This window comes from Thermobia domestica, unplaced genomic scaffold (genome assembly GCF_964235325.1).
Source record: "Thermobia domestica unplaced genomic scaffold, izTheDome1.hap1.1 HAP1_SCAFFOLD_194, whole genome shotgun sequence".
NCBI classification, from domain to species: Eukaryota; Metazoa; Arthropoda; class Insecta; order Zygentoma; family Lepismatidae; genus Thermobia; species Thermobia domestica.
This window is the reverse complement of record NW_027655922.1, coordinates 12,679-156,857: the sequence shown is the minus strand read 5'-3', so window position 1 is coordinate 156,857 and position 144,179 is coordinate 12,679. Positions and strand designations below refer to the sequence as shown.

At 35.2% G+C, this 144,179-nt stretch overlaps 1 protein-coding gene across 1 annotated transcript; it reads right to left on the bottom strand.

Annotated features, from left to right (window-relative positions):
• Positions 1–114,460: 114,460 nt before the first annotated feature.
• LOC145676522 (uncharacterized) lies at positions 114,461–114,865 on the bottom strand. The gene has a single exon (XM_081747344.1). The coding sequence runs from the start codon at positions 114,863–114,865 to the stop codon at positions 114,461–114,463; it is 405 nt and encodes a 134-aa protein (XP_081603470.1).
• Between the last annotated feature and the right edge of the window lie 29,314 nt (positions 114,866–144,179).

Below are 144,179 nucleotides of genomic sequence, written 5' to 3'. Positions count from 1 at the left end.
CTTGAAATAAGTAAAGACAATAGAAGAGATAGAATGGTCACCCATGATGCTCTGTGTATAGTAAACCAGCTCCGTGACTTTTACTTTTCTTTGCTCACTTGATATCCGGTATGACTTTTTACTCCACGTAAACATAAGCAAAAGTCTCCAAAGCATTCATTCTCATGTGTTGGATACAGTCCGGTTTCTCGAAAATATATCTGAGTACTTTGAAAGAGGCAGAAATGATGCAAAATTTCATTCTTACTTAGTTGATGCGATGGAATTTACACCAGCGTTAGATATGGATGATCCACGGATAGGTAATACAGTGCAAGCTCGAAGTCGAAAGTCGAGAGTCGTCGAGAGAAAGTCGAGAGAGAGAGAGACCAATATGGAAACAGAAAGAAACGATTTACATATACAAGTTTACAATTGGAGAAACAATGATCGGACAGTATCCGTATTATCATTAAAATTGTGACTTTGTGAAACAGAATAAGGAAAGGTTCCGAACTGCGAGGATCACATTAGGCAGTTGTTGAATTAAGATGGAGAATTCTTTTTAGAGCATCACATGATTACGAAGGGAGAGAAAGATCTTAAGATCTGGAGAATTAAAAATTTAAAAAGTCTTTAGCTTCCGAGCCGAGTTTCGAACCACGAACCTTTACTTTTCGATCCATGACTTTATCCATCCAGCCACGGAGAGCTCTACGTAGCCACTCACATACTTTTCCTTTACCTACTAGAATGTGATATTGTAAACGTTGACTCGGTGGATACGCCGTTCAGATGGGACGCAGACCTCTTGTAGCTTATTTATAGGGTGTATAATGAACTTCGCCTTGTTCAGGAACATTTTTTGAGTCAGTAAAACTTAATTACTGTGTTCATTAAGTTATATTTGATAGAACTGTATGATAAAATAGTGCCAAATATTTTGCGTCGTTGTCTGTTACATGAATATTTAATGTAAGGGATTCCTACTTGCATGGACTTAGGTTCGAATCTCCACCATTTTTATTGACTTTTCTTCTAACCACGCTCATGCTGTACAATCGAGAAACTCAATTTTGAAGTAAATGTAGTCACAGCCAGTTTAAGACGAAATTATTTTCAAATATGATATTTGTTATTACATGCTTTTCTTTAACTTTCGATGTTTCAATTTTGATATTAAATCCTACTACCTTTATGTAATTCATTTCCATGTGTTGTATGATGCTGAATGTTTGCACAACGACGGCTGTCGGAGGGTAATAAAAACCTTAATTACCATTTTTATTTTAATATATGTAATTTACAAATTAATTCAAATTTATAACTTACAAATAGCTATGTTCACGTCCTGGCTTGTCAGATGAGGGTTTAGTGAATGGTATTCCTTGCCTGGTGATCCTAGGTTCGAATTTCGTCAATTCTTGTTACTTTTTTGTTTTAGTTACACTTGGTTTATGCGTTCAGATCTTCCAGCTTGAATTAAATGTAGTATCAGCCAGTGAATTAATTTTAGCTGACATTATTTTCAAATATGACACATTAATACATGCTTTTGATTAGCTTACAATATACTACTTTGAAAATAATACTACATTCAACTTTGGAGCTACATTTAATTAACTAGCTGATATTGTATTTGCTTCAAACTTGAAGATCTGGCATGCATAAACTAAGTGCAGCTAAAAGAAAAAAGTAACAAACATGGACGAGATTTGAACTCAGGAACACCAGCGTAGAAATCCCGTTCACTAATCCCTCACGTAATAAGCCTAGACGTAAACATGACTATTTGTAAGTTATAAATACTGATACAAATGACACCATTATGAGAATGTGTAATAACTTTTTGATCTTTTTCTCTTGAAAAGCGTAACATATTTAGTATAATTTGATTCATTTTTCATTAGAAATTCGAAATAGATAATTTGTGTTGTTTGAATATATTGTCTTTTTTATCAGACATTTCTACCCAATACAACTCAATTCACACAACAGCAAAAAACTCTTACTGCTTTAGAAAATCTTCCTAAAAAGGAAAACTGCATCATGCACCCTGAACGGTGGCGTAACTAACAGAAGGGCGGTGCACAAGTGGGCCCATTTAAGTTTTGTAATTCCTCTTTGTACGTTTTTATATAATTTCACACTTTTTCCTCAATGTCTAAAATGGACACTACTTCAGTCTTAGAAGAAAATAAAGTTGTAAAGGAACTGTAGACTGTAAAATCTACTCAAAACTTTTATTACCTCTTTGCTGCAACAACTTTAACGAACAGTAATAAAGGAAAAGATTGCGTGAAATTTCAACTTAGAATGAATTAGATAAAGTTTTGTTCTCAGATAAATGTCATTGCTAGTAGTGTTTCATATTTGTTTAGACCCCTACTCATTTATAACTGTATTCCACTTTTCCTATGACGAGAACAGCACCTAAGCGAGCATTCAGTGAACTAAACGCCATTAAAACCTATATTCATAGTACAATGGTGCAGATGACGTTGAGCTCTTTGGTAATCTTCGGCATGGAAAACGAAAAAAAAAAAAAAATGCCATCACATTGGTATTGAGAAAGTAGTTAACGATTTCCTCTTCGAAAAAAGATCACATGCTAGTTGTTTACTGATGGTAATTTATAGGTATACTTAAGTTGGTTGAAATTCCTGCATAGTTAGGGGCTAGACACTGAAAACATCCCCAATAATGTAGGAAGGTGACATGTAAAAGTAGTTAAATACGAACAATATTAGTGTCGAATTCATAGTTTTCGGGGTCACAAACATGAATAGTGACACTGTTGATTATGCTTAAGTATAAGTTAAGCCTTGGTTGGCATAGAGATCGGAGTGGGAGTGTGACAGGCAAAAAGAATCGAAAACGCTCTATACTTGTGTCGCATGCATTGTTTTCGGGATCACTGACATAAATCGTGCCATTCCAGATGTAGTATATGTCCAAGGTTGGACCCATTGGCATGAGGGTCAGAAGAGAGAACCAATGAAGAATTCCGAACAGTTTCTTTGGCATGGATTTCAATACACTGGGAGTTCAAAGTGGTAATGCACAGATACTGGTGTCACATCCGGATCTATCAGAGATATGATTTCTGAGGAATTGTTGCATTATCCCCTGATCACTATCTAATATAGTCACTGCTTTTCAGGGGCATAGGCAGAAATTTATTTTAGGAATAGAAAGCTTTTTGAAAGGTGCAAATTCAATATGAGGAGATACTATATTAAAATATCTAACATCATCTCTAAAAAAGGTAAATACAGATAAGTAGAGATATCGGGGAGCAGGAGATTCTGGAACGCCAGGGCCATTATGTGTATATCCCTGCATGATTCCAATATGAAAGGTAAACAAACATTCATTTATTCAGAAGAAAATTTTAGGAATAAATTCCCGAGTCTTCTATGTTCCTTGCAGTAGTCATTCACTAAACCTTATCGTTAACGATGCAGTCACAGTATCTTAGTACGCCGTTTCTTTCTTTTTCTTTCTTTCTTTCTTTTTTTGTATAGTTAAAAAAGTTTATGACTTTCTGCGTCAGTTCAACGTTGGGTCATACTATAGGAGCATATTAGTAGTCTCATTTTAAAACCATTAAGCACTACAAAGTAAGAGAGCCGAATTGATGCTCTGACTGTACTTACGTTATATATCAAATAGGGGAGGCTTATGATACCTTACTTGAAATAAGTAAAGACAATAGAAGAGATAGAATGGTCACCCATGATGCTCTGTGTATAGTAAACCAGCTCCGTGACTTTTACTTTCCTTTGCTCACTTGATATCCGGTATGACTTTTTACTCCACGTAAACATAAGCAAAAGTCTCCAAAGCATTCATTCTCATGTGTTGGATACAGTCCGGTTTCTCGAAAATATATCTGAGTACTTTGAAAGAGGCAGAAATGATGCAAAATTTCATTCTTACTTAGTTGATGCGATGGAATTTACACCAGCGTTAGATATGGATGATCCACGGATAGGTAATACAGTGCAAGCTCGAAGTCGAAAGTCGAGAGTCGTCGAGAGAAAGTCGAGAGAGAGAGAGAGACCAATATGGAAATAGAAAGAAACGATTTACATATACAAGTTTACAATTTGAGAAACAATGATCGGACAGTATCCGTATTACCATGAAAATTGTGACTTCGTGAAACAGAATAAGGAAAGGTACCGAACTGCGAGGATCACATTAGGCAGTTGTTGAATTAAGATGGAGAATTACTTTTAGAGCATCACATGATTACGAAGGGAGAGAAAGATCTTAAGATCTGGAGAATTAAGAATTTAAAAAATCTTAAGCTTCCTTTACCTACTAGAATGTGATATTGTAAACTTGACTCGGTGGATACGCCGTTCAGATGGGACGCAGACCTCTTGTAGCTTAGTTATAGGGTGTATAATGAACTTCGCCTTGTTCAGGAACATTTTTTGAGTCAGTAAAATTTAATTACTGTGTTCAGTAAGTTATATTTGATAGAACTGTATGATAAAATCGTGCCAAATACTTTGCGTCGTTGTCTGTTACATGAATATTTAATGTAAGGGATTCCTACTTGCATGGACTTAGGTTCGAATCTCCACCATTCTTATTGACTTTTCTTCTAACCACGCTCATGCTGTACAATCGAGAAACTCAATTTTGAAGTAAATGTAGTCACAGCTAGTTTAAGACGAAATTATTTTCAAATATGATATTTGTTATTATATGCTTTTCTTTAACTTTCGATGTTTCAATTTTGATATTAAATCCTACTACCTTTATGTAATTCATTTTCCTACGTCATATCATGCTGAATGTTTACACAACGACGACAGTTGGAAGGTAATAAAAAAATCCCATTTTTACTTTAATATATGTAATTTAGAAATTAATTCAAATTTATAATTTACAAATAGCTATGTTCACGTCGTGGCTTGTCAGATGAGGGTTTAGTGAATGGTATTCCTTGTCTGGTGATCCTAGGTTCGAATTTCGTTAGTTCTTGTTACTTTTTTGTTTTAGTTACACTTGGTTTATGCATTCAGATCTTCAAGCTTGAATCAAATATAGTATCAGCCAGTGAATTAATTTTAGCTGACATTATTTTCAAATATGACACATTAATACATGCTTTTGATTAGCTTACAATATACTACTTTGAAAATAATACTACATTCAACTTTGGAGCTACATTTAATTAACTAGCTGATATTGTATTTGCTTCAAACTTGAAGATCTGGCATGCATAAACTAAGTGCAGCTAAAAGAAAAAAGTAACAAACATGGATGAGGTTTGAACTCAGGAACACCAGCGTAGAAATCCCGTTCAGTAACGCCTCATGTAATAAGCTTAGACGTAAACATGACTATTTGTAAGTTATAAATACTAATCCAAATGACACCATTATGAGAATGTGTAATAACGTTTTGATCTTTTTCTCTTCAAAAGCGTAACATATTTAGGATAATTTGATTCATTTTCCATTAGAACTTCGAAATAGATAATTTGTGTTGTTTGAATATATTGTCTTTTTTATCAGACATTTCTATCCAATACAACTCAATTCACACAACAGCAAAAAACTCTTACTGCCTTAGAAAATGTTCCTAAGAAGGAAAACTGCATCATACACCCTGAACGGTGGCGTAACTAACTGAAGCGCGGTGCGGGAGGCTCACGGCAGAAGTGGGCGCATTTAAGTTTCATAATTCCTCTTTTTCCTCAATGTCTAAAATGGACACTACTTCAGTCTTAGAAGAAAATAAAGTTGTAAAGGAACTGTAGACTGCAAAATCTACTCAAATCTTTTATTACCTCTTTGCTGCAACAACTTTAACGAACAGTAATAAAGGAAAAGATTGCGTGAAATTTCAACTTAGAATGAATTAGATAAAGTTTTGTTCTTAGATAACTGTCATTGCTAGTAGTGTTCCATATTTGTTTAGACCCCTACTCATTTATAATTGTATCTCACTTTTCCTATGACGAGAATAGAAGCTAAGCGAGCATTCAGTGAACTAAACGCCATTAAAACCTATATTCATAGCACAATGGCGCAGATGACGTTGAGCTCTTTGGCAATCTTCAGCATGGAAAACGAAAAAAAAAAGCCATCACATTGGTATTAAGAAGTAGTCAACGATTTCCTCTTCGAAGAAGATCACATGCTAGTTGTTTACAGATGGTAATTTATAGGTATACTTAAGTTGGTTGAAATTCCTGCATAATTAGGAGCTAGACATTGAAACCATCCCCAATAACGGAGGAAGATGACATGTAAAAGTAGTTAAATACGAACAATATTAGTGTCGAATTCATAGTTTTCGGGTTACAAAGATGAATAGTGACCTGTTGATTATGCGTAAGTACGAGTTAAGCCTTGGTTAGCATGGAGGTCAGAGTGGGAGTGTGAAAGACAAAAAGAATCGAAAACGCTCTATACTTGTGTCGAATGCATTGTTTTCGGAATCACTGACATAAATCGTGCCAAACCAGATGTAGTATATGTCCAGGGTCGGACCCATTGGCATGAGGGTCAGAAGAGAGAACCAATGAAGAATTCCGAACAGTTTCTTTGGCATGGATTTCAATACACTGGGAGTGAAAAGTGGCAATTCACAGATACTGGTGTCACATCCGGACCTATCAGAGATATGATTTCTGGGAAATTGTTGCATTATCCCCTGATCACTAGCTAAAATAGTCACTGCTTTTCAGGGGCATAGGCAGAAATTTATTTTAGGAATAGAAAGCTTTTTGAAAGGTGCAAATTCAATATGAGGAGATACTATATTAAAATATCTAACATCATCTCTAAAAAAGGTAAATACAGATAAGTAGAGATATCGGGGAGCAGGAGATTCTGGAACGCCAGGGCCATTATGTGTATATCCCTGCATGATTCCAATATGAAAGGTAAACAAATATTCATTTATTCAGAAGAAAATTTTAGGAATAAATTCCCGAGTCTTCTATGTTCCTTGCAGTAGTCATTCACTAAACCTTATCGTTAACGATGCAGTCACAGTATCTTAGTACGCCGTTTCTTTCTTTTTCTTTCTTTCTTTCTTTTTTTTTGTATAGTTAAAAAAGTTTATGACTTTCTGCGTCAGTTCAACGTTGGGTCATACTATAGGAGCATATTAGTAGTCTCATTTTAAAACCATTAAGCACTACAAAGTAAGAGAGCCGAATTGATGCTCTGACTGTACTTACGTTATATATCAAATAGGGGAGGCTTATGATACCTTACTTGAAATAAGTAAAGACAATAGAAGAGATAGAATGGTCACCCATGATGCTCTGTGTATAGTAAACCAGCTCCGTGACTTTTACTTTCCTTTGCTCACTTGATATCCGGTATGACTTTTTACTCCACGTAAACATAAGCAAAAGTCTCCAAAGCATTCATTCTCATGTGTTGGATACAGTCCGGTTTCTCGAAAATATATCTGAGTACTTTGAAAGAGGCAGAAATGATGCAAAATTTCATTCTTACTTAGTTGATGCGATGGAATTTACACCAGCGTTAGATATGGATGATCCACGGATAGGTAATACAGTGCAAGCTCGAAGTCGAAAGAAGAAGAGACAGTTTCAGTACGTAGCAGGGGATGAAGCTATTGAAGATCCACAAATAAGATACAAGATCGATTTTTATTACAAAGTTCTAGACGTGATTGTGTTAGCTTTAAAATAGATGATTGAGCAACTTAAACATCGCTGCGAGTATTTAGATTTTCTTTACGATATAAGTAATCTTAAAGATATTATGCTACCTGAACTTTTGTCTGAAAATTGTACTAAACTTGCCAGCATTTTAACACACGAAGAATCGAAAGATATTAATCGCAGTGATTTGAAAGACGAGCTGAAAGCGTTATCCGCTATAATTAAGCCTAAAAGTTCAAAAAGTTCACCAAAAGAGATTTTAAGATTAATTAAAGCGCTCTACTACTGAGCCACCGCGTCGCCTTAAGATTAATTAAGGAACATGACTTTGCTCCCAATGTCAATGTGGTACTTAGGATTTTGTTAACCTTATCGGCAACAGTGGCCAGTGGAGAAAGAAATTTTTCGAAACTTAAACTTATTAAAACTATCCACCTTCTTCCATGTCTGAAACACGCTTGAGTGGTCTAGCGACGATATGAATAGAACACGAATTAGCTGAAACATTGAACTACTCGAATGTGATACAGAAATTTGCTCATATCAAAGCAAGAAGTTTCTTTCAATTAAGGTATGTTAAATTTTATGTATCTCCAATGTGTTCAGTAAATTATAAGGCTTAGGCTAATCACTTAGTTTGCCGTAATATCTGATTCACTATATTATCTTCATGCTCCATACTCTATTGGAAACACCTTTTTGATTTACAATAAGCTTAAAAAATCAAAATTCTTAGAAAAAATTAGTAAAAATTAAAATTCTTAGTAAAATTATTTTTTTTAATAAAAATTTAAAATTAAAAATTAAAATTATATATAATTTTAATTTTTGTATTCGTTTCTGTGTATCACAGATATACAGCAAAATCGAGCATACTGAATATTGTGTCATGTGTGTAGTAGTTTAAATATTACCTAAACATTCGAGAGGTAGTTCAATTTTTATTTATATTTTCATTTCATACATGTTTTTAAATAGGGCATCTTACTTTCTCGTGACACTTTAACGTTTCTATCAAAATAAGGTTTGCGAATTAAAGGGGCGGCATGTAAAAGTTTCGCCCAGGGCGGCAAAAATGCTAGCGCCGGCCCTGCTGGTAATATATTTATATTTCATGACCTACGTTATAATACAATAAGTAAGGGGACAAACTGTGCTATCAGGGGCGTCCGCTCTCTTTAGCCCACTCTATCATTCTTATTGAACCAATCAACATAACACAATACACTGAAATGAAATAAGCAACTGTCTTGAAGCAAAGTACCACCGCGAAAAAGGACTTATTTATTTTCCTTCAAGTTTGCTATGTTAGCTGAACGTGCTTGATTATTTTTTATCATATGTTTCGCAAAAATGTAATTTTGAAAAATCACATTGTCCTATATATGCAGGGATGAAATATATATGTGTGGGTAGTGTTTTGCAAGAACATTGTTATAAGAATGCCTTAATTTTTAAAATAAATATTTTTTCTGAATACATAAAAAAGCTACTCTTTACAACTGGAAAAGCTGCAAAACACCATGTAATAATCTTTTATCCCGATAAGTATTGAGTAACAAAGATTTATACGAAGAATTTTGACCGTTTATTTATTTATTTATTGGTTCTGGTGATTTATTTATCAGCAATTTGCAAGTTTCATCAATTAGTTACTTAGGGTCATTTAAATTTTACATTACGGTTTCTGGTGTTGGTTTTGTAAGAATATAGATTGTTATATTTGTTGACCAAACTCAGCCAGTTACAGAGTAGACACATATTTGTAGTCCTGCTTTATTTGCTGAAAACTACTGGCCGGGTCTGAATGGAATTTGGTGAGCAAGTAGCCCATCGTCGAAACAACATTTGGTGGCCAAACACGGCCAGAGACTGTCCTGGCTCGGCAACAGAGGCTGGGATGATATACTTGAACAGATAGAGCAACCAAGGTAAATCAGTTCACAGTATTTTTTTCTGTTTCTGAGTTGTCATTTTTGTGGGGCATATCCTAAACTATCAGAACGTGGTTCCTGTGCCGGTACCAGAAAGTACATAATTTTCTTTATGTTAAAGATAATTTATTCTAAGTATTAATAGCAGTGCCATCATTCTAATATCAATATTTCTAGATTGCATGCAGTTTTGTGCAGGAAGTGAAATGTATAAATACTGAACGGGAAACATTGTACAAAAACATTTTGCTCATATGTTAAACATACTGTTTTGCATGTTGTACAAATTATCTCCACCTATGGGATAACTTTGGACCAAAGTTTATATTTCAATAACTATGGTCATACTTAATGTTTTTTAATTCACTTGTACGAATGTTCTCCTTATATATCTAGCTATTATATGTTTAAATTACAGTGTTCTATATTATTATGTTTGAAAATTACATGTGATTTCCTTTAAAATTCCTTAAATCTGGTGTAAAGTCTTACGGCAATTCATTTGCGTAGGGAAAGAACATTGGAAAAAGAACATTATTCACTACCTTTTACTTGCTTTTTAACCCACTGTGAATTCAATGCTTAAAACGTCAAACACATAAGTTACTACATTCCGATTCGCATTGTATGTAGTTTAAGATAATCTAATTTGTGTTTTTCAAAATCTTAAGAAAATGAGTTGAAAATATGCAAATTAACTGACATTGTCATTAATAGATACGGCATATTATTTTATTCAATATCAGATGATTTTCGTTTCCATCCCGGTAATTTTCGCTTTATGCAAGTTAAATTACATCGAATTCTTTCGAAAAATAACAGGACCGTTGAGTCTTCAATTAAGCATATATTTACTGAAGGCAGCTTCCTTACCTCGACTACTACAAATCATTATTTGTAAGATCATACCTCCATCTATTTTCTTGCGTGCCTATTTTACTATTTACTTATATATTATTGTTAACAAGTTTATTACTTATTATAACTTTAATATATTTCACTCACTATTATATTAAGATCTATTTATTAAGGTAAGTGAGTTTTAACACAAAGATCTTCGATTTTCTGAATTAGTTTACAGTTTTTATTAAATTGAAACTTTAAATCTCATTTCAGATAATAAGTTGGGGGATTAGTACTAATTCATGTTGGCAATGCGGGGAATAATCGTTGTGATGGTACTTCTTCAAATGACAAATTGGAGCTACTCTAAAAGACTGGAGATTCCAGATGTTCGTTACAAATATGATTCCCATCCACTTGTTTAATATATATGTAATGAATATTCCCGATATATATATTTATCAATTACGTTCAACTCTCAAACACAAGTGCTTTAGATATTGATAGATATCCCCTGTTTCAAAGATTCAAGATTTCTCAAATTGTTCACGATTTACAAGATTCTACATTAGAGTCTTTTAGGGTTAATGACTATTTAAAAACACCACACATTATCTGTTGGATGACATTACATTCTTGTTAGATGACGTTACAAATGTTTCTATAATAATTGCTAAAACAAAAATTATATTTTACTGGAATGGGCATTTATGTTCAATTTATTAACAAAACATTAAGCTATCATAACTTTTATCTTTTTAGTAACAGCAATGCATGCACATATTTCTAGTTATTTCTACAATACTTATAACTCATCCTAAGAAAACAGTATTATTATTATTCTCGGTTATTCTTCGTGCGAATTCGTATAACTATGCACCTTTCCGCCAACTCACACAGACTACTCTCCATTAATACAGTTTATTCACAATCACACTAAGTTCAAAACTATAGACTATTCAGTATATCGTAAAGAAAATGCAATAATTATTACTTTTAAATATTTCAGCTTTAAAATTCACTCTAATTATTCCGAATTAAAGGCAACTATTTTTACGTTAATACAATTATTTATTGCTAGTATATTTATTTATTTAACACACACCTATTACAGAGCCCAAATGCTCCAATTGCAACTTGTGAATACAAATACAATATACAATTGAGAAATTGCTAAATAATCTATTGGATTAAAATAAATATAGGAAAGAAAAAAGAAAAGAAAGAAAAAAGTCTAAAATAGCAACATTCATGCAGGCTATTTTTTTCTTTTTGAATGTGATAATATAATCATTACATTACATAAACAGAGTTCAAAAATAATTGAATCAATTTTATATACTTTTCCAAAGACATCGTAAAATCCACGATTATTCCAGATCTTATAATATCATTATGTTTCTTACAAAGTCTCACAAGTGGTGAATTTTTATGGGAGATTGTTTTAGACTTAGGTATAACAAATGGTAATCGTACTCTTAAGGATCTAGTAGTGCTAAATTTTAACAATTCCAGAAAATCTCGATTAACTATAATACCATTAATAATTTTAAACAGAAAAACATGATGCATTATATCCCTCCTTTTCACCAGAGACGTACAATTAAATTGCCTTAAGATAACACTATAGTTCACTTTCATTTCATACGCAGAGATTTTGAATCTCTTCTACCATGAATACTTTAAAAATCTTTTTTGTATTGATTCGATTTTCCTTATTTGATTATCATAACAGGGTGACCATACTAATGAACCGTACTCTAATTTACTTCAAACTAGTGAGTTAAATAACTTAATTAACACTTCTGCGTTATTTAATTCCTTTGAATTTCTAATTATGAATCCTAAAGCTTTATACGATTCATTAACAATTCTATCAATATGTAGATTAAATTTTAGTTTTGTATTCAAAGTAACAACCAAATCCTTAATTTCTGTTGATCTTTGTAATATTTCATTGTAAATTTTATAATTATATTGAGCTGGTTCACTCTTTCGTGAAAAAGTAATAACAGAACATTTTTTAACGTTAAATTGTAATTTATTATCAATACTCCATTTGTAACAAGTGTCAAGATCATTTTATAATTTCTTTGCGTCTTCCATATTATTTACTGCCCGAAATATTTTTAAGTCATCCGCGTACAACAGACATTTGGAATATTTTACAACGCCAGGCAAATCATTAATAAACAATAGGAAAAAGAGTGGACCCAGTTTAGACCCTTGAGGTATTCTTGAATGAATCACGTAGCTATCTGAACATAACTCATTATAAGTAACAAACTGTACACGTTCTCTTAAATAAGATTTAATTAGAGTTAATAACGCTTCTGATAAGCTCAAATTTGCTAATTTGTTTAGCAATATGTTATGATCTAATTTGTGGAATGCCTCCGCAAAGTCAGTATATATTACATCAATAGAACAACTCTTTCCGTTCAAGGAGTCCAAAATAAACTGCGTAAGGTTAGTTAGATTCGTTATAGTGGATATCCCCGGTAAGAAACCATGTTGACACTATACTATGTATGATTTTACATGATTAAGTGTTCAAATATTTTAGACGGCATCGATATTAATGAAATAGGCCTATAGTTTGTAATATCTTTTGGATTCCCTGATTTATAAATCGGAGTCTAGTGATTTTCCAACATTCAGGAAAACAAACAGTAACCAAAATGACATTATAAATATAACAAAGAGGAGTTACCAAAACATCTACACAACCCTTAAAAATATAGGAAGGTAAATTATCTGGACCACTAGATCTTGTTGATCGAGTTTTCTTTATTGCTTCCTTACATTCTTCCTCACTCACTTTTTTTATAACCAGGCAGTGAGGTATTAAAGGTATATTAGAGGTGCTCCATTCATAGAATGAAGACCTTTCGTCATACACACTATGAAAATATTGAGCGAAACCCTCAACGATATTTTTATTTGCTTTAATAACTCACCCTTATATAACATAGTGGATGGATTTTGTAAAAATCTTTTCTTTTTTTTTTTATGAAACTCCAGAAGTGTTTTGTGTCTCTACTAATATTATTCCCTATATTTTGAATACATAAAGAATAAGCTTTTTTAATCATCGTCTTAGATTTCCTGCGCAGGTCTAAAAACCTTTCCAAGTTATACTGTGAGTGTTTTTTACGCTTCCTATAATATTCTTTATGTTTCAAAACATTAGTAATCTCAGAAGTAAACCAAACCAGATACAAATTCTTTTTATGGATTTTCACTTTCGGTACATTTCTTTCGATATAATTAAACATTATTTCATAAAAATATTTTATTGCACCATTCGATTCTCTATAAGTGTATAATTGACCTCAACTTTCTTTTTGCAAATCTTTATAAAAATTATAAAAATCTGCTTTACTATAATTACGATGAGTCATAAGTTTGACCTCCGTAGATACTAAAAACTGAACTAATTACGATGCATTTGTAGACACCCTAAAAGTATTGACCTAAAAGTCCTAGCTCCTATCCTAGCTCTTATCATTGCATGTGATTTCACTGTCATCAAGAGATCGCAACTTCTAGCGCAAATATAGATGTACTAAAAAATTCATGAGTTTTAATGAAGTTGACCATCTTAGAAACCCAGAAATACAGAAATATGTCAAAAAGCGGAAGCAAAATTAGATCAGAGAGGAATCATTGAAGATTAGAAGTTAAAATCGAACGCCTCAAAGAATTAGCAAATAGTGCTAAATATTTATAAAGCTTTGAAAAAGTTATAAAAAGATTATCACCAAACCCACACCTGTAAGAGTAGACAGAAAAAGTCTCAAAAGGTTTGTTGCTATTTTCCATCAGTTTTTGAAATAAGATCTGTAAAACATATCCCTGACGCCCTTGCATTAACAAGTGATCGTGAGAAATACTTTTTGAATATAACGTTTATTGATCTTGAAACTGGGAGATTACTTATTTGTGTCATGTAAGAAACTTATCGCTGAGTATTTTGATTTGTGACCAGTATATATATATATATATATATATATATATATATATATCTTGCTTCTGCCTATTTCGTAGTCTGATGAATAAAAACAAATTTGATTGTCTTGCTGAGCACTTCATGATACAATTAAATGAGGTAAAAGACTAATATGCAACAAGAAGAACGTATTAAGCAATATGTTAAAGCAGATTTCGATTAAACCTAGATAGGCATAGTTCAAAATATCTACATAATGTACTGAGGATGTTTATTTATATGTATGCTATTAGCACCGGAACAAATGTTGCATCATCGAATGGACGTTTTTTCGTAAATATTGAGACTAGTACTACAGGGAGATATGCGCCTAACAATCAGAAATATCTCTTCATCTCAGGAGGAACACGTGCCCATCAAAATAATGTCATGAAGTTAAGGACAATTCCAATTTACAATATGGAAAATTAAAATTCGCAGGAAGAATATTAAGTGCATCTGAACTTTATCATGTCACAATGTTGAATTTAAGGGCTGAAGGTCATAAAGTTGCAACAATAGGTTAAGGAGTGACAACAATAACATCTGCAAGAATAAGAACCAAAGTGCACGGTTACCGGCATAAAATATCATATTAGGAAACTTCATCAGTTATTGGTACATTATGGTTACAAAGCTTTCAATGAAGCAAAACATGACCTATACCCTGATAATTATTAAGTTATGAAAACAAAAGGTTCAGCATGTTGTATGAAAATAATATTAGTGAAAGTTTAATAAAAATGCATTAAAAATAAATTACATAACAACCAGAATCTTAGAACTTCTACTAGACAGCGAGCGACCAACTTGCAAAGCGGAAGGTTTAATATTGTAAATGGGATTTTGACGATAGGTGTGGTCCTACCAGACATAACAGATAAAGTATCAAAGTTGTAGTATTTTACAAAATTTATTTATGGTATATACTTTGGTATTACTATTGGATAATACTAAAACGGAAGACCACGGGTGGAAGAATGAACCCGTAATCAACAAGTTTTGGCAGGTCTATTTGTCTTCAAAGGATTGATAGAAGTAATTATCAAAGTAAAATAAAGCAAGGCAGAAGTAACAATGCGATTTTTGTTATTCCTTGGCATTGTCAGTAGTTGGCTGAAAAATATACCATCAAAATCGTGAAATGTTGGAAAGAATGAGGAAATTTATCCAATATACCTCTAAGAACAGAAAGGCACTCACTGTGGTTGTGCACAAGACTGGTAATGGTATTATGAAGGATGACACTAAATCTCAAAGGTTCTAGGAGAACATAGAAGTAGGTTTAGGGTTGACTAAGAAAGATCAACAGCTCTCATTTTCTGAACACTATTGACAATTTCACATGGCTTAAAACTAATATAATACTATTCCATAGTTACTGTATGGAAAGTGTTGAGTTATATGTGGGATCATCCTCGTAACCTCGTATATGCCACCAACAGCACACTGAATTCTTTTTGACAGACCAGTAGTTGTGCAAGCCGTCAAATTGGAGAGGTTTCTGAAGAGGCCGTTGTCGGAGTTCAACGTTCCTTCTCAGACGCTAATCTATGGGATTTGACTCACAGATTAAACTGAAATCCGTATTGCGTTCCGTGCTCTCCCAAAGGAAACGAAAGTGGGACAGCGTTCACCAAAGTCTTGCGTACTGGATAATAAAACAAAGATGAGGACTCAAGTGAGTTTCTTATAATGACAGTTACCCATAGCTCTTTCTAAGATGCTTCATGATCTCCAGGCACTGAGAAAATAAAACATATTTATCATCACGTACCCGCTAAAAGGGGTTTACATAATGACATTGTTTCAAGTAACCCACTGTTCCTGCACTTTCTTGTTGACTAAAAATTATGTTAATCTACTTAGTAAAATTCATTCGCAATCTGTACATAAGACGAATGAAGTTAAATGGAGGAGACTAATAGTGTGGAGATTGGAAGAGGAATCAAACAATATGTTGATATACTGTACTGCATCCCAATTATTCAATACTTTACTACATCCCAGTATATCAACCCAATTATTCCAAATTTGCAATGAGTATTTAATGATGGAACCATTAGTGGGAATTGGATATTTCAGGATTGAAGGGCAGATCATTAACAAGATCAGGTATGTAGATGATACGGTTATTATAGCTAGAACCAAAGAAGGGCTTCAATAGATGATTGACAAAAAAAGTTGTCAGTGGGAGATTGTAGGGAATGGAAATCAACATTTAGAAATCGAAAGTTATTATATTATCCGGAGTAAACGCGCCCTTACGAGTCAGAGTAGAAGCAAGTGAACTTGAAAATGTCGACAATTTCAAGTATCTGGGAAGTACAGGGTGCGGCACGTAAAACCGGCCCGTCGTAATATTCGGGTATATTGTGTTTTTGGCAACACTTAAATAATCTACCTTCCTACCATGAGATGGCGTGTCGAGGTCGGGTCGACTTACGTGACCTGCAGCAGTCACGTGCAGCCGCAGCCAGTGAAACTTGTCGAAACCAGTTGAGAAAAAGGCCTCGTTGTGTTAAGCCGGGTGAGTGTCAGTGTGTGATAATGCCCGAGCGTGTTGCCATTGTTGAAGGGTTCATTCTCACTGGATCTTTTGTGAAAACAAAGAATTTGTTTCGGGAGAAATTTCCAGGACGTTCTGTGCCAGCAAAAAGCACCATTCAGGAATTGATTGAAAAATGGCGGCGTACAGGATCGGTTCAAAATGCTCCCAGGAACAGACGACCATCTGTCTGCATACCTGAATTAAAGATGCAGGTGGAGGAGATAATGACAAGAAGTCCTCGAAAGTCAACCAGGAGATTGAGTCAACAGGTTCATGCGAGTGAGAGAAGTTGCAGACGTGTTTTAAGGGGACTGAAGTTAAAACCGTACCGGGTAAGTGTTGTGCAAGAACTGAAGGAGCCTGACCTGCAGAAGAGGGTGCATTTCTGTTCATGGCTGTTGAGCAATGTTGCCAGTGGTTTCTTGGATCCACTAATGCTCATCATGAGTTACGAGGCGTGGTTCCACCTTTCTGGGTACGTAAATTCCCAAAACAACCGGTATTGGTCGACAGAAAATCCACACGCAATCCACCAGGTACCCTTGCACGATGGGAAGATTGGTGTTTGGTGTGCCATTTCCGCCACACGCGTTATTGGGCCCATATTCTTTGAGACGACAGTGAACAGTGACGTGTATATGGGAATCCTGGAGGAGTTTTATAAATACTTGACCGAAGAGGAGCGTCAGTTATGTTACTTTCAACAGGACGGTGCAACATGCCACACATCAGCTGCATCATTGTCCCTTGTGCATGAGATGTTTACACCAGAGAGGACAATCAGCAAAGGCTTGTGACCTCCTCGGTCACCAGACTTGTCCACGTGTGATTTTTACTTATGGGGACTGTTAAAGGGAAGAGTATACGAAACAAATCCACACACAATTGAAGAACTCAAGACCAGGATCCAGGATGTCACCAATAGCATTACAACACAAGAACTGACAAGGGTATATATGAATCTCCTCAATCGTGCTCACGTGTGTGTTGAAGTGGGCGGAGGACACTGTCAGCATCTGCTGTGAATGTGAGTAGTCATATTCAATACATTACATTTCATTTTAAGTGTTCACTTTACGGGCCGGTTTTACGTGCCGCACCCTGTAGTATGACGATAGACGCTTACTGGTCAAAAGAGACCACGTCAAGAATTATCATAGTAAAAGAGGCATTCTACAGGAAAAAATCACTCAACCAGCAGCATAATATTGGACTAAAAAGGAAATTGGTCAAGTGCTGTATATGGAATGTTCGACTGTATGGCTAATAGACTTTTACACTAGGGAAGTCAGAAAAGATATGCTTAGAGAGTTTCGAAACATTGTGTTGGTGGAAACGGAGAAGATAAAATGGACACACACACACACACACACACACACACACACACACACACACACACACATACACACACACAGAGAGAGAGAGAGAGAGAAGAGAGAGAGAACAACAAACGGATGTTTTAAAACGGATAGAAGAGAAGAGGATGAGAAAAAATTCTCGAACTTAAAATAACAATAAAAACACTCATTAGTCCTAGGACTTCCAATAGGCAGAATAGTTAATAATATTATTTTGTAAGAATACAACCTGAGAACTGTTTTGTTGTCTTGTATATCAACTTTGTTTCATAATTATCATTAACGTCTTCAATTTTTTGTATATATATGAATCTACTTTTGTCCTTTGTTCCCTCTTCAAAATCAGATGCACTTCAGTTATACATATTTATATTTAACATTTTTCTTTTGAAACTCACACTAAACAAAACATCTTTTATTTTAGAGTAGTTTATATGTTAACATTAGTATACATTTTCGAAACGATAGTGCAAGAACTAAATATGATGTTATTATTCAAACCTCATTCTATCTTGTATACAAAATAATTGGTGTTAGTACGAAAAATATATTATATAACTTGTTTATACGTATTTCCTGGAGTTCGTTATTCAACTTTAGTAAGGAAATAGCAAAATTCTATTAGTAGTAAAAAAACAGACAGTGTATTTAATATTTTTATAGAAATTGTTTTTGTAATGTGTGACACCAGTGGCGTACGGCAGGGGGAACCCAGGGGAGCCGGGCCACCCAAAGGGTTATGACAATGTACTTTGGTTCTTTGTAATTTTTTCTCGGAAGAAACAACAATTGCCTTCCATGTACTCTATTTCAAAATAGAATGTCACTAAACAGTTTGTAGACAAGCTATGTTCGCCAACATCGTCATTCTTTAAAAATGTTTGCATTTGTGGGAGGTTATATGAAATCGAATTTTCCAGAAATTCCTGCTGTTCAAAGGGAAGAGTGAAAGCCTAAGTTCTTATATTAACCTTGAAGTTATTGTTCTAGTGGTTGAAGGAATGTAGGAATTGTGTAGGAATGACCACATTTTCACGTATCTTCTTTGACCCAAAGCCTTTGCAGACGGGACCAGGCAGGAAGAAAAGAATCATTTCCTTTCTGTTCATAAAAGGATGTTCCGAAAAGAAAAATACTTTACCTTGGCTGAGGAATTAAGAGAGAATGGACATATTTGAGCCCAAGAAATCATTGACCTCAACAAAAATAACAAAACACGTGATTTCTCATGGCCTACTTTGAATCATTCACCGCCGTTCCCAAAGGATTAACTACACCAGGAATTCTCCCGCAAGTGCCATCAAAGAAAGTGGTGATAGCTCGTTTCCTTAACCTACAAGGAGAAAAAAAGAAAGAAAAAGGAGAGATAAAAATAAAGATTTTCCTTTGTTGTTTTGGTTTCATTCAGATGAAAACTATTTGAGGAAAAATTGTTAACTGGAGAGGATGGAAAACGATAGTAAAGACTTTTAGCGTGACTAACTAATAGCAATATCTAATGTTTGAACAATTATAGCAGTTGTAACGATCTGAAAAACGATCGTCACAAATCTGGTTTGTTTGGTCTACATTGTCATTATTTGATTGTTTTATTTTATTGTAAATACTTGTTCATTTCATTTTAAGATTGCTCTTACTAATTTTAAAATGTTATTATCAATTCTCAATTCAAATTTTATTTAAACGAGTTGATAAATTATAGTTTTCTGGAATACTAAATGAATCACTGGGGGGAAAGTGCTTTAAATTCTGTATATATGCATTTTTTAAAATCTTTTTCTTATTATTGATCGATTGAAAGATATACACTAAATGTCTACGTAAACAGAGAAAGTTGATAAATGTAAGAAAGCAATTAATTTGACGTTTTTAAACAATTTAAGGTGTTGTCTAAGTTAAATACTAAAATATTGACAATCATATTCTTTTGTACAGTATATATGGTAAGATGTGTTCAAGCAATATCATTGAGATGTGCTATAATATGAATTGTTAAGAGCCTAGCCCCGCCTCCTTTCGTATCCCAGATGATTCCCAATGTTAAATTATTATTTTTGATTTTGTATGAAATAACTATTTTATTAAATAAGATGGAGTTTCTTGAATCCAGAAACCTAATATTACAGCTTATGTTCAAACACGAGATGGATGTTAGGGATGTTTTCTAATATGTACTCTTAGCCATTGTTTTATAAAGCTCAGCAGTCATGTACAAATACGTCGCTGTCTTAATGAATGCATTAAAGTAAGTAATGAGTGCATTAAAATATTAGGAACGAATAAAGTTTATACGTCGAAGTCTTGATATTAATGGAAATAATGTATGTACTTGCTGCAGGAAGTAAATTGGTGCTAAGATAACTGTTGTATCCTATAATTCGGATCGTTTAAAAGCAGATAGCTGTGATATAGTTCTTGTATCCTAGTATTTGAAATAAACTAATTTTTGGAACTGAGATTTGGAATCTATATGATTATGGTTATGTTCGTTAAATAATGTGAATCTGCTTCCACGCATGATATCCGGACCTGCTCGAATGGTGCTAATCGTAATGGAAGTCCAAAATACAAATTATATAAAAGTTAAGGTTTTCTTAGGGTAACGAATGGTTGTCACTATAGAAAGAAGATGTGTAGTACTAGTGAGTGTTTTAGAAATAATTAACAGTCACACAGTTCATAAGATTTGCTTCTGTTAGACGTGTTTAGGGTGTCGAAATAAGAATTTACTTTGCAATTGCAAACTATCGCAAAACGTTTTAAAAAGTGGTTAAAGTGGAAGAAAGATAATTCTGTCAATTTCGGTGAGGAAAATGTGTAAAGAGAGCAAAAAAGAAAAAGAAACAGAATAATATAAACAAATTATTAATTGAGAGAAAAACTCGAGAAACATTTTAGAAAAAAATTAGTAGAACGTAAACACGACAGTAGTAGTGTTATTTTGTCGAAGAAAATGTGCGTAAACAGCAATCTAAAAGCAAGGAAGAAATATGTACAACAGCCAGTTCTTCAGACAAAAATATAAGTTTTATTATTATTAAAACTACACATTCTGGCGCAAAAACGCATATACATATCCTAATCCTAATTATATATAAAACTACATGAACTGACATACAATAACGGTTACTTCCGTTGACCTGGAAAACTGACATTTGACTTGATTATAGCTTTTCGGGATTTACTCAGAAAAACTGCAAAAAGTGAATATTTTTAATTTTTAGGGGGTCTAAAGGGGAGATAAACAAATGCTCCATGTTATTTAAATAGACTTTTTTCTTGGGACACATAATCTCATGTTTTAGCTACTTGAGAGTGAAATAAAAACTAGAAATTCGGAATGTTTGTACGTTTTCCATAAAATTATTTAACAACATCAATAGAAATAAAAATTTCCAATTTAAGTGGAGTTTTCTGGTTATTGAAAAATCTTTCCAATACTATTTATATGGGACAACCTTACACCCTAAAATCATAGGGCACCTTCTGTAGGGCTACAATACTTAAATTTGGTACGATTGTGACTTTTCAGGACTAACCTACACAAAACTTGCCAGAAGTGAGTTTTTACAATTTAACGGGGTCTGAAGGGGAGGGATGAAGAAATTCTCCATGTTATTTAAATGAACCTTTTTTGGACCTATAATCTCATACTTTAGGTACATGGAATTGGAATAAAAACTTGAAATTCGTTATGCTTGTACGTTTTTCTTAGCGTTATCCAAATAAATCACTAGAAATAAAGATTTTCAAATTTCGAGTAGTCTTATGGGGAACTGAAAAATGTTCCCCACGTTATTTATATGGGACACTCCAAAATGTTTTGGTACTTCCATCAAGATTAGAACGATGGAATTTGGATTGGTTGTAGCCTTTAGGGACTAACTCACAGGAAAATTGACACAAGTGAATATTTTTAGTTTTTAATTAGTCTAAATGGGGATGAAGAAATTCTCATGTTAAATAAATGGGCATTTTCTTGGGATACAAAATCTTATATTTTAGGCAGTTAAGGTAGGAAAAGAAATTTGAAATTCGGTAGAATTTCGGATTTAAGAAGTGATTGGGTGTAGACCGAGCAAACGCGGGGGTTTGGGGGCAAAGCCCCCAGCTGACCAAATTCAGAAAATATATAAAGAAACATACGAAATTCACTCCTGATGCAAAGGCTGATAGATGCGAGGCCGTAGGGCGAACAAACACGGGGTCTGGGCGCATTGCCTCCATCTAGCCAGAGGCTAGTTTATATTATAAAATTGAAATGACTATATTTGTGACTCTTAATCCCTTGAACCACCAGACCGATCTCTATGAAATTATCAACATTGATGAGGTTTGAGCCTGGATTGGATTCTATTTATTTATTTTCACGGTAGAACTTAAGGAAGGGGGAGAATGGGAGAGAATAATAAAAATTAACAAAACTTAACTCTTGTACCACCCAACCGATCTCGATCAAATTTACAATATAGAGAGGGTCGGGCCTGGAAGGATTTTTATCATTCCACTTTGACGGAACAGCGAAGGGGTGAGGGTGGCGTGAGAGATATACGAAAATCAATATCAACATTAAAATGGAAGTGACTATGTTTGTGATTTAATAACTCTTGAATCACCTGACTGATCTCAATCTAATTTTAAACTTAGATGAGGTTCGAGATCGGGAAGTTTTTTCTTTTTATAATTTCACTTCCATGGTAGAGGTAAGGGTAGGAGGGAAGGGTGAGACGCATAAAAATAAATAAAATTTAATAACTCTTGAACCATGCAACCGATTTCGATCAAATTTTCAAAGATGAGGTTCGGACCTACGAAGATTTTTTTATCATTTTACCTCGATGGTAGTAGAGAATGAGAGGGGATATATATAAAATAAAAGTGAAAATAACAGTTTTTGAGACTTCACCACACTTGAACCACCTTACCGATCTCAATTACCGCAGATGAGGTTCAGATCTGGGATGACTTGTATCATATCATTTTGACGGTGCAATTTTTGGACGGGAAGAGGGAGAGCATTTCAAAATGATCGAAAATTACTAATGTCAATGTGTGGTTTATAGTTTTCGGGGTCACTGAGTTGAACAATGACATTTCCGATCGCGTTTACATCTAAATTCAACTTAATAACTTTGGGGAGGGGAGAAACAAAAATTATATAAAAATGACCAATATTAGTATTGAATCTATAGTTTTCGGAGTCTCTAAGATGAACAGTGACACATCGGATGCCGTCTAAATCCAAATTCAGCCACGCAACATGGGGGAGGAGTGAGGGGACGAATAAAAATTATCGAAAATGACATTCAATCTGAGCGAGCTTTAGTGATAGTAAAAATGACTGACTAACGGAAGACATTACTATTTTTTCTCAATTTAACCTAGTGAAGTGGGGTTATAGCTGTAACTAACTTACTTTATATATATATCTATATATATCTATATATATCTATATCTATATCTATCTATCTATCTATCTATCTATCTATCTATCTATCTATCTATCTATCTATCTATCTATCTATCTATCTATCTATCTATCTATCTATCTATAAAAGATATGTGTGTATCAACACTAAGACCTCCCAAACAAAAATCCTGACTACGCTACTGTGCGACACGAAACTGAAGATCCTAAGATAATAAACGACGAACATACAGATGAAAAAATACTATATTATCGTGGTTACTACTTGCTATTAGAGCTCAATTAAAAGTTTGTCTTTGTGTCGAGATTGCCTCTCATTTACTAACTTACATTATATCAAAAACAATATCGTATGATAAGGAAAGTGGCAAAAGAGGTAACACATTTGTAAAAATCTTTTTATCAGATACTTGTCCTAAAGCTAATACGACTGTGTTTGAAGAGTTGCATTTGCTTACTTTTAACTTGTAAATTACGTGTTTCTGCAGTCTTCTCTTCTCCATTACTCGTATAACAACAAAGATATATTAGTGTTTCAGAGGATTCATCGTAAAGCTCTTTAACCGGAGATAATTTATTTTACGTCGAGCTTCAAGAACACGCAAACAATAATTTATATAGTTCCATAAAATTGTATTTATTCAGGATAACTTTCGTCTTGAGGTCAGCGCACTTGCCTTTGGTTTGGCAATCTCGGGTACCACGGGGGTCACTACGAATGTTTTGAGATACGCATTGTTTTGACACAGTATTTGAATTCCACCAATTGCGATCGGTAGTGGTATCCAGAGCGAAGAAACGAAGCAAGTTTCAACTCGTCTCGCTTATCGGCGTGGCCGTATCGCCTCCACTTGTTTGTTGATGTGAGAAGTATTCGGCTGTCTAGAATGGAGCTCGAAAGGGAACAATTTCGGGTATTGATCCTTTACGATTTCCAAAGTGGTTTAAACGAGACACAAAGCCTTTGCAGGGGGCATTTGGGGACCTTGCTCCTTCCTGTGCTACAATTTTTCGGTGGTTTGGTGAATTCAGAAGAGGCTAGACATCGCTTAAAGATGAAGAGAGCTGGACGTTCGGCAACAGCTATGTCAGATGAAAACATTGCCGCTGTGGAACAAATGATCCGAGAAAATCCTCGAACAACTTTCAAGGACATTGAATCTACAGTGAACATTGGATCGCCAGCAGTAATAAAAAATCTTCATTATCATCTTCGGCTCAGGAAGGTTTCATTTCGTTGGGTACCTCATACTTTACTGAACAACAGAAGCGCATGCGTGTGGAATGATGTGAAGAAATGCTTGCAAGATTTGATGGAGGCAATCCTCGACGCGTCTCTGACGTTGTTACTGGTGATGAGACTTGGATCTATCAATTTGACCCTGAGAATAAACGCGTCTACAGTATGGGTCTTTCCAGACATAAATCCACCCACAAAAGTAAAGCGACCGCGAAGTGTGGGAAAGAAGATGGTCGCAACTTTCTTCTCCAAATCTGGCCATGTTGCAACTGTTCCACTTGAAGGACAAAGGACTGTTCCTGCTCAGTGGTACACCAGTTTGCCTAACAAAAAGTGTTCCAGAAGCTTCGGGAACGGCGTCCAAAAACTGGATTGCGTGGGATCCTGCTTCATCATGACAACGCGTCCGCACACACGGCCAACATCAAAATTCAGTTTTTAGAATCTATGGAAGTCAAACTTATGACCCATCCACCGTATAGCTTTGACCTGGCCCCGTTTGATTTTTTTCTGTCCCTCAGGAACAAAGATCGCATGCGTGGGAAGAGATTTTGCAGCCCTGAAGAAGCTGTAGTGGCTTACGAGAATGAACTTCCAACACCTGAAGAAAAAGACTGGCAAAAGTGGTTTTCAAGGATGCAAAAGTGTGTACAGTGTAATGGTGAATACTTTGAGAAAATGTATGTGTTAAATTGATTTTAAGTAAGTTATTTCACATCTCAAACCTTTCGTAGTGAGCCTCGTATGCCTGTGAAATCTCATGTGGTTCTGATCCGATCTTATGCTGTAAGTCTGTGTCTGTACTGAAATGAAGGCTAATTTCCAATCCAATAATCCAAGCAGTTTATCAATGATCTGAAATATTATTATTATTTGTGTTGTGTCTATCTGTCTAGCTGTTTGTCGAGAATATTACTGAAAGACCCATAATATCATAACGCGCTTTATTGTTCCATTTCTTTAGTAAAGGTTAGTTTGTTAATCTCGTCTTTTTAGTTGGCGTAGAAGTTTCTGTAAAATGCGAAGATCAAACATCGGCGGATTTTTAAAGATATCCGAAAACTGAAAATTCTTACATTCTTAACGTGCCTGTTATGTTTTCTCCATCATTCTCTTTCTCTCCCACTAGCAATATGAACACATTGATCTGAAAGTTGACAGGTTTTGAGTTAGCTAAACATGCATAACCAGCAGTCGAATTCAGTAAGAAACATACCAAATGAAAATCTCCAGAGACAAATTGTAACGTTAAAGGAGTAGTGTATTGGTGCTGCGAAATGACCGTGGATAAAAAAAAGATCGATATTTCAATAACAATCTGAAACATATGATTCAATTGGCGAAAAATGTTGCACCTAGTAGGGAAACTTTGTAGCTTCGGATGAGAAATCTGAGGTTACGAAGCTGTTTTAACTCCAAACCATAGTTTCATAGGGGAGGTGGAGGTCTGAGCTAATTCAGTTTTTCTCCATCTTCTCTGGTATAATGGCTAGCGAGGGTGTTCTAGTTATATAAGTTCCAACTTCGATTACAGTTAGAAGATTATTTAAATTTGAACTCGAAATTGGTTCTACTCTTAAACAAATTCTGGTGTTGTTAGAAGTATTTTTTAAGTTGCTTGTTAGACTCTAAGTTATTTAACATTCTTAACCCGATGATTTTAAAAGATTTTCTCAATGGAGAATCAGCTCTCAACGGAGGGGAAGTAAAAGCAGTACTCGGAATAAACTGCCCCATGAGCAATCGTCCACCGCACATCGTCGGGCCGATCGCTACTATGGCGGTATATAAGCGGATTTCGAGCGGGAACGAGGCGGGACATCGAGTCGGTTGAGTAACTGCAACCACTGGCGGACCGATGACGGTTTTGTCGGGGTACCCGCAAACGCGGTACTGCTACGGATGTAGCCTTCGGACCATACGCTGATCGTGGCGGTTGTCCCTGCTTACGGTCGTGTGGCGGGAACGGATCGGCTTTGCATTACCCACAATTCTTCACTCTTCGCGTGGTGAACGTCATTTGTTCTGGTTTTCATATGAACAGAAGAGAACTCGGTAACGTCTGCTGACCTAGGATATAAGAGGAACAGGTGGCAACACTGTACTCATGTAACTATTGTCAGACAGTTCGTTGGCTTACAAAACTATTTTCGTGACAGGTTACAGCAGAACATGTTACGTTACTTGTTACTTGGCAAAATGTCAAATATACTGCTTAAATGTTTGCTTATTGCAAACAATCAACTGCAAAATTACAATTCTCACTGACAATTACGAAATAGTAGTACAGATATGCTTGGAAGGTATTGCCCTCTACAGCCCACCCATCCCCAGATGGGAATAGATTTCTTGAAAAAAAAAATGGTGTTAAATCTTTGTATTTTAACCATGTATTGGTATTAAGGTTTCAGCGCTTATGTGCCAATACGTTGTTGCCAAAATTAAGAGTAGATGATTAAAGGCGGCATGAAGAGAAATTTTTCGGGGCAATCCGCCGTGGTTTGCGGTAGATCCAATTACGTCTCGCACATGTGGAAATACGTGGGGGGATTTCAGCGGCTGGGTATCGGCTAAAGGCGGGGGAGCAGCGGGATTATGGCGGATACCCCGCCGGCGGGACGAAGGCGTAATTAGTGTAATCGAGCAGGTGGCCCGACGGCGGCGTCCGCCAGCGGCCCACCATTCCTACGTTGATGGGCCTACGGCGGCCCGCTGGCGGAATGCTTATGGGGTGCTAACCCGATTCCGTGAATTTTCAGACTTTTTATCGAGCAATTTTATACGTTCCTGCTTATTGGATTCACCATTCTGCTGGTGGTGTGCATATTCACATTGTCCACCTATTTATCATGTGATTCGTAATTATTTTGTTCTGTGGTTATTCTTTTTCTGCTCTTGTTCGTTTTCGTATGTTATTCTTTTGTTTCATTTATTTCAATTTGCGATAGTTTTGTTATTTTTTCTCTTATTTATTTCAATGTCTTATTGTTTATGTTATTCTTTTTTCCTTACTATAACTTTTTGTTTGCTCATTTTTTATTTTCTGTGCTATTCTTAGTTTTATAATATCCGGTTATTTTCTTTATTATTCTTTTTGTGAGAGCGAAACCTTTTCTAAGCTGACCTTTTCTAGTATTAATTGCAATTCATCGCATTTAACTTGTGCTTATTCTTTTTCTGCTCTTACTTAGGCCGTGTCCAAAAGTGCATAGTGCACACTTAGAGGATGCACACTCGAAGTCTACAAACGGAGTGCACATTAAATAGTGTACACTTCGTCAAATTAGCTTTTGATCCACACTTACACACAATCATAGTCAACGTCTTGCGAATAAAATCAGAAAATAAACACACTGCTGAACAAGACTGCACTTATTTAAAATAAAAACACATTTACACGTGACGTTTCGATCTTCTAGCCAAGATCTTCATCAGACGTACACTCTGAATAAAGCGTGGTATGAGGACAAGGTGAAGGATTTGGTGGATGGACAATATGAATTAATTGACAAGAAGAAAGAAGAAATTATAGAAGAATTAAAAGAAGAATGTAAAAGGAAGGGACTTAAGAAATGGATGAATGAAAATGGAAGAGTGCTCGTGTTAAAGGGTTTTCCAAAAATACACAAAAAGGAAGTAAAACTTAGGCCAGTTATGGACTGTAGAAATAATTATTTGGAACCGCTAGAAAGTGAATTGAAACCAGTGTTAGAGTGGGTAAGAGACAGACAAAAGACTTGGGCAGTTAAAGACTATAGAGAAGTAATAAACTACACCAGTAACGCTGAAATTAATAGTGATTGTATTTTGTTTAGTTTAGATGTTAAAGCCATGTTCCCTAATCTAAAGAGAAGTGCTATACTTGATACGATTAAAAGAGTTATGGGGGGAGGATGTGTTAAAGGCTGGAAATGGGAGGAAGTTAGAAAAGCCCTCAACTTAATATGGGAGTTTGGTTTCTGTAAAGTTAAGAATGACATATATAAGATTAAGGATGGTTAAAGTATAGGATCTAAGGTAAGTCCGGTATTGTCTGATATCATTATGAATGTTTGGGAGAAGGATGTGATAGAAAAGGGGAAAGAAAAGATTCGGTTTTTATGTAGATACGTTGATGATTGTTTTGGTATATGGGAAGGATCAAAAGAAGAGTTGATAGAGTTCGTTGGTAGTATTGAAGATAAGGAGAAGGGAATAGAATTAGAACTAGAGACAGAGCAGGGAGGTGTATTATGTTATCTTGACATTTTAATGAGTAAGGAAGGGAAGAGCATTAAGACTCAATGGTATCAAAAAGAATGTAGTGCTGGTATTTATTGTAATAAGAAAAGTAATGTAGATAGAAGCACAAAAGTTAATTTCATAAGAAATATGTTAGAAAGAATTTCCAAAATTTGTAACAAAAATGTAGAAGAGAATGTGGAAATCTTTAAAGGACAGCTGTATGAGAATGGCTATAGTAAAAGGGATATCGTTAAAGCATCTGTGGTTTCGGGGAAAGGTAAAAGTGGGGAGGACAATGAGGGAGTATGGAAAGACATTGTAGGGTTAGGAGAAGTTACCGAGATTTTAAAAAAGATGTTAAGAAAGCAAGGGGTCAAAGTGTATAGAAAAGGTAACAGAACATTGTTGGACATGGTCAAAAGCAAAGAGAGGAGAAAAGGAAAAAGAGATCAAAAAGGTGTCATTTATTGTATAAATTGTAAGGATTTTGTAATATGAAATATATTGGTGAGACGGGGAAATTATTGAAAGAAAGAATTAAACAACATAAAAGTGATGTGAAATATGGCAGAGAAAATAAGGCAATCTTTAAACATGTAAAAGAAAAGGGACATGATGTGAACTGGGAAGAAGTTATTGTGCTGGAACGGGAAAAAAGATTGTGGCCGAGAAAGTGGAAAGAGGCCTGGTGGATAGAAAAGGAAGGGAATGTAAACTTAATGAATTGGACCAAAGGTATCAGCATTAATAAAGAATGGAGAAATATTGTTGGTAAATACAGAAAAATGTATATGAATTAATGTATTCAATGGTTGCTTGCTCCTTGTTGTTTCTTTCTGGTAGAATGTTATGTTGTCCCATTGGTCAGTTCAGATAGTTTTCCACGCTTCTGATTGGCTGTTTGAACGGGCCAATGAGAAAGCAGATAGGGAGATGAATTGTGTATATATACTTGAGTAATTTTTTGTATCACTCAGTGTACGTCTGATGAGGATCTTGGCTAGAAGATCGAAACGTCACGTGTAAATGTGTTTTTATATTAAACAAGTGCAGTCTTGTTCAGCAGTGTGTTTATTTTCTGATTTTATTCGCAAGACGTTGACTATGATTGTGTGTCAATAAGATAGTAATCTATATATATATATATATATATATATATATATATATATATATATATTTAACATATTACTTTAATTAGGGTTATCCACCTTGAGTACACGATAATCTTATAAATTGGTATTTGATAGAGACATAATAGCTTTTTCCTGTAAATTTTGGTACTCATGCTGTTCAACTTCACCACTTCTTTCCTTGCCATCCTTGTAACTGTTAACTTTTGGTGTAGCTTAAGAATATGGAGGCATTATTTTGAAGATTTACGGGTAAAATCTATAGATTCACAAAGAAATAGTAACATATAAGGAACTTCAACATTAGCACAATATGGTAGAAATAGTATAATCAGTTTGCCTGTAACTGAAGCAATACAGTAGAACGACGACAATTATAGTGTCGTTGTTCTGTATCTACCGTACATAAAGGAATTATACTCAATATGAACTCTCTCCCAAAGTAGTTTTGAGCCACACTATTGTAAATAGCCCTCCCCTCGGTGTCTTAATGCTGTTGCAAATTGCCTACTTTCACCTGCAATAAAATTCCCAAGCTATTTCGCAACAGGGTAATCAGCGCCCTAGTCACCAGTACTACTTTTCTTCCGGGGGATTGATAAATATTTCCTCGCGCAAGCTTGCCCAATAAAATAGAAGATCGCCAATAGTTTAATGTTTTTTATGCTGATAAATATTTGCAGATACGTCAAAGCTGAAGCTGTTGGCATACATGAATGAAACTTAAGTCGTTTTATGGTTACCCCATATTTTTAATCTGTACGATATATTTATCTTTAATATAACTGGGAAGTCATTCATCTAAAAATAAAGCATGTTTTTATTTCTAGTACGCATGTAGTTTCTCCCTTCTTTTGTTATCAATGTTCCATATTCCACCACCATGAGGCGCTGTAAACAAGTGTGGATCAGAAAATAAACACACTGATGAACAAGACTGCACTTATTTAATATAAAAACACATTAACACGTGACGTTTCGATCTTCTAGCCAAGATCCTCATCAGACGTACACTCTCATGTTGATTTCTCTCCTTCTTCTGTTCTCCCAGTTCTCAACAGCCCTTTTCAGCTTCGGGCCCATTTCAAACTGACACACAATCATAGTCAACGTCTTGCGAATAAAATCAGAAAATAAACACACTGCTGAACAAGACTGCACTTATTTAATATAAAAACACATTTACACGTGACGTTTCGATCTTCTAGCCAAGATCCTCATCAGACGTATCTTGGCTAGATCGAAACGTCACGTGTAAATGTGTTTTTATATTAAATAAGTGCAGTCTTGTTCAGCAGTGTGTTTATTTTATAATAATTTTAAAATATTTTCCAATCATACCAAAAATTATTGTCTATACATGACAAAAAATATTTAGTGAATATTTTCTGTACATCACAGAAAATATTTAGAGAACATTTTCTGTACATGACAGAAAATATTTAGAGAATGTTTTCTGTACATGACAAAATATTTAGAGAATATTTTCTGTACAAGACAGAAAATATTTAGAGAATATAAGGTAGACATATCAAAAACATTTTCAAATTAGTTTCCTTGGTGTTTTGTAACATTAGAAAATGTTTAGAAAATATTAAACTAGTTTCAGATATGAATTTGTGCTAAGAAAGAAAATATTTACGATTCATTTTTGAAATAGCAATTGATATGTTTTTGATTTGTTATTGTATGTAGTTTCAGAACGTACTTAAAATACTTTCTAACGAATTCTGGTTTTCACATAGAATATTTTAAATTCTTTCTGAATATTTTTTCGTCATTACCACGATAACACCTACAGTTTGAAATACATTTCTTTCTTCAGAACTGAAGGAAATGCATACTGAACAGTTTTCCAACTCTTGTGAGTTAAAATATCTGGATTTCATTTTTACAAATTGATGGGGTGGTATAAGTCTGTGCATGTTGGAACCGGTTTACAACACACGGAAACTTCTATCATCACATAAATTTGTGGAAATAAATTCTAGTATTCTAACTTATAGGTTGAAGAAAGAAATGTATTTCAAACTGTAGGTTTTATGGTGGTAATGACGGAAAAATATTCAGAAAGAATTTAAAAGATTTCTCTGCAAAAACCAGAATATGTTAAAAAATATTTTAAGTACGTTCTGAAACTACATACAATAACAAATCAAAAACATATCAATTTTTGAAAAATAAATCGTAAATATTTTCTTTGTTAGCACAAATTCGTCTGAAACTAGTTTAATATTTTCTTAACATTTGCTACTGCTACAAAACACCAAGAAAAGTAATTTGAAAATGTTTTTGATATGTCTACCTTATATTTTCTGAATATTTTCTATTATGTACAGAAAATATTTTCTAAATATTTTGTCATGTACCCGGGATCCCTTAATATTACAAGGCGACACCACAGGGGCACTGTGCAGTATAAGTGGAGAAAAATAAATTATCTCGGACACACTACATTATATCAATGCCAATATTCATTGAAAAATGATTAGGAGGAACAATAACAATCGGAACAAATCACATGCATTTTGTGAAAAGTATTCTTAATGGAACTCCTAAAAAATGCTATAGTACAGTTTCTTACAAAAGTATTAAAAATATACGAAACTTACAAACACGTGTATATAGTGAGTTTTTCTTATAAAGAATCACTATAAAACGTGATCATATCACCATGAAACCATTTTATTGCACCATGACTCTTAACACAAGGACGACGTGGACCACTCAGATGTTCACAGTCGAGGTGTCTTAATTGTGCTCTTCGTTGTATGTTTTACACAACACTAAAACAGCTATTGTAGTGCGTAGAATAAATGACAGAACACAAGAAAGACATCCCAGGTATCAACATGTGAGTGGTTCATGTCGTTCTTGTGTTAAAAGTCATGATGAAATAACTCGAGTATAAAGAAATCAGCTCTACTAAGTTAAAGTACATAATTACAAAAGGAAAGAAAATGCAAGAATGGACTAAGATTTGAACCTGTAACTTCAACTTACCGTGTCGATGTATTAACCACTAGGCTACTCACTGTTTCCGAATAGTCATTCATTCTACCACTCCTGAAGTCAGTGCTCAAGCAACCAGACCGCATTGACTATACCGCAACTTGTGAAGTACTTGGGCAACCAGTGTCTATACTACAGAACCCCACTGGTGGTAAGATTTATACATGATAAATGGGGAAAATAACTTATTTTATATCATGTAAATATTTAATGCGATATACAATCAATTATTTCCTTTAGTTATCGTATATGATAGAGAAATTATCCTTAAAATGATCTAAATACCACCATCCTACATTACTTATGATTACATAACAAACCGAAAGCCAAATAAAGGAATGAACCTTTAAAAGAGAATACACAAAATAAAATCCTGTAGATTTATTGAGAATAATTACAGTAATAATTACTTAATTTTACATTACGTATACATTTGTAGTACAAATGTATTTAATGTGAATACATAAACAAAAAGTCTATATTAATTTAAGTCTACTAATTGCATACCGTACATTATAATAGTTTGAAAAGTATATACACCTCATCAGTGTATCAATTTTAACAAGTATCAATCAATTTATCAGTGTATCAATTTTATATAACATTAAAAAAACACTTACTTTGTAAGAAAAGCTCGAACAGAGTTGCACCTTACAAACTCTTCCCCACACCCTAGTATTGTAGTTCAGAAGATGACTGTACCAATCACCGAAAACCAAGCAGCAGAATCATGCGTTTACTTACGTCCCCCTCCCCTCAACACATACAAAATAAGTTAAACTATTTCTTGAAAAGTTCTCTGTCACCTTCATCTAAGAATATATTTAACGATACGAAGTAGGTATATTATACATTACTTTAGAGTCTGAAGTGTGATTTAACTGCCATAAATTAGAACTGAGCATAATATGCACGCAAATTAACTTAAATGAGTACCACACACATCACACGAAGCGAGCTACGCCAATAAAAAAAATCTTAGTCAATATAGATCTTCAGTCTAGATTTTTAAATTAGTGTTATGTTGACGCTATGAATTTTAGGCTTCCTACACTAAATGTCTCTATGCCAAACTCTCTATATGTAAAACGTTTTTCGTCGAATCTGCAAATTGAGCAAACCGCGCGCTAATGATGGGAGGCTGATGATAGTTCATCACACAGGAAGACACTTTGAAATGCTAGGTGAGTCACAACACTTTCTTCCTTTTTCTGGGATTCATCCTTACTTACGGTCAAATTTGGTACCGTCTATGTAGTACCTGTGTGCGGCATACCTTGAAATCATCTCGGTTGATAGCCTCAAAACACAGTGTACTCCTAAAATAAAGCAATTGTTGTAAAATTACTATTTGTAGCATGTGTGGCAAAATTTAAAAAGGAAAGATATCTCAGAATCAAGGTTAAGTCAAACGAAGCATTTTATGCGTTTTTTAAATTTATATATATATATATATATATATATATATATATATACATATATATATATATATATATATATTGTTACACAGTTGTGCCTCGAAGTACTAAGCCGGACCCAAATTATGGGGCGAGACGCCCGCGCATTTCAAATTGTGTGTGTAGTAAGGAAAAGAGAGATAGGGAGAACGGAGTCAGTTGAGGGTCAGATTGCATTAGTGACCTGATGCCTCATTGACACCAATCCACACGCATGTATTAGTGGTATGACCCTGGCTTTGATTTTACTCAGATCACAGAGCTGGGACCTAGATGAAATATTTAGGGAATACCACGAAAGCAATAAATACAGGAAATCTATTATTTAGTTAGAGTTAGGTGTAAAATAAAACTGTAAAAATAAATATAAAATAGGAATTTCAATCCCGGCGTGATAGAGAAAAAATCATAGAAAAACCTAGACGTCTTAACCACTATTGAGCATGCGCGTGAAGAAGTCTCTCCCATGCTCGATGAGGCTCGTGACGTCGCCTTCGAGCTACGTCAAAACTGGCAGAAATGCGTGGGACGAAACGCCTTTATAAACGAGGCCTGTTCGCCGCTCCGGTTGATTCTACAGTGGAACATCGACGAGTGTGTGTGCTCCCAAGACCCGGACGCTTAGTAGAACAACAGGTTCTTTTTTTTCTAAGTTCCCCCTTTAACGCGAGATGAGCACTTTGAGAATGTTCGTGTCAAATACAAAGTCCCTTCAACTTGAGACCAAATTCCCTCTTCAAGAATTAATAGTTTTCCCTTCGGGCCAATGCAAGTTGCGATGTACGAAGTTCTTATTTCACTATTTTCAATAAATCGCGGTTTAGCATAAAACCTTCTAGCACCCATTGAGTATTATAGGGGTTGTGCTCCCACTTAGATAATGTAGTAAAATTACCAAGTTGTAATTCCAAGTAACCGATTTTGTTAAATTCATCTGTATTCTTATTTTTATTTTTTTTAATAAACAGTCAAGTGAAATGGTCTCTTTGATTTAGTCAAGCTATCCCACCTAATTAGATTCAACTCACAGTCTTCATATGTTACCTGGGTTTCGATTTCTAGTACCAAGCTCTACCACTGATAGTGCACTTTCTCATCATCTTCGAACTAGTAAGCCAAAGACGTTTTCGTGACCGAGGCTAAAAGGGAGTTGGACTCCGAACCAACTTTGTAATACTGGGTGGAGAGTGAAGAGTGATCTCAATTCCGATTTCAGAAAAGAAAGTGTACACAATTGCTACGCCAATCTCAGAACAACAAAACATCATACATAACATTTTATGGTGTTCGGTGTTCGCCGGGTAACCAACTGTGTGTTCTTGAATCTCTAAACAAATCTCTGGTGCTCTTTCGCTTTATAGGGGAACCAACTATCTCAGTTGTCCTAAAACGCGATTTTAGCAAATCGGGAGTGATTTTTTTTTTACCGAAGAGCTATCAATAGATAAAAGTGCACAGTGTACGCGAAGTTTTCTTTTGACTAGTCAAGTGGTGAATCGAAACTATGTAAAGTCAGTAAAGTTCAGTGGCGTACTTAGCCTAGGCGGTGTTCAGCCTATGACTCTGATATACAAATATAATTTTTTCTGCTCTAAATAGTGCGTTTCACAAGTAGTGAAGTGGCGGCGAAAAATTTTTTATTCTCAACTTCTCTCGCTTTAAGTTGTCATAAGTCAGCGGAATAGTTGCTAGGTTCCGCAGAACAAGACTCAGTTCACCTCCCGACGTTTTTCTTGTGTAGTAATGGAAATGAAAAACCGGGATGCGAGTGTTAATACAGAATTCAGCTCTTGTCTCATGTACTTGCAAACCCTAAGTCTGCTTATGCTTCTGCTCGCTTTGGTGGGGTCACAGTCAGTTTCATCTCTGGTCAACAGAACCTCCCGTTTTACGGGATGAAAGTTCGACTAGTTTGTCTGGCGATAGGTGGCTAATACCCTTACCACTTATTTGGGGAGGATCACAGGCAGTTTTATCTCTAGACAGCAGAACCGCCCGTATTACGGGATGAAAGTTCGACTAGTCTGTCCGGCGATAAGTGTCTAAAATCCTTTCCCATGCAACGCTTGGGGGTCACAGGTATCTTATTCTCTAGGTCCAGCAGGGCCCCTCTGTACTAGGGGTGCAAGCCCGACGGCTGCCTGGGAATAACTGCCTAAAACTCACCTTTATGCAAATGCAATACCTAGAATCAAAATGCAGGTACATGAACCAATGGTTGGATGATCGAAGTCCCCCTTGTGAATTTAAAAACAAAATAGTTTAAAACAATGTTGTTTGGGTTTGTTTTTTAAAAAAAGGAAAACAAGTTTAAGAATAGAAGTAAAAAGTAAAACTCCTCATAAGTGAACAAATAGGCATTATCTGTTATAAACAGCTGTCTAGTCACTTTCCGTTTCCCGTTCAAAAAAGTAAAGCAAAAATTTATAAAGAAAGGGAAGTTGAGTATTTCCAGTTCAAGGGAAGTTAAATGAAGATATTGAAATAATAATAAGTCTCATAATACGTAACGATTTGACGTAGTATTTCCGAAGGAAGTAGCTATCAGTGCATAAATTCTTATTATATCAGAGGAAATAGGTTGATTACCCACTGCCCTGGTTTGAGAGGCCACTGACTTGAAAGAAAAACAGATTTATTTTCAAAAATGAATTTCGCGCAGAAAATAAAAGAAAAGCTACTAGATTTAGGGCAATCTCATTGTCCTAAGACACCCACGGGCAAGCACCGTTATATTTTAGATCGGTGGAATAATTATTATTGTATTGAGTGCAATAAAATAAAAGTCCACGGGCATTCTCCACCTGAGTTTGGTCGTTGGAAAAAGAACCCATTACCGAGATACTTGGATACGTGGAGTCAGCCAAGATATCGTGAACCAACGACCGCGAGCCCGCAAACCCCAGAAGCACCAGCGAGTGGTTGCGATTTAACGCCGCTGGCCGCGTCTAGTCCTATCCCGACTAGAAATGATATAGAAACACAAAGTGCTGGTTCAAGTGAAAAACCAACACCAGCCCCTAGGACGATATATGTAAATTCAGATACTGATGAGACCCCACCGGGGGTAGATCCGAAAACTCTAGTGAATGAAGTAAATTTAAAAGATGAACTAGAGATAGCCGAACTAATCACTGCAGGTCAGGAATGGCCTCAGGCAACAATTGAGATAGAAACAACAGCAAGTGTAATACCTGATGTCCCCTCGAACCAAAGCCCCTTAGATAATAATAAGTTAGCTGATAAGGAAAATAGATTAAGTAATTTAGTGTTAAGTGTAGAAAATAAAGATATTGGTGTATCCAAAAGCCCAGATAGCCCAGTAGCGCTATATTTTCCTATTAAATACGAACTGTCGGATCCTAGAACGCCGTTAGAAATGCAAAGACCCACCTTTCAATCTTTTTACGCTGGTAGTAGTGATGAAACTGTTTATGCTGAGATCGGTCCTAGAACTATGTATGCTAATTTAAATACTGAATCACGAATCTCAGCGAGTAAAGAGCCAATTTACGAAAATATTGGTCTCGAACCCAAGGCTTTCACGAATAAAGAGCCAATTTATGCAAATATAGGAACCGAACCAAGGGAAACGAAAATTGAGAACCCTGACGAAAATAATGAAAATGAATCGCGCTTTTTGTCACAATCTAACGATAAAGCGTTAATAGACCAGATTAAGCATTCATTACAAACAGAACTGTCCCCAGCAGTAGAAAACTTAATTCGACCTTTAACTAAACAACTTCGGAACAAGAAAGTACAGGTCACAGTTGTTCGTCGCCAAGGTGACGAAGAAGAGAAATTAGGCATTTTATTTCAAGCGGACCCCTCAGCCCCCTTTGAAGATTTATTACCTGAGGAAAATGTAGTTGGAAATTTTGATATGGAAATACAGACCGACGTTGTTCAAAAGAAAGATGTTAGCGTTCAAACTGAATATAAGTTCCCTAAAATGATCCGGATTGATACAGACCGTGAACTTAAGGTTCTTTGGACAACCGCTACTCAAACCAATCCTGTCATGTTTGAAGATAGCCTTACCCTCCAAGAGAAACTGCAATATTTGGACAGTATAGATAACATACTCAGTGTAGTTAGTAAAGTTAGGTGGTCAAACGGAGATATTAGTAGTGCAGATTCAGATGGGGGTGAGTCGTTGAAAGACGATTGGTTAGGATACGAACTACAGAAATTACAAAACGAAGAAATAGCGAAATTACAAGACGACAACCCGGAGTCTCCTCCTGCGTCATCCCTGGAGGATGCGTCAAAACCTTCGTGGAACTCCGACGGAGAACTCCGATACGACCACTGGGATCCTCCCACGGTTTCTACTCCCCGAGCAGCGAACCAAGACCCTCCCACAGAGTACACTGACCAGAGAAATGACTTCGTCGCCCCTGCTCCAGTTGAGAGGAGGTTAAGCAAAGAGAAGGAAAGTGATGATGTTTTTCCCTCAGTTTGCTCTGACCTCCAGAAGCAAATTGAAGAGGAAGAAAAAGAAAATAACGATTCCTGGTCTGAAAGTAGAATAAACGAAAACATTGGTAAAATCTTTGATTACGCGGAGTTTGGTGCGTCTGTAATTTGTTTAGATGAGGTAGAAAATAGAGACGATCCCTCAACCTCTCCAACCCAAAGTGACTCTAACAAACAAACTGCTAGTGTTAAGAATAGTGGTTTACAACCTTCAGCTAGTGCTAGTTCTAAATTTAGTTCCAATAATGAACCTAGTGAATCACCGGCGACTAAAGAAATGAAAAAGTACCAACAAGAGGAAAAGTTAAATCCCTTACAGATAGTGTTTGTTTCGCCACCTAGTAGCGTAGTTACACCCATGGCTCCCGTGGAGAAATTTGAGTTTAGCGAGGGAAAAAAGACAGAGAACTCAGTACTCAGCGAATATGATAGATCTTATCCATCAGAATTTAGTTCGGAACAAGCCTCCGAGTTAGACAATAGAAGCGTAACTGATACTGACTATAGGTCCGTCTCGGAAAATTTCAACACCTCGGCTTCTTTACACAGGTCCTTAGATCTGAAAGATGAGCCCGTTTCACATTCATCAAGTGACGATAAGACCTCTGATAAGCAAAAATCCAATTTTTCGTCCTTTTTAAAAGTATATCCTGAGGATAAGCCTCACATAAATTTAAAATCTGAGCAAGAAATTAAAACTAGTCCGGTTACCGAGCCATCAATACCATATAGTTTTGAGAAACCTAAATTTACGGACACAGTAGTAACAGGCAAAGTTAGCAATCCTCCTCCCGAGGGTGACAATCAAAATTCTACTATTGGTGCTAAACCACAAGCATTCAAGATCTATCCAAATGTTGAAATTCCCTCCTTCTCTGGTAATAGACATGAGTGTGTGGAACTTTTCCTGCAAGAATATGAATTAGTGGCTAGCATATACGAATGGTCAACCCTAGAAATAGTAACTTACCTTCCTTACTGTCTAAAAGGGGAAGCTTTCTCCTTCTATTTAGTAGACCTAGCAAACATTTTACCTTTAAACTATAACGAGATGAAGGAAAAACTTAAAAAGGCTTTCCCTAGTATTGAGTATACTGCAAGATTAGAATATGACGTTGATACAAGGAAACAACAACTCAATGAAAGTACCTTAGCGTTTATTTATAAGTTAATAAAGGATTTGAAATTCTTGCGAGGTTGGGTTAATGAAAGTGAATTGATGAGTAAACTTAGAATGAGTTTGTTGCCAGACATCCTCAATAAGCTGATGCTTGAAGTGGATGATTGCGATAATCTCGAACAGTGCCTACAATATCTTAGAAAATTTCACACAGCGCAAAGATTAGTTAGTCAGAGAATTAGCCATGACGTAATATGGGAAAATGACCGCCTGGACTGGTCATGCATTAAAGAACAACACCAACCTGGAATTGTACAGATTAGTTCTTGTTACACAGACGAAGTAGTTGCAGAACCGGGTTACAAAACGTATAGGAACACTCACCAAAATACCTATGGCCTTGGCCATGGGCAGGCGCAGCTTTGTACAGTCAAGATAAAAATAGGAGACCGCTAGGCGCAAGCTCTTATAGATTCTGGCTCTGAAATTTCGATAGCCTCAAAAACCCTCTTACCTCCAAAATTTCCACTAACGGAAAGACTGAAGGGTTATGTAAAGCTTCGTGGAGTAGGGGCCCAACCCACAGATTACATTCCTGTCTTGAGGATAGCGTGTTGCTTCAAGGATCACTTGAAAACAACCAAACGAAGATTTCTAGACGTAGCTATAGTTGACCCACATTTTTGCGCCTATGACGTTATTTTGGGGATAGATTTTTTGCACAAGTATGTCACAACCATTCATTCCAAATATATGGAATTAGCTGATAAAGACGGGAATCATGTCGAAGATCTATGGTTTACAATCCCAAAATGTACATATGGGACTCGTCAAGGTGTGATTCATACCTTAGACTTAAAACATGTTAAACGGTACCCACCATCAGTAGGAAAAAGATCGATTAGCGATTCCCAATCAAGACAGAACGATAATGCTAGACAAACGGCTTTATCTGTCCCCCCTTATAGAAACAAACCAATTTATAGGAAACGGAACCTCCCATACAGGAGGAAGGATCCGTCTCCTGAATTGGTCACCGGAACTCACATAAACCCAGTTGTTAGTGTACCTGAAAAGAGACGAAAACTCCATACTGAAGAAATTACATCTCGTGTATTCGTGTGTTCCAGGGAAGCTACAAAATTTCCCTCGGAGCCTACGAATAAAACGAATAGAAAAGTCAATCGACGTAAAAATGCAAGACGTAACCGAACTAAGAAAAGCAAGGTATCTTCCAGTGCTCCTGAGCTGGAACTTACCAATTCGCCTGACTTAGAGAGAGAGGAAAAGAATCTATGCAGTTTCGACCCTAAACCAGGCCCTAGTGGAACTTTGGTAGTTAGTTCTACAGATAGTTCGGATACAGAAATTATTCCTAGAAAGAAAAAGAATGCGCCTTATGTGACAAGATATAACAAAACGAACCAACACTCTGTAAAGCCACCTCTGGCCTCACAGGCGCCTTATGAGCCTGTAGGGGACCAATCAAATAGAGGACAGTTAGAAACATTAGAAAAACGTTTGACAACGCAAGGAAGTGTAAATGATCTCGCAACCCTCCCTGATCTAGAGAGTTCTGCTCAGGATCATAGTAAGAAAGAGGTAGTGCCCGACCCCTTGAAATTCAGCGACGAACTTTTTGATATCTATCCGGACACTACCTATAAAGTACACCTTCCAACAAATGTCCGCGTGCCGTCCAAAGCTTCTTATGACATAGAAATTACCGCACCAACCGGGAACGTGCATATTTGGGAATTCTTACCGTCCAAAGGAATTCGATATTGGCACTCCTGTTTGATCCCAAGAGGTCCAGTTTTTACAGACAATGGAAATATCACTCTGACTATTTTTAATAGTTCAGATCAAACCAGATCTTTGTCTAAAAATCTTTATTTAGGAAAACTTGTTCCCCAGGTCGAGTCCTTAAATGATAAGACGGATAATAACGTACAGGCCGTTAATCAAATCATACACCTTACTAACAAAGATGAAACAGAGGACGTGGAAGTCCCAGAACAACCCCAGAAAGTCCCCCAAACAAAGGAAGAATTAGCCCAAGCATTAAATATTGGCCCAAACTTAAACCCCGAAGAAAGAAACCAATTACTGGACTTATTGATGGAATTTAGGGACGTTGTAGCCTGGGACAAGTCTCGTCTGACTGCGGCTACCGATAAATTTATGTGCCCCTTAGAGCTCATTACAGATATACCTGTTTCTCACCCCCCATATAGAGAGACACCAAAACAGAGAGAGATAGTCGCGGCAGAGATCCAGAGAATGCTAGTTAGCAATATTATCCGGGAAAGTCAAAGTCCATATTCTGCACCAATTGTGATAGTAGCTAAAAAAGATGGCTCCCCGCGCATATGTACAGATTTCAGGGGTCTAAATAGGATATTAAGGCCCAATTATACGCCAGTGTCGCGTATAGATGATATATTAGCATTTCTGAATGGTACCAAATACATAAATACGTTGGATATGCAAAATGGTTACAACCAATTATTAATCCGTCCGTGTGATATAGAGAAGACTGCATTCATTTGCAGTCGTGGAAAATTCGAATTTTTGAGACTACCATTCGGCCTAAGCACGGCCCCGGCCCTTTTTCAAAATATGATGAATGTTATATTTGGTGACATCATGTGGAAGTATGTAATTTGTTATTTAGACGATTTGGTTTGTCCTAGTCCTTCTTTCCCAGAGTTAATAGAAAGAACGAGAATTATTTTATCTCGACTCCGGGAGGCCAACTTAAAACTCAACCCTAAGAAGTGTTATTTTGGGTACGAAGAAGCTTCTGTGCTTGGTCACATCGTCGGTAGGCGAGGAATTTGTGTAGATCCCGCAAAAACGGAAGCTATAGCAAAGGTACCATACCCTACCACAGTTAAAGAAATACGTAGTTTCATTGGACTCTGTTCATTTTACAGAGCTTTTGTCCAAGGATTTTCTTCCATTGCAAAACCACTCATTTCGTTGACTAAAAAGAACTCCAAATTCGAATTTGGAGAAACTGAGAAACAAGCATGGGATACTTTGAAATCTTGTCTTATCTCTGCTCCAGTCCTTGCCCACTTTGACCCGAATCAGGACACCATAGTTTATTCGGATGCTTGTCGAGACGGAATAGGTGGATATGTCGCACAAATTAAAGAAGATAACCAAGAACACCCAATAGCTTATTTTTCGAAATCATTGTCTCCAGCGGAGCTCAACTACTCCACGGTCGAGCTCGAAGCGCTAGGAGTTACTAAGACAATTTTGCATTTCTACTTTCTATTAGCAGACCGTCCCTTTATTGTGCGGACCGATGCTCACGGCATATATTACCTCAGAAATAATAAGATGCTAAATTCTCGTTTCATGCGTTGGGCAATTCGTTTGCAACCCTATCAATTTACGATTCAACACGTCAAAGGCCGCAATAACGTGACCGCCGACTTCTTGTCAAGATGTCCGCTAAAGGAGGAGTTACCCTCCAAATTCGGTCAAGAAGAAGATTGTGCAGACGTGTGCAACTTAGTGTTATGTCCCAAAATATATATCAAAACAATGCAAAAAGAGGATGATAAAATTAGAGAACTAATACAAAAGAAGAAAGATAACCCCACTGATCGTGCTCTAAAACCCTATGTTGTAGTTGACGATGTGTTATATCGAGTCATGAACAAAGATAGGAAACTAGTGATACCAGAAAAGGCTATTCCCGACATATTACAAGAGGCCCATTCGTCTCCGCTGTGCGGAGGTCATACGGGATTTTCTCGCACTTATTCTAAAGTAAATGAACGTTACTATTTTCCGAACATGGGGAAAATAGTTAAGGAATACGTCCGCTCTTGTGACGAATGTCGGAGGGTGAACATCCCTAGAGAAAAGAAACAAGGTTTTCTTCACCCTTTACCGGTAAAAGAGGAATTGTTTTCCCGCTGGAGTTTAGATATTTTTGGCCCGCTACATAGTAGCGCAGGCTACAGTTATATTCTGGTCATGATAGAGTATCTCAGCCATTTCGCGATATTAGTACCGCTACGAAATATTAAAGCACCAACAGTGGCTAGAGCCATGTTGTACGAGCTAATCACGCGCTTTGGCCCCCCTAAAGAGGTACTGACGGATAGAGGAAGTAATTTTCTCTCAACGATAATGGCCGAACTAAATGACTTATTTGACATTAAACATGTTCGAACTGCAGCATTTAAACCGTCAACGAACGGACTGTGTGAGCAATTCAACTCTGTCATTGCAAGTTTCCTAAGTACACGACTAAACAGCCTACTAAGTGGGCGGAATATGTCCGCTTGTGTGCATATGCCTATAATATATCAACATCCCCTATTAGGAAATACTCCCCTTATGAGATTGTCTTTGGTCAAAAGGCCAGATTTCCCACTCAATTGGACACCCAGTATCAATTCACGAAAATACAGGAACATCAGAAACAATTAAAGTTAATCCGTAAACTAGCCCAGAAGGCTATGACACATACACAGCAGCAGACTAAGTTACGAGTTGATCGTACTAGACAGCCTATTAAGTTGAAAGTCGGTGACTTAGTGTTGTGTAGAGATTATTTGCCTAAGAAGGATATTTCTCCAAAGTTAACACCCAAGTATATGGGACCGTATTACTTAAGGAGTATTTCTCCCACAAATGCTTGTAAAATTAAATTAGTAGCAAACCCTAACCACACTCAGATTGTAACCATTGAAAGGTTAAAGAAGTATTTCCCCCGAGACAGCTCACGCGAGCCGGAAGATTCTAGCGATAGTGAGGACGATGAATGTTAAGCGTAACATATAGGTCGCTCCTGAGACCTGGTCGCCTCAATTGAAACGGATTTAAAACAACAGAAGAGGAAAAGCGTGACGTATAGTCACTAGTGCGTGTATAGAATGTCTCATATAGCAGAGAATGTCTCCTAAAGCTTATAGACCACTAAAAAGTGGAGTACATGTAGTAACACATGACCTCTGGCATACCGGAACACTTGCATACAGGGCTATAGATAGAGCCAATCTACGTTGCGAAATTGTAAAAAAAAAAAAATATTTTCGTAAACTCTTCGACAGGCAAAAACTAAAGGTTACTTCCTGGGATCCATTCCCTCTTCCCCCTTCGATGCTGTAAAAGGCATTAGATACTCATGGCCTACTATGGGAATAGGAACTCATCTTAGTCGGCGGCGCTAAATTTGAATCGAGGAGCAAATAAGTCATTTTTGGAATCAGGGCCCTATCATAACTACCATACCGCGGTAAAAGTTTGACGCGTCACAAGAAAGGTTATGTAGAGTTTATACCTAAAGGAATCTTTTGCCAACATATTGGGGCAAATATGATTTTTTTCTTCTTCTTCTTCTTTGTGTGAATGTTGCCGGCAACGAATGAGTTACCTTTCTTCCTCCTCTATACGACTCCCAATATGCTGTCAAACACGGAAAACCTATAAGAAAAAAACACCGGTGTTGACGTAGCTGAAAAGAGAAAATGTTGTCAGTGATCACAAGCATTTGTATGCACAAGTGTACCTGAATGGTATACTAAACTCCTCATTCACAGTATAGGATTCCATCCGTTGCCGCCGCCTGATTATTTCATTTCTCTCTTACGAGAAATCCGCCGCTCTCCCTCTTCGTGTCTAGGAAAGCATTAACCTGGAAATTAAAGCAAAGTCAATATTGCCCGTTCTGGGTTGTTCCGCTACAAACTTATGCCTACTTAGGATACACGCATGCTTCCGGGTTGCTTTCTTGTAAAAAAAAAAAAAAAAGAGAGAGAGAGGAAAAGAGAAGCTGGATTCCCCCCACCCGACATTTACATAGGTTACTCCACACCATGCTTCCCCATTTGTTTTTCCTTGAGCAATTATTATTTTTATTTTATTTTTTTTCCGCGTAGTTCGGGCGGGAAGCATATTGGTTATATTTAAAAAAAAATAAAATAAAAATATACTAAAATACAATAAAGTAGAAAACGAAATATGGAGAAATACGCCTTAGTCGCTGACATGTTGTTCTCTGCTGCTGCTGTTATTACTGCTGCTATTCATAGATAAGAGTGAAAATTTTTCTGCGACCCCTTCTGGGTGAACACAAGTGACCTTATGCTGTGGTAAAAAAATGACCAATCACTTAGCTATGACCAATTTATTGGCAACCTACGGCAATGTACTAGCATACTGCGCATATTGTACATAATGTATTTACAATTATGTATGTATCGGCTATTCATTTTCTTAAAAGAATGTAAATAGCTACTTGTGTACTATACTTCGCTACATTTAGTCAGTAAGATTTCATTACCTTTAAGTTATGCTCAGTTAATGTTGAATTATGATCAAGCATTAAAAGTGATGCTCATTTTAGAATAATGTTTTCAGTGATGTTTATCAAAATACTAGATAGTATCATATTGTATCATTATTTCTTTGTGGCAAGATAAGCCTAAGTTAGTGTTAAGGCTACCATATGTATTTCGTAAGAATATTGGGGGTAGATTGATCCCCCCCATTTTTTTCTGTCCTCCCATCATTGGGTATTGGGCTAGAACCCGCTCATTGTACCTAACTTGATTATATTACTATCACCATGTTATGTAAAGTCCAGGTTACAAAATGGACACCATTGTGGGCTATAGTAACATTCAAGATGTTGCCCTACCACTACACCACTATACTCGTGTTTCTCAATCATCCCTGTGTAACTGCCTTCATTCAAGTTAAAATCTTAGCTTTGATTGAATTAAAAGGCACACAACGCTGATAATACAACGCTGAGTGGAAGTAAATCACGCTATCACTGGTACAGTAAAATAATAATAATAATATTAGTAATAATAATAATAATAATAATAATAATAATAATAATAATAATAATAATAATAATATTAAAACATTGGAAGCGAATCAGTACGTGTACATCATTTCGTAATTAGGTTCGATACTCGAATAATAGAGATTTCCATAAATTAAAGGACACATCTTAAGGATATTCGAGCTCTGTCAACTTGTTTTAAATAAATCTGGTATATACTAACTTAATTCTATTCAGAATAAAACTTATGATTATACCCGTCACAAGATTTAAAACTATAAGTCAGGAGACTTTCAAAATTCGGTGGCCCCCTTCATAAGCGGCCCTGTTTAATAGGTGGAAAACACTGCTTCACAACAGCGCATGGCGCACACGAACTTTAGGATATAAATATATGAACGTGACAGTATTTACAATTTTAAGTGAAATAAAATGTCAAAATAAACAAACAAAAGGGTAATCTTTAAAAAATTAAAAGTTAATCGAATAGCATTTTGTTTTGATGCAAATATTTATAATGTTCACAGATACTTCCTCAACACTCGTCTTTCATTCTGCCTTAAAACTAAAAGCAAATCACCTCTTATCGGGTGACGGAAGTGAGTCCAGCTGGTAACAAGGACTCAGGATGTTGTTGCGTGTAGCTTCTATACACACCAACATTTATAACGGGAAAATAGATAAGTAAGAAACTAGGGAAATGACTTCACAACGAAATGAATAATAATAATAATGTTGCCTCATAAATCATCACGATTGGGATAAACCATAGTCTCAGATAAACAATTGATTCTTAGCGGTTCCTGGTTCGATCCCCTAATGGATCATTTCTTTTATCCTATATTTAAATTATCGCTCCTCACGAGCGCAAGTTTATATTTGAAGTGGTTATGTAAAAGTAGGTTAGAATCAAATACTTTCAATGGACACTTAGTGAATCACATATCATCACTACCTACACTAGAGGTCCTGAGTTCGAGACCCGAAATATTCCAGTCAAAATTAATATCGTTGCAACAATTGTAGCTAACGAAACAGATAAGTCGGAAATCGAGTCCCGACTCAAGCACTTTTTGTATGAGTGACACACACTAAACAACGATTTTGTTTCTCCTTAGGGAATCACTTACTAAAATCACAAGTAAAGCAACACGCACTTCTTATAATCACTGTTACATTGTAACTTTGGTCACTCTCTTTCATTGTGGTTTTTCCCTTAATTCCGTAATAATAACAATCGGTATGGGATACTCCCAGGACATGAACTGTGATTTCATTGCACTCGAGTTAGCACTCAACTAAGTTAACACTCACTAGAAAAACCAATTGGTAGCCTGACGTGAAGAAATTGAAAACGCATGTTTCAAAAATAATACACTAACAATTCAGGGAGATAGTACTTACCCTTAGTGTCTTTGGAGACGTAAGCCTTCCCTTCTCCTTCCTTTGCGTTTTCCGAGCAACAGATAATACGTATACTCCAACAAGCTGAAAAAATATGAACCACAAAGTTAAGTTCTTATTTAAACTCGTTGGTTATCATACTTAATAATTAACACAGTGCAATAATTAGCATCATACTTAATAAGATAACTCTACTATCTTAATCCAGTCACGCCTTAACTACCAAGTTCGTTAATTGTCGGCTAATAAGTATTCGGGACACTAGAGTTAACTTCACGTCCCCGCGTCCAACCTATAATACTATGTGTGTGTGTGAGCATTTTTCGTTTCAGGTTCTTCCTTTCAGAGCCGAAGTAGCAGAATCTGCCCAGGTAAAAGCAGTGACAGGACCTACGCCTTGGAAATAACTGAGTATTCATTTTCCTTTTTTATATTTTTGTTAAAAGATAGTTATTTTAATCACTTGATTGTCAATTCACTTTGACAAGGGAATTTGACGTTTTTCTTTGTTATTCTTACTAAGCTACCTACAAAGGGTTGCAAATATAATGAACAAATTACCATGTGCACAAGATAAGACTGCCTCCTCGAAGGGCCTCAATTGTCAATAATTAACGTTATAGAGCTCAAAACCCTACAATATTATTTCAAGAAATCTGCAACAATTGGGATAACATATTGTCAAGAATTTAGTGAGACACTAGTTTGTAAAAAAAAAAAAGGAAATTCCGCATACAATTTAAAAAAAAATGCACGTTAACTGAGAATTTCTCAAGTGCTGGATTGCCCTATTGTGAGATACGTCTTATCTTGAACACTATGGGTACACACAGGTGTAATAAGGTGTAAAAATAGAAATGACTAACAATTAGGAAATATTACACGATTCAAATTCATATCAGTCTGATATAATTGGAATTTTCAATAAAGTGTAAACAATGTAATAAAGTGTAAAACTAGCCATGAATTTCAAGTATGAAACACTTATAAAAAAAATTATATTCTTTGCTTGAGTTTGTGTTAAATTTTTAGTTAAAATTGAGTAATATGAAATTTTGAAGTTACTTTGGAACTAATTATTGTAACTGGCATATTTGCAAAAGTAGAATTAGATTTAATTAAACCTTGTTGAATTTCAACTCTGTTTATTAGTTCTATGGTTTACAAAGTAACCTAAATTCGAATCTCACAATCTTTGTTAAAGTTTAAAAAAAAAGGTAGATACTATTAACATTTCAAGGTATAAAAGATTGTATACAATAGACTTCTTGTACTCATGCATAGAAATCCGAACGACTGACCACTTCTTATTCTCTAAATTAGGAAAACAATGCAAAAATACTTATCTGACAATGTTAAGAAGTCCATGGTCGGAAGCCGGCGTCTGTAACAGTATACTAGATGAATTCGCTCAGTTGCGATGCAAAACCCCCTCCCCTCTCTCTCCGAACATTCGTCAGCTGAGCTGATAATTTACAAGCCACTTATCATTATGCCAAGCTATATAATTAGCTCATTTCCGCCAAGCTGGCCAAATTCAAACTTCCTTTTAACACTCTGCCTACATCTGAAAACAAAATATACGGCCAATGTATGTCAATATGGCCATTACGTCCTGACGTTTTCATAACCAACCAGGTATTGCCCCTCTTGTAAAGTACCTTGGGTTTACTCACCATATGATTCATCAACCTTTAATCATTACAGTACGTGGAAAGAATATTTAACAATTCAGTTTCCTCCATCATTATCATTCCACTCACAAAGAAACAAACCGAGTTAGGTACATCAATCAATTTGAGAAGAAATTGTATTACCGTGACGTTATTTTTGATCTTCATCCACAGTCACTGCTGAACACAAGAGGCATCCTAACAATAATGCGTGGTCAGCGCACATACACTTAATTCTAGGCTTCCGGTTTAATTGTTCAATGGTACAAAATTGATTCTTGTGATATTACTACAATCACATACAATATTTAAACAAGTTTCTGTACCTAGATTCTGACGATGTGTGGTCAGCACATTTAGGACATCTGACTGAAAAACATTCTGTATTCGAATCTCATCTTCGAATAGCCTCATTATTGAGTAACCCCTGCAGGTTCCATTGATTACTATATCTTCCTTACATGTGATGTGTGGTCAGCCCCGTTGGAAAAAATATATATAATGAACAAGTACAAGAAGGATTCGGTGGACTTCCTATATAAACAAGTACTTCGCATAAGCCAAGGTTATTATGTAACGCATTAATGATTATGTAGTCTAATAGCTTCCTTGATTGCAGATCCATAGCCATTGCCTACCCAGTGTGATGTCTAGAGTAAGGCCCCTCCCTGGTAACTGGAGGTACCCAAGAATCCAGATGGCAGCCTGTCAGCCCCCTCCAGGGCTGATCCAGAGGGACGATATGGAAATTGATTATCATTATTATTGTTCAATCCATCACTGTTTATTAGTGGACAACAGTGACCTAAAATCTAAACTTCCATCCGGATACAGAACTTTCTCTGTGCCTTAAGAATTATAAACTTCTACTGTGACAAGAAAATCTCTTTTATCTACGGACAGACTCCAATTGACTTACCTCAGTTCATTGTGGTAAGTGTGAGGACTTACATGTGAAAAACTCTTCTCGTATCAGTACAAACACGAAAATTGGACAATTGATAAGACTCAAATTAAAAGGAATAAAAAACTCCTTTCAAATCAGCGTTGTGAAAAATCATAAGAAGATTGTAAGCAATGTCAAGAGACTTTAAAACTTTCTCAATAGATGAAACAACTCAATTTCATTGTAATAACCACGATCTAACGTACCAAAAACCAAGGACAGTTATTGTATAAATGTAAAAAATTCAATTTCTATTGTTTGGTTAAGTAAAAGCACAAGTTTGTTTTTAGACATTTAAAGAAGTCTATATGTGAGTATGGTAATCGGGTTTACACATTTTCATTCCACCATGTTAAAAAAACCGTAAGTTTTGGAACCCTCTGTATAGCTATCTTTTGGCAAACATCGAAGCGAAAAAGACAAGGAAGTAATTTATTAAATTATCCATTGCACGTTGTATTTAACTGTTGCTCAACAACAGGTCCCCGTGACGCCATCATATAGAATTATTATCCGTATAATTAAATCACTTACGCGATGTATTTAAGATTTAAAAACAGAAAAGTTCACCGCAACGGAAATCGAGGCCTGTTATCAGTCAAGGCTAGTAGAATTAAAAGAAAGAACGGAACATACTTCCGGTGTGTTATAAAAACATAGCAACCGTAGCTTATGTTGTGGTTAACTTTTGCGTTTAAAATCTATTCTATAAATCAACAAGATCCACTAACATGATGAAACATGATGTAACTTGACTTCGTAAAATTTCCTTTGTAACCGCAAAGAAATCCCTCTCAATTTCGGTGTGTATTTTTTTTTTAAAATAAATAAATAAAAAAAAGACATAAAATACGTTAATACTATTATTAATAATAATAGATATTATTAATAATAGGAATACCAACAATACTAACCTATAAACCCCCCCTAACCTTCCCCCCTAATTATAAACAAACGTTATGTAGTCCCCTGCAATAACATGTATTCCGGTATAGCAAATATAGCTGCGTCCCTGATTATTAGACTTTGTATCTGTTATTACCATAGGCCATTAGGGCATAAGCTAACACACTAACCATAGGGTCAGTATTTTAACCATTCAGACTCCCCCTTTGCTAACAGAACCACTCATGAAAAAAAAAGCTAAAGTAATGGCATACAAATCTCTAGGTGCGCTAAATCGCACCAATCAGTTGTAATGTCTGTATATTGTCAGTATACGTAGAAATAATCAATGTGTATAGTGTATTGCATACCACACAGGATGAGAGAAACCAAAATCGAGGTCGAAATAGCAATCAAGCTGAGTAGAAGTTTAGAAAAACACATGTACATACTATGATTACCCTGTATAGAACAGAGCTATACAGTAAGTTGGTAATATATTACATTTATTGCATTATCATTATAAAGAGCAATAACTAATAATGTGAGATTCATTCTTCGATAACATTAAAATGAGTTTAATATAAATTGCGTATAGACGCATTTATAACATTTATTAAGCATTCAGCAAATGTTTTAATCGCTAGTTGTTAATTACTCAAGTTATTTTACATATGCGATTTATTCCTTTAATATGCAATCGCTTCTAGGTTACAAATAAATATATTACCAGATATGTCATGGAGTACTCAAATACTTTAAATACATTACAGGTTATAAAATATTCACTTGATTATGGAAAGTAGAGTATAGCCTATGATTTATGAAGTATAACGGGTATATTGAAACAACATAAGAAATGTTGTTCACAAACTGTAAGGCACAACCCCGCAATAATTTAAAAAAAAATTCAAGCAACACAATTGAGTGTCCTAGTCTAGATCATTGCATGTTTTTCCCATCTGGTTTATACTATAAACAATGAAAACTACTCTTGTAATTTTATAGTTCATCACAGTCCAACCTTAAAGCGCTTCACTCTATTTCTTTTGTTTAAGTGTATTTAATGTTAAACTTCTTTCCTTTATAGTTGAATAAACTTAGTAGCCTGAGACAATCACATTTAGCACGTATAACTATAATTGTACTCAGTACAGTAAATACGATTGCACTTAACAAATCAGTAAACTCACAAAATCTTAATTTTCTTTATAATACTAGAGGTGGTACTCATAATCGGTTCGAAGTCATGCTTAATAATATGGTTAGGAATTGGTTTTAAAAAAAATACTATTGTGAGTTCATACGAAACCTTTTGATAGTTATAAGCTAGAAGGAATCCACGATTGTAAGGTTTCATCCTACATAGTTTTAGTCTACTAGTTTGTTAATGGAATTGAGTAACATTTAAAAATTACTATAGTTAGTTAAGACACATGAAATCTTACAATCCCGCTCTCTTGCAGTTTAGTCGTGCATAATCACCAAATCCCTCAAGAACGTTTGTTTTTAGTTTCCTAGCGCCTGACGTAAGGCCAGTTCTATATTAACCCTTTAACTCCCAGCAACTTGCCTTGGACAACCGTTTCTATACTTGAACATAAATGCCAGAAAGATAACTTTCGACATTTTTTTTGTTTATTTTTTTTACCGAGGTCGGCGGATAACTGTTACACAGTTGTGCCTCGAAGTCCTAAGCCGGACCCAAATTATGGGGTCAGACGCCCGCGCTTTTCAAATTGTGTGTGTAGTAAGGAAAAGAGAGATAGGGAGAACGGAGTCAGTTGAGGGTCAGATTGCATTAGTGACCTGATGCCTCATTGACACCAATCCACACGCATGTATTAGTGGTATGACCCTGGCTTTGATTTTACTCAGATCACAGAGCTGGGACCTAGATGAAATATTTAGGGAATACCACGAAAGCAATAAATACAGGAAATCTATTATTTAGTTAGAGTTAGGTGTAAAATAAAACTGTAAAAATAAATATAAAATAGGAATTTCAATCCCGGCGTGATAGAGAAAAAATCATAGAAAAACCTAGACGTCTTAACCACTATTGAGCATGCGCGTGAAGAAGTCTCTCCCATGCTCGATGAGGCTCGTGACGTCGCCTTCGAGCTACGTCAAAACTGGCAGAAATGCGTGGGACGAAACGCCTTTATAAACGAGGCCTGTTCGCCGCTCCGGTTGATTCTACAGTGGAACATCGACGAGTGTGTGTGCTCCCAAGACCCGGACGCTTAGTAGAACAACAGGTATGTGATTATTTTTTCTAAGTTCCCCCTTTAACGCGAGATGAGCACTTTGAGAATGTTCGTGTCAAATACAAAGTCCCTTCAATTTGAGACCAAATTCCCTCTTCAAGAATTAATAGTTTTCCCTTCGGGCCAATGCAAGTTGCGATGTACGAAGTTCTTATTTCACTATTTTCAATAAATCGCGGTTTAGCATAAAACCTTCTAGCACCCATTGAGTATTATAGGGATTGTGCTCCCACTTAGATAATGTAGTAAAATTACCAAGTTGTAATTCCAAGTAACCGATTTTGTTAAATTCATCTGTATTCTTATTTTTATTTTTTTTAATAAACAGTCAAGTGAAATGGTCTCTTTGATTTAGTCAAGCTATCCCACCTAATTAGATTCAACTCACAGTCTTCATATGTTACCTGGGTTTCGATTTCTAGTACCAAGCTCTACCACTGATAGTGCACTTTCTCATCATCTTCGAACTAGTAAGCCAAAGACGTTTTCGTGACCGAGGCTAAAAGGGAGTTGGACTCCGAACCAACTTTGTAATACTGGGTGGAGAGTGAAGAGTGATCTCAATTCCGATTTCACAAAAGAAAGTGTACACAATTGCTACGCCAATCTCAGAACAACAAAACATCATACATAACAATATATATATATATATATATATATATATATATATATATATATATATATATATATATATATATATATATATATATATATATATATCTTACCTCAGGCTATCCAAAATACTAAAACATTGTTTCCTATACTTTTGGAAGTTATATACTAAATATCTTAATAACTGTCACTGAAATTTGGTACCCTGAATAAAGTTATAGTGTAGATATAGAATTGAAACTATGAACCAAACTTAAAATAATGATATTACAGAACATAATAAACTTAACTTAGGATGAAAATGGAAACTGTAGATGCATGAGTATTACTGAGCGAAGGAAGGAAAGTAACTCAGCTGGGTTACGAGTTTGACAGAGTTCATACACAGAAATCATTCGGTGGTTTATATTTCCAGCTTCGACTTAAGAGATAAAGAAGATAAACTCACTTTAAAAAATTAAAAAGAAAAAAAAAAACTTTTAAAAGATTTAATTTATTCTGAATTTTTGTTCAGTATTTGTAAATAAATAATGTAGAAAACCGACACAGAGCTTGCCCGCTGGACTCTGGCGCCCTAATCCCAACTCCGCTATTTGCATGCCTGCCATAAAATAATAGATATAAACTTTTTTTAAAAAGTGCAGATTAAGGGTAGCTTAATATTTACATTTTTTTAACGATACTTACAGTATGGCGCTAAATTCGTCGTACAAAAGCAGAGGACTGTTTCCTGAGAGTAAAACAAACAAAACAGTTCCAATAAACTTAGAGCGAAAAGCCCATCGTTCACGTGTCATAAGCTGCCGAAAACATGAAAAAAATCAATTCTAAAGGTCCACAGCTCCAAAACTATGGGACCTACCAAAGTCGGGTCAAGACTTCACTTAGCAACTAGTATGTGCTCTATCTAAAAATCCTAAGGAATCACCCCTCTGCTTTTGTACACTGAATTTAGCACCATACTGTATAAATTAATAAGGTAGAACTATATGTGGTCCTTCTCACTATGTTCACTTATATATATATCTTAAAGGCTAGTGATAAATAACACCAGCCCTCTGCTTCTATACCACCCTGTGATACCGGAGCAGGACGTTTGGACGCAAAGCCGTATATCTAAATAGGTTATTCTACTTAAATGGGTTATAATGCATTTAAAAAATAGAAACCGGATGATTACGTACTAAAAGCCTTAAAAATAGGCACTAATATCACTAAAACTCTAAAAAAAAATAACTGCACAACCTAAAATTAAGAAGTTCGGAAAGGTTAAATTTGATGCAAATTTTCTTTAAAATGCCATCTTCAAAACTCTAAATTTTCGTTACGTTATAGTCCTATGGCAAACAGTCACTAAAAGTCTCAGTTGCAACAAATGCTTAATTTAGTTCTATTTTTTGTATAATGCAGAAAAATGGGTCTAATTATTTTGTTTTTAGAATGATATATCCTAATTTCAGGAAAATCGGAGACAATGACATGCAGAACTTTTTTTTTCAGCATGAATCTATATTGGGCTAAAATAAAATTTGCTGTAGGCATCCTACAACACCCCAAAGTAAACTTCTGTGAAGTTATCTTTACAATATCTCTAACGTAAAGGATATTCATAACTTAATAGCAATTCATAACACTGCATTACTGCTTATTACTACGTATTTGCAACACAGATAATTGGAAAGGAAACAACAGTGAAACAAGAAGTAAACAGTGAAATCTAATATACCTATTGAATAATTTACTTTGTCTTATGTTACAATTGCCATGACGGAATTATGGGCCAAATCCAGCATTATTCTGCAATGTCAACAGTTTCAAAATTCTGCACGGCGAATTCTTTCATCAGCTTGAATATATTTTCTTCTTTCAGTTCAGTTGATTTTGAGTTTAACGTCCCGTAAACAGAAAGGCTATTCAAAACGTGAACCTACTGATTAACGTGGAATCCGAACCACGACGTGAGCTCTCCTTTTCTCCTTTTCTTGGGCGGATCGTCTTCTCGAAGCATTGCCTCGTGTCCTGCTTCTCTTTTTTCCTTCGAAATGCATCAATACAGCGCCAAATCAACCAATGTCGTTCCTTTACGTTCGATATATTATAAAAAACAAAAGTTTGTTTATTTTGAGGTGTCATTGGCTGCCTACAGTAAATTTTATTTGACCCTTTCTTCCTATTTAAATGTATAGTTAGTGCCTATTTCTATGAAAGTTTATTAATATTATAGTCTCAACTTTCTATTAATACAATAGTCTCAACTATATGATTTAATGGGCATATCGAATAATAATAATAATAATAATAATAATAATAATAATAATAATAATAATAGTAATAATAATAATAATAATAATAATAATAATAATAATAATAATAATAAAAAACATTCAATAAATACTCACTTCCAGAACTACCCAATACATAGCATAAAGAACACCATTTTCATTCCAAAACCAGCTCGTATTCATTTTTTCTGATCTCTCGAAACAGGTCAATACTTAATAAACATTTCTTATGTTTTGTACCATGTGTTTTAATAATCTATTATAGAAAAAGAAAATGCAAAAAAAAAAAAAAATGTACAGTATTTTACAAATTTTAAGTCACATCTTTATAGTAACTAAAAATTAATGAGAAACTTAAGTTGTTTTTAACTTAAATTAGATATCCTTTTTGGTATCTGGTGCCTACCATTTCAATTCAAGCAAAACAATAAATAAATAAATAAAAAATAAAATTGTACCGTCACCATCTCAGATATTGTTCAAACTTTTATTTATAGGAACTAGACATATTTTAATTTTGGGACCTTTTTCTTTCTTTTGTGGGAAAAAAATTTCCCGCCAAGTAATGGGCCATCAAGGACGGGGAGTACAATCCATGAATTGTAGAAAACGTGGAAAATGGTCAAATTTGGAGCCTCACAATTCAGCAATGGAGACATGAAGAGTTATAATTCTTGTTGTGGTATGTACATAGAGATATGAATAAACTATATTTTATTACAGTTTGGTTTGCGCATGCGTATCTTTTTCTACATAAATTAACAAATGAACGTAAGTTAATGTGAAAAGTCGAAGTTTGTGCTTTTTTGAGCACTTCCGGTTCGAATTTTAAATTCCGTTTTCACGATTGGTAAGACCTAGTTACCCGCTTTCCCCCCAAAAAAAAATGTATCGCTTCTGTGTGCAACCGTTTTATCGCAAAAAATTCGAGAAATCGTCAAATTTTAAAAAATCGCCATTTTCTCAAAAACATCATAATTTAAAATTCTTAAATTTTGTCAGATAGTTCAACTGTACATCATAATGTACACACCAAATAGCATTCTCGACCAATACTTCATGAACGAACTACAGCCTTTTGAAGTTAGCGAACTTTCGTTAACTTTGAAGTCACAGTTGGCAACAGTGAAAACAATGCAAGTGCAACAAAGAAAGTGTAAAAAAATGCTACCGCAAAGCATCGTGTAAAATTTCAAGATACAAATTCTATTTTACTGCCTGTGGACTTCGCTTAAACTGGACTGTTATTCTGGAAGAGGAAGTTCAGAGTGCTCACTGAAGAAACGAACAAATCTCCTTCTTTACGGGAGTGATATATTATTATGAAACAACTGAGAGTTTTGCTGTAATAAGCGACGACAAAACACACGATTCGGCTTGAACTCATAGCCATGAATAAGATTCTAAAAATACTCGAAGAAAAGCGAAAATATAAGTTATAGAAAAAGGTTCGAATACGTGAAAATAAGTGTCTACAATTTACCGAACCGTTTCAGTGATTTCTGATAGTGCTGCATTCCACTTTAAAAATTGCTTTCAGATGTCCAAAACGCAGACAGGTCCGATAAAGCAGTGGCTTTTCAGTGAAACCGGCCGTGGTAAGGGTCTCTGCGACGTATTGGGGAGAGAGGGGGGATAAGAATATGGCAACATGGCAAAACGAAAAACAGATTCACAGTATTAAACCTGCAGGAGAAAAATGAAAATGAAATGAAATCTTTGTTTTACGTCCCACGGTTATGCCGGTTAGGCTAAAGGAGACGGTGATGATGACTAATGAATGAAATGGTGGAATGAAGAAAGTGAGAGGAAACGGGAGAACCCCGAGAAAACTCACGCATACGGTGTTTGTCCACCACAAAGTTCACTTGGCGGGGGCTGGGATCGAACCCAGGACCCCAAGCACCAGAGGTGAACGCTCTATCACTGAGCCACCGCGGCCCCTAAACCTGCAGAAGAATTCGTGAGTATAACGCAAGTATCAACTCCGAGTATTACTCTCGTCTTGTTTTCAAGAACCGAATTCGACAATTAAACAAACAAACAAAAAAAAAAAAAAATGGGAAAGTGTGTGACCGGTAACTGGTATTTATCGAAGTCATCTTTGGCTTTTATTGCAGTAACGGGTCATCACGGACTAACTTCACGCTTTTCCCAAAATCGAGCTTCTGCAATTCAAAGTGTAGATTTAAGAAATCTGGAAAAATGAACTTTTGTTACATACATATATGATAACCAGTGATGGATAGCAGAAATATTATCAATAAATCATAAATTACATGAAATTAAAGTGTTCTTTGTGTTTCAAGGTGGCGCGGTGGCTCAGTGGTAGAGCGTTCACCTCCGGTGCTTGGGGTCCGTGGTTCGATCCCAGCTCGCGCCGTGTGAACTTTGTGGTGGACAAACACCGTGCTCGTGGGCTTTCTAGGAGTTCTCCCGTTTCCTCCCACTTTCTTCATTCCACCATTTCACTCATTTCTCATAATCACCGTCTCCTTTAGCCTAACCGGCATAAACGTGGGACGTAAAACCCCAATATTTCATTTCATTTTTTTTCTTTGTTTCCACATGGTTCTTCAACAGGGTACAGGTTTCCAGAAGAGAATAAGAGAAGTGAATATGTGTTTTGTGACTATCGACAACGTGCTACGAGTTGTGAGTGCACCAACACGTATTGGAGCATCTGAAATGGTTGCATGCTATTAGCGAAGAAGACACTAAGCAGGCAAATAATTACTTCAGTGTGGAAAAAATCAGTGAAGCTTTGTTTCCGAAAACCATTTTAAGTAAGTTTAAAATTTGTTTCGTAATCGTAATTTTCATCTCAGGTTACACCAGTTTAAGAAAACGGAGGAGGAGTAGGGGGAAGCTCATCATATTATTTCAGAGAGCCTTTTTGATCAAAATAATAAAAAGGAGCCAGGAAACTTTTCTCCTTTATTTAATGAATGTGAACCACAAACATAACCAAATTGTTGCACTTTCATTGTTTTCAGTGTTGCCAACGGCGATATTAAAGTTAATGAAACTTTGCTAACTTCAAGAGGCTGTAGTTCATTCATGAAGCATTGGTCGAGAATGCTATTTGGTGTGTTTATTATTCATGTAAAGTTGAATAATTTGACATTTCAGGATTTTAAATTATGGTGATTTCGAAAAAGATGATTTTTGAAAATTTGACGGTTTCTCGAATGTCTTGCGACAAAACGGTTGCACACAGAAGCAATACATTTTTTTTTCGAGAAGCGGGTAACTAGGTCTTACCAACCGTAAAATAGAATTTTAAAATTCGAACCGCAAGTGCTCGAAAAAAATCGCAAACTTTGACTTTTCAGATAAACTGACGTTCATTTGTTAATTTATGTACCAACAGATATGCATGCGCAAACCAAACTATAATAAAATATATTTTATTCATATCCCTATATACACTCATGTCCAAAATGATTGTCGCATATCTATAACTGTCTCCTTGATAATGATTTAATAATCATTAATAATAATCATTAAGAATATAATTTGATAATGATTTTGCAGGGTACTATTGATACTGATACTACATGTATAATCGGGAAATGTATATTCGTAGTAAATTTCAGAGGAAAAGAATTTCAAACACGAAAATTAGAATGAGTAAAACAAAATGTTGCTAAATGGACAAGAAAGTTTTATTGTTCTTATGTACTGCTCTTTTGACATGAAATTTGCCACATACATGTCTTTCCCGATTATACACATACTAACATTATAAGAAATACCGGACGAATTCGTTATCAAATTATATTCCTAAAACAACATATTTATAGACATGCGACAATAATTTTGATCACGAGTGTACATACCACAACAAGAATTATAACTATCTGTCTCCATAGCTGAATGGTGAGGCTACGAAGTTTACGATTTTCCATGTCCTCTAAAATTCGTAAATTGTACTTCCCGTTTTGATGGCCCATTACTTGGCGGGAACACAAAAAATACGGGTCATTGAAAAAACATGTCTGGTTGCAATAAAAAAAAGTTTCAAAAATATCTGAGATGGTGATGGTACTTTTTTTGGCTGATTTGAAATGGAAGGCATCAAACACTTATGTTATTTATATGTTGATTCAGTTTACAATAGCAATCTACATGTAACTATATATCGGAACCTTACATCTATTATAATATTTATCATAGGTAGAAATACGTAATACGTAATGCATAGTACTCCGTAACGAAGCTATTATGAACTCAAGGCATTATGTAAAGTGATGATGCAGAACCACAGGAGTGAAGTAAAGCTATATTAGATGTAAGGCATAGTTGTATGGGATATAAAATTTTTGCACTACCCTCGGTTACGTGCATATCCACCGTCGCTGACATGCCCGCTCCATACGGAATAACAATGTGAATATAAGTAATTACTGTCAGTGCACACTGCACAGCATATTAAAATGAATCTTGAGTAACAGTGAAAGCATTGTATGTGTTGGGTGGGGTTAAGTTCCAAAGTTGGTCGTCCGTATCTACAGTAGTAAAATTTTGAAAATTTACCGGCAAGAAATAAATTTGCTTGTTCGTGTGCTTCATAATGTATAAGGAAAGCGAAAGTTGTGTTTATTTTCTTATATAAACAGTTTTAAACGTGGAACTATCTGGCAAGCGGAGGGAACTACTTGGCGCAAGGTTACTTCATGGTAGGTAATGTAGTGATGTAATGAGCATTTCCTGATTATGGTAATGTAATGAGCATTTGTTTTTGAAAACATTGCTGGTGATAATCAGGAAAAGCAATTAAAAGTAAGTAAAAGTCATGGCTTAATAAACCTAAAAATAAATTGTAGAGAATGTGGTAAGCAAATAACTATAAAGAAACGTGGAGAAAGTTATATTGTTTACTGTAACGGTAAGTGACATAACGAACAAGGCAGCAATTTTCTAGAACACAGGCCCCTCTTCCCATTTAGCTGTAATAAAAACAGAAAACAACGTGCCCTGCGGGGCACTAACCCGTTTCCACTCGGCATTATTATGTGAATTAAATGTAAAACTTTGGTAAAGAAAGGAACCAATTATTACACTTTTAGCCAAAACCTAGGCGGACGACCAACTTCGGAATAACTGCCTGTTAGTGTGCTATTCCACTATCATCGTTTATGCGCATAACCCCCGTCGCTGACGCACCTGCTCCCAACGGACGCACCCTTGTCACTCGGGTTTTTGTGCTGCACTCCTACCCTGTCTCAATTAGATAGCACTTGTGCTTTTCAGTGGCCACCTAGCACAAACTGGTTTGTGTTTTATGCACGGGCTAATTTACAACGCCCGCTCCAGCAGGTATACTCACTCAGAAAGGAGAAATTACACATTAATAATTTTATGAAAATGGATCAAAACTTACCTAACCTTAAGCTAACCCCTACCCTACCCTACTTATTTATATCTTACTCTACTTTACCTTACCCTACTCTACTATATTTTTTCAAAGGGCCCTACTTATCGATGCGCAGTTCGAGCGTGTCTTGTAGTGCTTTCGTCGTAACCGCTACTATTTTCACTTGAAAATAAATTAACTAAATAAAATTAGAGATTACAGAATCAATCTACTTTCTAAGAAACTTTTCTCCATGAGTAAAAGAAACCGTTTTTGCTATTTCAAACATATTTGTCAATAATTACGTATATTCCTAAAATCATCACTTGAGGAACAAAAAGGAAATATAAATTGAATAAAAAGTTGGGGTTCTTGTATTAATTAAATCTTCATATTTTAAAGACAAAACAAAGAAAAATATACATACCTTCCACGCCAAGTTCCTTGCTTACATCTGCCCATAATTTGTTCGCGACCTGTCGTTTGTGATAATCTGGATAAGCTTGGTTCCACAATGCAACTTTATCAAAAGCACAATTCATTAAAGCATGAACATCTACTTCCATCTTAATTTTTATTTTTTATTTTATCTCCGCACCTTGCAACGTCGTCTGCTTTCACGCAAAACAAAATTTATTTCTCTCGTAGCGCTCAATTCTCCTTCGCACGTATTCGGAGGAACAATCCCAAGGTTGGGATCATTCGCATCTTTTCGTCGGTTTTCGCAATTTGCTGGTCGAAACTAGTCGAGGCCTCTCTAATTTATTTACACGTGCTGGGAAATTCGCAATCGCATTCGGAAGTAATAGAGCCGCGGCCTAAAAGACGTCCACATGTCGTATCTCCGTTATATTTGTTACCATTATTTAACGTAACAAATGACGCCATATTTCTTCGCTTGATGTCTTTTGGAATTTAAGGACCAACATTTGACGTTGTTATGACATAAGTGTGCTACTTGGGCCGGGTTCGATTCCCAGTGGGAGCTCATTTAGTTCGGATTCCACGTTAATCAGTAGGTCCACGCCTCGCTGCTAAAAGGGACGATAAACTCAATATCAACTCAACAATATATATATATATATATATATATATATATATATATATATATATATATATATGTGTGTGTGTTTTTGTAAAGTTGTTCGCGTTTGAATGGTTAGCATATACGCCTTGAGCACGGGAGACCATGGTTCGATTTCCGCTGGGAGCTCATGTAGTTGTTATACCACTTTAAACTGTAGACCCATGTCTCAAATGCACACACATATAAAGACTTTTCAGGCTATGCCTTTGGTACACTTATGTTCTTACTTGGGAGCCGTCGAAAATTAGGCTAAAGGAAATGATGAAATAAAGAAAACTGTGAGGGAAAGCGGGAAAATTCCCAAGAAAAGTTACGAACACAATATTATCCGGCACAAAGTTCACTTCCCAGATCCTTAAACAATTTATTATTACCATTTGATCTTGCCTATGACCAGTATTATTTTCAGGTATTGTTTTTGTAGTTATCTGTGCACATACTTTCCTGCATTAGTAGAACAACTACCCCCATCCGGTTGACAACTCTGTTGAATTTTACGCAGGAAATAGCGTATTGTATTGCAGGCAATGCGAAAAGCAAACAGAAAGGGGAGTAAACCGCTAAGGCTTAAATGGCTATTAAGATGGGACGAGTGTGGACAAAGTAGGAAACTCAGCATCAGAGAGATTTAAGTATGGTCAAAAGTAAGAAAATGATGAATAGGTACAGCTTAAGATAATCAATATTCGAAAATGAGAAGTGCAAAGACTACTTAAGAATAGGAGAATCTAGTAGACAGACAATATTAAAACCTCTTCTTTAACTTTTAAATGCTTTATATAACAGTATATGTGGGATAATCTTTATTAAAACGAAAACAAAATATAATATTACTGGTTCACTATATAATGTGAATTCGTTCTGTGAACACAAATACGATGAAAAATAATTAAGTGAATACTGTGAAAGCGGAAATGTGAATATTCGGTCGCAAAGTATTTCATTGAACTTAGAAAAGTATTTTAAAGTAACATATTCATGAAAGAGTGTACCCTATTGGTAATACAAACTGTCAGATTGAGGGTCATACTTGTTCAAACCTGTTTTAACTAAGCCTTCCAAATAAAAAAAACAATAGAAGATCGGTTGAAAGTTCTAGAACGAAGTCAGTAAAGTAAATAAATACCGCAGTTAAGAAAGGATGAATCTATGTGTGACTGTATTTCATACACTACGGTAAAACTTAGTACTGTTTTATATAAAAAGACAGTATTTTCACAAAAAGTGTTTGAATAGAGAGATCTTTTTGTCAGTGCTAAAGATTAGAAGTGAAAAATGTCTAATGAAATTAGCAGTGAAGATGTGTGCCACTGATACTGCAATAACATTCGCATAAGCATTCAATGTTTAATAAATACGTTTCAATGTGAGAATCTAAAAGAAGAAGTTTGGTACTTTGCAGTGGATGTACAAGAGAGCGAAATAAACCATGACTATTCCGTTAGATAAAAAATATATTGAAGACAAATATGATAAGTTTTATTATGGACAAAAACGAATGCAAGATGAAATTGTGCTTCAGTTTCAGAAGATGCATGACGGTACTTTATGCAACAGTTCATAATGATACATTTAATCAACAATTGATAAAAATATTCTTGCAAAAAGATTTTAAGTTAAGTACAATGTTATGAATAGAAAAAAACTTTGAAATGTGTTCACGATTGAAAGAATCCAACAAATGATAGAACTGTGATTCGTTGAATGATCTTGTCAGTATTCTGTAGGCGTATTACACACACAAAGTGTAAGAAGGATTTGGTATGACTTGATTTTTTTTCTGTGAGCGTGAAAAACAGATAACAAATGAATCTTACTGCCGTAATTGTCTAAGAAAGTTGAAAATGGTTACTGTATAGTTCGGTATAGTGCGATAATTTTAAACATTTCTTTAGATAATGATGCGAAGAAAGTGGTAAATGTTGCAAAAGAAGAACTGATTAACACCAATACAAAATGAAAACTCTGTACAACCCAATTTAAAATATTGAAAGATACTCCTCTGCTAGAATTATTTTGGGAAATAAGTGTTTATAAGTCTTGAGGAGTTGTTAGCATCTGCTAAAAGTTTCATAATGTAAGAATGAATAGAAATTTTTTACTAAATAAGTGATAGTAAGATGTTCACTATAATACATTTAAGATCCTACAAAGAATAACCACAAAAATCATTGGGTTCCAAACGTTTATGTATGTTAGTTATCAATTGGTCCTCATACAAGATGTAAATTTTGTTTGCCAGCTTTAATTCACGGCTATATTATACTCTTAACTCATTTTGTTCTCATAAATTACCATCTGGTATTGAGAGGTTAGTTTGTTTTCGAACTTCTTCGCATCTGCAATAGTAGAACCATGTTGATGCTCAATACTAACATTGGCATCATTGCACAAATCCTTAGCCTGCTTCAACAATCGCTCAGGATGATTCTTTAGTTTATACAGTTGTTCATATTTTTGATCAACCCTAGCCTTACCGAAAATGATAGCCTTAGGAAGACAATAGACATTTTTCTCCATTGGGATGATACACTTTTCCAAAAGCGTTGCATAATCCTCATATTTGGTTGATCCACGGTTTCTGAATCCGTCCCTCGCATGGATTAGCAATGTGGATCCACCTTCTTTCCAAATGTTCATTACTTTTTAAAACATATTCATCTGTATGGGACAATATATCGGGCTTCTATTCCTTTTTAGGACGTCATGTCATGTACATCGGTTTGTTTAATTTCGACGCAGAACTTTCAATATTAATACCGATATACATATCATTATCGACGCTATTTAGCGTATGCTCTTGTACAAATTCGAATAATGAGCGAACATTTGTTTGCGGGTCTTCGATACCAGTAGTGCGCATACATTCAATGGTAACTTCCTTTCCACGCAGACCAAAATAAGGATAGCGCTTAGTTTTACTATTGGCAATCCGAAAGTAATCCCGTGTGCCTGCACCATACAATGTAAGTTCCAATATAGAGCCTGTACTATATTCTGGTGCAAAACTCGTACTAACCCCCGGAAAACACCCAATAACTCGTCGGAATCATCAGCAGTTAAGCCTGTAATCTTCCCTGCAGACAAAAATTCACTAAATTTTTCACGCGCAGCTTTCAGCATATTGTCTTTCCGAAAGAAGTTCACACGATACAAATCAACAATATCTTTTGCGGACTTGCAACTTTTCAATACAATAGCCCGTACACACCCAAAACGCTAGAATATCGTCTGCAGTAACTTTACATATAATACAATGTTTACCCTCACACCCGTAGCATGGCATTGCCTTAACAGCAAGTAAAACAAAATCCTTTGTTTTGCAGTAAGTCTGATCGTTATGTACATTTTCCGTACATTGAAGTGTAGATTGTTTTTCCAATGTGTTTCATGCACGGGGTCGTCCTAATGTTATCCTCCATTAATTCTATTTCTTCATGTACATGATACTCTTTCATGTATTTTTCTATGTTTCCTTTGGTTTGATATGAGGTAGAAATCTTAAAGTTTCCTGCTTCATTTGAAGAAAAGAATTCACGTAGACAAAGTATTTAAATGACTAAGCTCAGAACCGAAGAGTTCGAATTCCCATACTTCAATAATTTGCAGAATTTTATATCCAGCCTTTAACGCTTTATGAAGTTCTGGGGAACAATACGTGTCTGTTAAGACACGCTGGGCGTCACAATGTGTGCAACCAATGATACCTTCTTCCATACACGTGCGACATAAGCCAAACATAAGTCAACCGTTACACGTATATGTTTACTGTTACATGTATATTTCTTTACTTTGTGTATATGTGTTGTATCATGAAACATTACAAATGGATATAGTACTGTAACATCCAAATACTGAATTGTCATCCAATTAAATCTGTATGAATAAAAATCATGCTTTCTCACACTATATTTTCATAAGATCATGTATATAATTAATGTAATTCTTAAATTATTATATTCAATCAAAATAAAAGTGAAGTTAGTCTGACATATCGAATTAAATCTTTTTTTGATATTTAAAATACAAGGAATCTAATTCAATACGTAAACAAATATTGCAATGGGGAACCACTTTTAAAATATTCATATTTTTTTATGCGCATTTGTTTCGCGCATCCCCTACCCTTGCACTATAAATCCTGGGCATGCGTGTACTTGTACTAGCACAAATAATGTGGGTGATATGGTGTTAAGATGTACAGTCAAAAGGTAGCTATTTCAGTGGTTGCAAAGCGAAAAATAAATAAAGACCTGCATAATGTTAAACAAGTAAGAACATATTCTTCTTTTCATAATAAGAAAAGGAAAGGTGAAATTGAAACCAATCTTTCCTTATCGCAAAGTAAACATGTAAAGTCTAAATACATTTCAGCACGTAAAAAACGTTTTGAACTTGAAAAACAAAAGAAAATTATTCTTGTACATCCAAATGATCCTGACATTCCTGAAGAAGACGCTGAAAGATATAAGATTATTTATCCAACACAAGAAATTGCCATAGACGATGCTGTGTATAGACGAAATTTCAGATACCCAAATGAAATACCCTTTGAAGTGGAAGTAGTAGTGGTAGATGGAAATACAATTTCTAATGACACTCTGATGTTCAATGATGTGAAGTGTGGTTGTACTCCTAATGAAGTAAGTGAAGTTTGTGTAAAACAGTTACTTGAGAAATATAAACTTTCTGAACCATTACTTTGTGAAAGTTGTGCAATTCGTAGTGAGAAAGAACCAGCATAAATGTGTAAGTGAAAGTGATGAAGAATTAAATACGATTGTGTGGAATTTCCTAATTAAGAAATCAACACGTGAAGAAATATTAAAACAATATCTAAAGATTCATGTGAAATATATAGACGTAAACATTATTCCACATCTTATAAACAAATTTAACTATACATATCAGGAGATTACATTTAATGATGATCATATTTCTGATGTAAGAGAAGCATATCTTGAGCACGATAAAAATGTGTATCAACAATCCATACTGTGAGTACCAATGTCGTTCCCTAAATGTGTACGACCATTGCGAATATCAGTGTTCTTCTGTTTCTATAGATGAACAGTGCGTGTTATTATGTATTGCACGCTGGAAACCACAGCATAAACGTTTGTGTTACGGTTGTTTTGAAAACAGCGCTAATTTAGATGAACATGAGTGTATTACTTTAGACTATGATATGCTATAATGCACGGCGTGCTATGGTTAATGTGCAAGTTTTTGATTACTTATATGAAGAATTTGCAACAGTGCATTGTGTTATTGAAACTGATGATTGGACATTTACATACGCATTATACAACATATTGTTAAACAAAGACAATATTCAGATAATTACAGAGTTATTCTTACAAAAAGATTTACAATATAATATGCAATTTTAAACTTGTGAAATAGTAATAATGGAAAAGAAAAACTCTTCTGTTAATCAATTACAAAATAATAACAAAGTGTATAAATTAACAAAAACAAGTGATAAAAGACTTTCAGCAATAAATTCGCCAACATGTAATTGTACATATACTAATATAAATATAGATTGTATTAAACAATATTTCAAGGAATGTTAACATTATTAAAATCACAAATGTATCAGCATGTAAAATATATATCTTATTGAAATTTGTAAATAAAATTTTATCACTATATATAACTTGTTTTCATTTTTATTATTTCATTAGAGGTATGTTTTTAAAATTTTCTTATGTGTAAATGTGTTTTAAATTATCGTACTTAAAATATTCTGTGAAAATTATTTCATGCAACTAAAATACTTTAGCATGTGCATAAGAAATTTTTTTTTTCATTTATATAACAAAAAAATCCGTATGTTATGATCCGCGTGCATAAAATTTGTTTGTGCATTTTATAATCCATGCATGTGAAAAATTTTTCACAATTTTTAGTTTACGTTTCAGCATTTTGTTTTTTAAATTTGTATTTTCATTTTAACAAGTTGCATTTTTTAATTTTGAAAGTTACATTTTCATTTTATCAACATGCATTTTTAATTTTGAAAATTACATTTTCATTTTTGTAAGTTGCATTTTTTTAAATTTCGAAAATTACATTTTCGTAAGTTACATTTTTTTATTTTGACAACTTGCATTTTTAATTTTGAAAATTACATTTTACCAATTTGGATTTAAGTTTACGTTTCTGTATTTTGTTTCGAAAATTACATTTTCATTTTCGTAAGTTGCATTTTTTAATTTTGAAAATTACATTTTCGTAAGTTACATTTTTATTTTGACAACTTGCATTTAAGTTTACGTTTCTGTATTTAGTTTTAAACTTGCATTTTCATTTTTGACAAGTTGCATTTTAGTTTTGACAACTTGCATTTAAGTTTACGTTTCTGTACTTTGTTTTTAAACTTGAATTTTTAATTTGACAAGTTGCATTTTTAGTTTTGAAAGTTACATTTTCATTTTCGTAAGTTGCGTTTTGTTTTAAACTTGCATTTTTAATTTTGAAAATTACATTTTCATTTTGACAACTTGCATTTTTAATTTTGAAAGTTGCATTTTCATTTTCGTAAGTTGGATTTACAGTTTTGAAAGTTACATTTTCATTTTCGTAAGTTGCATTCTTTTTTAATTTTGAAAATTACATTTTCGTAAGTTACATTTTTATTTTGACAACTTGCAATTTTAATTTTGAAAGTTACATTTTCATTTTTGACAAGTTGCATTTTAGTTTTGATAACTTGCATTTTTAATTTTGAAAGTTGCATTTTCATTTTCGTAAGTTGCATTTTTAGTTTTGAAAGTTACAGTTTTCATTTTTGACAAGATGCATTTTAGTTTTGACAACTTGCATTTTTTAATTTTTAAAGTTGCATTTTTCATTTTGACAATTTGCATTTTTAGTTTACGTTTCTCTATTTTGTTTTTGAAAACAATTTTCGACACTTATACCACATGTATGTGAAAAACTTTCTGCCTGTTATGATGCTTGTATGTAAAAAACTTTCTGCATTTTATGTTGCATTCATGTGAAAAACTTTCTGCATGTTGTGATTCGCGTTTGCAAAAACAGTTTCTGCATGTTATATTACATGTATGTGAAAAAGTTTCTGCATGTTATGATTCGCGTTTGTAAAATAAGTTTCTGCATATTATGTTACATGTATGTGAAAACTTGTTGCATTTTGTAGGGTAAGTATATAAATCATACTATAATATTACTGACTTTTTAAAATTCATTATTAGATCAGTTTCTGTTTTTTTATATATATTCTCCTTTGCAAACTCGGTGTTATTTTATTGTTGTGAATATTTTATTCTCTTGTAAAATTTAGTCGATGAACAATCTTATTTTATTATTTCGTTTTACTTACCGTAATGCTCTTACATCAACATAGTTATGTAGTGTTAAATAATTACTATGTAAAATACTAAGGACACTTAAGTGTGAACTTAAAAAATCCTTTCTCATTTCAAAGTCGGTGATAATTTTTATTGTGAATATATTGAAAAGTTTCTATGGAACTCTGAACAATCTATGATTGTGAATATAATAAAAATTCTTGCAGAAACTCTGCTTACGTTTGTTAACACAATACTCATAGACTGTAATCCATCAAATAATTGTTGCACAAATTCGCTCTTATTTATTTATGTGGACCTCTCGTTACATAAACTTTTCTTATTCAAAGTATGTTTGTTTCACAAACTCTCAGGAACTACGTTTCGAAAATCGCAAACTTGTAAATAATTCAATGTAAAATAGTCACCAAACTTTTAAATACTTCAGAGTATTTGTATAAATCAAGAAAAATATAAAACACTCATCAAATACCAATTTTAAGCGAGTTTCCAAAAGTAAACGATAGAAAGCATAGATGAGTTTCACCTTGTAAAATACCAATGATACCTTTTCTTTAGAAAAGTTTTTTTATTAAATAAAAATCAAGAACTGAAATTCGTATATATTTATTTGGATATAAAGATATATACAAGCAAACAAATATATAAAATAATATATATATGTACAAACACAATAACACACGCACACACAACTCTGGAAAATAATATATACAGATTATATTATATAGAAAAAGAAACCACTTTGCAGCGTTTCTATCTTTTTCTAGTAAGATGTTCACTAGTCCTTCAATATAATTTGGGTTTTTAATAAGTTGTCATAGTTTTCATTAAATAAATGTTCATTTCTTTTGTTAGCAAAATGCGATTTCACATAATTTTTATACACTTTGTCTCTAACATTTTTGCTGGGCACAATTTTCTATGCTTCTGCTTCAAGAATTAATATATTCACAAGAAGACACCTGTGGCCAAACTGATTGAAATAATTTAGTGTACAACCCACGCAAAGTAAAACTGTATTCGGTTCCCACTTTAAAATACTATCTTTAACACATGTTTCACTTACAAAGTCACTACTACAGTTGCACTGGCACTGTTTCGTTTGCACACGCAAATCCAGTGGGGCCTTTTGGGGTGAAGTTGGAAAGTCCAACGGTGAAACACTTGGTGATGGCGTGCTGGGTTTGCACTCATCTATCTCACTGAATAACTTACAAATTTTTTCCTCCTCTTCATCATTAAATAAATCAGGAGATATTTGTCTTTCTTCTTCTTCTTCAGCAAGTGTCCACTTTATCGATGGAACTTGAAACTTTTGCTCTGGTGTTCCTGCTACTCGTACTGGTGAAGGTGTTCTTGGTCCAACAGGCGAAGTTGAAATTAGTATTTGGTCTTCTCTTAAATCAATAATTTCTTCCTCTATAATAACATCTGGGGAAGCCGGAGAAAATAGCAAGTTTCTTCATCAATATACAAGTCCGGAGATTCTCTATTCGATTTGAACTTTTTGTTGGGAGATTCAAGATAGTCAAATGAAGAATCCCAGTCTACTTCATTGCAAAGTTGAATTTCTCGTTGTACTATACTGGCAGACGAGTCCATGATGATACTATGTCAGTCTTCTCATCATACCCCATATATAAGGAAAACTCGTCGACGTCATATCACGTGGTACTTTAAAACACTCCCCTTACATCATTTAAAATATTTTCACATGTACTTTCCCAACTCTCTATACAATTTTCAATAGGTATAAGGGACGGAAAAACATATACTTACATTTCATTTATGTTCTCATGTATCATTTATTGATCAAACATTCTTTTGAAATAACATCATCAATATTACTTACATTGTGCCACGATAATTCACATCTTATAACGGTATTCCCTCAATAATGTTATTCATATCCTGTACTAATCAATCAGATGTTATCTACGTACATAGAAAAGTGTCAACACAGTTCATACTGCAAAACTTCTTTTATATTTTCATTCGGTATCATATCAATATGACAATCTTCTATTGTATTCGAATTCAGTACCGCTTCATGTTTCAACAGGATCAACAGTTCTTTTGTATTTCCGCTCAGTGTCTTGTCATGTTCCACCATTCGTGGTGCCCAACTTCTTTTGTATTCTTCGCTGACAATGTTTTATTTTCATTTCCCATGCCATTAAACTTGTTTTTATTACTCTGTCGGTATTATGTGATGTTTATCTAACACAACCTAAATCTTCTTTGTATTCACCATCGACAATGTCTTGTGTTCACCTAACGCTGCGCCAAACTTCTTTTCTATTACCAATTAGCATACAGGTATAATTCAACATGTTTACCTGCCACGATCTGAATCTTCTTTGTATTCCCCGTCAACAATATCTCGTGTTCACCTAGCGTGGCGCCAAACTTCTTTTCCATTACCAATTAGCATAATGGCATGATTCAACATGTTTACCTGCCACAACCTCAATCCTCTTTGTATTCTTCGCCGACAATATCTTGTGTTCACCTACCCGGGCGCCAAACTTGATTTTATTACTCTGTCGGCACTCTGTGATGTGTACTCGACACGTGGTCGGTTTTCCTTTGTATTTGTCTTCATGTTTTATCATGCACCTGTTACCCAACAACGCCATCTTTCACTCTCGCCCAACCAGTTTCCAAAAGGCGCGCGAAAAGTTCAGTTCATTTCTTGAGTTCACCAGCGAAAGACGTACGAGAACCGCGCTCTGTGTATGTACTCTGTATACGAGCTTTTACCACGCTTACCGAATATACTGAACAAATAATCGAATTAAAAGTCCCGCATGAATAAAGTTTATTCCCTCCAATTTATAAAAACGAGTATTATTATAAATAATACGAAAGTACAAATAATTAATTGATCACAATCAAATTTAACAACGAGCTTTCTAGTATGCTCACATTCTTCATAGAATCGCAAATACAATTTGCTCCGTCTAATTTATTAGGAGAATACAAATAAGAATGAGCTTCTGATGAAGCGAAAGAAAGAAAAAAAGAAAAAATCCATAAAAAATATAAGTTGCTTTGCAAATGATCAAATTAAATAATACAAAAAAAAATTAATATGATCACAATCAAAGATTGTTCTATGGAGTATGCTTTATCATACGATTTGGGAAAAAAATAATATGATCACAACATTTTAGCAATGAGTATGCTTTAGCATACGATGCAATAAATGATCAGAGTATGCTTTAGCATACGATCCAATAAATAAGAATAAGTTTCCTATAAAAATAAAAATAAAAAAAATAATTAATTTGATCACAGCATAGCTGATAGAAACAACCCCTATCAATTCATGTGATATAGGTCATTCAACCTTTTTTCTAGAAACTACTCCATTCCTCCTAACACTCAACCTTTTCCAGGGACCCGTCTAACCATATAACAAACAGGGTAATAAAACCACCTCGCCCAGAAACCTCCCCAAGGCCGGCACGGCCCTACAGACATGGAAAGTACACAGTAATAAAGCAATTAAGAAAACAATAGCCCTATTCAAGTGTAGAAGTAGCGACTTCCCTACTCTGCAACAGATATGTTTTCATTAACCTCTTGAATTCTTCTGTTGGTTCTGTCCTTCGAATACTGAGGAAGTTTATTGTACAATATGGTACCCATAAACATTGGATTCCTTTCATATAACTTAGTCCAGTGCTGTTTACTGGGAATTTTATTCTTTCGCCTGGTATCACATTTATGTGTTGATGATGTGTTAAATAAATCAATGTTGTTTTTGACAAAGAGCGGCAGTCAAAATGTGTTAAGAGAGGATAAATGCTAAATTACGTAACACACACAGTTTAGATAAAGCTTGAATACCAAATGTTGCAAGTTCTGCCATTTGCAAGTCGGTAAAACTTCCGCTTGATGCGTGGAGCAACCCGCGTTCAAATCTGGGCTGGAACGTTTTTATTTGTTCCGTTGAAAATACATTTCTATATGTTTGCATTTGAATTAATAATTGCTTTCTTGTATTTTTTGTAGAGTATCTTAAATTAGTGGAGGTTAAGTAAAGCCAGTTAAGTTCAGTTACATTATGGGGTGAATGTGCCAGTACTGAGCCTCCTAACACAAATTTCAAGTTTGAATGTCATTTTTGATTTTAATTTTGAACAGAATGAGACTTCTTCATGATATATACATTCATTATTTAGTCTAGTTTACAATGAAAGGAATGTTTTTAATGTCATTTTTAGGATTTTAACAATATTTATAAATTTTCTAAAAATGCCGAAAAATACCAGTACTCAGCCACTTCATTCTAGAACTCAGCCATTAACGAACCTAAAGTCAGCCAACAAAATTTGAAACTAATAATAAAAACATATTTAATATCATGGAGCGTTTTCTTATTTTGCTACATGACACTACAAATATAATAGATTACAATATAATTGTCTAACAAAAACAATTTATTTATTTCTCGGAAAAACAGGAACAAAATTGTATTGAGCGGACCCTTCGTAAAAATACAAGCAACCATGAAGCTAAACATTTCAAATATACTACAGTTTTTAGATCATAGGCAAATTTCATGACAAGTAGATCACAATATCATTTGATCACTCCAGTTAAATGTTAGAAAACACAAAAAGAAAAAAATACTCACAAAAATATAAAATAAAATTGAATTGTCTTCATAAAAGTTCTACGAAGTTAGCAATGTTTCATATAGAACTAGAGTAGAAATATGTCACAGCCATCAGTTTATCACCATTATTGTTTGAACACCTTTATTAAGTTAGAAAACGCAAACACATTTACTTCTCACAAATAATAATAATAATAAAATTGTAGTAGTTGTCTTTTCACAAAAAATCCACGAAGTTGGCATTTTCTTCTTTGCTCTTTCTTTCTTTTCTTTTTTTGTTTGGCTTCAATTGTATTCTTCCGTTCTAAGATCTTGGCTATCATTATATTTCTCCATTCATCTGACGATATGGCACTTGGTAATTTATTTTGCTTCGTTTCCTCTTTGAAGTCTTCGGAATTGGTTCTGGCCAAAATAATTTTCAAAATTTGGTGAGACTTGTCTACTGTTTTTTGAACTCTTTTCGGGAGCTTTATCTATGACTGTGTTCTCAATGTTAACGTTGGCGCTTTGAACTTGAAGTAATGTACCATCTTTCAAAACATCATACTATCTTCCATTACATTATGGGCCAATATTTCAGTACGATCTGCTTAACAAGGAAATAGAATAGGAATCTGAGAGGAAATCAACTCGCAGATGAGCAGAGTTGAAATTCGACACTGTTTTCCTTTGATGTTATTAACATTTGATAAATTTCCCATTCTTTTAATAGAATTATGAATCAAAGCTTCCTCCTCGATATCACTTAACACTGTTTCAACATCTACACCTTTCTCTTCCAGTTTTTCTCTTACATATGAAATCACTGTCTGAGCTGATTGAAAGTGTTGTGAATTAATGTCAGCCAATGCACTGCAATCTTTTTTCAGACGTCTTTTCACTAAGCTGTTTTTAATGCATTTAGAGTAGTCTACAGCGTTTGCATTGAGAGGGCACAAGCAACATTTCCTGAAACCATTTCTAATTGAGTCGGGGAGAAAAGAACGGTTTACTACCGTTGACAAGAGTGAAGAGAAGTGAGAGTTTGTTACACACTTATTTATGTTTTGGGTTGGCTTTGCCAGTCATGAACTATCTTCTTCCATTCTATCTTGAGGGATTTGAAGACACTAACATCTGCTGGCTGAAGAATGTGTATTGTATTAGTTGGTAAGGGATATAGAATTATTCAGTTTTCGATGCAAAACACATTAAGTTCCATAGTTGGATGTGTGCGATGCCCTTCAGCAAATAAAATTATTGGTCTTTTAACGTTATTTCTTTCAGCCATTTGCTTATACCATTTACAATATACTCATAAAAAGTATCAATCTTCATCCAGGCCTGTTTCTGATCTTCCCCAAAACCAGACCTTTAGCATACTTTCTATGTCACGCGGTGGTCTAACATACGGGAAAATTGGAGATGCAGTTTCGCCGTTTGCAGAGAAAACTAGAACAGTGATTATTTCTTTGTCAATGGCACGTCGGACTTCTTAAACATTTTTCAAACCTTTCGATGTATAACTTTACCAGTTTCAAGGCAAAGGCTAAAACTTGTTTTATGACCATTGAAGATTCGGGTGGGATCTTGAAGAATATCGGATACGTTAAAGCTTTGGAGGTACTCCTCGAGTTCTTTAAACCACTTCCGAATAAATTCTTCGGAGATGTTACTCTTGCCTTCGGGAACCCTGCAAACTAATTCTGGGTTTCCTCGTTGAACAATTTATACCATTTCTCTCCTAGATAGCTCTCTTTGAAAGGTTTCTTTCTATTGTCACTTTTTACAATATTGTATACTGTATTTAATATATCCATTTTATTTTGCCCAAATCCAACTTTGGCTACTTCAGTAATTTACTGAACTAGCTTATTTTCTTCTGGTAGTGTTAACACTGGATCTGATCACATTTTCCTTTTCTTTTTATGCACCCGATCATGAATCCTATCTTGCATTGTGTTGCGAGAAACATTGAATGTTCTGCCAGCTTCACGTATAGTCATTCCTTTTTTTACTGCCCACAGTGCATTGTAGAGAGACTTTTCTAAGTACTGGTGAATTGACCACCGTTTTCATTTCTGAACTTCCATTTTTCTTCCTTTTTCATTCATGTATATTTACTTACATGAAATGAGTAAATGGGAAACTGGTTTTAGCAAATTTGGATATTGATATTTAAAATTGCAGTAAAATTACCAACAGGGCAGACTTTTGGCTTTCGAGGCACCAGTACTCGGCCTTTGCATTTTCTACCAGGGCTGAATACTAGAAAAAACAAAGATTTGTGAATCATACTGTTTATTATTAACAGAAGGGAAGTGAATATTTAGTCTGGGCATGAGATGGACGAAACTCCATACATACCGGTATGCGATAATTCCAGTACTCAACTCCGGGGGCTGACCATTAGAAAATCAATCATTTTTCAATTCCACTACTCGGCCTCCCCTATACAAAAGAAATGCTCAAAATCCACAAAAATATTTTTTCTGTTTTCATTTCCTTAATATATACAAATTAAAAAATAAAAAAGAATATTTATTATTTTTACATTAGATAAGAAATACACACTTGTAATAAAAAGTCTCGTCTGTTATTTTTTACGTAGCAGATTAACGCATTACAACATAGCGTCTTCTTTGTTCACCTATTGCTGCGACACTAGGTGACATTTCGGTGTGACATGTGATCGGTTGTGTACAAGATGAATGTCTAAAAGCTAAGCTTTATATTGATAAGGGTCAAAACGTAATGTTTTCCTATTTTTGTTTCGAAAATGCGTAAGTGGATGACTACCGGTGAGGGGCTGACTAGTGGCTCATTCACCCTATGACTGCTTTATCCGTGTGTGCAGTCCAGACATGGAGTGGATCAATTGGGTCATTTCAGACAGTGGTGGATATAGCCCGGAGCCGGGGGGCCTAGGCCACCTCAATTTGTGAGTGACAAACATAATACCAGTATAAGCTATTATTTATATACTTTTTAAACTCACGATATATTTATTATAGTCTGAGGTCTGGCTCCACCTCCTATTTCCCAGTTTTTACCTTCTCAGGAAAACTTGTGTCAGAGATTCTAGGCATTTGGAATCATGGCGGACAGTGTGTTGGACAGTATAAATGGGTTCCATATGTCAGGTAATTTTACAGTTAATACTAAATGTGGTAAATGTAAAAGACTATTGAAAAACGGCATAAAGTGTGAAAGATGTAAGGAGTTCTTTCATTTTGGCAAGTGCAGTGCAGTTGACAAAAATTCCAATATTTTAAGCTGGTCTTGCATGTCGTGTAGTAGCTGTGAAAAAACAAATGACAATCAACTTAGTGAGGTATCAATTTCAGCTGAGTTTGTTTCAAATCTTCTTGATGAACTACATTCATTACGTAAAGTTGTCGAACTCTTAGCGCAAGATATCCAGCAACTACAACGCCAAGATAAATTTCTACAATTGGGTCAAGAATCGTTAAGTACAAGGCAAAATAGAAAGACCTGGAGCGACATCGTAAGAATTACGGCCGAAGTCCCAAATGCTACTAGTGAACCTAATAACAGCGCGAAAATACCATCTTTTTCCAGTTGGAAATCACAATATAGTGGAAATTCTAGCCCTCCGAAAATCATTTGTAGCCCTATCCACAACGCAAGTGCAAGAGCAAATTGCCAATGGAGTGTCAAAGCTGCAGAGAGACACGACACTGTGTGCAACTCAAATACTAAGGGTAAACTACTGGGTAATAAAGTATCAGGTCTACAATACGATTATAATATTGAAACAAAAAACAGATTCAGTGAGTTAAGTGGCCAGTGTGATAGTGTAAAGCAAGTTAGCCTAGGAAATAGGCCTATTCTAGTGCGACGTGTAGAACGTTTGAACCAGCAGGATCGCCCAAGATTTCCGTCACAGGATTCAAGCAGTAAGTCATGTTTTGGTGTTGAAAATGGAAACTCAATTTCAGTAAATCGGGTAAAAAAAGGGAAGGTGTTCATTGTAGGAGATAGTCATGGTCGTGGTCTTGCTTCCAGATTAATGCAGGAGTGTGATGATATGAACGTAGTAGGTATTGTTAAGCCTGGTGCAAAAGTAAATAACGTTGTAAATTCATGTGTGGACCAGAAATCATTCTCAGATACTGATACTGTTGTACTTATAGGAGGCACTAATGATGTGTCAAAAAATGAGTCCGAAGATGCTGTCCGTGTTTTGAGGACTACACTCAGCACTCTTACTCATACAAATGTAATAGTAGTTAATCTGCCACACCGGCATGATCTATTGAAGAGTTCTTGTGTTAACTCAGAAGTACATAAAACAAATAGCATCATTAGCAAAGTTTGTAGTCGATTTAAAAATATACAGTTATTAGATGTAAGTAGTCTTCCACGAGAATTTCACCCCCATTATGGTTTACATTTGAATAATCTAGGAAAGCGTCATGTATGTGAAAATTTAAGTAATATGATTAAGGCTCAGAACAAGAACAGGGATCCCATTCCTCTTACTTTCCCCCGTACAGGTCTTAGCAATGATAATACAGTATCGTTTGCAGCCGGACAAAGTAACGAAAAAAATGTAACTTTTTTAGCACACCAGATGGAAAATCCGAACCCAAGATAGCTAATACCATAAGTATTTTTCATCAGAATGTACAAGGGATCAAGAATAAACTCAAATACTTTGATGTACTTTTAGCTGATGATTTGAAAGAATGTAAGGTTATTTGTCTTGGTGAACACTGGCTAAATGATACACTTATTAAGGAGGTCAATTTTGAAAACTTTAATCTTACCACTAAATTCTCTCGTGTTTCACACGAACGTGGAGGTGTATGCATCTTTGTTCACAACAGTTTAAAAGCTTCTGAAATAGATATTACAAAATTTACCTGTGAATTTGACTTTGAAGCCGTAGCCATTAAATTACCAAGTGTTAACATTTGTATTATATGCATTTATAGGTCGCCATCCGGCATATTTACTGTTTTCTTAAAGAAACTGGAAAGTCTTTTGGACTTCATACGAAAAGACTTTGAAAAAATGATCATCCGTGGTGATATTAATGTAAATTGGATAGTGGAACAAAAAAGAAATCCGATCTACGAGATCTGCTGAATGTGTACAATCTCCAAACGCTAGTGGATGTACCGACACGTCATAATAAAAGTGCGCTAGATCAGTTTATCATTAGTAAAAATCAATTTGCCTATAACCTTGAAGTATTTGATCCCGGTTTCTCTGATCATGATGCGATTATTTTAAAAATCACTTTAAACAATACCACTGTTCTTAAGTCTAAAGTATACACAGTTACAAAGAGAATTTTCTCCAGTCATAATATGGAATATCTAAATTTCTTGCTTTCTCACGAGTCTTGGGATGGCATATATAATACGTCTAACACTGAATATATGTTTAAATACTTCTTTGAAACTTTCTTACATTACTTCAATATGGCGTTTCCAAAAGTTACTCGTAAAATCCGGACGTCGTCCACTAAATCGTGGTTAACTAAAGGCATTAAAATTTCTAAAAGTAACCTATTTAGATATAATAGATTACTCAAAATAAATACATCACTTCCTCACAGCTTTCGAAATTATATTTTGAAGTACAGGAAAATATACAGAAGAGTAATTAAAAGAGCTAAATTACTATCAAATAGCTCCACAATACTTAATTCTACTAATAAAGCTAAAACTATGTGGAAAATCTTAAATGGTAGAACAAACAACAAAAAGAGCGACTTTGAGTATGTTAAAGTTGGGGACGAAATTATTAAAGAACCTAAGCGGATTGCAGATGTCTTCAATGATTATTTTCTAGATAGTGTACCATTTCCTGACCCCATACAACCGAGTTATGACGACTCGATGAAATTTCCAATGCATTCACATACGATCTTTTTAATTCCAGCAACAGTAGAGGAGCTATGGAAAATATTGAGTAAGATGTCTAATTCGGGATCTTCAGGTTTTGATGAAGTTCCAGTGACTGTTATTAAATTTTGTTTTCCTTTCATTGTAAATCATCTCTGTTATTTAGTTAACCTATTTCTTGAGAAATGATGTTTTCCATCAGTGTTAAAAGTGGCAAAAGTAATTCCTCTCCATAAAAAGGGGAGTATGCATGATGTAAGAAATTATCGCCCAGTCTCCATTCTTTCCACGTTTTCAAAAATTTTTGAATATGTGATGAAGTCACGACTCTGCAATTTTTTGAAGTCATGTAACTTACTATCACCATCACAACATGGCTTCCAAATTAAGAAAAGTATTGAAACAGCCTTGTTTGATTACATGTCCAATATAGCTCTTGAATTAAAAAAACAGTAAATATGTTGTTGGCCTATTCATCGACTTATCCAAAGCTTTTGATACAATTGATCATGCTATTCTTTTAAGCAAGTTGTATGCTTATGGTATTAGAGGAGTAGCTCACAACTGGTTTCTCTCTTATTTATCCAGTAGGCAACAAGCGGTACAAATATCAAAATTAGCTGCAGATGGGTTTCAAACAACTTGTTCGTCTTTATCAACTATAGTTAGAGGGGTTCCTCAAGGTTCCACTTTGGGTCCTATTCTCTTCCTGATATATATAAATGATTTGTTAGAATTTATGCATCCAGCGAAATGTATTCTATATGCTGATGACATCAGTGTTATAATATCAGGAAAATCAATAGAAGTTGAGAGGAAATCTGACATTTTTACGGACAAATTAGTAAAATGGCTAACAGCGAATAGGTTAATTATAAATCATGATATATCGATTCTCTTACATTTTCATTTTCCAGGAAAACCGCGTATATCACCTAGAACAAAAATATCTTCTAACTTACTCCAATATTCATGCATAACAAAGCTTTTAGGTGTAATCATAAGTGATGATCTTTCATGGTCTGCTCATATCTCCACTTTAAACAAGAAACTAAGTAGCGTGTGTTTTGCCTTATAAAAACTTCAAGGTAGTGTATCGAGAGAAGCACTTCTTAGCTTTTACTACGCCAAGTTTAATTCATTAATTAACTTCGGCATAATACACTGGGGATCTGCTGAAAATAGTTTAAGCACTTTCCGATTGCAAAAGAAAGCGATTAGGATAATTTTTGGGTTACCCACAAAATCGTCATGTAAAAAGGTTTTCATAGAAGCAAAAATTTTAACACTCCCCAGCTTATACATCTATAAATCTATTCTTTTTACTGTGAAAAACAAGCATCTTTTTATCTTTAATAAAAATGTTCATAGCCATAATACAAGACAAGGTAGTGACATATTTGTGATGCATCAAAAATATGCTAATATAAGCAAAACCGTGTACATGAATTGTGTCAGATTGTATAATAAACTTCCTCTGTACTTGAAAAATATGACCAATGTTTCCATTCTTGGTAAGACTTTATATAATCTACTCACTGAAAAGTGCTATTACACAATTAAAGAATATTTAAATGACTCATTAACTGAAGAGTTGGAAACAGATACTTACCCGTGAGTACATGCATGGTGTGGTACAAACAGTTACCTAATTATGTGGTTTTGTATTTTTAGAAAGATTGCATGATGTATACTTCTGGTACTTGATAATATTGTATGTTTTTTTCTTTTCTTTTTGACAACTGTAATGCTTACATGAGAATTTCTCATGTTTTGTAAGCTAATGAAACAGGCAAATGAATGAATGAATGAATGAATGAATTTCTTTGGAACGCGTCACTAGTATAATTGAGGATGGCTTGGGTATGCACAAGTTTGCTGAGACAGTCAGACCTGACTATAACAAATATATCGTGAGGTTGCGTAGCCCCCGGACCCGGGTTATATATAGTGCTGCGCAAATTTCCGGGAAGATATTTTTCGGGAATATTCTCGGGAAGATTTCCAAAAATGGGAATTTTCCGGGAATTTATGTACAATCACAAAGGTTAATTGCATTCCATTATTATATTATGATTTCAAAGTTAAATTCGTTTTTATATCAGAGTATATTATTACTGTTGTCCCCAGCGGAGTCTTTAGAATGTATATTCTGAAAAATGTTATAGTATTTTATTAATATTTTATTATATTTAGAGTATACGAAAAATGGATATTTATTTACAGTATGTTCTATGAAAGTAAATGTTTCAAAAATGGTGTAGTACGTCCACATACTTTTAAGCCGCTAAACAGTTTAAATGTACACGTTAGGGAATTTTCTTAACTTCTACTACTGATATTATAAACATATTGTATTTTATTTATTTCGTCCTTTTTTCATACATTTAGCATTGTATTACAATGCATGTGAAGTGGACACGTCATTTGTATATGAATACAAAAGTAAAGGAAACAATAATAGTGAAAATTACACACACTAGGTTAATAATTAAGCCTTACTTCTTACATCTTATTACACTGTACATTCTACATGACATCATTGTTAAAAATAAATTTAGCAATTATTACTTGCAGTGTATTTAGAAATCCTCCAACTAATATCTAATGCTAAAAGCGAGCAATGACATTCATTTACTGTACATCATGTAACATTTCTATTCACTTAGCAGTTCATGTATTCCTCTACCGAGTAAAAGCAATGTTGTAATAAATATTTCTGGAGTTCTTTTTAAATTTAGCAACAGAGTCCTGAGTTTTTATTTCTTTCGGAAGTTTATTGTAAGGATGATATCCGCGTATTTACACAATTTTTAATATTATACTGTTCTGTGTTCTACAATAGAAAAATTTTGTTTGTTTCTTGTATCATGATTATGTTCCTGTTCTACTCGCGTAAGGACATCTTATAGGTGTCTCTTTACAAATATCAATAGATTTAAAATATACAAACACGGTACTGGAAGAACACTGGAAGTTTTTTAAATATTGGTTTGCAGTGATCTTTTGGTTAAGCGGTTGCCATCATTCTTATTATTCGTTTCTGTATAGTAAAAATTACTTTGGCCTTGTGTGTATTTCCCCAAAATATAATACCATATGTTAAATTCGATTGGAATAATCCAAAGTAAATTGTTTTTAAAATAGACTTTCTTAAAACATTTTTAAGTACTTTAATTGCGAAATACATTTGGTTTAATTTTTTAGTAAGCTTAGTTATTTGCACATCCCAGGAGAGATTTTTATCTATCCAAATTCCAAATATTAAATTTTTAAATGTTATAAACAAATTAGGTTGGGTAATTGCCAAAACACATATGTCTCACCATTTTGTCAACATTTACGCATAAATATGTATATTCACAATATTTACAAGATACTTTCCTGTCTTTATAGTTTTGCATCCAACATTGCCACACACGACTTTACTTCCTGCCCATTTCTCGAAATTTCATGCGTTAATTCACATGTAAAAAGAAGTTCGAGAATCTCTTCAGAACTTCGAGACAGAGAGAGGAGGCACTCTGACGTGTATTACTAACGGTGGTTCAGGGTTATTAATAGTACTTCATTTCTATTTCTACATAATTCTACATTTCTTTACAAAATTGTTTCTTTCCATCATTTTAAATTAGTACTTTGCTACTTTTGGCGATTGTTTAGCTGTGGCGGGTCAAATTTTGCACCTACCTTTTTGCGATATTCTATTCCGATGTTGTTGTTTTATGATTTCATACGTTAAGTTCCGTTAGCAATATCATACGTTAAATTCCGACAGCATTGCCGAGCGAGCGTTAGCGAGTGAAGGCGGGTTATAGCCCCGCAGAGCACGTTGTTTTCTATCTTCGTTACCAGCAATTCACTTTCTTTTCTCACATAGATCACTTCGTCTTACCTTTACGATTTGTACAAATCCCTACTGCCCCCCCCAAAATGTGTCCGATACTTTCTTGGCTACCTGAACACTATTATCAACTTACTTCTTCCGTAAATCATCCTACTTTTTGCTAGTTTTGGCCCCGAATATTAAACAATTACTCTAGTTTTTAACGCAAATGGAAATTAAACTTGAAAAAAATCACATTATTAGTTATATGAAGTACAATCAAATAATTTTAAATTTTTAACCTCCAAATTCTTTAAAACCTAGAAATAAATCATAATATCTTAAAATAAAGTAATTAGTCATATAGTTCTTATAATTTGGAAGATAATGTAAAGAAATGGAAATAAATTCATTCCCGGGAATTGATAGGCCAGGGAAAAACCCGGGAATATTTCCATTTTTAAAATTCTTTCCCAACTTGAACATTCCCACTGCCCATAACTAGCTATAGAGTGTAGGGTGTTTCGGTGTAGGATGTTTTGTTGCAAGATGTTTCGGTGTAGGACGTTTTGGTGTACGGACTTACGGTGCACGGACGTTTTGGTGTAAGGACGCTTGGCTGAAAAGGATGTTTCGGTGTATAGCCTAATATTAGATTGCATTAATCATATGTTTGTAAAATGAACAGTCATGAAGTGTCATAGTGTAGCCACCCTGCAATAGTGTAAACTTATTAACATTGTTCTTGAGTCTTATTGTTATTGAGACAGGATGATAAAATAACACCAATCCATTCGTAACAATAATTTCGATTCAGAGGTGTCCATAGTCGAGTTTTATAGAATAATAATCAAATCTAATTCAACAATCAAATTTACTGCAAAGTATTCAGCATAATTTCTAAATAGAAATAAATATATTGCACAAAGTTCCTAAGATACAGTAATAATATATACAAACTGAATAATAGCTCAAAGGAATTTTGTTGAAAAAATTAAAATTACATAGAACTACTCAACTCAGAATCTAAAATTGTACTCAATTCCTTTTAAGGCTGTAATTACATCATCGGATTTGTAATTTTACCCAACGTTGTTCAGTCTCTTCGTAACATCGGCGTATTTTTTCTTTGTTCTGACTTCATGCCCGCCAATTAACTTATTTGTTCCATTTGAACAGCACTAACAAGGAGAATTACTACACAATTGCGGAAGTGTAATTTTCTGATTTGAATGAAACTTTGCATACATCTAGAATATCAAAAATAATCGTGACGTATTTTTTTAATTTGGCAGTTGTGCGGGTTTAAGGGTAAAAACCACCATTTGAACGTTAGAGATAGCCTCCAAGCATAAACAGAAAATAATCATTAAAATAGTAAAATAAATGATACGGCCAGCTTACTACCAAGGCGGTTTTACGTCAGGTGATTCAAAACCTGACGTTAAAATTACAAAATTCAAATTGATGGATCCAATATGATGATTACAATTACAAATAGTCCCTTCGTTTGAAATGTTCTGCAGTCAGCCAAGAACAATTATAATTGGCTGGGGGTACTGAGAGAAGATACGGACTAATTTGAAACCCCTTTCTGTACTTATATCAACAGGAAGTTTGATTAAATCTATAGCCAAAAAAGTTAGAAGCCAGTGCCAATGCATTTGTCGCGAATGTGAAGCAACACATGTTATTAAAAAAAAACATTTATAACTCTAATCAATACGGTTTAATTTGGAAATGCAGACGGGACATACTCTAGTGTTTACAGGGACACAAACAGTAGAAAGTGTGGCACAGTCAGTAAATTCTATGACTCGTAGCTACATCATACAGCCTTTAATTTCTGCAAATAGTGTTTTGTTATGTCCACTGTTAATTTTGTAGGAAACAATGGAACATTTGGTCTTATAGTCCAACACAACCCCTTTAAATTTGAAAATACCTTTGTGAAAGCATCAAATCCGGAAAAATTAACATCAAGTCTTGTGAGATCATGGTTCCAAGAGATTTTTCTTCAAGCGTCTAATGCAAATTCCATTTTGTTATTAGCTTCATGGGGTGGTCACAATTCATCAACTTTGAACCTATTTTAAGAACAAAAAAGCAACTCATAATAAAAATTATTTCTGCAGGTACAGCTGGTAGAATTCAGCCTCTTGTGTTCTTTAGGCCGTTAAAAAATTTTCTTGAGACATTTTTCTGACACCGTTTTTCTCTACAACTAACATGAATTTACATCTCCGTAATAATATATTTAAGATCCCATCACTGATTCACAATCACTTTCCTTCTCCTAGATTTGCTAATCTTATTGGGTATGCACGATATAGAAGCGATTATTTGGAAGAAACACCACCTGTGTTTGAAAATTTCCTTTCAAAGACTGTGCAGCATTTTGCGATTTGTGCACAGTTATTGCCGTAAAAAGGTGTGCGTGGTGTTCACAATATTTATGCATAACATACTTTTTTACAATATATCATTACCATAAAACGTCTTCCAAATCAATTCAGAATTATAACATTTGAGGATAAAAGAAATTCTGACATACAGTGAAGCGAGGGACTCACTATAAATAAGTAAAACCTGCCAATTACAGCAGCATTAAATTTTTATTTTATTTTTTAATTTATATTTCCTACTTCATGAATTTATTTCTCCCTAACGAATAATTTTCATTTTGAAGAGTGGACGTTTCGCTGTAAACATTGGAACTTTCACACCGAACCAGCCTGTCACCTTAACGTCCTTACACCGTGACATCCGTACACCGAAACGTCCTACACTGAAACGCCCTGCACCAAAACGTTCTACACCGAAACAGCCGTATCCCCTAGATTAGGGATGGCCAGATCCGGATATTTTTGGATCCGGATATCCGGATCCACTTGGGTCCGGATATTCGGTATCCGGACACTGGATCCGGATCCGAGATTTCGGATCTTGGATCCGGATCCGAAATTTCGGATCTTGGATCCGGATCTGAAAATCCGGATCTTGGATCCGGATCCGAAAATCCGGATCTTGGATCCGGATCCGAAAATCCGGATCTTGGATCCGGATCCGAAAATCCGGATCCGAAAATCCGGATCTTGGATCCGGATCCGAAAAAACGGATCTTGGATCCGGATCCGAAATTTCGGATCATGGATCCGGATTCGAAAGTCCGTGTCAGAAAATTCGGGTGTTCCGAATCAGCAAAATTTTCGAAATTATTGACAAAGTGATTTTCATTCCTATGCTTAAAATAAGATTTTAAGACACTTTTGGTATCTGATCGTGTGACAGCCTTGCGTTCTCTTCATTCTGTTGATATTTGGTTTTCGTGCCTTAATATGTCACAATTACTCCAAATTTCATTGCGTAAAACTGTCGACTTAGGTGAGAGCAATCTCATTGTCAGATTCGATTCTAGTGGAAGTACTTGACCGAAAAGGTAGTAAATCTTTTTAAAGCGTCCTGATGGAAATTTGTCCTTTGTTTTCTGTAACACTAATGAAATGCTGGGATGAAACCTTAGTCTCAAGCCCAAGTTTCCTCATTAGACTCAGGCTGCTTACTTTTCTAATTCTTTCTGAGTTATTGTGGTCACTGAATGAGGCCATTTCCTAGTCGTGATGGGCTAGGCCATTGCTAATAGAACAGCCCATAAAATATAGATCAAATCAAATTAAGGAGAAACTTCCTTTTCTTGCTCTTGGTGAGATTTTTTTCTTTCTTTAAAAATACGTTTCTCTCTGACCGTATCTCTCCAGTTAGAATTAAGAATTGTAGTAGAGATGAAGTTCTAAATGGCAATTAATGTATCAAAATCAATGTATTAATGTACTGTATGTGTATACAAAATACCATATGGAGCCTCGAGCAGTAACACGTATCTTTGTAATTAGTAATCCACTACTATTAACTCTGCATAGTTTGTATAAGGAGCTATATCATTCATGTAAACACAGTAATTTGTGGCAATTTCAGATTAAGTAATTTTTCACTGCTAGCATCCCCAACCGCCCCCTAAGAATCCATCCGCCCCCTCCAGGAGTCCGTTCTTGATTCGTCCCTGCGCAAACATAATATACAAATCTTTCAAGAGTACATTTTGGTAGCTTTTTAAAATTTTTATCTTAAAGGATTGTCATTTCTCGTGGCTACTTATGCAATTTTGTCCACAGGCATACATGCAATTTCCAGTCATTACGCAAATACATTTATGTACTTAACAGACCTCGGCTAGTTGGGGGCTTCGTCACTAGACCCCCGTTACTAGGGCCTCGCACCAGAAAAGCTTCTAATCATAATCAATTTAAAAAGAAATGTCTGGGAATTTGCCCTTAGACCCTCTGATATCTCATTTGATCGGCCTATGACCTCGTACCTCGTAAACCTACAACCATACCGAATCTCAGTTCAAATATCAAATTGTATGTAATAACATTCCGGTATCCCGAGACATACCGAATTTCAGTGCGAGTACATGGGGGCTTTCCCCCCAGCCCACACATTTGCTCGGTCTACGGCCTCGCACATCATACGCCTGCAAACAATTTTTAAGGGGGTGCGGTGGCTCAATGGTAGAGCGTTCACCTCCGGTGCTTGGGGTCCCTGGTTCGATCCCAGCTCGCGCCGTGTGGACTTTGTGGTGGACAAACACCGTGCTCGTGGGTTTTCTCGGGGTTTTCCCGTTTCCTCCCACTTTCTTCATTTCATTTATTTCTCATAATCACCGTCTCCTTTAGCCTAACCGGCATAAGCGTGGGACGTAAAACTGAAGGATTTCATAACGAATTTTTGTTCAAATAACAAGTTTCATTTCTCTAACATTCCAGGATTCCGAGATATGAAAGTCTTTTCTCCCCGCCCCTTTTCTTCCCCTCTAAGACATACATCAAAAAACGCTTAAGTACATACCTAATTATTTCAAATGTAAAGTCCAAATACCAAATTCTATGCTCCTAACCTTCAGAGACTCCCAGATATCGACATGTTATTATAATAATTACAATCCCCACCTTCTTTCCTTTCCATCTCTTTTCTTTTCCTTTTTACTAAAACGTCAAAAAATACAGAAACACATGTCAAATTATTTTCAATGAGAAATGCAAACACCAAATTTCAAGTCTCTAACCTTAAAGGATTGAACATATTAATACAATAATTGTAATCCACACTTAATTTTCTTCTCGCCCTTTTTCTTCCCTTCTGGGCCACTTATCAAAAAAACGTTGAAATACATAACTAATTATTTTAAGTGAGAAGTCCAAATACCAAATTCCATTTTTTTTAACCCTTTAAGTTCCCGAGATATAGGCATATTATTATACTAATTGCAATAATTGCAACTACTACCCGTTCTTTTACTTTCTACATCTTCCCTGCCCCTTCTAATTTAAATATCAAAAAGCACTTAAACAAGTATCAAATTATTTTCAATGAGAAACCCAAATACCAAATTTGAAGTATCTAACGTCAAGAATCATCAATATTTTCCACTCCATTTCCCCCTTCCTCGTCGAATTTCCCAAAATCTTTCCTTAGTGGTATCCTACGTCACAAAGCCTATAAACTGTCCAAATTTCAAGTTAGTAGCTTAAGCGATTTGGCCTGTACGGTGATCTGTCACTCAGTCACTCAGGATTTTGCCCTTTTTATATAGAGAGATTTAAGATTTTATGAGAAAGCCATGGATTTTGTCCTAAGGCCGCCAGGGTCTTAGAAATGTAATAGCTTTGCTATAAACTTTAAGCAACCAACTGACTGATCTGCGTCTATATGTATTATGTAAAAAGCCGCTTATGATATTCATTTTGCTCGTAATAAAAAAAAAGAAAAAGAAAAGAAATGATGACGAAAATTCAGACATCCATGATTTTAGCGTAATGCTGCAGGAGTTCAGATCATTGAATTAATCATAAGAGCCGACTGTATAAGATAGACTACATTAAATTCCAATGTGGCACAAAGAAAATATGCAGTTTTTCAACGTTATAACTCATTCTGAAAATATTATCATAGGTCTCACAAACAATCGAATTTTAATTCTAACTCGATTAATATATAACAAAAGGCAGATCTATACAACAACTGACTTGAGATGAAAATGGCATACTTATAGTACGTTTAAAGATACACTAAAGACTAAATGATGGGGTGTGCGCAACAGAGGTCTAACCCCGAAAAATGTGAAAATGAGATTTTCATGTAATCTTTTGTCATTTAAATTGAATTGTCTTCCCACTGAGTTAGATAAAATTCACCTAGTAAATTTTATACATATGGATATTTTAGTTCTGGGTCTCAATCTAAGGCCTAAAATATTCAAAACAGAAGTCCGAATCTGAACTTCGAAATTTCGGGTGTGGATCCAGGAACCGAATATCCGGATCCGGATCCAAGATCCGAAATTCCGGATCCGGATCCAAGATCCGAAACTTCGGATCCGGATCCAAGATACGAAATTCCGGATCCAAGATCCGAAATTTCGGATCCGGATCCAGGAACCGGATATCCGGATTCGGATCCAAGATCCGAAATTCCGGATCCGAGATCCGGATCTTATAGGATCCGGATATCCGAGATCCGGATCCGTCTGGCCATCCCTACCCTAGATATATATCCACTACTGGCTGGAATGCTGCAATTCTCAAGAATAGTATCAAAAATTCCACCCAAGATTTCGGGATAAGGCACTGCTTTCAGTCATTCTGGATATAAAGCATAATTTGTTTATAAATCGCTACGTTTAAACTAAGGCACTCACTTCTTCAACACAGTATATAACGGAGGAAAATGATATACTGCTAATTAAGATATCTTCTTGGAATTTATTCTGTGAGGCCTAAGACAAGAAGTAAAGTCTCAGTAATGATGACCGACCCCGAAATTCGAACCTTCAATTAGCTAATTATTACAGCAAGCGCGTTCATGCACTTCGTACTGATTATATAGATACGTCAATATTTTTTTTAAATTGTAATATTTGCATGGGTTAACAAGTAAGCTTGTAATAAAAGGATATAAAACCTTAACTTGACAAGTTTGAAGTGACTTTCAAGTGGTCAACATTTGGATGATGTAATTCCTGGCAAAATTTCTATTTTGAAACCTTCCAAACGGAACTGTGAAACTGACTGCAAACAGGGTACTTCGTAATGTAAATAATTCCATTTGTCAGCAACTTAATAAGTCATCATAAAGATAATGATGGATAAATTCCTGGGAAAATATATTTCGGGAATATTCCCAGGGAAAATTCCCGGGAACAGTTCCAAAATTGGGAATATTAGGGAATTTATGGGTAAGTGAAAGAAATTTGCATTCTATTACTATGTAGATTAAAAATTAAAATTCCATTTTTAATCAAAATATATTTATTACTGTCGTCTCCAGAGGATCGATTGAAATGTATACTCTGAACGGTATTATATTACGAGGGTCATTCGGAAAGTAAAGAACGTTTTTGTATAAACACTTTAATAACTGATATACAAAGGCGAAATTTGTGTTACATACTATGTGATACTTAAGTTACTTTTCGACATAGTCGCCGTGTAAATGTAAACACTTGTCATACCGTGGTACAAGTTTTTCTATGCCTTCGGCATACACAGTTGCCGCCAAACTGTTGAACCAATCACTAACAGCTTCCTTAAGTTCATCATCACTGCCGTAGTGGCTTCCACCCAAAAAGTCTTTCAACTTTGGGAATTCGTGCAGCCCATCAATAGTGAATCGCCTATTCTCTTGAATTTTCCGCTCAATTCTTCCTTTGAGTTCGTCAGTCACAACAGAAGGCCGGACCGAGCGTTCCTCATAGTGCACATTCGTCCGTCCGTCATTAAACATAATGCACCACTTACGAACTGATGCTTCATTCATTACATTTCCATACACCTCAGTGATTTGTCTATAAATTTCTATCGGACGCACTTTTCTTGCATTCAAAAATCTTATCATACTACGAACCTCACACTTGGCGGGATCAGTAATTGTATCGCACATTTTACAGTCGCACAGCGAAGCAATAACGGACCGTAGCGGATCGCACCTGTGCCAGACTGAGGCTAAAGCATGTCCAGGTCAATAACCCAGCGTTAGCGGGGGTGGGGGAACACGCGCACGCGCTAGCGCAAAACGTTCTTTACTTTCCGAATGACCCTCGTATTTTATTATATTTAGACAGTACGCACAAATGTATGTTTACTTACAATATGTTTTATGCGTGTAAATACGTTTAAAAACTTTTGGTATAGGAAGTCCACATACTTTTACACCGCTAAACAGTTATAAGAAAGTGGATCTTCTAAACTTGACCCTACTACTGATATTATAAATACCACTATATTAAATTTTTCAATGTTATAAACAAATTAAGTTGGGTAACTGCCAGACAACACATGTCTCACCATTTTATCAACATTTCCGCATACATATTTATGTCCACAATATATGCTAGATATGGACTTATCTTTAGAATTTTGCAGGCAACATTGCCATACGTGACCTTTCTTCCTACCCATATCTCGAAATTTCATACTATTCAGAACCTGTGAGTCATAAACAGCAGACAACTACTATTATTAATGGTGATTGGGTGTGTAAAATGATAATACTTCAAATCTACCTCTACAGAATTTGTAGATTACTTTACTGACTTGTTCCTTTTCAATTATAAATTAGTATTTTGCTACTTTATAGTAGCCTACAAATGGATATGGAAATTTAAAAATCATGTTATTAAATATTGTAAAACTGACAGTATAAAACCAATGTAATTAGTCATATACTTCTTATAATTTATAAAATAAAGAAATAAAAGAAATTTCTTCCCTGGAATTTATATGCCAGGGAAAAAACGCGGGTATATTCTCAATTGCTATTTTCCTTCCCACCGGAATATTCCCCCTGCCCATCACTGCATAGCATAAAGATCATTAACATTCATGGGGTACCTGGGGTTCCCCACTATAACCAAAAGTGAATAGAAAATTTTAAGTGGCATAAAGGTATATAGTGGGGGACCTTAGGTCCTCCAACGCTTATAACAAATAAACGAAGAAGTTCGTAGGAATGTTTATAGCATTAACATTTGCGTACTTCGAAAATATTAATATAGCTATAGAAACAATGCTCTAAGAAAATAACACAGAAAATGATTTCAAAAAATAATCTGGAGGACTTTACGTACCCCAGTGGCCATGCGAGGGTTAAGTATGAACGTTCAGATTGTGAATAGTGATGGGTAAATTCCGGGGAATATATTTTTCGGGAATAATCCCGGGAAGATTCCCAAAATGGGATTTTGTCCGGGAATTTATGTACAATCAGAAAGAAAATTGCATTCTATTACTATATTATGATTTCAAAGTTGAATTAATTTTTATATCACAGCATATTATTACTGTTGTCCACAGAGGATTCTTTAAAATGTATATTCTGAACGGTACTATGTTACTTTATTAACACTTTATTATATTTAGAGAGTACGCATAAATGTATATTTATTTACAATATGTTGTATCAATTAAATATGTGTGAAAAAATTATATAGTAAGACCTAATACTTTCAAACCACTAAACAGTTTAAATTTATATGTAAGTGGATTTGCTCAACTCAACTCTATTACTGATATTATAAACACATTAAATTTATAAATGTTATAAACCAATTATATTGGGCAAATGTTAGAAGATACATGTCTCACCAATTTATCAACATCTGCACATACAAATTAATGTTAACAAAATTTTCAAGATACATACTTATCTTTATATTTTAGCACGTAACATTTTCTACACGACCTTTCATTCTACCTATTTCTCGAAATTCCATACGTTAATTCACATGTAAAAGAAGTCCTAGTACCTCTTCAGAAATTCGGGTCAGAGAGAGGAGACAGACCGACGTCTATTACAAATGGCGCTTCAGGATTTATTAAGAGTACTTCATCTCTATTTCTACATAATTCTACATTAGTTTACAAAATGTTTTTTTCATCATTTGTAAATTAGTACTTTGCTAATTTTGGCTGTTCTTTAGCATTGGAGGCCAGATTTTGCACCTACTTTTTTGCGATATTCTATTCCGATGTAGTTCTCTTATGGTTTCATACGTTAAACTACGTTACCAACATATGTGTTGGTGGATTTTGCCGGACGTTCAGTAGATGTGGTGGTGCTTTAATGTTTGTGAGAAAAATATTAAAGTATAAAGTAAAAACCAACAGCATGTATCTAAATGAGGAACAGACATTTGAGCATGCGGTAATAGAAATCGAAAAATCAGGACATAGGTACATAATAATAGTCATGTATAGAACACCTGACAGCTCCTTTCCCCGTTTTATTGAAAAATTAGAACAACTGCTAACTCTAGTTAAGAAAGAAAGTAAACCAATCGTATTATGTGGCGACCTAAACATTGATTTCCTGACACCATCAAACCACCTAACATTATTATCAAACACTTTGCAATCCTTCGGCCTACAACACAGTATAAACACTCCAACCCGCATTACAGAAAACTCAGAATCTTGTATAGATCAAATTATAATAGATAATGAAACTACATCCTTTAAAGCATATAATCTTAACACATCACTCTCCGACCATAATGCAGTTCAAATAAACATAACACTTCAACCCCAAGATCGGAAAATTGATAGGAAAGAATGTAAGTGGGCAAGAAACTTTCATGAAACGAACGTTAAGTAATTTCAATATCTTCTTAGCAAGGAAGACTGGACGGACACATTACTAGAAAATGAAGTAAACAATAAATACAGACAGTTCATTAATACCGTTAGGCACTATTTCGAAATAGCCTTTCCACTTAAGAAGATAAAGATATATTCTCAAAAAACTAGATGCAACTGGATAACACGAGGCATAATTAATTCCTGCATGAGAAAGAAACAACTACACACAATTGTGAAAAGGACGAATAATAGGAAACTAAAAGAATATTTTAATAAATATAGAAGTATTCTTAAAGGAGTAATAAAAGAAGCAAAGAAAATGCATACGTCAAATAGAATATCTAAATCTGATAACAAGAACAAAACACTATGGTAGGTAGTAAATGAACAATCAACCGCATCAAAACCGCAAAAAATAGGAACTAAAAATAATACACCATGGTCAAGAAATAACCAATAAACACCATATTGCAAACCTACTTAATGATTTTTTTGCCAACGTTGCAAAAACATACTCAAATTCTGAGTCTGAAAAGACAAACAACATAAAATTATCTAGTAATTCTGTATCTATATACTTAATACCTACCACAGAGTTAGAAATAAGATCGATTATTAAAAAAATGAAGACGAAAAGATCTTCTGGGCCCGATGACATTCCTTATTATTTGCTTAAAATGTGTGCCGAATATTTTCTTATACCGTTGACTGATATATGCAATTCCTCCCTTGAAACGGGAACATTTCCAGAAGATCTTAAACTTGCAAAAATAAGACCTATACAGAAAAAAGGATCAACTACTGACCCAGGAAATTATCGTCCTATCTCTTTTCTCCAAAATTTTAGAAAATGTTATGTATAACAGGTTGGTGCCCTTTTTGGAAAAGAATAATATCTTCACGAAGAGCCAATTCGGGTTTAGGAAGTGCAAATCAATTAACAATACTGTAGTTGCTTTTCTAAGTGATATATATAAAGCGAGAGAAAGAAGAAATAAAATATACGGAATTTTTCTGGATCTCACAAAAGCCTTTGACCTTGTTAATCACAAAATTTTATTGAATAAATTGCGTAGTTATGACATTAGAGGTCATGCTAATTTATGGTTCCAATCCTATTTGACTAACCGCATGCAATATGTAGAAATAGGTGCAACCAAGTCAGAGGTAAGACACATTAGGCACGGAGTTCCACAAGGATCAATATTAGGTCCTATACTTTTCCTTATATACATTAACGATCTTCCCGATTACATAGTTCCAAAAAAAAGCGTACTTTTTGCGGATGATACAAACATTTTAGTTGAAATTCCAAATAACATTTGCTCCGAGGAATTCATATTTAAGAACACGACAGATAAAATTGCAGAATGGATAAAAGCAAACCAACTTAACTTAAATACAGCGAAAACAACTATAATGAGTTTCAATGAAGGAAAACTGAACTCTCTAAATATACATCAAATACGTATAGACGGGGAACTCATGCAGATATCTGACACTTGTAAATTTTTAGGGTTAAAATTAGACTCTAAGTTAACATGGGATGATCACGTGAATGATTTGTTGAGAAAACTAAGCGCGAAAATATATCTTATACGTAAAGTTAGTAAGATTCTAACTACAGAAACCTTGAAACAATTTATTTCGGATTGATCCAGTCAATTCTATCGTATGGAATCATTTTGTATGGTAATACCTGTTATGCGAAGAAAGTATTTACAATGCAGAATAAAATGTTACGAATAATGTTATCAGTTCCGTTTCATACACCAAGTAGACCACTGTTTCAGAAACTTAAAATATTACCATTGCCGTGTATATACATTCTCGAAACAACATCATTCATACATATGAATAAAAGAAACTTTCAACTCAATTCGGACCTACACCAATACAACACAAGAACAACCAATCATATTCATATACAAAATTTCCGTCTAACAAGAACTCAAAATTCGTTACACCACATAGGAATAAAACTTCATGATAAATTACCAGATCGTATCAAACGAATGCCAAGCTTGCAGTTTAAAAGACACCTCAAGTTGCTGTTACTTAAACATCTTTTCTATGGTTTAGATGAATATCTTCAGTGTGATCTTTCTTTGTAATATAAACAGTGGCGTATTTAGGGGGGTGGCTTCCGGGCTTAAGTCCCCCCCGAAATCTTACTTAGTATAGTAAAGTAAATGAAATATCTTGCAGAATTTTCACATTTCCAGGCAAAGCCCCCCCGAAAGTTAGCAAAGCCCCTCCCGAAACAAAATCGTAAATACGCCACTGAATATAAATATTACGATTTATTTGAATTTTGAAATATATAAAATAAGGTACAATTTATATTTTCTCTAAAAATACACTTTTAGTTTTATTGTTAATTATACATTTTTTATTATTATTATATATATTGTATTATTATATATTATTTTTTAAATAACTGTATTATTAATTGTAGCGTTTCTCTTCTAATTATTATTATTATTAATTGTAATAGTAACTGTATCTCTTGACGAAGCCATGAACGCTAAGTTCTTACGGCGGAAAATGAAATAAATAAATAAAAATTAAATTCAGACAGCATTGCAGAGCGAGCGTTAGCGAACGAAGGCGAATTAGAGCAACGCATGGCACGTTATTTTCTATCTTCGTTACCAACAATTCACTCTCTTTTCTCACATAAATCACTTTCACTTACCTTTCCGTTTTGTATAAATCCCCTACTGCCCTAAAAATATTGTGTTCGATACTTTCTTTACTTGATCATCACTATCAACTCATTTCCTCCGTAAATCATCCTACTTTTGGTAGTTTTGGCCCTCCAATATTAAACAATTACCTTACTTTTTAGTGCAAATGGAAATGGAACTTAAAAAAAAACTACTTATTATTAGTTATATAAAGTACCGTCAATAATTTTAAATTTTTTAACCTCGAAATTCTTTAAAATCTAGAATTAAATCATAATATATTAAAATAAAGTAATTAGTCGTATGCTTCTTATAATTTGGAAGATAAAGTAGAGAAATGGAAATAAATACCTTCCCGGGAATTTATAGGCCAGGCAAAAAACGCGGGAATATTCGCATTTTTAAAATTCCTTCCCACCGGGAATATTCCCAGTGCCCATCACTAATTGTGAACTCTATTTATAGGAGTAATTGTGGGTAACTAAAAAAATTAATATATATTTTTTTATGTGATTTATGACAAGTAGACATGAATGATGACTAGTTTTGATGACGAGTCGAGTGGACTAATGGTGAAATAAAAGTCATACCTGAGTATTTATTTGACACGCTCTGAAAATTGATTTAATGTGTTTCAAAAATGGCCAAGTATTTTTAAAAGCTCCAAGATTTCTTGTATCTCAGGATGCCTGACTTTCCTTATGTAAAAGAAAGGTAGTTCTGTCTTCGAATTATAAGGTAAGCCAAATAACTTAATTGAATTTTTGTATTTTTGATTGGCATTTGCTTCCTATAATAAATTAAGTAAAACCGTTTCTTACAATTATTGTATTTGCATTATGCTCAGGTTTTGTCCAAGTAAGATTTAATTTTAATGGGACTATGTTTAGTACATTGGGTCGAGAAGCACGTAGAAAACACAAAATTTACAGCAGAAATGAACGATGGAAGCACTTAGACGTAACATAAGGTATCCAAATCTATCCTAATCTAACATACACTAACGTAAGCTAACCTGAGGTAAAATAAACTTACCTAATATTAGTAGAAATAAGTCAAATTATATCATTTATTGGAAAATTATGCGGGACACCTACACTAATGGAACGAAACCTGACCTAACCAAACTAACCTACACTAAGCGAATGTAACAGAAATTACCAATACTGTAACATTTTTTAAATAAAAGAACTGAACCCCTTTAGCTAAACATAGAGGGCCTCATGCAGAGTCGTTGTGAGGAGTCGTTAGTGCTATACTAAAGACTTCGACTAACATGTTTCCTACAGTAGTCAGGCTTTTAGTATGACTCTAATCATACGTCAAAAGGAATCTGCATAAGGCGGAGACCTTTTAATCCAGTAAATGTGAGGGGAATTATGTTCAGTCAAGGGGGATTATGATATGTCCGGGGATATTATCACATGGTGGGATTGTGTCCGGAGGGGGGTTCATAGATTCATGCTGATACGACAATGTCCAAGAGATAATACAAGAATATTTGATCATTTTACAACGCACACTTTTTTGCAGTTATTCAATGTGCTACATAATTTTATGTTATTGTTAGTAGTAGCCATATTTGTTACTACAATTATTACGTGTGTACGATTTTACGACTTTCTCTTTCTAATATAATTTGAAAGACGATAACCGATAGCTTTGTTTTCGCTGTCAGACGATTATTGGCAACATTGTGTGTGAATGAAGAGGAAGACGATCTGCTGAATTTGATAGTGGGTTGACTTTCAGATAGAGTTCGACAGCGGCTGAGCTAGTGAATACATCGTAGCTAGTAGTGCTCCAAGAGGAAGGAGTTAAGTGGGCCCAGTGATACACCTACACTACACTTACACTTTCTGTTACATTTACACGTACATACATTCCCTTCTTTTTATACTTTTTCTATTTTCATTTTCCACTTCCCACTTTCCTCTACTTTTTTGCCCTGTTCACCTTGGCTTTTCGCCCTCTTTCCCTGTCAGAACTCCTTTCCCGACTTTGACTTTTTCCTGATTTTGACTTTATTCCCGACTTGTGTCCATTCTTCCCGATTGTGTCCTGTATATTATTCTATTTTGTTTTTCAATCATCAATCCTCTGTTTGAGGTACACATTTGACCAATTAGCAATAGTAGCACATTTGACTAGAAAGCTGGTGCACCTACCTATTTGACTGATAATAGTCTTATGAAGAGAAGACTTTCAGATATATGAATACCCACGCATATGAAACATTAATACACGGGCAATTAAGTATTAATTTCTTAGTTGCTACTTGTGAAGTATACATAAATAATTATACATTTGTTGCCTACAGGATAGATTAGTAATAGCCGGTGGCAATATTCTCGGTGGGAAGGAAATTTAAAACGGAAGTATATCTGGTCTTTCCGTTGCCCTATAAATTCCGCTGGAAGGAAATTCTTACCATTTTTTTTATTATGCAAATTATAAGAACCATATGGCTAATTACATTATTTTCATTTATTAACGGTGCTGTTTTACTTTTCGCGCACCATATATTGGAAGATTTAAAGGTAAAATTAAATATTTTGCATAAAAAGACTTTAATATCAAAATTCTGCAAGCGATAGAATTACGTAGGTGTTTTACAATCGTAGGTTTTTTAGTATAAAATCATTACAAGTGCCCTACGGCCAATGTGACTGCGCTTGAAATACCGCTGTATTAATAACTTTTCCACCATTGGTGTATTTCTGCATAGTGTACGGAAGTTGTATTGTATGTTTACAAGTGGAGCGCTACTCGTTTGAAACCATGACACGTGTTATTGAAACTCGTGTCGTTGCCAAAACCCACTAGTTTTGGCACTTACACGTATACTTACATTTGCTGACGGACTTGATGCCTCCGGACACACCCTGTCGCTACCTTTCGGGGCCAACAGCTCCACCCTGGTCTGATTCGGTTAGACATTGGGTGATATCAATAAAACGGAGAAGTTACTCATTACGCCCAATTTTGAAGTAGTTACTCGCATTGGTATCAATAAAAAGAGAACTGAGCACTAGTCGTCTCGGCTGACCTCGGAGAAGCCCCGCCCTTTTGAAGTAACCACACCTCTATTCTCGAGCCGAATAACTACTCCGCGTTTGATATCAATAAAAATCAAGACTCTTCTGTGATGCTAGTAACTTCTCCAAATTTGTGGAGCAAGCTAAATAGGTGACTCCGTGCGAAATATGGCAGAGTATATGATTGTTTTGCTATGTAGTAAAACTTATAAATTGCATAGAAATGTTGCAAATGGAGATTACAAAAAACAGGTTCATGAAAGAAAATGTAAAGTAGTTAGCACAACATTTTTTAGGAGAATCAACGGAAATTTGGGGTGGTGCACTAAGTAATGACGAAAAGATGCGGGTTTTCTTGCTTTACGTGAGTGATCCGGGATTCTAGGTCTGAATTGAATGTCAGGGGATTCTGTTGTGTCTCAAAGTACTGTACATGGGCGGCGATTAGGGGGGGCAAAGGGGGGCAGTTGCCCCCCACTTTTTGAAATGACTCATGAATGTATAGGGCCTATAATTTCATAATTTCACCATTTTATTTTGGAAATATAAAGTTTTTGTATGTATTAATGGTTCATAGAATAAAAATGGTGCCATAAAATATTTGCCGTTCCGTGAGTACGTATTGGTTGTCTTCCCGTACAGTGAAGATAGCTACATGAATTGCGTTTTAATTGCCACGAAAAATGGCCCAAAAATTAACCTATTGGAGTGCCACAATTAGAGTGTACTTTCATTTCTTCTTACAAGGGCTCGATATGTTAGTCAGTCGCTTTAGAACTAATTGAGATAACATTTCGCAAAAAAAGAAGTTCTTCACAAGCAGTGTTTCTTTCAGAAACAATGTTCCGGGGCGCACACTTAGTATTCCGGGGGAAGCACTGCACGTACTATTCTATTTATTATTATATTATAGATGTATTATTTTGGTCTCCTTCGAGGGGGTGGGATACTCTCAGAGCTTCGGGGGGCAGTGCCTCCCAAAAGCATGTCTGGAAGAAACACTGTTCACAAATTATTCTTTAATTGCACAAAAATCGACAGTTCCTAAAATGTCTTTTCTTCTTTCTAATGGTAAGGAATATCTTGATTTGATTTTTTTGAGTTTAACATCCCGTTCAGCAGTGAGGCTATATGAGACGTGGACCTACTAATTAACGTGGAATACAAACCACATGAGCTCCCGCTAGGAATCGAACCCGGGTCTCCCACGTCAAAGGCGCGGCATTGTTTTGCAGTGTAATATATGAATTTAGGAGTATACATACTGTATACAATTTTGTATATACAAATAAATTTAGTGAATTTAACATAATTCTAGGTTTTAGGATTATTTTGCATAACTGGAGTGTGGAGTGATTCTAAGTATTGTTGGGTTTTGATGTATTCCAAGAAAGTGAAAACTGTACCTAATGGCAACGATTATTTTTCGGGAAGCTGCAAAAGTAGTTCTTTAAATGTCGCAGGATATGCTTGTAGTATTTACTGTTTTTCTAAGAGTAATAAATAACATGTAATAACATGCATGGAATTAAAAATATAAGTTGTTCATTAATTCCCAGTTTCAATATAACTTTTGCGAAACAAGCCTCATTTTTCATTACTATTCGGTTAATATTATTATTTCTGTTTGTTTTGCAAGTTTGTTATCAAATAAGCCCCTAATCTGACCACACGAATTAATTTTCCAGACAGAATTTTAAGATGTTCATGAGCAAGGAATCAAAACTTTTCTTACACCTTCGTTGTTTAAGAGTACAAAGTGCTAGTATCTACTTGCGTTGCTCTTGTCAATTTACTTAGTAAAATATGAAACAAGATATACGGTATTTTAACTGGAAAATACAGTATCCTAATAGTTATACAACCTTTCGTCAAACAAAATGTTAGAAGCAACCAAAAAACTAACATTAATATAAAAATATTGAGATCATGTCTTGCCCCCCCACTTTTGACGTCCAACCGCCGCCACTGTCTATGACTACTACAAGTGTAATGGATGCGATTATTGCGAAATCTGAAAATTGATTGTTTCCGGAGGTGTGTGTAATATTCAAACAGCAAAGGCAGAGTGGCAAGAACAATATACATTTCCGGGTGCTATCGGAGCACTTGACTAGAAACACGTGGCAATAAAGAAACCTAGTATTTTGGAGACGAATACGCTAATAGGAAGAGCTCCTTCGTGGCTAAGCGGATAGCGTACATGCCTTTGGTATGAGAGACCCGCGTTCGATTCCCGGCTGGAGTTCATATGGTTCGGATTCCAAGTTACTCAGTGGGTCTCGTCTTATATAGCCTCGCTACTGAAAAGGACATTAAACTCAAAACCAACTCAACTCAACGCTGATAGGAAGGGTGTATACATGAGAATATATATTTTTTTTATGCCAAGGTGAAAGGGGACATGTATGGTGTGGAAAACGCAATCAGATGGATGTGCTTTATGACGTGACTGGCTGGACTATTTAAAAAAGGAAACAAAAGGACCAAGTGTCTGATTTCGTTCTTAAAGCCAAACAATCTACAAAGACCTTGGACAACACGTGATATGCACTTGTCGTGCTAATCTTGATATTGTTGGATTCCAATCTACATCCATCAGTTCCAAGAAGTTCATTCCCGTGGTTTCAGTATTACTTTCTTATTTCCCGTTTTCTTTTTCAAATTAGTTTTTTTTTCTTAATGCTCGCTCGGATATTAAAGATTCTCTTTTGGATTTGTGTCTCATTTGTAGATGTATTTGATATTTCGTTGCATTTCACTGTAATTGCCTTCAAAGCTTCGGCTTTCCTTCGTTTACTTTCTGGTAACTGTGACTTTGAAAGTACCACTGGAACTTTTATAATATCCACAAATGCATTTTAATTGAAACTGTCGTTGCTACTTGTCCCTTCCATGGCGTTTAGGATATTACGCCATAAGTTAAAAACAACGAAATGACCACGCGACGGAAGGGAGAAATGAATAACTACTTCTTTTATTGATACGACTCAGTGCTACGTGCAGAGGAAGCGCGAGAAAACGTTCATAAATCTGGAGCAGACTAGACCTGAGTAGTGGCTTGTTTTATTGATACAAAATTGAGGGAGGAGATTACTCCAGGTGTAGTTACTCCGATTCTCGAGCAGGACTTCTCAGGAGTAGTTACTTATTTTTATTGATATCACCCATTATTCATGCTTTTTACTGTCCACCTAGCATAAGTTTTTTTTTTGTTTATTGCACTGTAGGTTTTACTCATACTTCCAGTTGCATACTAGTTTCATCTAAGCGATATGATATATTTTCATCTCGCCCAACGCAAATGATTTAGGAGACAATAAGAAGCAAGTTAATGAAAGACTTTTAATTTTTCAAAAATTATTTCTAGCAGTGCGCCAAAAGTAAACCTGCACATTACTATCATTTATTTCTTGGTTTCAAATAAATTGAGGATAAAAAAATGAAATTCATTGACTACATTTTATAATACTAGTTAACAATGTGATTTTTTTATTTCCATTTGCACTAGAAATATCAAAGTACTAATTTATAAATGGTCAAAATATACCAGTTTGTAAAGTAATTAGAAGTTCTTTAGAAATAAATGTGTACAATCAACACACCCGAAACCGTTGTTTGCAAGCCTAACAGATGTCAGTCTGTGTGCTGTCTCTAACTCGAATTTCATCTCTGTAGAAGAATCAGTAATTTAATAAAGGAATCTCTGTAGTGGTAAATAGATATACTTTCAAAATGTAATATTTATACCCATATATCTAAGTTTAAGTTCTTCTCTGTATGTTTCATTAGTTCGGGTGTTTTTGGATGTGTGTTTATTAGAGTTTGTTTCTTTTCATTTACGCGTGTATCCGTGTACCTACAAAGCGTTGTTAGCGAATTTTTATGTCAGCGTATATAGCGCTCGAAAGAGCTCATTTTCTTAAATTAGAGATTTAAGAAAAGATTACGTACGGTTTCGCTAAACACCTCTTCTAAATTTAGGGGTAGGATATCTTCAGATATATTTTCTCGCCAGTTTTTCCGCAAGACACAACACACGTCGCTATCGGGTATGAACACACACAGAGTAGTAAAGAGCATTTGCACATTATGTAGTAAATGAATTACGGTGTGGGGGGCGCGGTGGCTCGTGGTAGAGCATTCAACTCCGGTGCTTGTGGTCCTTTTTTCGATCCCAGCTCGCGCCGTGTAGACTTTGTTTTGGACAATCACCGTGCTCGTGTGTTTTCTCGGGGATTTCCCGTTTTCTCCCACTTTCTTCTTTCCACCATTCCATACATATCTAATTATCACCGTCTCCTTTAGCCTAACCGGCATTTCCGTGGGACGTTAAACTTATAGTTTCATTTCATTTTCATTTTGAATTACGATGTATTAAATCAATAGTATAATTTAAGATTGTTAACTGCGTACAAGTATATAGAAAAACAAAATAAATTTCGATCTGAAACACGTGTTTATTCACCACTCCTTGTAAGTGCGGCCACTTCGTGTATAGCCATGATTAGCACCTCCATTGCTGTTATGCCGTTGGATTAATTAACTATAGCATCGATGAGTTGAGAAAATTTTTCACAGAGAGTGAAAGAAATACTGCAAAAGTATTTGTATCTTTAGTACATCTACCGTGTAGAAAAAAATCCTACCGTGGAATTTCGTAGCTCCGGGAGGAGGGTTTCACTGTCGCAAGTAGGAAACTCCTTTTACAATTTACGAGGAGTTTATTCTGACTAAAACTAATATTCATAAAAGAGAAGGAAAATTATTTTCTATTGTTAATTTGTAATGTAGAAAATATGACAGGTTTCTCCACCCAGATGAGAAAGATAATCGTTTTAATCGCGAAAATCCTATTTATATGAGAAGACATTTATTTTAATAAAATGAATTTATTTCAGAAATTTGGTTAAGTAGAAATGCAACGTAGATCTCTCGCGTTTTTATTTCATTTTAATTTTCAAAACAGATGTAGTTTTTATTAACATATATGCCGATAAATCTTTTAGATGTTCAGCCTTGGTGATATTGATTTTAATGTTTTAATTATCGAAGAAAATGATCATTACATCTCACACAAATATATCATGAGAGCGAATATCTTCTTCTAAAGTGTTTCTGTACAGTAAATTATGCCATATACTTACGGACGTACTAGACTTATTTCTTTAAGGTAGGAATATAGTGAAGTATACAAAAATTAAGTAGCAGTTGTCTTCTTCACATCCTTATATAAGAACTTTCTGGATGCATTTTGGGCTGCCTATGTGCCTTCTGTACGGAAAGCCTGTTCATTTCTGATAAGAAACCATGTTGTTTGATTTAATATTTTCCAGTAGGACCATCTCCCATATGGTCCTTCGAAAGTAAAATGGATTCTAAACACCAATACATCTAATCAAACAAAAAATACTATTTTTTAGTAGAAAACAGACAAAAATGTATCCAGTAATGATTGAGCGGCGGCGAAGCGAAATAACGAAAAATGCGAGAACAGAAAATTTAAACTTGCTACAACGACGACAAAATAAATTTAACTACAAATTGCTACACTACGTACATTTGAGTAAAGACGAAAGGCTTTAGAAAATAAGTAGATCTGTCTTTAGAATATTATAGTATGTCTTGTAAATATTATCTACTTTTAAGTGGATAAATTTTATAAGATGACTTTTCAAATTTTATTTAAGTAACAGAAGCCAGCAATGTAGGAAAGGAATCTTAGGTTTTGCGTTTTTTCTCATCATAGAACACTGATCGTACTTTGATAATTCGTAACTTCATTTGAAATGGAGAGAGGAAAAGAACAAGAATCGTACTTCTGTAAGATATGTATGGTAAATATTGAATAATAAACATAAAATATAATATATCCCGATAATATAATTGTGTGTAAAGTTTAGAAACAATAAATTAGGTTTTGGTTTAGCGTGAAAGAAAAGAAAGTCAATAATCAAATATTGATTAGTTTTTTGGTATTTAGATACCGATATTTTGCTATGAGTAGTAGGAATATCTCAGGAAATACTGATTTCACTACCTCTTGCGTCCCTAGTCTGATGCTAAAAGCATTTGAACCTCTAAGTGAGATTCAATTGAAGTGGCATTTACTGTTGTTTTCAGCATGTTTGCTCGTATATATATATATATATATATATATATAAACTAATATTTTTCTTATTGCTTTCAGATTTATTGTCTTTCTTGAACATGAAGTGCTGAATGTTCTACATCTCCAACGTGAACAGTTTGTATGTGAGAGAAATTATTTTCCTTTATTTCAATGCTTGTAACAAAATTGAAATGAAAAAAGAAAATGTACCTTTTATAGTTGAAATGAAAAGAGAAAATGAATCATTTGAAGAATGTAATTACACAGTCTGTACTAGTAACATTAATGATCATAAAGATCCTCTTACAATATGTGTGGAATATAAGGATGGAAAGAGTGTAACGCAAAGAGAAAATATTTGTCCAGAAAATAATGATGAAGCAATATCCGATTGGAAATTAACTTCGAAAGCAATATGTTTGGTTACTCGTTTATCAGCAGGTGATGAACTTGTAAATGGCAATCGTTCTCACGGTAAAATCAAGTCAAAATCTTCCGGTTTTACACATAACGCGGAAGAATCATGCAGTGTAATGTCTTCCACTCTTGGAGATAAGAACGATAACGAAGGTGACGTTGAACAAAATGACAATCGAGAAGCAGATAATTCTCAGAACCTCAGGTACGATTAAATGCGTTTATTTAATCAGTTATGTTCTATTAATTTTTTTTTCAACACTTCCAGTACTTCTTTATATTGTTTTTTTCATTTCATTTATTTTAACTTTGTTATCCTAATGAGAATTATTTTAACGCATGCTTAAGTTCGTAAAGTGTGAGACTGTTCAGCAGTGAAATAAGTATCGTAACGATATATTCTATAAATCTCCTTACTCCAAACCTTGAGCGTTAGGATTGAATACTGTCTCGGTTATGAGTAGTGTTTAGTTTGATTCTTGTTAAAACGGATACTCGTAAGTAAAATGATCACTCAGTAATACATCAAACACGATATTACCTGCAGGCAGATCTCACGATTACTTATGAGTCTTGGAAGGTTTAAGTGCAATAGGAACTTTATTCCGTTAGCAGGAAATTCGGTAATACTTTTTTATTATAAGGAGTAATAGGTCACTGGCTTATTTATAATTTACTCGTCACAACAAATTATTTGGCATTATACAATGGCTCATACTTTTCTGTTATTTATTTTGTCTGACACTGTAGTATTAATTTGTATATAGAATACCCTAATAAATAAGAATGCCAAATACAGACCGCACAAAGATATTATCGACATTTTTTAACTTTTTAACTTTAATGAAATCTTCATTTATTGTGATAGTTGTGATAATGATGTATGGTGTATCATGATCGAACTCTACTAAAAGGACCAAAAATTCAGCTTTAGTAAATATTTTAATGTCTAGGTTATTTACCTTCACTCGTAAATGTTCATGCCTCGGATATTTATATCTTATGATAGTTACTCTCATCATATGATCGTGTATCCTCGCAAACTAAAGATCTTTTCTTGCTGCTTCTCAATGACTTTTGTCAGCTTTTATCTGGTTTTTGAACATTGGCCATTTTTGAGGACACTGGTTGGCTCAAGTACAGTATCACCACTTCTACCACAGAGTGCTCTGGTTGTACCATAAATTCCGACAAGTATTGTTTGCGGTTACGAACACCATTTGTTCATGTTCCTCGAAGTTCAGACATGCGTTGCACTTCTTTATTCTATCACTATCATGCATCTCATCCGATTCCTCTCCCTCTTATCATGGGGATGTACATACAGAACATTAAAATTAAAGCTGACCATCTTAGAATTAAATGTTGACAAACAATCAACTGAAGGCAGGGGAATTCATGAGAAAAAGCATTCGATTAAAGTCGATAGGGTTCGATAGCGTTGAAAAGAAAATAAATGTGTTAATGATTTATTTAACTATTGTGTTTCTTCAAGTTTCCCGAACGTCTACAATGCATCGATACCTGGTTTCTCTTGCATCAAGACAGCAATACTTGATTCTAATGAAATATCATCAAGTTATAATTTAAGGGTACCTTTTCTTACTTTGTCTTTAATGATAATATGTTACACCATCGTTTAGTATCAAACATATTAGACCACGCTTTATAATTGTTTAATGAAATGGTAAGCACACATTCTATTAGGAACATCTGTTCAGTGGTCCGTTTATTCAGTTATTAATTATTATATTTTTTGAATAATTAGGAGTAGGCAAATGTTTAACTCAAATTTGAAATCTGACAGAGTACATTTGTTGCATATCTGTTCCTTGAGAAAGAGTTATCCTTTATTTGCTAGAAGTAGATAAATACGTAACTGCAATAACCCAATGTTTGTTTGTATTCTATTGTCTGTACAGGGAAGGAATGCGAGTTCTCTGTAGCTCAAGATCATAAGTAATATATAGGGATTATGAGACATAGCTTACCACTAGCAATTGTACCTGAGATCTATGCTTAGCGTGGGAAATAAAACAGAACTTATGGTAGATAAAAAGACAACGAAGAAGAATGAAAATATCTAGGACTTTCATCTACAGTAAATGATTTGTGGAGGAAATGACTTCCTCATTTTAGCATAATTAGAACTTCGCTTCAGGTAGTTTTGCCTCTTGCCTTTTGCCTAGCTATAATAAATATTCAACTTTACTTATATCGCTTGATCAGCCGTTACGGTTGAGAGGAGACGTTTCAATAATTAACCAAAAGAGACACTCCTTGTATAACTTTTGAATCTCTTTCTAACTTCAGAGTGTTTCCTTTTCCTTTGTGCTATTGGAGATATTTTTTCACTAAAGACTGCAATATTTGATATTTATGTTATATTCATCTTGTGACGTAAATATTTTGGCAATTTTTATTCAAATATACCTCTGATAATTTGTATTACTCGTTATTGTACTGAGCAATAATATCCGTTCCCAATTACCCAAATTTGATCATACATCTTATAACAGGACCATTTCTAGAGTTCGAAATCAAAAGTCACCTTGCAACTGGTCAAACTTTCTGTCTCATTTATAGGAGAAATTTTTTCTTACTTTCGTTGTCCGCTAACTTCTGGTTAATTAAACATTTGTTATAATTATCAGATGAGAACTATCATATTAAAGCGTTAAGTCAGTTCTGTTTCAATGTTTAATCGATTACATTTGATTATCCAAAAGATGTTATTAAAGGCGCTCTGTTTACGTGGGGTCAGAACCACAGTGGAACTTGCATAGTTGTCGTTTACAGTAGTGAAGTTGAGAAACTGCTGTTCAGCTTTACAAGAATGTGACGGACGATCTACAATTGCTCGACTATTTAGGCTAATTCTTGTCAGCAGTAGTAAGAACTAATAGATTATACCACCATATTATATGGGGAGGAAATGAAATCGTAGTGAGAAAATATTGATAATATACCTTGGACATACTCGAAGATATGTACTGGGGAAAATTTCCTATCTTTTGGAGAGGAATAGAATTTATTTTCGAAGGCACCCTGAACGTGATTACTAGTTCACATAACTCTGATAATATAAAATGGCAAATATAATATTGCAATGGAATTGAAGTATTGCCAAGTTCTTTGCAGGTGTGTATCTTCCACGAGGGACTTTATCAGGGAATCGGGGATTACGAGTACTCTGAGTAACTCTCACTTAAAGAGTTGGCTTTCTTCTTTAAACTGAGTAAAAGTAGGTTTTAAAATGTTTTAGATGAAACTAGATAATGTATTACATATTTCCACATATATAATAGTATATATATATATATATATATATATATATATATATATATATACCGTCAATTAGGGTGAAATCAGACGGATTTGAGACATTTTCAATTGTGCTGGAACTACGTTACCTTATTTTGCTAATGTAAATAGCTATATCGTGGGGGATGTCTTTCAGGAATAGAATACAAGAATCAAAAGAAGTTTTGACCAACTGTACACATAGTTAAAAATATTAAAATATGTCCGATGTCACCCAACGTGGTGGGGTGATTTCGAACATTATAGCATTTCTGCATATTAGTCCGAAGCTGTGTCGCTCTGGTGTGAAATCGGACAGTAAATAATATTTAACAGCAAAAAGGATGGTTGTCAGACATATATTTGAATACTTTCATACTTTCGATTACACATTTTAAACTATATTTAACATAGTGAAATACCAGTATTCTTGAACGGGAAAAATACATATTGGTTTACATCAATAGAACAAGTAAAAAGTATTTTGCCCACAATCATGTTTCGTTGGTTCATTAGTGCTTCAGATTAATATATAATTTCTTGGAAGTAAAACTTACCCCTTACTTCACGAGGCTTAGCTAACACTCGGGGAATCTGTTCTTTGCCGACCCTATCTTCATCAACTGGTGGAAAAACGAATACCGATCAACTATTCAAATATGAACGAAGAAATTTCACCTCCACATCCTTTGCTCCCACATCCGTCGCAACTCCAACATACTGTTTTGCAAGTTGTTTCCCAGTCCGCGAGTAGTAATAATTCACCACAACAAAAGCTTCTACGTCCAACATGCCTTCCTTCTCTTCTGTAGTCACGTTGCACACTTCACTTTCCATTTCTTCGTTTTCTTGGGGATCACTTGGTTCTACTTCCTGTCTCTCACTTGCCCGAACATCTTGTCCCACAACTGACTTTCCAGGGAAAACGTTGATCATTCTTCTTTGAGCTCTTCCAGTAGTTGAAGTTGAGTGCCGTGCGTGTCGCAGCATATCTTCAAAACTTGCTAACCAGGAACCATAACTTACGCTGCCATTTTCAACTTGACTTGGCAGTTTATCCAAAACACGATCTGGGTTGAAAGCAATTAACCCATTCGCTTGAAATGCCTTCACGATATTATCACTTTGATTTGCGGCAAGTTTGTTCATATTAATCCAATGTTCTCGGGATTGCTGCCAGAGTAGGTGTTGCTGTGCTGAGCTTTCGTTACTATACAGCGGCAACATCTTCAGAGCTGTGTGTTGAAGTGTGCTGGTCGTACAAATTATATAGTGGTCTTTAAGAATCGCTGTGTTCCTATTGGTTGTTTATGTTGGCCAATGGCGTGCTCTGATTTTGCTGGTGGAAACTGCTCTCTGATTGGCTGGTGGTTCTTTTCGTACTGAGAAGCTGGAACCAGATGTCAGGTAGATGATAACCTTCGTCTCTGTTGATGGATGGCTTGTATGTACGGATGAATAAAGATTCATGTATTTTCCTGTCCCAGAACTGTTTACTTTTCTTTAGTACTTCAATTTGGTCCCACATGGCCGTATGATTGTATTGTATGCAGTGTTCGGCTATTGCAGATTTTTCGGGTTGTTTAAGTCTGGTGTGTCGCTGGTGTTCTTTCATTCTGTCTTCAATGTTCTGTCCTGGGGCCATGGCAGACAGAAACTCGACGAATTCCTGCAGCATCTGAATTCTATACACCGCAACATCCAGTTCACAATGGAAACAGAAACAGAAGGAAGACTCCCGTTCCTGGACGTACTCGTATACAAGAAGCCAGATGGAAGTCTAGGCCATTCAATCTACAGGAAACCCACACACACTGATCTCTACCTCGATGCGACCAGTTTTCATCATCCTGCACAGAAGATGGGGGTGTTAAATACTCTAATACACAGAGCATACCAAATAGCAGATCCAGATAATATAAGCACAGAACTGTCTCACCTGGAAACAGTATTCAAATTCAACGGATATTCGTCGAAACAGATCAACACAGCCATGAGAAAATACAGTAGCAGAGATTGCACCACAAAAGAGAACAACACGGCAGACAAGGAAAATATTGCACTTATTCCATATATGGAAAAACCTCCAACCAACTAGCAAGACTATTGAAGAAATTCAACATCAAGACTGTACACTGCCCTCCACCGAAGATCAGGAGTTTACTACCAAGTGCAAAAGACTCATTGGGATTAAAGACACCAGGCATCTATAGGATCACCTGTGAATGTAACGCCACTTACATAGGTGAAACACCAGAATGAAAGAACACCAGCGACACACCAGACTTAAACAACCCGAAAAATCTGCAATAGCCGAACACTGCATACAATACAATCATACGGCCATGTGGGACCAAATTGAAGTACTAAAGAAAAGTAAACAGTTCTGGGACAGGAAAATACATGAATCTTTATTCATCCGTACATACAAGCCATCCATCAACAGAGACGAAGGTTATCATCTACCTGACGTCTGGTTCCAGCTTCTCAGTACGAAAAGAACCATCAGCCAATCAGAGCAGTTTCCACCAGCAAAATCAGAGCACGCCATTGGCCAACATAAACAACCAATAGGAACACAGCGATTCTTAAAGACCACTATATAATTTGTACGACCAGCACACTTCAACACACAGCTCTGAAGATGTTGCCGCTGTATGGTAACGAAAGCTCAGCACAGCAACACCTACTCTGACAGCAATCCCGAGAACATTGGATTAATAGTAGACGCCAGCAAAGCTTCAAGATCAAGTTTGTTCATAGTTTGCTTGGGAAGCGATGGAAACACGTCTTTCAGAGAGTGCCAGGTGTGCACTTCCTCCAATTACATAACACATTTCTCCATGCAATTTTCAGAGGTCGAAAGAAGCAAACATTGAGAGGTTGCAATAGGTGAGTGCTATTAGATGGTAGCAGCACAAAAGAGATGTTGTGACGTTCACACTGCTGAATAAATTCTAGGGACAGATGACTCGAAAGATTATCGCCAAGCATGATTTTGGGTCCTTCTTTAGTTCTGAGGTACGGCAAGGCAACTGAGGTAACCCAATCTTCAAATACTGCAAGATCAAACCATCCACTACGATTACGATTGTACCTAGTCCCTTCAGGTCCACCTTCCTGCCATGTATCCCACACTCGTTCCGCTTTATATAAAACATATGATGGGAGTAAAGTACCATCGTCGGCTGTTGCCATTTTTATTGACACACTGGTTTTTGACGAGTCGATTATTCTTTCTGCGTGTTTTGTACCTCTCTTGACAATCACCTTTGCTCACCCTGGATCGTCACTTAGGTTAGTCTCATCGTAGTTGATGATGTTACTCGCTGGGGTTTTCTACAAAAGTGGACGTATATTATCAAAATACTTCTTCACTGTTTCGTGGCTCACTGCAGCTCTAGAACGTTTGATATTTTCACTCAGTCTGACGGCAAGTATGTTGGAATGTCTCTTGAAAAATGACCGTGTCCAATCTACGCTAGGTAAATTATTGGTAAATCTTCTTTCTCTTCGCCCTTTTCTGTCCAGATACCCTTTAACAAGAAACCTGATGTCTTGAGATGTATAAGGGAAACCCCACTTTGCAGCTCTAAGAATGCCATTCACCAACATGTTTTCCTCTTCTGGAATTAGAACAGTTTGGCCGCCCATAGTTCTCGTGTTTTTTTTTATTCACATTGTTTTCTATTCTCGAGCGCGGCACCTGATAAGCTTCGGCTGCTTTACGATAAGACATTCTTCCCTCCTTGACTGCATGAATAGCACTTTCAAGTCGCACAGAGTCATAATTTCGTTTCGGCTGAACGCCAAGCTGCTTCTTATAATACCGTGGCATCGTCCGAATTCACCCCAGGTCACTCCACTCCACTTCAAAACTGGCACTACGTTGCAAAATGAGAGATTTCGATTTGTATTATCAACATATGTTTTTCACAAGTAATTGAGTGTTGTTACTTTTGCCAATAGATCCCATACCGTTTAATAGTTTGGTCTCTATTAACATTGTTTTTAAGGATATATATTTTTTCTTCACAACAATGGCATTTCAACTCATGTATATAACTAACTAACTAACTAACTAACTAACTCTATGGCCTATGGAACCCGGAGGTTCAGTGCCGCGTTCACAAAAGCAGTCCACTGACTTCTATCCTTAGCTAATTGGATCCAGTACTCATGTATATAGGGGTAGTAAATTACATTATTGTTCCGATATTTATGGCTAATGCACGTGACGTCATCTATTGACCACCAACCGAAAACGCGACTTTCTAGCTTTAACAATAGCAGTTGAAACTACAAAAACAACTAAGTAAGTTGTAATCGTCCGATTTCACCCCATTTGACTATATATATATATATATAGAGCGAATCAAAAGTATGGACACGATGGAATAACTCGAGAACTGAACTTCGGATCGAAAAACCAAAAAAGCACGTGTTTAATAATATTTAAAGAAAACTATCTGATGAAACCAAAGTCGACCCTTTACATCCACTTCCAGGGGCTTGGGGTGGGGTCAACTTTGAAATTTCAAATGGAAACCCAATTTTGGATTGCAGATTTGGATTCTGCGGCTCAAACTATGTACGGTTTCATCAACACTTTTCCGTCAATGCATAATATGGTGCAGTAATTGGGGAAAATATATGGCAGCTAAATACTCCCATTTCGTTCATGAGCTTGGTAGTATTTCCGACTTCTGTTCTCGTTCAGTGTTACTGGTTCACTTCTTTGTTCCTTCTCGTCACTGTATAGAAGCACACTACCCACAGACAGAAGACACAGAGAAAGGCACACCTTCTTCATTCGGGCTTCGGGCAGTATCAATGTTGCAAACCAGAAAATTCAAAAGCGGCGGATAGAGGACAAAATATAAAAAAAAAAAAATTAAAAGTGAAAGGGGAATTATAGAAAAGTATAGCTATTGAAGTATCTGCTTATTGTACTATGGTGCTTTTTTGACTTCTGTGTCTGTGATGAAAATGTATTGATATAACTGTTTTCTAATCGCTAAAATATAACATTCATTAGGGTCGATTGTGCCATTCTCTGGCAAAGATAAATTATCGGAATGATTCAATTTTGTCGCGGTAGTAGATTTCATCGTACATGACCACTGCGACCAGTGTTATATTATCTGACGATTAAAAGATTTTATGGTAGTGTAGAATTGGCCCTACAACGCGCAAATGTTTGAATGGTGTGAAGCTATCAAAAAAGCCTGTAACTGTGGAGTTAATTTATATTTGAAGTAACGGGTGAACAAAAGTTTGGCCACGGTAGAGTAACTGGAGAAATACACTTCTGATCAAAAAGCACAAAAAAAGTATTTAATATGTTTCAGGAAGCTAGCAGATGATATCAAACGCAACACTCTACCCCCACCTTCTGGAAAGTAGCGGAGGGTATTGATTTTTCAAATGGAAGCCCCAATGTTTTATTGAAAATTCGCAGATTACATCCCAAATAATGTAAAGTATAATCAAAACTTTTTCTCGATGTGTAATATCGGCGAAATTAGATGCTCCACTCTTCGTTCATGAGCTTGATATTATCTCCGACAGTCTATTGAAAATACGCGTCGGATCAACAAAAAATGTTCAATGGTACCGAACACGATCCCGCACCCTACCGCTAGGTGGGGTTAGCTGAAACATTTGGAATGGAAGCTTTTATTTCTTATTGTAAAGTCGAATTCTGCGCTCAAACCTGTATAAGATTTAGTCGAAATATCGTTGTTGCAGTGCGACGTGGCGCTGTAATGGCGAAATCAGGAGAACTTCTTATATGAACTTTAATTAGCTTCAATGCTGTGGACATGGTGAAATAAGTATGCATGTGATCAAAAAACAGAAGAAAATGTGTGACTATTGGGTTTGTTAGGGTGCTGATCGTTCCTTTTCCGCAGTGGGACGCGAGAGACTCGACCTACAATTGAAAGTGGGATCTGAACCTCTATTAGGTTTTGGATCCGGGACGATCCCCATGAACAATTGCCGACGAAATTCGTCGGACCGTCGTCGGTTATTTTGTGGCAGCAGCGAAAAGGGTGAGCTAGTGCTGGTTCAAATTCGGATGCCCATTTGTCGGATCGGCAGCGGACACCGTGACGACCCCGCCTCTGTTCAGGAACGGCAGCTATGAAAGACGGTTGTCTTCGGCCCAGCAGTGGCACGACGTTGTCCCCTGAAGCGACGGCATCATGAAAATTTTCGCCATCGATTCGCCTGACTTGTGCGAGACGAGACCTCAGTAAATCTCGCGCGAGTAGTCTCACGGTGAAATTATTGTGGAATTAATTTTCTTCTTCTTTCTCTCCTTCTTCTTCTTCACCTTTGTAACGTTCCTCTTTGAGCGTTACATTTTCTCAAAGAGATTAATCGTTAAGATGTTTAATCAGCTCTTAGTTAGTGTTATTTTCTTTTATATTTTCTCAATTCTCGACCCTCATGAAGGATTCAAGATTGTCGACAATTGGATTAGCATGTGTAGTTGAAATATGCTACTTTCTTTGTATGTCTATGGCTTGCGTCGAGCGGATGTCTCTCAGTCTCGATAGATGTTGCTTACTGCTTGAAATAATTTGAAATTTTGTGTTTCGTTTAAACGGAGGGATTTGTTATAAACGTACATATATAAACATTGAATTGTGTAAATTCTATTTTTATTTAGTTATATATATTTTACTATTAAAGTTTTCGTTTCGGTATTACGCTCTGATGCGTAGTAAGGAGCGACCAAATAGAGAACAAGCGGGATGCAGAAGCGCGCTTCCTTTTGTTTTAGCTCTTCGCACTGAACAAACATGGTGGTGGTGAGAATGAAGGCGTAGTTCTTCGTTCTTTGTTTTAGACATGAATTACTGCGTGTCATGCAGCAAAGTGATGGTTTTCTATTACAAACCTTTTAATAGGAGATGCCATGACCGAATAGTGATAATAGATTCAGTGTACGTGTAGTGAATTACAATAATTCACCTACGAACATTCAGCTCGTGCTCGTTCCGGATACTTCTGGGATTGGCTTGTACTTGTTAATCGTTCGCTATGTTGTAAGCGGAAGTCTGATAGTCCCACTGAGAACTGTCTCTTGGATGAAGTTCGATCTTGTGTACGGCTTCTTCCTCTTGAAGTAGTGACTCCGTTTCCGCCTTTCCTTAATTTGGGACTCCATCCCTTGTTACTTGCCGGCTGATTCCGCCTGTTTCTGTGGGATCTAAGCGTATCATTCAGTGAAATCTTCATCTGCGGTTGTTGTTGTGAACGTAAGTGTTCCAGCAACTTATACGGTGGAATCTCATTCATCTGGTGAGAGAGTTAATGAAGTATACTTGGTTGCTGTTAACCGAAAGGAAGGTCGCCATTTGGTCAACCTGCACCTGTGGCTATGATTACAGTTACTACGTGTTGAGATGCAGAGAGGTCATTGCAGTCGCCGCCCGAAGATGCTGCCCAAAACTGAGCTCTTTGAACTGGCTTGTGGTGCCGGTATTGTCTACTAGTAAGCGTCAAAAGGTTGGGTGAGCTTTGGTCACCTTTTCAGGTAACTCCGTTTTTACTATTTCTATTTGGATCTATGGAAGGAGTAACGCCGTTCTGGAAATTGTAAAAGAACTTGTCTGCAGTTCATATAATTCGTTTAAGTTTGTTTCCGTTGATAATATCCAGTGCAATATTATTATTGTCGTGTGTCTATTCTATTGTCTCGAGTCGTTCTATGAAACAAAGACAATATATAATTATTAATCATTGGTTACTCAGTGAATTTACATACTATATGTATATCGATTCTACAATGTCTACAATATCGTCTCAAGTAAATCTTACCCATAACATGTTTGAGTAGACCGAAGTGAGTCTCTATCGAGTAAGTCGAATCATACGCCGACGGGGTAGTCTGATATCAACACCATTTCTCTCTTGCTTTGAATGGAATCATTTCCCGAGTTGCCTAGATGTATAAAGTATCACTCGCTACCATCTAGCTTATGTTCGTCCAGCAGCGGGCACTCCGTATTGTCTATTTACAAGTACTATGTTTGGTGAAGTAAAAGCTTGATTAGCGACGGCTAGCTCATGTCTGTCCGGTAGTGGACACTCCGTATTGGTCATTACAATATATATATATATATATATATATATATATATATATATATATATATATATATATATATATATATATATATATATATATATCATAATCTAAGTATTAAGTTGCCACACAACAAAAATCTATGTAAATCCTCGAGTTGTCTTCATGTCATATCTCTAGCTATAATGCTACTTATTAGTTCAGTAGGACGCGTCGAAGACGGTGGGCATTGAAATATCACTCACACTTTGATGTGATGGTGTCAGGGGTAGAGTCTAATTTACTGGTTGGTCTTGTACTTCCTATAATGTTTCTGCAGTATGTATTATTATTACCACCGCTGTTAAATTGTAAGTTATGTCGAGGGAAGTGCCCTCTTAACAGTTGGTTGCGGTGAGTAGTGGAAACGTTATGTGTTTAGGGAGGAAGGTTAGTCGACACAGTCACATGCTTACTCCCTCTGCGGTGAGATGTTTTGTAAACAGTAATGTAATTTGTAATTTCCCTTCACTCGCTGTGATTCAGCCTACCAAAGATTATGTCCTGATTTGGTCGAGGGACGTAAACAACTTTTTAACTGTTATTAAGGATAATGCTCAAATATTGTTGTTCCTCATCTTTTAGTTGTGTTGGCGCTAGAAGTTTTCTGGAATCTTTAAAGACTGAATACATATGATTTTTTTCTGACAATTGAGTTTAGCTGTCCATGATCACTTATGTCGATGCTATTTTCAATCTTATACGTTATTTACAAGAGTGTTGAATAAACATGATTGCAAGGTATGTGGTGTTGTTATGAAATGATTTTTTTTCTTATCTTCCTCTTTCTCCGTACCGACGATGCCATTAGTGTGCAAGAGTTTGGAGTTTAATAGCGTTGTGCTCACTGGTCTATAATTGTAGCTTAACAAAGGAATAATATCGGCGACCCAATATTTTTTTTCTTCCTTTCCCCTAACGTCAGCTAGGAATAAAGGTGTAAGTAACATGGCGCTTTTCAAATTGACGTACCCTGCCAGGAACGCCTCACTTTCTTGTATTATTATTATTATTATTATTATTATAGTATATTATATAAGTATCTGCTAGTAGTAGTAGTAGCAGTAGCAGTAATAGAAATTGTAGCATTAGTTGTAGTAATAGTAATAGTACAACTACTACTAGTAGTAATAGTACTACTTCTACTAGTAGTAATAGTATAGTAGCAATGGTAGGAATATATTAACAGTAGAATAGTAGTACTAGTAGTTGTAGTAGTACTTGTGATAGTAGCAGCTGTAGTAGTAGTAGTAGTATTACTAATAGCAGTAATAGGGGTAGTAATTGTAGTCTGTAAAGGATAGTAGTCTGTGGTAGTATTTTTTCTTTTTATTTTTAATTCTTTTATCATTAAATTTTTAAATATCTATAATGTGTTATCAACAAATTTATCAAATCGGACCCTAGACAAGATTTGATTCTGTCGTTCCAATATAATTTGAAAACTAAATGAGTTACCACTAAAGAGCATTGTGTGAACCGAGTTCACATTTTAATATGTATGTATGGTACCACCTTAATTTCGTGGCATGGAGGCCTCTTAAGTACGTTGATCGAACTTTCGTTCGGGATAGAGATGACGAAGGTTATAAACGTAACCTGTAATTTCGGCATTATAGTGGAGCATTTGTACAAGAAGTGATACTTGTGTGTGAGTGTGTGTGTGTTATTCGATCCATTATAGTGTTCTCATCTCACATGCAATGTATGGATGTGTGAATTATAACATGTTTAGTGACAGATGACATGGGATTGCAACATTGGGATGGTATTGCTCGTTCGTTCATTCACATGTTAAAGCGACGTTCTTCTGATCGATTCGTTTATAAGTGCAAGGTCTTTAACGGTGACGGATCTGTTGGAAACGATTCTCGCGCTGTCAGCAAAATGTCTTTCTTTTTCACTCCAAAAAGTTGTTTACTTTGGCCGATTATAGCGCGATATTATGCATCGAGGGAAATGTGTTGATGAAACCTAACATAGTTTGGGTCGTAGAATCCAAATCTGCAATCAAAAACTGGTATTTCCACTTGAAATTACAAAGTTGGGTGGGTCTAGAGGTCGAGTTTGGTTTCGTCACATAGTTTCTTTTAATATTAATAAACACGTGTTTTTTGGTTTCTCGATTCGAAGTTAAGTTCTCGAGTTATTTCACCGTGTCCAGACTTTTGATTCTCTCTCTCTCTCTCTATAATATATATATATATATATATATATATATATATATATATATGTGTGTGTGTGTATGTGTGTGTGTGTGTGTGTGTATTTGATTGATTCATTTTGTGTTGAGAAAAATATAATCATATAAGCTGTTTCTCTTTTCTCATAATACTGCGCTCAATTTGACATCTTACTGCAGTAAAACTGAATTGTCTTTTACTTTGATTTACAAAATGAGAAAGCTGTACGGAGAAAGGAAAGTGACGTGAATAGCGTACCCAAGTCGCGGTCCGATATAAATGCTTTATGTATTAAATTTAATCTGATGTTGAGCTCCCTCGTGGCTAAGCGATTAGCGTACGCGCCTTTGGCGTGGGATACCCGGGTTCGATTCCCGGCGGGAGCTCATGTGGTTCGGATTCCACGTTAATCAGTAGGTCCAAGTCTCATATAGCCTCGCTGCTGAACGGGACGTTAAACTCAAAATCAACTCAACTCATTAATCTGATGTTTTACTCTACCCTGCTTTAGATCGGAATAGAACCTGGACAAAGACTGAACAAAGTACTTTTCGTTTAAAACGAGACAGCATATACATCGTGAACACCATTGTAAGGTAGTAAAAAGAAATAATTTTCCGAAGTTAATGAAGTCTTCTTTCTTAAAAAATAATTATAATAAGTAATAACTAAGCTTTTACTGAAAGATTGTTTTGACATTTGATAATTTTGATATGGTAATTCTAGGCTAGAGGGAATTTACGCTTAATGATTAGTATTTAATTTACACCTTAAAGTTTAAACATCTAGTTTGGATTGCTAATTCTAATGAGTGCTTCAATTTCAGGCCTACATGTGAGTGTCGTCATTTATAATGATCAAATTGGTTCATGTAATTTTACGTTGTTTCTCCGTTGAATGTTGCAACTTCATTAGTTCTGAAATGCGCAAGTACAATATCAATAAATAAAATTAAATAGTAAAGGAACAAAGAAGTTACGTGGAATTTTACTTAATTAGAACTTCCTCGCTCATACCTGAGCATTTTAGCATTGCTCCTTTTTTACTGAAAGGCATCAGGGAACCACAAAGACATTCTATATGCGTCTATGATCCTTGCGGCCGGTTCAATAAACTTTCGTTCCTATGTGTGTCACCAAAGTTTACTAGTTTCTGGAAATCTAAACTTAATACCAATGACGTTGCGTGATACGTTATTTTTTGGATTTAATTTACATGAGTAATACTTCTTCCTCTAATTATGTCAAGAAATGCAGATACTGGAATAGGCCTATCTTGCAGCTACAGGCGTATTTTTAAGATATGAGTTGTCAACACTACTTGCAGTTCTATTAGGAATGAGAATATTTGCGTGTACCAGGTTGACAAGAGATCTTTTCAATTCATATGCAGGGTTACGTTGAGAAAAAAAAAGAGTTTCTCACCTGTGTCGTCTTCACTTTAGCTGGATTACATACTATGTCACAACCTTAATATATAGTTGGTTAATAACACATGGTAAAAAAGAATAATAAATTTTCCAAAGAAAGTTATTGAGTAAGTTAGCTTAAAGTAAAATAAGGTTTACTTTTCTATCGGTATAGTTGATCTTTACACTGCTCAGAGACCACATATCAGCACACAAGTAATGAAATAGAAGTGTTTATAATACAAGGGTTATGTCCCTTGCATCAGTAATACACATGGGGTGTCGTAAGATGCTTGTTAAACAGAAGCTTTACAGGCCGTTTTGTTAATTAAAAAACAATAAAACAAGATCCTATGAATGTTCGTAATTGAAATCCAGGCGGGCTGGCTCTATTCCTTCGATGACATTATGTAGTGATGTTTTACTTCTGAGGTTGTATGCCCTTGGGTTCAATTAATCGCATAGTAAATGTGTTTCGTAGATTATCGAAGGTGTACTGATATTTTTGGCGATATTTCTTTAATCTTTAACATTTTTTATTTAGTGTTCCTAAAATTACACAGTGTAAATTACTATAAACATTTAAATGCAGCTCAGAGCTAGTGCAAGTATTGTTTTTGTTCTTCATTCATATCTTCGCGAACGTGTGCATAATAAGATTTTTATGTGATTGTAGCCAAGGGAACAAATACCTGATCACAAGAGTGCAATCTATGGAATTAAATGTCCAGAATGCTATGCATAAGTTTAACCTTTGTATTTTACGGATTCAGTTATTATAACCGGTCGTAAGCGCTTCGTATTGCCCTTAAGTGCCGGATCTGTTCAGGTTCTCGATCTTCTTACCTGAATCAAGCGTTGGCCAGTTTCGGGATGTTGTCTTTCAACTGAAGGTGACTTACTGAGACAATATAAATTAAATGTTTACTTTTTTCAGAATGCGTTGGTAAAGACGAGGAAGTAAACAGTTTCTTCAAGCTGTATTTAAATGGGAACTGTTTTTCTAGTTTAGGTGTTATAAGGTTTTATAAATGTTGAATGTTCATCACAACGTTACGCATGGAATATTATATAAGTTTTAGTCCCACCAACATGTGATAATATAAGTTGTATCATGTATGTGGCTCTTAAAGCTACGTAAGTGTACTTAGTTGTACATTGTCTACAAAGACTTGTCCCCTGAATATTCTGGAGTATTTGCTCGAGAATGGACCACGTAATGTGCATGAGTTACCGCATGCAGAAATTTTATTCTTCAACATATTCACTCAAATGTCGAATACACTACACCAGTAAAGGGACACGTAAGTAACGAGAAAATGGCGATGTATAGGAAAAAAAATAATGAAAATTCGTTGTTTTTCTTAATATGTATCTTCTGTGCCAGGAGATCTTTTTGCAGTTTTAGACGTCACACACTAAAATATCGAAACAAGTTTAGATGTTGTGTTCAAGATGTATGGGTTCACAGGTGAAAATCTTTAAACTGCGTGATCATTAAATTGCATCAGATGATATGAATGTCTGCACATTATAGTAATTTTATATCTTATAGAAATTTATATATTATGAATACTACGCAAACTGCTCGGTTTCATCTCCTACAGCGTAGATGATTTGCCTACTGGTTTTCAGTAATTACTTTATATAACAAATTTCTCGTCTGTAACATAATCCACTCATGAGATACTTTGTTTTGGGGGAAAATTTTTTAACCCTTTTCGTTCTGATGCGATGCTAATTCTAGTGAAAGAACGTACGAAAACAAAAGAGAAAGAAGATCCGGCTTAGGGATAGAGATAACAGTAGATTAACACGTTGGCTGCCAAGAGACCCGAAAACAGGTCTCAATAAGTGTCACGCATGGAGTTGTGATACTCTCTTTTGGGTATCACCTGAGCTACTGCTCTAGGCCGGGATAGCCGCACGGAGGTTTCACTTACTATTTGTTTCTCGGATCAAAACTAAACTTTGGCCTCAGAATGTTACACTGCTTTTGTGGCCCCGGGCCGGAGACCAGCACGTCCTGACAACAATGGCGTGAAATTGTCACTAGCGTTGTTTTAATAAAAGAATAGCTTTGTTATTGTTTATAGTAAATTCATTTTTTTATTTTCAAAACAACTATTTATGCATTTGTATGTTAAGTTAGTTGACGTTGGTTGAATTTTAAGAAAGTAAAAGAAGAAGAAACGAGTAATGCCTTTTATTCTGTATTTGGTGCAAAATCACCAAACTGGTTCATTTCCAAAAGTTTCATACTTGGCTCTCAATGTGCTTCACCCAATTTGTCCTTGACAGCCAACGTGTTAAAAGTGAATTTCAAGGGATTCACACGTTTCCGAATTTTCCGAAACCGAAGTTTCCTTTGCACTTGTACATTTAAAACAACCGAGTTCACCTTTAACGAGTGTCAGCCCTATATGATTTTTAAATTTTGTTTCCCTTTGCTGTGCTTTACAGAGATAGACAAGAAATGCAACGACATTCATGTCGTGAAGATTAATTTTCTGATTGATAAATTTATTTATAGTTGACGGATGTTAGAGAGGTGGAGCCGCAGTATTAGCCTGGTTATCTTCATCACCTTTCTTGTACTGTCTTTATCTGAAGTTCTTGCCTCTTTGATTTTTTCTAAAAGTGTCTCGATATTGAAAATATTTAACTTCCTATGACTAACAATGTCAAATTGAAAGCAATTGCTACAAATATCGTAGAGGATGCACTAACGTCAGGGATAAACTCACGCACACGCATTCAGTTACTTTATAATTAGAAGAACGACAAAAGCGTTTTAACAAAAGGATGTAAGCTCCACATAATCATCTTGTCACACTGCACAGTAACGTGACACATAAGCAAAACAAGTGTTTAATTGAAAAAAAAACTTCATTTTCCTGTCACAAATACCAACCAATCTGTGTCTATTATTGTAGACACAGAAAATGTCCCTATGAAATCATGACAATACTCTACGATTTGAGTTTAAGCTAGTCGCCTCAATACACATTTTTATTTGCATTGATGAAATGAGTGATTCACGTATGAGTATGTCACGCGGTGGTCTAACATACGGGAAAATTGGAGATGCAGTTTCGCCGTTTGCAGAGAAAACTAGAACAGTGATTATTTCTTTGTCAATGGCACGTCGGACTTTTTAAACATTTTTCAAACCTTTCGATGTATAACTTTACCAGTTTCAAGGCAAAGGCTAAAACTTGTTTTATGATCATTGAAGATTCGGGTGGGATCTTGAAGAATATCGGATACGTTAAAGCTTTGGAGGTACTCCTCGAGTTCTTTAAACCACTTCCGAATAAATTCTTCGGAGATGTTACTCTTGCCTTCGGGAACCCTGCAAACTAATTCTGGGTTTCCTCCACTGGCGGATCCACGTGGGGGGCGGAGGGGGAGACCGCCCCCCCCAAAGGTGTTTTTTTTTACTTTCAGCATTTACTGTTGAGAAATACAAATATGGTCTTTTCCCGCCGATCCAATCTGTGTGACAAGCCTAGCAGAGTCTAATCAAAATGTGTGGTACTTAATATTTAATATAGACATTTTTGAATTGTAAATACTTCTGTCCCTAGTTCCTTGAAGCGGTCACCATTAACCCCAAAGTAGCGAGAATATAATTGATTCGACGGAAGAACAGGTGTAGGAAGGAGAGTAAGACGGCTAACTCTTTGAACTAAAAATGTATATTCTAAAATTATGTTTTAGAAAAAGATATGAAAATGGAATTCGGGTTCCGAAACTTCAGTTACCTTTACCTTGAATAAACAGAATCAGTCTTCAGCGTTCCTTACCAAAAAGCTCTTTGAATCTGAAACTTTTTAGTTGGTTGATTGATTGATATGTATTTATGTTGTTTGTCAAAAGCGATGCTTTAGAGAACGAAAACTAGAGTTTAAGTTGAATCTGAACCATTGTAGTGCGTTTGATGCATACTCACCGGGAATCAAACCACAGAACCTCATGCATCAAAGATCAAAGGTAGCTTTGCTAGCTACTAGATCAACAAAGAGAGCAGGTCTCTTGGGGTTCAACACGGAAACTTTAGGAAGGCATCAGGGATTCATTGTGACTTTTAATGGCATTTCATCTTTTCTTGGGAAATAACACAAGCTGTTATTGTAATTCATATATAAAAGACGAAATCCTGAGTGAATAACTAATCTTCGCACAGGCCAAACCACTTGAGCTAGAAACTCGAAATTCGGACAGTAGAAAAGATTTGTGACGTAGGTATCACTAAGAAAGGATTTTTTGGAAATTCGAAGAAAGAAAGGGGCGATGGGTAAGATGTACTGCAAGGGCGAAAGATGTACTGCAAGGTGACTAAGACCGTTCTGTGTGTTTCCGCTCGTCACGGTTTTTGCCCATAATTATTTTCAACTCGTGGGTACTCCCCGAAAGTCATGAGTCTGAGTCTACAGTTGAACTCCTTGGATGTATCTGAATCGCAAACAAAATCAAGAAAGATGAACGAACTCAAAAAAAGGTTTTGAATTTGCTTTTCTAAATTTTTAAATGAAACAAAAGGGCACAACTACAATCGTAAACAAATGTGTGTGTATATAGTATATTTTAATAAACAGTTATATATTATGCATATGATATTTACTTTGTTTGTTTAACGTCCCACCGTTGTGCCAAGACGGGTAAAGGAGACGTGGACTTACTGATTATAATGGAATCCGACCCACATTTTTTTCGTTTAACTGTAATCCCACCGAGAATAGAACCCAGGATCACGCACACCAAAGGTAAGCGTGTTAGCCATTAGGCCAAAAGAGGTTTATATTATATCTGAGATGAAAGAAAACCAAGTTATACGTACCTTATTATCCACTGTAATTTCGTTTAACGGTGATTTTTTCAATATTAAATCTTAATTTGCATTTTTGAAATATCTGATATTGTCAAATAATATCACCAGTCGGTATGTAAAAGAAGTATGGTTTGTGCGCAGTAATGAACGGAAATATCATTTTGGTTTTACATTTCTGATCTTTCGTTCATTTTATTGTAGGCTTTGCTAATCTTCCAGAGGATTTCATTTTTTAATTTTTTTTTTACTATTTATGCATTATAATGGCTTATATTGTGATTCCATATAATTTTAATTCATATTTTAATTCATGTAAAATGTATACACATTTCGTACTAGATTGACAAAATTTCTGTTGAGTTTTAATAAGAGCACACTTAGTATTGATATTTTTGTTATTACATTATTTGGAGTATTTTATTGAATAAATTATGCACTTTCCTTCGTAGTAACTAGTAATTTATATGGCTAAGGAGTACTGCAATATATTTATATAGGATATATATATTCACAATTCATTTCTTTATACGTTAGTTTGACTTCAAATCATGTTCGGACAATCGCCAAGGGGAATATTCACGGTGCCACTAATATATCCTTGGAGTTCAGTTTGAGTATTATATTTTTTTCTTTTAAATTTTCAATTGCTGAATTATATCCTGATATAAATAGAAATGAATACAATACGTAAAGATTGCTTTCCTATGTTTTGGCCCACTTGGAACACTATGTACTATATACTACTGAACATCACTTTATAATTAATTATTGTATTATTTTTAAGCTACCAAGAAATTCATAGAAATATCATAATGTCTTTTGTAATTTGTTAACATTTCGTATTATTCTTTATGCATGTATACAGTTATCTATTTTTGCGTAGACCGGTCCTTTTTTCAACTGTTGTCTCGCAATTGTAATTCAAAATATAAATTATTAGAGCAAATTTTACACTCTTTCGTTAAAATGAATGCCATCGTCAATGTAGTATTTTGTTTTGTACAAGTGCTGGCCAAGACAGCGCATCTGATATATGGCGGAGACTATCTGTAAAGTGAATCATGACACCGCTACGCCTACGAAACGGAAGTGCATATTTAATTTAAATCTACGGAAAGAATAAACTTTCATTTTTTTAAAAATTGCAAATTCGGATCCCAAATGAAATATGGGAATCAGGTTTACCCCCCCCCCTTCAGCCCCGGATTCATTATCGTCCCATTCTTGCAAACTAAAATTATGGTCACCTTGATTCTACACTCATATTCCAGGAAGCGAACCGCCCCCTCCAAACGATCCTTCTGGATCCGCTAGTGGTTTCCTCGTAAGAACAATTTATACCATTTCTCTCCTAGATAGCTCTCTTTGAAAGGTTTCTTTCTATTGTCACTTTTTACAATATTGTATACTGTATTTAATATATCCATTTTATTTTGCCCAAATCCAACTTTGGCTACTTCAGTAATTTACTGAACTAGCTTATTTTCTTCTGGTAGTGTTAACACTGGATCTGATCACATTTTCCTTTTCTTTTTATGCACCCGATCATGAATCCTATCTTGCATTGTATTGCGAGAAACATTGAATGTTCTGCTAGCTTCACGTATAGTCATTCCTTTTTTTACAGCCCACAGTGCATTGTAGAGAGACTTTTCTAAGTACTGGTGAATTGACCACCGTTTTCATTTCTGAACTTCCATTTTTCTTCCTTTTTCATTCATGTATATTTACTTACATGAAATGAGTAAGTGGGAAACTGGTTTTAGCAAATTTGGATATTGATATTTAAAATTGCAGTAAAATTACCAACAGGGCAGACTTTTGGCTTTCGAGGCACCAGTACTCGGCCTTTGCATTTTCTACCAGGGCTGAATACTAGAAAAAACAAAGATTTGTGAATCATACTGTTTATTATTAACAGAAGGGAAGTGAATATTTAGTCTGGGCATGAGATGGACGAAACTCCATACATACCGGTATGCGATAATTCCAGTACTCAACTCCGGGGGCTGACCATTAGAAAATCAATCATTTTTCAATTCCACTACTCGGCCTCCCCTATACAAAAGAAATGCTCAAAATCTACAAAAATATTTTTTCTGTTTTCATTTCCTTAATATATACAAATTAAAAAATAAAAAAGAATATTTATTATTTTTACATTAGATAAGAAATACACACTTGTAATAAAAAGTCTCGTCTGTTATTTTTTACGTAGCAGATTAACGCATTACAACATAGCGTCTTCTTTGTTCACCTATTGCTGCGACACTAGGTGACATTTCGGTGTGACATGTGATCGGTTGTGTGCAAGATGAATGTCTAAAAGCTAAGCTTTATATTGATAAGGGTCAAAACGTAATGTTTTCCTATTTTTGTTTCGAAAATGCGTAAGTGGATGACTACCGGTGAGGGGCTGACTAGTGGCTCATTCACCCTATGACTGCTTTATCCGTGTGTGCAGTCCAGACATGGAGTGGATCAATTGGGTCATTTCAGACAGTGGTGGATATAGCCCGGAGCCGGGGGGCCTAGGCCACCTCAATTTGTGAGTGACAAACATAATACCAGTATAAGCTATTATTTATATACTTTTTAAACTCACGATATATTTATTATAGTCTGAGGTCTGGCTCCACCTCCTATTTCCCAGTTTTTACCTTCTCAGGAAAACTTGTGTCAGAGATTCTAGGCATTTGGAATCATGGCGGACAGTGTGTTGGACAGTATAAATGGGTTCCATATGTCAGGTAATTTTACAGTTAATACTAAATGTGGTAAATGTAAAAGACTATTGAAAAACGGCATAAAGTGTGAAAGATGTAAGGAGTTCTTTCATTTTGGCAAGTGCAGTGCAGTTGACAAAAATTCCAATATTTTAAGCTGGTCTTGCATGTCGTGTAGTAGCTGTGAAAAAACAAATGACAATCAACTTAGTGAGGTATCAATTTCAGCTGAGTTTGTTTCAAATCTTCTTGATGAACTACATTCATTACGTAAAGATGTCGAACTCTTAGCGCAAGATATCCAGCAACTACAACGCCAAGATAAATTTCTACAATTGGGTCAAGAATCGTTAAGTACAAGGCAAAATAGAAAGACCTGGAGCGACATCGTAAGAATTACGGCCGAAGTCCCAAATGCTACTAGTGAACCTAATAACAGCGCGAAAATACCATCTTTTTCCAGTTGGAAATCACAATATAGTGGAAATTCTAGCCCTCCGAAAATCATTTGTAGCCCTATCCACAACGCAAGTGCAAGAGCAAATTGCCAATGGAGTGTCAAAGCTGCAGAGAGACACGACACTGTGTGCAACTCAAATACTAAGGGTAAACTACTGGGTAATAAAGTATCAGGTCTACAATACGATTATAATATTGAAACAAAAAACAGATTCAGTGAGTTAAGTGGCCAGTGTGATAGTGTAAAGCAAGTTAGCCTAGGAAATAGGCCTATTCTAGTGCGACGTGTAGAACGTTTGAACCAGCAGGATCGCCCAAGATTTCCGTCACAGGATTCAAGCAGTAAGTCATGTTTTGGTGTTGAAAATGGAAACTCAATTTCAGTAAATCGGGTAAAAAAAGGGAAGGTGTTCATTGTAGGAGATAGTCATGGTCGTGGTCTTGCTTCCAGATTAATGCAGGAGTGTGATGATATGAACGTAGTAGGTATTGTTAAGCCTGGTGCAAAAGTAAATAACGTTGTAAATTCATGTGTGGACCAGAAATCATTCTCAGATACTGATACTGTTGTACTTATAGGAGGCACTAATGATGTGTCAAAAAATGAGTCCGAAGATGCTGTCCGTGTTTTGAAGACTACACTCAGCACTCTTACTCATACAAATGTAATAGTAGTTAATCTGCCACACCGGCATGATCTATTGAAGAGTTCTTGTGTTAACTCAGAAGTACATAAAACAAATAGCATCATTAGCAAAGTTTGTAGTCGATTTAAAAATGTACAGTTATTAGATGTAAGTAGTCTTCCACGAGAATTTCACACCCATTATGGTTTACATTTGAATAATCTAGGAAAGCGTCATGTATGTGAAAATTTAAGTAATATGATTAAGGCTCAGAACAAGAACAGGGATCCCATTCCTCTTACTTTCCCCCGTACAGGTCTTAGCAATGATAATACAGTATCGTTTGCAGCCGGACAAAGTAACGAAAAAAATGTAACTTTTTTAGCACACCAGATGGAAAATCCGAACCCAAGATAGCTAATACCATAAGTATTTTTCATCAGAATGTACAAGGGATCAAGAATAAACTCAAATACTTTGATGTACTTTTAGCTGATGATTTGAAAGAATGTAAGGTTATTTGTCTTGGTGAACACTGGCTAAATGATACACTTATTAAGGAGGTCAATTTTGAAAACTTTAATCTTACCACTAAATTCTCTCGTGTTTCACACGAACGTGGAGGTGTATGCATCTTTGTTCACAACAGTTTAAAAGCTTCTGAAATAGATATTACAAAATTTACCTGTGAATTTGACTTTGAAGCCGTAGCCATTAAATTACCAAGTGTTAACATTTGTATTATATGCATTTATAGGTCGCCATCCGGCATATTTACTGTTTTCTTAAAGAAACTGGAAAGTCTTTTGGACTTCATACGAAAAGACTTTGAAAAAATGATCATCCGTGGTGATATTAATGTAAATTGGATAGTGGAACAAAAAAGAAATCCGATCTACGAGATCTGCTGAATGTGTACAATCTCCAAACGCTAGTGGATGTACCGACACGTCATAATAAAAGTGCGCTAGATCAGTTTATCATTAGTAAAAATCAATTTGCCTATAACCTTGAAGTATTTGATCCCGGTTTCTCTGATCATGATGCGATTATTTTAAAAATCACTTTAAACAATACCACTGTTCTTAAGTCTAAAGTATACACAGTTACAAAGAGAATTTTCTCCAGTCATAATATGGAATATCTAAATTTCTTGCTTTCTCACGAGTCTTGGGATGGCATATATAATACGTCTAACACTGAATATATGTTTAAATACTTCTTTGAAACTTTCTTACATTACTTCAATATGGCGTTTCCAAAAGTTACTCGTAAAATCCGGACGTCGTCCACTAAATCGTGGTTAACTAAAGGCATTAAAATTTCTAAAAGTAACCTATTTAGATATAATAGATTACTCAAAATAAATACATCACTTCCTCACAGCTTTCGAAATTATATTTTGAAGTACAGGAAAATATACAGAAGAGTAATTAAAAGAGCTAAATTACTATCAAATAGCTCCACAATACTTAATTCTACTAATAAAGCTAAAACTATGTGGAAAATCTTAAATGGTAGAACAAACAACAAAAAGAGCGACTTTGAGTATGTTAAAGTTGGGGACGAAATTATTAAAGAACCTAAGCGGATTGCAGATGTCTTCAATGATTATTTTCTAGATAGTGTACCATTTCCTGACCCCATACAACCGAGTTATGACGACTCGATGAAATTTCCAATGCATTCACATACGATCTTTTTAATTCCAGCAACAGTAGAGGAGCTATGGAAAATATTGAGTAAGATGTCTAATTCGGGATCTTCAGGTTTTGATGAAGTTCCAGTGACTGTTATTAAATTTTGTTTTCCTTTCATTGTAAATCATCTCTGTTATTTAGTTAACCTATTTCTTGAGAAATGATGTTTTCCATTAGTGTTAAAAGTGGCAAAAGTAATTCCTCTCCATAAAAAGGGGAGTATGCATGATGTAAGAAATTATCGCCCAGTCTCCATTCTTTCCACGTTTTCAAAAATTTTTGAATATGTGATGAAGTCACGACTCTGCAATTTTTTGAAGTCATGTAACTTACTATCACCATCACAACATGGCTTCCAAATTAAGAAAAGTATTGAAACAGCCTTGTTTGATTACATGTCCAATATAGCTCTTGAATTAAAAAAACAGTAAATATGTTGTTGGCCTATTCATCGACTTATCCAAAGCTTTTGATACAATTGATCATGCTATTCTTTTAAGCAAGTTGTATGCTTATGGTATTAGAGGAGTAGCTCACAACTGGTTTCTCTCTTATTTATCCAGTAGGCAACAAGCGGTACAAATATCAAAATTAGCTGCAGATGGGTTTCAAACAACTTGTTCGTCTTTATCAACTATAGTCAGAGGGGTTCCTCAAGGTTCCACTTTGGGTCCTATTCTCTTCCTGATATATATAAATGATTTGTTAGAATTTATGCATCCAGCGAAATGTATTCTATATGCTGATGACATCAGTGTTATAATATCAGGAAAATCAATAGAAGTTGAGAGGAAATCTGACATTTTTACGGACAAATTAGTAAAATGGCTAACAGCGAATAGGTTAATTATAAATCATGATATATCGATTCTCTTACATTTTCATTTTCCAGGAAAACCGCGTATATCACCTAGAACAAAAATATCTTCTAACTTACTCCAATATTCATGCATAACAAAGCTTTTAGGTGTAATCATAAGTGATGATCTTTCATGGTCTGCTCATATCTCCACTTTAAACAAGAAACTAAGTAGCGTGTGTTTTGCCTTATAAAAACTTCAAGGTAGTGTATCGAGAGAAGCACTTCTTAGCTTTTACTACGCCAAGTTTAATTCATTAATTAACTTCGGCATAATACACTGGGGATCTGCTGAAAATAGTTTAAGCACTTTCCGATTGCAAAAGAAAGCGATTAGGATAATTTTTGGGTTACCCACAAAATCGTCATGTAAAAAGGTTTTCATAGAAGCAAAAATTTTAACACTCCCCAGCTTATACATCTATAAATATATTCTTTTTACTGTGAAAAACAAGCATCTTTTTATCTTTAATAAAAATGTTCATAGCCATAATACAAGACAAGGTAGTGACATATTTGTGATGCATCAAAAATATGCTAATATAAGCAAAACCGTGTACATGAATTGTGTCAGATTGTATAATAAACTTCCTCTGTACTTGAAAAATATGACCAATGTTTCCATTCTTGGTAAGACTTTATATAATCTACTCACTGAAAAGTGCTATTACACAATTAAAGAATATTTAAATGACTCATTAACTGAAGAGTTGGAAACAGATACTTACCCGTGAGTACATGCATGGTGTGGTACAAACAGTTACCTAATTATGTGGTTTTGTATTTTTAGAAAGATTGCATGATGTATACTTCTGGTACTTGATAATATTGTATGTTTTTTTCTTTTCTTTTTGACAACTGTAATGCTTACATGAGAATTTCTCATGTTTTGTAAGCTAATGAAACAGGCAAATGAATGAATGAATGAATGAATGAATTTCTTTGGAACGCGTCACTAGTATAATTGAGGATGGCTTGGGTATGCACAAGTTTGCTGAGACAGTCAGACCTGACTATAACAAATATATCGTGAGGTTGCGTAGCCCCCGGACCCGGGTTATATATAGTGCTGCGCAAATTTCCGGGAAGATATTTTTCGGGAATATTCTCGGGAAGATTTCCAAAAATGGGAATTTTCCGGGAATTTATGTACAATCACAAAGGTTAATTGCATTCCATTATTATATTATGATTTCAAAGTTAAATTCGTTTTTATATCAGAGTATATTATTACTGTTGTCCCCAGCGGAGTCTTTAGAATGTATATTCTGAAAAATGTTATAGTATTTTATTAATATTTTATTATATTTAGAGTATACGAAAAATGGATATTTATTTACAGTATGTTCTATGAAAGTAAATGTTTCAAAAATGGTGTAGTACGTCCACATACTTTTAAGCCGCTAAACAGTTTAAATGTACACGTTAGGGAATTTTCTTAACTTCTACTACTGATATTATAAACATATTGTATTTTATTTATTTCGTCCTTTTTCATACATTTAGCATTGTATTACAATGCATGTGAAGTGGACACGTCATTTGTATATGAATACAAAAGTAAAGGAAACAATAATAGTGAAAATTACACACACTAGGTTAATAATTAAGCCTTACTTCTTACATCTTATTACACTGTACATTCTACATGACATCATTGTTAAAAATAAATTTAGCAATTATTACTTGCAGTGTATTTAGAAATCCTCCAACTAATATCTAATGCTAAAAGCGAGCAATGACATTCATTTACTGTACATCATGTAACATTTCTATTCACTTAGCAGTTCATGTATTCCTCTACCGAGTAAAAGCAATGTTGTAATAAATATTTCTGGAGTTCTTTTTAAATTTAGCAACAGAGTCCTGAGTTTTTATTTCTTTCGGAAGTTTATTGTAAGGATGATATCCGCGTATTTACACAATTTTTAATATTATACTGTTCTGTGTTCTACAATAGAAAAATTTTGTTTGTTTCTTGTATCATGATCATGTTCCTGTTCTACTCGCGTAAGGACATCTTATAGGTGTCTCTTTACAAATATCAATAGATTTAAAATATACAAACACGGTACTGGAAGAACACTGGAAGTTTTTTAAATATTGGTTTGCAGTGATCTTTTGGTTAAGCGGTTGCCATCATTCTTATTATTCGTTTCTGTATAGTAAAAATTACTTTGGCCTTGTGTGTATTTCCCCAAAATATAATACCATATGTTAAATTCGATTGGAATAATCCAAAGTAAATTGTTTTTAAAATAGACTTTCTTAAAACATTTTTAAGTACTTTAATTGCGAAATACATTTGGTTTAATTTTTTAGTAAGCTTAGTTATTTGCACATCCCAGGAGAGATTTTTATCTATCCAAATTCCAAATATTAAATTTTTAAATGTTATAAACAAATTAGGTTGGGTAATTGCCAAAACACATATGTCTCACCATTTTGTCAACATTTACGCATAAATATGTATATTCACAATATTTACAAGATACTTTCCTGTCTTTATAGTTTTGCATCCAACATTGCCACACACGACTTTGCTTCCTGCCCATTTCTCGAAATTTCATGCGTTAATTCACATGTAAAAAGAAGTTCGAGAATCTCTTCAGAAATTCGAGACAGAGAGAGGAGGCACTCTGACGTGTATTACTAACGGTGGTTCAGGGTTATTAATAGTACTTCATTTCTATTTCTACATAATTCTACATTTCTTTACAAAATTGTTTCTTTCCATCATTTTAAATTAGTACTTTGCTACTTTTGGCGATTGTTTAGCTGTGGCGGGTCAAATTTTGCACCTACCTTTTTGCGATATTCTATTCCGATGTTGTTGTTTTATGATTTCATACGTTAAGTTCCGTTAGCAATATCATACGTTAAATTCCGACAGCATTGCCGAGCGAGCGTTAGCGAGTGAAGGCGGGTTATAGCCCCGCAGAGCACGTTGTTTTCTATCTTCGTTACCAGCAATTCACTTTCTTTTCTCACATAGATCACTTCGTCTTACCTTTACGATTTGTACAAATCCCTACTGCCCCCCCAAAATGTGTCCGATACTTTCTTGGCTACCTGAACACTATTATCAACTTACTTCTTCCGTAAATCATCCTACTTTTTGCTAGTTTTGGCCCCGAATATTAAACAATTACTCTAGTTTTTAACGCAAATGGAAATTAAACTTGAAAAAAATCACATTATTAGTTATATGAAGTACAATCAAATAATTTTAAATTTTTAACCTCCAAATTCTTTAAAACCTAGAAATAAATCATAATATCTTAAAATAAAGTAATTAGTCATATAGTTCTTATAATTTGGAAGATAATGTAAAGAAATGGAAATAAATTCATTCCCGGGAATTGATAGGCCAGGGAAAAACCCGGGAATATTTCCATTTTTAAAATTCTTTCCCAACTTGAACATTCCCACTGCCCATAACTAGCTATAGAGTGTAGGGTGTTTCGGTGTAGGATGTTTTGTTGCAAGATGTTTCGGTGTAGGACGTTTTGGTGTACGGACTTACGGTGCACGGACGTTTTGGTGTAAGGACGCTTGGCTGAAAAGGATGTTTCGGTGTATAGCCTAATATTAGATTGCATTAATCATATGTTTGTAAAATGAACAGTCATGAAGTGTCATAGTGTAGCCACCCTGCAATAGTGTAAACTTATTAACATTGTTCTTGAGTCTTATTGTTATTGAGACAGGATGATAAAATAACACCAATCCATTCGTAACAATAATTTCGATTCAGAGGTGTCCATAGTCGAGTTTTATAGAATAATAATCAAATCTAATTCAACAATCAAATTTACTGCAAAGTATTCAGCATAATTTCTAAATAGAAATAAATATATTGCACAAAGTTCCTAAGATACAGTAATAATATATACAAACTGAATAATAGCTCAAAGGAATTTTGTTGAAAAAATTAAAATTACATAGAACTACTCAACTCAGAATCTAAAATTGTACTCAATTCCTTTTAAGGCTGTAATTACATCATCGGATTTGTAATTTTACCCAACGTTGTTCAGTCTCTTCGTAACATCGGCGTATTTTTTCTTTGTTCTGACTTCATGCCCGCCAATTAACTTATTTGTTCCATTTGAACAGCACTAACAAGGAGAATTACTACACAATTGCGGAAGTGTAATTTTCTGATTTGAATGAAACTTTGCATACATCTAGAATATCAAAAATAATCGTGACGTATTTTTTTAATTTGGCAGTTGTGCGGGTTTAAGGGTAAAAACCACCATTTGAACGTTAGAGATAGCCTCCAAGCATAAACAGAAAATAATCATTAAAATAGTAAAATAAATGATACGGCCAGCTTACTACCAAGGCGGTTTTACGTCAGGTGATTCAAAACCTGACGTTAAAATTACAAAATTCAAATTGATGGATCCAATATGATGATTACAATTACAAATAGTCCCTTCGTTTGAAATGTTCTGCAGTCAGCCAAGAACAATTATAATTGGCTGGGGGTACTGAGAGAAGATACGGACTAATTTGAAACCCCTTTCTGTACTTATATCAACAGGAAGTTTGATTAAATCTATAGCCAAAAAAGTTAGAAGCCAGTGCCAATGCATTTGTCGCGAATGTGAAGCAACACATGTTATTAAAAAAAAACATTTATAACTCTAATCAATACGGTTTAATTTGGAAATGCAGACGGGACATACTCTAGTGTTTACAGGGACACAAACAGTAGAAAGTGTGGCACAGTCAGTAAATTCTATGACTCGTAGCTACATCATACAGCCTTTAATTTCTGCAAATAGTGTTTTGTTATGTCCACTGTTAATTTTGTAGGAAACAATGGAACATTTGGTCTTATAGTCCAACACAACCCCTTTAAATTTGAAAATACCTTTGTGAAAGCATCAAATCCGGAAAAATTAACATCAAGTCTTGTGAGATCATGGTTCCAAGAGATTTTTCTTCAAGCGTCTAATGCAAATTCCATTTTGTTATTAGCTTCATGGGGTGGTCACAATTCATCAACTTTGAACCTATTTTAAGAACAAAAAAGCAACTCATAATAAAAATTATTTCTGCAGGTACAGCTGGTAGAATTCAGCCTCTTGTGTTCTTTAGGCCGTTAAAAAATTTTCTTGAGACATTTTTCTGACACCGTTTTTCTCTACAACTAACATGAATTTACATCTCCGTAATAATATATTTAAGATCCCATCACTGATTCACAATCACTTTCCTTCTCCTAGATTTGCTAATCTTATTGGGTATGCACGATATAGAAGCGATTATTTGGAAGAAACACCACCTGTGTTTGAAAATTTCCTTTCAAAGACTGTGCAGCATTTTGCGATTTGTGCACAGTTATTGCCGTAAAAAGGTGTGCGTGGTGTTCACAATATTTATGCATAACATACTTTTTTACAATATATCATTACCATAAAAAGTCTTCCAAATCAATTCAGAATTATAACATTTGAGGATAAAAGAAATTCTGACATACAGTGAAGCGAGGGACTCACTATAAATAAGTAAAACCTGCCAATTACAGCAGCATTAAATTTTTATTTTATTTTTTAATTTATATTTCCTACTTCATGAATTTATTTCTCCCTAACGAATAATTTTCATTTTGAAGAGTGGACGTTTCGCTGTAAACATTGGAACCTTCACACCGAACCAGCCTGTCACCTTAACGTCCTTACACCGTGACATCCGTACACCGAAACGTCCTACACTGAAACGCCCTGCACCAAAACGTTCTACACCGAAACAGCCGTATCCCCTAGATTAGGGATGGCCAGATCCGGATATTTTTGGATCCGGATATCCGGATCCACTTGGGTCCGGATATTCGGTATCCGGACACTGGATCCGGATCCGAGATTTCGGATCTTGGATCCGGATCCGAAATTTCGGATCTTGGATCCGGATCTGAAAATCCGGATCTTGGATCCGGATCCGAAAATCCGGATCTTGGATCCGGATCCGAAAATCCGGATCTTGGATTGGGATCCGAAATTTCGGATCTTGGATCCGGATTCGAAAGTCCGTGTCAGAAAATTCGGGTGTTCCGAATCAGCAAAATTTTCGAAATTATTGACAAAGTGATTTTCATTCCTATGCTTAAAATAAGATTTTAAGACACTTTTGGTATCTGGTCGTGTGACAGCCTTGCGTTCTCTTCATTCTGTTGATATTTGGTTTTCGTGCCTTAATATGTCACAATTACTCCAAATTTCATTGCGTAAAACTGTCGACTTAGGTGAGAGCAATCTCATTGTCAGATTCGATTCTAGTGGAAGTACTTGACCGAAAAGGTAGTAAATCTTTTTAAAGCGTCCTGATGGAAATTTGTCCTTTGTTTTCTGTAACACTAATGAAATGCTGGGATGAAACCTTAGTCTCAAGCCCAAGTTTCCTCATTAGACTCAGGCTGCTTACTTTTCTAATTCTTTCTGAGTTATTGTGGTCACTGAATGAGGCCATTTCCTAGTCGTGATGGGCTAGGCCATTGCTAATAGAACAGCCCATAAAATATAGATCAAATCAAATTAAGGAGAAACTTCCTTTTCTTGCTCTTGGTGAGATTTTTTCTTTCTTTAAAAATACGTTTCTCTGTGACCGTATCTCTCCAGTTAGAATTAAGAATTGTAGTAGAGATGAAGTTCTAAATGGCAATTAATGTATCAAAATCAATGTATTAATGTACTGTATGTGTATACAAAATACCATATGGAGCCTCGAGCAGTAACACGTATCTTTGTAATTAGTAATCCACTACTATTAACTCTGCATAGTTTGTATAAGGAGCTATATCATTCATGTAAACACATAGGCAGATGCAGGGGGAGGGCGAAAAGTCGTTCGCCCCTACCCAGCGCCACCATTAACAGTGTACTTTAGTAGTAATTTGTGGCAATTTCAGATTAAGTAATTTTTCACTGCTAGCATCCCCAACCGCCCCCTAAGAATCCATCCGCCCCCTCCAGGAGTCCGTTCTTGATTCGTCCCTGCGCAAACATAATATACAAATCTTTCAAGAGTACATTTTGGTAGCTTTTTAAAATTTTTATCTTAAAGGATTGTCATTTCTCGTGGCTACTTATGCAATTTTGTCCACAGGCATACATGCAATTTCCAGTCATTACGCAAATACATTTATGTACTTAACAGACCTCGGCTAGTTGGGGGCTTCGTCACTAGACCCCCGTTACTAGGGCCTCGCACCAGAAAAGCTTCTAATCATAATCAATTTAAAAAGAAATGTCTGGGAATTTGCCCTTAGACCCTCTGATATCTCATTTGATCGGCCTATGACCTCGTACCTCGTAAACCTACAACCATACCGAATCTCAGTTCAAATATCAAATTGTATGTAATAACATTCCGGTATCCCGAGACATACCGAATTTCAGTGCGAGTACATGGGGGCTTTCCCCCCAGCCCACACATTTGCTCGGTCTACGGCCTCGCACATCATACGCCTGCAAACAATTTTTAAGGGGGTGCGGTGGCTCAATGGTAGAGCGTTCACCTCCGGTGCTTGGGGTCCCTGGTTCGATCCCAGCTCGCGCCGTGTGGACTTTGTGGTGGACAAACACCGTGCTCGTGGGTTTTCTCGGGGTTTTCCCGTTTCCTCCCACTTTCTTCATTTCATTTATTTCTCATAATCACCGTCTCCTTTAGCCTAACCGGCATAAGCGTGGGACGTAAAACTGAAGGATTTCATAACGAATTTTTGTTCAAATAACAAGTTTCATTTCTCTAACATTCCAGGATTCCGAGATATGAAAGTCTTTTTTCCCCGCCCCTTTTCTTCCCCTCTAAGACATACATCAAAAAACTCTTAAGTACATACCTAATTATTTCAAATGTAAAGTCCAAATACCAAATTCTATGCTCCTAACCTTCAGAGACTCCCAGATATCGACATGTTATTATAATAATTACAATCCCCACCTTCTTTCCTTTCCATCTCTTTTCTTTTCCTTTTTACTAAAACGTCAAAAAATACAGAAACACATGTCAAATTATTTTCAATGAGAAATGCAAACACCAAATTTCAAGTCTCTAACCTTAAAGGATTGAACATATTAATACAATAATTGTAATCCACACTTAATTTTCTTCTCGCCCTTTTTCTTCCCTTCTGGGCCACTTATCAAAAAAACGTTGAAATACATAACTAATTATTTTAAGTGAGAAGTCCAAATACCAAATTCCATTTTTTTTAACCCTTTAAGTTCCCGAGATATAGGCATATTATTATACTAATTGCAATAATTGCAACTACTACCCGTTCTTTTACTTTCTACATCTTCCCTGCCCCTTCTAATTTAAATATCAAAAAGCACTTAAACAAGTATCAAATTATTTTCAATGAGAAACCCAAATACCAAATTTGAAGTATCTAACGTCAAGAATCATCAATATTTTCCACTCCATTTCCCCCTTCCTCGTCGAATTTCCCAAAATCTTTCCTTAGTGGTATCCTACGTCACAAAGCCTATAAACTGTCCAAATTTCAAGTTAGTAGCTTAAGCGATTTGGCCTGTACGGTGATCTGTCACTCAGTCACTCAGGATTTTGCCCTTTTTATATAGAGAGATTTAAGATTTTATGAGAAAGCCATGGATTTTGTCCTAAGGCCGCCAGGGTCTTAGAAATGTAATAGCTTTGCTATAAACTTTAAGCAACCAACTGACTGATCTGCGTCTATATGTATTATGTAAAAAGCCGCTTATGATATTCATTTTGCTCGTAATAAAAAAAAAGAAAAAGAAAAGAAATGATGACGAAAATTCAGACATCCATGATTTTAGCGTAATGCTGCAGGAGTTCAGATCATTGAATTAATCATAAGAGCCGACTGTATAAGATAGACTACATTAAATTCCAATGTGGCACAAAGAAAATATGCAGTTTTTCAACGTTATAACTCATTCTGAAAATATTATCATAGGTCTCACAAACAATCGAATTTTAATTCTAACTCGATTAATATATAACAAAAGGCAGATCTATACAACAACTGACTTGAGATGAAAATGGCATACTTATAGTACGTTTAAAGATACACTAAAGACTAAATGATGGGGTGTGCGCAACAGAGGTCTAACCCCGAAAAATGTGAAAATGAGATTTTCATGTAATCTTTTGTCATTTAAATTGAATTGTCTTCCCACTGAGTTAGATAAAATTCACCTAGTAAATTTTATACATATGGATATTTTAGTTCTGGGTCTCAATCTAAGGCCTAAAATATTCAAAACAGAAGTCCGAATCTGAACTTCGAAATTTCGGGTGTGGATCCAGGAACCGAATATCCGGATCCGGATCCAAGATCCGAAATTCCGGATCCGGATCCAAGATCCGAAACTTCGGATCCGGATCCAAGATACGAAATTCCGGATCCAAGATCCGAAATTTCGGATCCGGATCCAGGAACCGGATATCCGGATTCGGATCCAAGATCCGAAATTCCGGATCCGAGATCCGGATCTTATAGGATCCGGATATCCGAGATCCGGATCCGTCTGGCCATCCCTACCCTAGATATATATCCACTACTGGCTGGAATGCTGCA

Bases quoted from the DNA above. Each gene is read 5' to 3' on its own strand.
- LOC145676522 (XM_081747344.1), bottom strand. From the start codon at position 114,865: ATGGCAACAGCCGACGATGGTACTTTACTCCCATCATATGTTTTATAT.